This window comes from Strongylocentrotus purpuratus, unplaced genomic scaffold (genome assembly GCF_000002235.5).
Source record: "Strongylocentrotus purpuratus isolate Spur 01 unplaced genomic scaffold, Spur_5.0 spur5_scaffold_15, whole genome shotgun sequence".
NCBI lineage: Eukaryota > Metazoa > Echinodermata > Echinoidea > Camarodonta > Strongylocentrotidae > Strongylocentrotus > Strongylocentrotus purpuratus.
Window position 1 is genome coordinate 9,550,890 of NW_022145600.1, and position 144,179 is coordinate 9,695,068.

The 144,179-nt window shown below is 37.2% G+C and overlaps 7 protein-coding genes across 10 annotated transcripts in view; 3 read left to right on the forward strand and 4 right to left on the reverse strand.

Annotated features, from left to right (window-relative positions):
• Nucleotides 1–17,871: 17,871 nt before the first annotated feature.
• Nucleotides 17,872–19,992, reverse strand: LOC100893289 (dopamine receptor 2). The gene has a single exon (XM_011676407.2). It carries the CDS (start codon nucleotides 19,781–19,783, stop codon nucleotides 18,248–18,250), a length of 1,536 nt encoding a protein of 511 aa, XP_011674709.1. The 5' UTR covers nucleotides 19,784–19,992; the 3' UTR covers nucleotides 17,872–18,247.
• Nucleotides 19,993–35,898: 15,906 nt separating this feature from the next.
• LOC105443353 lies at nucleotides 35,899–48,797 on the forward strand. Its single transcript, XM_030986379.1, has 4 exons — nucleotides 35,899–35,943; nucleotides 36,438–36,748; nucleotides 44,946–45,254; nucleotides 48,711–48,797. The coding sequence occupies exons 1-4, from the start codon at nucleotides 35,915–35,917 to the stop codon at nucleotides 48,782–48,784; spliced, it is 723 nt and encodes a 240-aa protein (XP_030842239.1). The 5' UTR covers nucleotides 35,899–35,914; the 3' UTR covers nucleotides 48,785–48,797.
• An 11,895-nt stretch (nucleotides 48,798–60,692) lies between these two features.
• On the reverse strand, nucleotides 60,693–85,413 carry LOC590902 (putative aminopeptidase W07G4.4). Its single transcript, XM_030985519.1, has 15 exons — nucleotides 85,241–85,413; nucleotides 81,989–82,133; nucleotides 80,170–80,324; nucleotides 79,699–79,807; nucleotides 78,899–79,017; nucleotides 78,035–78,137; nucleotides 74,421–74,582; nucleotides 67,461–67,525; nucleotides 66,410–66,525; nucleotides 65,406–65,524; nucleotides 64,362–64,445; nucleotides 63,564–63,621; nucleotides 62,808–62,857; nucleotides 61,476–61,607; nucleotides 60,693–60,932 (listed from the first exon to the last, which is right to left on the reverse strand). Exons 1-15 carry the CDS (start codon nucleotides 85,255–85,257, stop codon nucleotides 60,801–60,803), a joined length of 1,566 nt encoding a protein of 521 aa, XP_030841379.1. The 5' UTR covers nucleotides 85,258–85,413; the 3' UTR covers nucleotides 60,693–60,800.
• A 5,551-nt stretch (nucleotides 85,414–90,964) lies between these two features.
• On the reverse strand, nucleotides 90,965–98,342 carry LOC580117 (copper homeostasis protein cutC homolog). Of its 2 annotated transcripts, none has more exons than XM_030985521.1 (7): nucleotides 98,213–98,342; nucleotides 96,047–96,106; nucleotides 95,211–95,382; nucleotides 94,634–94,674; nucleotides 94,076–94,111; nucleotides 93,152–93,313; nucleotides 90,965–91,293 (listed from the first exon to the last, which is right to left on the reverse strand). In XM_030985521.1, the coding sequence occupies exons 1-7, from the start codon at nucleotides 98,262–98,264 to the stop codon at nucleotides 91,079–91,081; spliced, it is 738 nt and encodes a 245-aa protein (XP_030841381.1). In that variant the 5' UTR covers nucleotides 98,265–98,342; the 3' UTR covers nucleotides 90,965–91,078. The 2 variants fall into 2 exon arrangements, with proteins under 2 accessions (XP_030841381.1, XP_030841380.1); XM_030985520.1 differs by having other exon boundaries at nucleotides 94,586–94,674.
• Nucleotides 98,343–99,874: 1,532 nt separating this feature from the next.
• LOC580054 (DNA polymerase lambda) lies at nucleotides 99,875–110,026 on the forward strand. Its single transcript, XM_030985522.1, has 6 exons — nucleotides 99,875–100,628; nucleotides 101,369–101,446; nucleotides 102,008–102,115; nucleotides 102,773–102,952; nucleotides 104,409–104,537; nucleotides 109,802–110,026. Exons 1-6 carry the CDS (start codon nucleotides 99,888–99,890, stop codon nucleotides 110,012–110,014), a joined length of 1,449 nt encoding a protein of 482 aa, XP_030841382.1. The 5' UTR covers nucleotides 99,875–99,887; the 3' UTR covers nucleotides 110,015–110,026.
• A 22,295-nt stretch (nucleotides 110,027–132,321) lies between these two features.
• LOC115924012 lies at nucleotides 132,322–134,513 on the forward strand. 2 transcript variants are annotated; one of them, XM_030985523.1, is made up of 3 exons: nucleotides 132,322–132,967; nucleotides 133,270–133,398; nucleotides 133,574–134,513. In XM_030985523.1, exons 1-3 carry the CDS (start codon nucleotides 132,805–132,807, stop codon nucleotides 134,419–134,421), a joined length of 1,140 nt encoding a protein of 379 aa, XP_030841383.1. In that variant the 5' UTR covers nucleotides 132,322–132,804; the 3' UTR covers nucleotides 134,422–134,513. The 2 variants fall into 2 exon arrangements, with proteins under 2 accessions (XP_030841383.1, XP_030841384.1); XM_030985524.1 differs by lacking the exon at nucleotides 133,270–133,398.
• Nucleotides 134,514–142,165: 7,652 nt separating this feature from the next.
• LOC105442107 overlaps nucleotides 142,166–144,179 on the reverse strand; it is a 2,208-nt gene continuing 194 nt past the window's right edge. The window contains exons 1-3 of one of the 2 annotated variants that reach the window (XM_030985525.1): nucleotides 143,717–144,179; nucleotides 143,286–143,414; nucleotides 142,166–143,105 (exon numbers count right to left, since the gene is read on the reverse strand). The exon at nucleotides 143,717–144,179 is cut by the window's right edge and continues 194 nt beyond it. In XM_030985525.1, coding sequence (XP_030841385.1) covers nucleotides 142,258–143,105; nucleotides 143,286–143,414; nucleotides 143,717–143,879 — 1,140 coding nt within the window. In that variant the 5' untranslated portion in view covers nucleotides 143,880–144,179 and the 3' untranslated portion in view covers nucleotides 142,166–142,257. The remainder of the gene's footprint in view (nucleotides 143,106–143,285; nucleotides 143,415–143,716) is intronic. The other variant, XM_030985526.1, reaches the window with a different exon arrangement.

A 144,179-nucleotide genomic window follows, 5' to 3' on the forward strand; every position in this document is an offset into this window, starting at 1 on the left:
AGGGCATAGGTCCCCTAGTTGATAAACATAGTAGCATAATATACATGCTTTAGCAGTCACGCAAAACACATATTGGCAAATTATTATTCAATAAAATCTGAGGCTGTATACTATTATCTAGATCTAGTATTTTTAAATTATTTTTAAAATAATTCCATAAATTGGGATAAAAAAAAATATTCCACCGTTATGAGCAACAGTGTATAATCCTTTGTATTACTTTTTCCTCCTTTTGTCGCATCCCTTTTCATCCTTTCCTCGCTATATCCTAATATTATCCTCAATCTGTCCGCTATTGTTGTCGCATCCTTTTTCTGTTGTAATCATTTCTGGATAAAATTGTTACCTTTCCTTTTGTTATCGCTTCCTCTATACCCTTTTCACTGTTGCTGTTTGTATGCCCAAACATTGCCTGTTATGAATACACTCTTCCAAAACCCCACTGTGCGGGGTTGAAAATTTTGTAGAGATTCCCCCTTTATCTCTTAGTACTTAATGTTTGTTCGTGCGAGTCATTTTTTAAGCTGTTACTCTCACTTTTCACGATGATACAATTAGATTCAAAGGTTTGCTTCGTGTCACTTTCTACGGAGGTCACGTGATCGCTAAATGATAAAGATCTCTCCAGAGATACACAAAGACCTTGCTTGCAACACCATCTCATAAAAGTGCCAGGCAGTGCATAAATCCTTTGGGATTCCGATACCCAATCATAGATTAAAATAACTTGTGATAGGGATGGGTTTGGAGAAGTTTTATTTCAATTATTTTTGTTTAATCCTTCGTTCATTGAAGACACCAATCACACCAAAATGAAATGTTCATGTAAACGAGAAGTTCTTCTCTTTTTTTAATCTCGTTTTTTGCGTATCCAGTTCAGTCGGGAAGGGGCGTACCCACCCTCATCCGCTTCAAGGCGCAGGAAAATGCAAAGTGGGAACGACATGCGGAGCTTTCCAGACACATTTCACCCCAGATTTTCATTCATTAACTTTGCGGGAAAGTCCAAGTGATTTGGTCATTTTCTGACCAATACGTTACCAAGAATAACGAAAAAATGAACAAAATTGTTTAATATCAAATTAGTGATATTATAGGTCCATGTCATTTGGTTTGATTCAAGCTCAAGTAGGGCTCTCAACTGGATATAAGCATCGGGTATACCAAGACATGATGACCAGGGGCGGATCTAGCTTTTTGCCAGGGGGGGGGGTGACCCAGTGGCGGATCCAGGATTTCCCAAAAAATCGCGCCGTTTTCCTTCTTTTCCCCCCCTTTTCCCCCCTTTTTTTTCCTTGGCCGCCCAATGGGGGGGGGGGGGGTTAAACCGCCGAACCCCCCCCCCCTAGATCCGCCCCTGATGACGGCGGTAATGTATGAGACTTGAAATTGCCCTAGAATCAAATGAATATAATATTATGCTTGTGTTATATTCACTGAAATGATATATATCCTACCTTCGAATAAAAACCTAAAGAAAATACTAATTTCTATAGAAGGATCATTCAAAAGTATTCCATCGTGAACCAAGATGTGGAATTAACGCAAGATTTGATCGGTATTCTTCTCCTTTTTAGCACGCCACCAAACAGCTAGCAGGTCCTATGAGGTATTGAAACACACATCAACGTGCGGGATAGAAAACTCATAAAGATAAAACGACAAAGAATACGAATCGGTCATTTTGACAACCATTAAGAGTTGAATATTATGGGGAAATAATAAAACATACAAATCGACAGTGTAGATTCTATTCATCGTGATGAACATAATCAAGTACAGAGAAAGTTAGATGAGATGTCGAGAAGACCTGATCCCATAGGAGTGACCCACGGGTAAGTAATGATGATGATGTTGTGATGATGATGATGATGATGATGTTGTGATGATGATGATGATGATGATGATGACGACGACGATGAAGATGCCAATGATGATTATGACGATGATGAAGATGATAATGGTGATGATAATGTTTTTGTTGTTGTTGTTGATGATGATGATAGTTTATGATGATGATGATGCCCACGTGGGGTGGTGGTGGTGGTTAATGGGGGTGGAAGTTATGGTAACGATGATAATAATGATGAAGGGGAGAATTGGGATGAAGATGATTCCACCGTACACTGTTTTTAAGTTTATACTTCACCCTCCCATTTCTCTCTCTCTCTCTCTCTCTCTCTCTCCCACCCTCTCTCTCTCTCTCTCTCCCTATCTCTCTCTCTCTCTCTCTCTCTGCCTCTCTCTTTCTTTCTCTCTCTCTCTCCCTTTCTCCAAATCCATTTCCCCCATCAACTTGCTCTTTCGTTCCATAGCTCTCCAAACAGTCTTAACTATTCCTCTATCATATACTTCATATCATTCTGTATCTATATCTGCATCCTCATCACCCGACCCCCACCATTTTGCTTCACGAATCGCCTTTCCCCTTACCCATTGGATTAGGTATTCAGTCATTTTATCATTTCAATGAATGCCCCCCCCCCCCCATATAATACTGCTTCAAAGAATGAATGACCAGCGGCAGCTTGGGGAAATCAATAAAAATGCCATGAAAATCATAAGGTTTCGGCTATTAAACCCTTATTTTGTAAGTCCTGAATGATCGATGTCTTATATCATGCTAAAACATCTCACAAAAGCCCCAACGAAACATTCCGGAAATATCTACATTATGCTGATAAGTTTTGAGTACTGCATTTAGATTTTTGACATTATCGTGATATAACTCTTTCTGGAGAAATCGATATCAATTACCGATCACATGACCTCCATAGAAAGTGACACGAAGGAAACTTTTGAATATTATTATATCATAGTGAAAGGTAAAGTAACAACTGAATAACTTGCTATCTGCATTAAAACTTCAAGTCTTTTAAGTTTGCTATAAGAATTTCATCTGAAACAGATTTTATTGATCCTATAAAGTCCCGCAATAGTGAAAAGAAATCCTCGTCAACTGATCAGGATATGTTATAAAAAAAACTGCATTGCCATGATGATAATCTTTTTGCGGTCAAACCTTTTTTTTCACCTTTCAATTATAGGTAAAATATACTTTCACTTGAATGAGTTCTATTTCAAATTATTTCAGAGATCATTTTATTTCAATGAGTGCCCGGTATAATGGATCTCCACTGATCTGAATAGCCTGCAGCAGCTTGGGGAAATCAATACAAATGATACGAAAATTATAAGGTTTCGTCTATTAAACCCTTCTTTTTTGTTGTAACTCTTGAATGATCGATCTCTTCTTATAATGCTGTAAATCTCACAGAAGCCCCCCCCCCCAAGAAACATTCCGATAGAAGAGTGTCAGGTATAATGCATGATGCTGATACGATTTAAGAACTGCATTGAGTCAGTCAGGTTTGAAATGATTCCATCTCCTTTTCTTCATAGTATTTTGTATACATGAATAACTTGAAATCTGTATAGAATCTTCATGTCTTTTAAAGCCCAGAAAGATTTTCATCTGACACAGATTCTAAATCATCTTTAAGATTCTTATTAACTGATCAAAACATGCAGTTGAAATTGCATTACGTCCGAACTTTTTCAATCACAATTTTGTGGAACTTCTGATCCAACTCCAAGCCAGATTCGGGAATGTCAGGGCCCCGTCTTACAAAAATGTTGCGATCGATCCGAATCAATCGCAAGTTTGCAGTATTCTATCTCTCACTTTACATCGTTGCGATTAATATCAACTCCTTATAAGACGGAGTTCAGCCTGATAGAAGACATAATACCAGGGGGTGTTTCACAAAGATCCTAATTTCAGTTGGACTTAAACAAATATGGAAAGCCGTTAGCATCTATGAAAATATTTTGGAAAAGTTATTTCAAAAGGCATACAATGTTGATTCAAATCATTCATATTTTCTATCATCAAGGAGATTTTACATTCTTGATGTGGAATTTATAACAAGTCAAAAAATACTTGAATTTTTGCTTTTTAATATATGTTATTTTAAGGCTACAAATAGCTCTCCGTAATATTTAAGTCCAACTTAGAGTTAAGTTCGAATTGGGATCTTTGTGAAACACCACCTAGGTATCAAGTGTCTTTCTCGAATGGCGACCGAAAGGAAATATTACGAACAGGATGATTTGTTAGCTCCCTGCAATTAACATATTATTTGCAAACTGTATTCTTCAACATTTAGAAGGGCAGTTATAAGAATGCATCCACTTTTGTATAGATTAAGACATCAATGTGATCTATGCTACAAACAAACGGCGATTGCAATATGTTTAGGAAGTTTGAAGGTAATGTTTGCATCCCCTCCCAATGTATTCATATAACGTACACGGAAAACAAAAGAAATATTATACAAAGGAGGCTCACATCTATATACACTGTTAGAACGGTGTTTAAAATATCACTGTTTAAAAGAATGTTGTTTAAAAAAGTAAACAACGTTGTTCAAAATCGAAAAATCAGTGCTCGATTAACTTAAACAACTATGTATTAAAAGACAAAAATATTTAATTAAACAGAGTTGTTTAAAAAGTCCCGGGGGCGTCTTTGATATTTTCTCGATACGCGATTGCTAATTGCGCACAAACATGCGATATGCACAAAGTACGTACATAATACATGCATGCAAGCATGCAGTGCTAGTGTGTGCAGTGCAAGTGCTAGTGCAGTGCAGTGCAGACGAAAATGGCGGAACAAGGGCAAGGCGACGACTTGGTTCTTCTCGGCTTCGCCGATGGGGTTTAGGTGAAGTTATAGAGACAAATAATAATGTTGTCTGTCACTGCCATGAATATGATGAACAAATGTTGAAGTAAATTGGCAACAAGCTCTGCATGTTGCAGTGTATAAATCGTTGTGACTATTGCAGGAGTGGTTCCAGTAGGTCATTTCACAAATTCAAACAACCAGATAATAACCATTAAATAGTTCTGTTTAAAATTTAAGCAACTCCTTTTAAACAACCCAGTTGTGCAGTAATACTGAATAAACAACAGTTGCTTAGTAATTTAAACATTATTGTTTAAAATTTAAACAACTTGCTTTAAACAACCGAGTTGTGCAATTTTATTACTAAACAACTGTTGTTTAAAAGGTTTCCTAATTTTTAAACAACTAAGTGTTCAAAATGTAAACAACCTTAATTTGTTTAATTTTTAAACAACGTTGAGCGATTCACCGGTTAACTCGGGGTTGTTTAAAATTTTAAACAACTTGTTTAATTTTTTCTAACAGTGTAGCATTCTGAACAAGAGATAATGTTCGTTTGAAAATAATTTTGTTTAGGTCAGGTGTAGGCCCTATAGACAATTTTAAAACTTCATTTTGCATTAAAGGTGATGCCAAGTTTTGGGAAATTTGGAAAATTGGATGGATAGAAGTTCTTTAAAATTTTGATTTATTTGGATGCCCCTTTGGAAGTATTATAAGCACCAGAAAATTTAGCCCCTAAAACACTTCTGCTTTCGAGAAATTGAATAATCAAAATTTACCGGTGCTCCCGGTAAATTTCAAATATTTCAAATAGCTCCTAAGGCCATTCCATCTAATATATAATTTCCAAACGGAAATAGCAAATCGGTCGATTGTAATCAAGAAACATTATATTCAAAGCTAAAGTAATATCAGTCTTGAGAGGGAGCTATATTATTATTATAATATTATTATTATTATTTACGATTTCATCACTTTAGACTCGATTTCAACCGCGACAACGATCATTGAATATTGTAAAATGGCAAAATTATGCTTCCAGTATGTTCATTTGAACCAAATTCATGACCCCATACCCAAACTTTGTATTAAAAGAAGAAAGAAAAAGAGGTTCACTATGCAAGAAAGCACAAAATTGTGGCGAAGTGCCCGAAAACATGGTGTAATCATTCTTTTTCTGTTTGATATTGAAAAGGTCGCGTTGCTCTAATAAATCAGATAATCCAATATCATATTCAAGTTCAGCGCACAGGTCCTAGTGCTCAGCGGTCATCTGTTATTCGTTGTGACGTGGAATTTTAAGAGGGCATCCCGGCACGCGCAGCTCATTACAACGTTATCTCCTAAGTACCCGGATGATCATATCGCATTTGACAACTCACTTAATGTCTGGCTTTTATTTTGTCAGGCAGGCCTATTTAAGGTCCGTGGTTTATGGATAACATTCCTCTTCATTGATATCAGATTGCGAGATTGGTATAGGTTCTACTGAATAATCTCGAGGATTAAGGGGCAACTTATTTCCTGGAAAAAATGTTGTTCAACGAAATTACAAATTTAGAAACCATCAGCTTGACGAAGTCCAGTCTGTCAACAATTATTGATGGCGGTATATATCATAGTATGCCTATGTGGGCTTTCTTCCGAGCATACCTTAGAAATAGGCCCACACATCAATCAACATAGCATGATCATCTACAATATAAAAAATTAAAGCAGTCAGAGAAATCGACTTGTATATAAATTGCCAAATAAAAAATCTTCTCTCTCTCTCTCTCTCTCTCTCCCTCTCCCTCTCTCTCTCTCTCTCTATCTCTTTCTCTCTCTTTCTTTTCTAATCAAAACAACCATGAATAATTATCAAATGAACGTTTGTTGTTGCTGTTGTTTTTCTCAGAATCTTCGCAACATATTGGATCTGCATCGTATTTTCTTTACTATTGTGCTTCGTTCGAAGCTGTTTTCACGAAGTGACGGTAGTGAAAAAAAAAATTGCATTCACTTTGCGTTACGATTTTCCTCACTACCGTCACTTCGTGAAAACAAGGACGATATATCCAGTCCCACCAACGAGACCGATAACAAAAAATTACATTTCCTCAAATGGCATAGAATTAGCCGATTTGGATTCGGTTAGAAGTCGCTGTGGCGGTGCGACTTGGGTTTAAACTGTTTTTGTTTTTTACGAACGGTTAGAACAATGTCACATGTTTTGATTTAGAAAACATTATACTTTGCATACTGAGAATACCAGCAATCATACTTGATAGAAGTTCACCTCATCAAGCAGTGGCATACAGCAGCGGTCCTGCTATTAAGGGGGACCGTTTTCAGGATGAGGGAAGAGGGGAAGGAGCAGTCTTAATCGAAAGAAAATGCAAGTTATCAAGGGCATCTATTAGGAGGATGATGGGATATTCTATCATCATGTTGTATCGTCCTTTTCCATATCATCCCCCCTCTCTCTCTCTCTCTCTCTCTCTCTATCTCTCTCTCTCTCTATCTTTCTCTCTCTCTCTCTCTTTCTCTCTCTCTCTCTCTCTCTTTTTCTCTCACACTCTCTCTCTCTCACTTTTTCTCTCTCTCTCTCCCTCTCTTTCTTCTCTCTCTTTCTCTCTCTTTCTCTCTCTCTCTCTCTCTCCGTCTCTCTCGTTTTCCCTTTTCTGATTCTTCTCCTTCTTCTTCTTTACTTTTTATTTTCCTTTCTTTTTTTGGCAGTCCAATGGAGAAGGGGAGGGGCACGTACCCCCATGTAACCCCTCGTAGCTATATTACTGCTACAAAATGTTGGTATGAAAACTCACGTTGTCACCAGAGATGGAAGACCTCTTTCCTCTCCATGTATCATTTTCACATTTCGACCTTGCCCTATCAAAACTAATAATTTTTGTATTCCTGATATTACAAAGCACAGCGCGTAGTCCTCTATTCGTGTTGGTGGGTTGAATGCTGGCTGGGCACAGTAGCGTAGCGTCCAACCATTGAAGGGCACTATGGCATCGGGGAGGGGAAGGGGGCTTCGGGCTTGTGTTTGTGTATAAAAGGGGAAAGAACAAAGATAAAGAGTAAGGAGAAGGAGAAGAGGGTTGCATGATGCTTTTTTCCCCTTCATATTGCCTTTATTCGTCTATCACAAGATCAGAGGACAATAGACAAAACAAAAACAACAAAAGGCCAAACAAATTGTTTTTAAAACTTTTTTTAAATAGAAGAAAGCAAAACGAAACAAAAAGACACACAAAAAGTTATAAAGAAATTTAACAAAAGTTAAACTAAACAAAATGAAACAAAACAAAAAGAAAAAACATTCATTCAGTCTATAAAGTTAACGCATGAAGACTGTCTGACTGGTAATATACGCCAATAACCAACCCGGGGGTCAAAAGCGACTAAGGAAAAGATATGCCTATGTTTCTTTCGAATATGATATAACACTCTATAACGACGGTCTATAGCACATCCCGCCTCTCGGCATGTTACTTTCCTCCTCATTATAATTCTGTCGATCATGGCACTTTACTCACGGTACAATTAGTTTAAAGGACAAGTCCACCCGAAAAATAACTTACCTTCAATAAAAGCAGTAAAATCAGACAAACCAATCAAAAAAAGTTAGAGTAAAATCGGATAGCTAATAAGAAAGTTATGAATTTTTGAAAAAGTATGTAAACCTATGGAACAATGAGAATCACAACACAAATTGCCAAGATGGTTATCAGTTCGTGACGTCATGTCCTTACTATTTATCAATTGCTCTATATGGTTTAATCCCATTAATTTCCCTTTTTATTCCCCAAAACTTGAATTCCCCATGCCTTTGCCCAGGTTATATGATTTATATCATATTGCGTGCATGACATTTCACAACATCTTTTATGAACTTTGAAGGATTTATACTATTTTCTGAATATTGCATATTCATAATTATTGATTTTTATATAAATAGTTTATCAAATTCACATTTTTCATTATTTAACTGGAAAAAAATTACTCTATATTAGTGCATCCACACAAAAACATATTACTATTAATCCAACTTTGATGCTGGTGTGAAGAAATAAGATTCTTAAGGAGAAAATAGGAATTTATATCATCAACATAAAGAAAATAATTAGTGGATAGTGAGGACATGAGGTCACAGACTCATGATTAAGTTGCTAATTTGTCTAGTGATTTTCAAAGTCTTTAATGTCATTAAGAATTCATAACTTTCTTATTAGTTATCCGATTTTGCTCAGACTTTTTTGATTGGTTAGTCTGATTTTTCTGCTTCTATTGGAGTGGACTACGGCTTTAAAAGCATCCTTTTACTTTCATTGAAGAAAAAAAATGATGAATTATCTTATCAAATCGGCTTCCACCCGGCTTGACCCAACCTACGGATACCCATTAAAGTTGGGAATGTGACATGACATGGCGACACAATGTGGAATGCGGACGGTTCCTTGAACTTCATATCGAGAAGGGCGAGTTTTCGTTGGATGGATCAGGAGAGATCATTTGAAGTTCAAGTTACAGGCAAGGGCGTTGTTCGGGGGGGGGGCTTCATGCACTGAAAACGGACTGACACCTCTGGTTGTAGATTTAGGTGCAGGGATTCCCCCCCCCCCTCTCCACTCACGTTTCTTCGCTAAATTGTAAAACGTATTAATGAGATAAGAGAACTAAGGAGATAGATAGGGAGAGATGGAGAGAGAGAGAGAGAGAGAGAGAGAGAGAGAGAAAGAGAGAAAGGAAGAGAGAGAGAGGGAGAGAGAAATAGAGAGAGAAAATGAATAGAGAGAGAGAGAGAGAGAGGCAGAGAGAGAAGTGGAAAGAGTAAGAGAGAGAAGTGGAGAGAGGGGGAGAGGAGAAGGGCTTAGGGTTTAAAAAGAAAGATAAAAGAATATTAAGATGTCATGTTTATCAGTATTTAGAGAGAAATTTTTAGAGTTCAAAATCCTTGTATGATTATGAGACGGGTTGATGGATGAATGAAGCAGCCTTTTACATTGACATCCATGTTTAATACACTGTACATGGTCAATGTCATATATACAGAATATCCCACCCATTGTGTCATATGCGGTGAGAGACCATTACAGGAACTTGGTAACATTGTTCAGATGGGAGAAAATGGTGCTAAGGTAGTGACTTCAATGCTAGATGTACAATTAAAGATAATCTGAAAGTTTGAGCGAAAACAGACAATAAAAATTATTAATGATAACAATAATTGGGAACAACTGTTCTGATCGATTCCTTAATTCTTCCAACTATATTATTACAATTTAATTACATTTGAGGTGAATGTAAATCGTCACAAAGCAATGAACTGGCTCTATGTACCATTCCAGACATTTCAGTGTTGAAAGATTTTTCAAAGCCTGTCTTATTTTCATGAAAAAACGGTTGGGAAAATTCAAAAATGTTTGGGAGAAAATAAGTGTTTGATCACTGTTAGAGGGTGTTGCACAGTGACGCCTTCAGAGAAAACCATAGATATCTGTGTGGTTTGAGAATTTTCAATCGATCTCGGACATTTTTGGGGGGCACGTGCCCCCCCCCCCCCCCGTTTGTATGTATATAATCTTTTATACCCAGCAATCGAAAAATAATGAAAAAAATAAACATTTGATGAGGTCGGTATACATGACACATCAGAACCAAAAATGGTTAGAGTGGGAGGGCGTCGGACCAAATTATCGACAAGCCCGCCAAGTGTTCCAACAAGTTAAAAAGCAAAGAGGAGGCAGTCACTCCTCTTACTTCTCCTCTAGCGATGTCACATAGCGACATCAATATAAACAAAAACAATGAATGGCGTGAAAAGTGCAACTATAAATCGATTTAATTGTCTACAATGGTAGGCCTATGTTGCTTTAATATAATTCTGTTATCATCAGCAATTAAGCGATAACGCTAGGTCTAATTTTGTCTGGAATACAAGTATAGGGATATTGATTATATCCCGCAAAATCCACTTATTTCCCCATCAATAGTAGTTGAAAGGCTTTTCATGGAGGCGCACCTGCTAGGTACTGCGAAGGTGCTAATAGTAACAGAAACTGATTACGTAATCACCATGTCTAATGAGCTATGGTCTTATCGATTAGAGGCATATTAATAACGACTTTCCCGGTTAGTATATCGCTTTCTTTTATGCGCTATCACGTTTGGTATAATTGACCAATAATTAGCTTTTGACGCCGTTATCGAGTGATTGGTAATAAGTCGGTTACACCGCCAAGACCCAATCCAGTCGAGAGGCACTCGTTTTCGCCGAGGGTTCGTAAATTCAAAGGTTCCTATTTTTCAAACACAAATTTCGCTTATTAAACAGGGGGCTTGTAATTCCGAAAATTGGAATAGGGTTCATTATTCTGAGACACTTTAAGGGAGTTTATGTCATTTTTTCGGAAATACGAACCCTTCAGAATTTTGAATCCTATTTTCGAAATTATAAACCTTATTTTTTCCCCGCCGGGTTCGACTCCCGGACGAGCCCCCAATCTGTTGGTTCGAGGCAATTAACTCATATTTTGCCCTTTCACAACTTAGAATTATATTTATATAATAAGAAATCGAGACGATTTGGTCACCTTTTGATCCCAATTTGTGGTTTATTATACTCAGCTCGAGCAACTTCTGAAAATTAGCATATTCCAAATCAGGTCATTTGCATATTCGTAACACTATGAACCCTACTTCATTTTCGAAATTTTGAACCCATTTTCACATTCGGAATTGCGAACCCTATTAAGTAACGACTCTTCGGAAGTATGAACCTTCTGAAGTACGACGTGTAACCCACCAGACCGACATCTGACCGAGTACACATTTAAACTATCTCGATTGACCAAACTATCAGTTCAGTTTAGAGTCTGTTTAGCATTGTGATTGGGGTATAATGTGGTTGTTGGTAGGGGCGGATCTAACTTTCTGGTGGGTAACCAAAACAAATTTCAAAAATCACTCTGTTTTACTCTTTTGTTCACTCGGCCGCCCAAGAGGGGAGGGGGGGGGGGGGGTTAAACCGCCAAAACACCCCCTAGATCCGCCCCTGGTTGGAGAAGAAAGTGGGATGAGTAAAGAGATTGAAATCAAGAGGGAGGAAGAAAGGAGTCAAGGGATCATAGGGAAATGACCGAGCTTGAAAAGGAATCAAAGTAGGTGATAGAGCGTGCAGAGAAGAAAGGGGGAATTGCACGACATTATGTAATATAAATAAATAGATAATCACATACTATGCGTGATATTTCTTTGTAGTATAAACTGAATAGTAAAATAAAATGATGCATGGATAAAAAAAAAAAATTGTGTAAATAACAACAAAATTTAAGACATCGTGGTGTAAGGGATCATTCACTTGACTCTCAATCCAAGGGATGAGGGTTCCAAGTCCGGCACTAACGTCCTTTGGCAAGACATTGATCCAAATTTGCCACTCTCCATCCATGAGAGAATGGGTACCTGGCCATTCATTAATCGCTGGAATAGTCATAATTACAGGGCGGTCAGGAAGAACGGCATTGGTGGTAATCGAGGCACCCATGAATAAGAGAAAGACGGGCTGACGGGGCAAGTTATCACAATAAGGACATTACTTTGTTTTTATAATCTCGACTTCGATCTACATCAAATGAGGTTTAGTTTGCATTCATAAAAGACTTAAATGGCTGTCTCGAAACCCCAATGATCGAAGAAAAAAAATCCTCACATGGCAACCGCTTTGCTCGTATTCTTTCCTGAATTCAGTTAAATCCGATACCGTGTCAGGAATAATAAAGGGAAAATTTAGACCTGGAACCAACTTCTTTTGTTGAATCCCGACTACAGACTGAGCTTAGGCTAAATATAGCCAGCTTGACAGTTTTAATAGCTAGAATAGGACCTAGGTTTATTTCTTCCTAAAAAAAAGTACAATGTTCTCCTTTCCAATGATCATTTCCAAAGATCTTCGGGCTTATTCTGAGCCTGAAATATCCAATAATTCTCCAATCCTAAACTCCTTGTTTGGTGTCTCTTGAGAGGATTTGTGTTCTCATGTGTAACTAACAAGCCGGTGAAATGTTACTGCTGTTATTCATTCTACTCTGTTATCAATCAATGTTGCAGCATCCCACTCCCTATAGTCAGTGTCCCAGGAGAGAGCATATATACCCATGGTACATTTATCTCCCTGAAAACATTACGGCTATTCTGAAGTTCCTAAGGTATGAGTTTACAAAGGTACACCAAAGTAAAATGAGATAATTGCAAATAGGGCGCGACTTCGACCCGTCGACAAAATGGCACATCGCGTATTTTCAAAACCATACAAGTTTGTAAACCGTTTCTGTCTGCATTGGAGGGCAATGAGGCGCAAAGCTTTGCGAATGACTCGATCATTGTAACTCGCTAAATTGGTTTGTTCCATTAAATACGAACCGAGAAGCCGTTATAGGAGGGCGTTTATTTAAGACGGAGTAACTAGATGGAATAATTATCAGGCTACAAAATAGCCTTGCCTGCCAATGCCATTTCGCGGCCGAATTAACAAAGATCATCGTCGTTTCATGTGTCACTTTTGAAATAGATTATTTTTTGACATGCAACGTCCTCGTTTAAAGTTGCCAATTTTGTTTGCCTCCCCTAAGAATTCGACATCCTACAAGGGAAAATTAAAATCCTAATTTCACAGGTTTCTACGTTATATAATATACAAGAACCAAAGAACGCCTTTCTTTAAAGGCAGAAACAAAATCGAAGGGTTCGAAATATTTCGGCCATTCCACATGGAAATAAATCAAACAATAGAATATTGATTTATTAATCATCTAAGAAAAGATTGTTTTGTACAACCAAAATTAAATGAAGGCGTGTCCAATACAAGAAACACTATACAATATCGACTAATTTTACTCGCAAATACAAGTACATTTTTTTTTAAGTTACAGGACGAAATAAGCGTATTAATTAGTTCAATGTTTTCCCCTGCAAATCCTCCTTTCAGAGTGAGTACATAAACGTTGTAGTCATTCTAATAATACAAAGTTGTCTAAATCAGTGAGACGCTTGCTATGCAAAAGCTTGTAGTAATATGGTAATTTTCAATTTGATATTTTTGCAAGTGATGCTGAGGACGGCGGGTCCGGAGTAAAAAATTTTTTTTAAATGAATGGAAATAAGACAAGTGAATTTGTCGACGAAATCAATATAGGAAAGACAGAAAACTAAAAGAATCGCTTTCAAAGCGTCAAACGGTCATCATCAAATGCTTACATCTTCACAACAGCACAAGTTTCATAAGATCTCAAGCAAAATGCAAGTAATTTGATGTCTTAAAATGGTGAATATAGCCCCTTTAAAATCTAACCCTCTTCTTGCGCAGGTGTTGTTTGCAGTGATGTTAGGTGTATGCTGCAGGGCAAGTGCTACGTTCTACTTTTGATTTCCTTCTCTGTTTTTCTATCTTGATTGGAGTACCTTCACCTGAAAGCGTGGAGGGGCTCGCTTTGGTTCTAGAATTGTCTTTGTAGCTAGTGTTTTTTTTTTTGGGATGTCGTGTGTTATTAAACAGAGACAGAAAGATGGAGAGAAAGAGAGGTGCAAGATGACGGACATATCGAGAGACAGAGAAACAATCGGAGAAACAGAGAGAGAAAGAAAGACAGATGAAAAAAGAAAGAGAGAGAGCGAGAGAGAATGGGAGAGAGAGAGAGAGTGAGCGAGAGAGAGAGAGAGAGGGGGGGGCGAAGAATGAGTGAGAGAAAGAAAAACAGACGAGACTATATAGGAGATACAAAAATATAGAGAGTTAAGAGAAGGGGGTATAGAGAGAGAGCGAAACAAAAACACAATATAGTATTAAAAAAAGATATATATAAGGATCCTTTGGATATAGAGAGATAGAGAGAGAGAGAGAGAGAGAGAGAGGGGGGGGAGAGGAAAGAGAGATAAAAACAGAAAGATAGAAAAAGATGAATAGACAAGGATACAAAAGGAGATGGAAAGAGATCATTTGGAAAATTATATAAATAGATAGAGAATGCAATAGTTACGATCATAATAAAACCATGAATTTCATACTTGTTATATGAGAAGTTTAGTGTAGGCTATGTCAAAATCGTCCTCTTGGTCGGCAAGATATTTTAATGGCAAGTTAAGAACTCTACATTCTAGGTGTTATTCATGTTTAAATTGAAGCTAATCTTGAACCCTGGTATGGGAATCGTACTTTGAGAGAAAATTGCTATTATTTATTCTGGATTGTTTATCCTGTAGTAGATGTCATTTATTTGTAATCTTGAACATTTAGTGTATGTTTTGTTGGATTCTGTGATAATTTTTTTTCTCTATTTGCTAGAACTCAAGTTTATTTTGAAACTCAGTGAAAACATATACCGGTAGTTGATTTTATCCTAAAGAATCAATACCTCAATTTCTAAATAATAATTTTGTAAGAAAGCATTCTGAAAACGAATTATAAGAGTTCGCCTTATCCTCACATGGGTGTGTAAAAAATATGTATTTCATTGAATTATACCATATCTGCTGTTAAAAGAATATCATTTTTAAAATAAAAGCCTTGCGGTGGGGGTCTGCGTGATCCTGTTATTAGGGACTTTTAGATTTACACGACGAGAGCGTGGACTGCCGCGTGTGACATAAGAAAAAATGGACGTCACATTACCTTAAAAGGATGTCACACGTGGCGGTCCACGTTCTCGTCGTGTAAATCTAAAAGTCCCTATTGGTGAATTAAAAAACACACTAGAAAATCAAGGCAATAGACCAATATTCGTAATGTATTCAAATGTAATGCACAAATCTTTGGTAAGTGCCTCATTACAAATGATTTAATCCACCTGTATACAAATAATTGTATTTCAATAGTCGGAATGCGATTTGTCCTACCTGGGTACCTAGCAGCATGGAATGTATGCAATTCGCATTCTGACTATTGTAATAAAATATTTGTAACAGGTGATTTAAATGATTTGTAACGGGGCACTTAACAAAGAATTGTACATTAAATTTGACTACATTACGAAAATGGCCTATCTATCTGTTATCTGTTTACCAGCTCTGAATACCTTACATACAAATAGTAGCCTTGAGTTCAGGGTATGCGTGGTTCTGATACACATGGTAAAGAGGTATGAGACTTAAAAATTCCTTGGAAACTATCTGTTAATCCTTTGACAATCATTTCGAGCCTAACATTGCCTGGAGTAATAGTTGTCTGTTTATTCAACGCTTAATCGGCGTTTTTAAGACGACGCAAAAGTTTGCCATTTTATCACCACAATAAACAATCGCTTACAATAACAGATATATTATCTAATAATATTTATGTCAATTATCGGATTATGGACTCTTACCTATTTGATAATATCAAAATTTTTCGTCACACTATAATGCACATTTGTATTGTACGTTTGAAAAGATAAAATAAAAACCAATCAACCAAACCAAATAAAATTAAATAATCAGTACATTCACAAATTATGAGCAAAATTTTCACTCAATTAATGAATTATATTTGTTTGCTATCACACGACTTGACGACGATAACCAATAAAACGTGGAGAGGTTTAGGGGGAAAGTTGCGCAAATGAGTTGTGTTTACATCTGTATCATAAGGTAGTTTATATATTCAACTTAAACTTATCGTCAAATCAGTAGACTCAAGAATATGTATTACAGTAATGCAATACTGAGCTATTCCGCTTTTCATCTTTGAGTACATTTTCTCGTCATTTTCTAGAATAAACTCAGTGTCTAATTTTGCAATAATCTGTGTACCAAGACGAAATCGCTGGATGAATATTCTTGTCAGATATGCTGGATGAATATTCTTGTCAGATAAGCCACCTTTAAAGAGAAGGTTGAGTTCTGGGAAGAGGTGAAAAACAATTTGTGAGCGTTATCATTCTTATTATGCAAGTGTGGAAGATCAACAAATAGGACATGTTCCCTGAAAAGCATGGCTCTTCAAATGCCTTCATATTCTAGATATGTCATGTAACATCGTAAAAATCCGGGTAGGATTTTTACCCCATGTGTTCGTGTAGTCCCATATACATCTTTCTGTGTACATTGTTTGTAACTTTACCAAGACTTGGCCAAATTTCTTATCATTTTGATGATTCCAGAACCTTGCAATACACACAAATTCTTATATGCTAGATGATCAACATTTTTTGGTCGATTCCACACCGTTTCTTTCACAATGCAATCGCATGATCAGAACTCAACTTCATCTTTAAGTAAAGAAGCACATGTAAATACACCTCCGCAAATTGAAAGAAAACAAGGAAGAAGATTTTTAAAGGTTTCACATGCCAATCGGATCAGACGCCACAACATCCGCGAATTTTATTACAACATTCTGATTTACTTCGCCTTCGGGATGAACAGTGATGAAATATAAAATAAACGATATTTAAATGCTTTACAGGAACAGTTTATACACATGTTTAAAGAACAAATAACAATAATTTTAAAACATTGATATAATGTTTTGAATTTTGGTGGAAAATTACTTCTTGACTCCCCAAATCATAAGAGTTCCAGTATTTGACGCTGCTCAAGAAATACCATTTACAGTGAATAAAAGCAGAACCTCTCATCAAAATCAAATTCGGATTCAACAGTTGCAATAAACGAAATATTTAAGTGTACACATGCGAAATTTACAAGATATATAATATCAGTGGCGGGCCAAAAGGAAGGCATACTGCCATTTGAAGAAAAAAACCCAAAATAGGTCTTTTTAAATTCTGCTTCTGGTTACGATTGGTGCGTAGTTTGAACTAAAATTATGAATTCACTGTACATGTCTACCGACATGTATGTTGAAAAAGAAAATATACGGTTTAGTTGGTGGTAACATTGGATCTGTAACATACAGCACTGTACTTACATTTAACTTGTAGGGTATTATTGAAGAAGTAGGAAATGACAGTATATAAGTCAGAAATTATTAATAAAGGTATATATTATACACAGAGTGTATTAAAATCAATAAATTAGGATGATTCAGAAACCAAATTTCAGGAAGTTGAAAAGGTCAAAAGTTGCTGTAGTTTATGATTGATGTACAGTATTAAAACATCAGGGGGGCGTTTCATGAAACAATTAGTCGGTGGTTTTCACCGACTAATATCATGTTCACCGACAATTTGTCAGCGCTGACTAAATTTGACCAATCACATGCCTGGAAAATAGTCGGTGACAAAGAATTGTCGGTGAACATGATATTAGTCGGTGAAAACCACCGACTAATTGTTTCATGAAACGCCCCCCAGGTGGTAAAGTAGTGTTTAATTGGCAACCTCTAAGATATCTAAGCAGAATATTATTAAATAAAGTAAGGTTGATTGGATTTTTGTTATTCTTTAGACTAAAATTATATATTGCCTGCACACACTAATCCACAATTTTTTAGATATTGTGATGGGTATGATTTAATTATAAATAAGATTTATTTCTTCACAATATTCATAGAGTAGATTGATTGTACTGTCTGAGTTTACAAATAAAACACTATCGAAGTAGGCATATTCCGTACATAATGTCTTCTTCTCAGAAATAAACGTATGGTAATGAGTATTTTAAATTAGAATGAGCACTGCTGGTGGTATCCACAGAATTCCTATCTTCACTGTATTGAGTAATAGACGTGTCACCTATTAGCCCTGTGGGACTGTTAAAGACTGTTGATCCTCTTCTCCGAGTACTCGACCAATCGTGTAATCCATGTTTGCGCTTCCGCGGATACGCGCACAGGATGCGCGTAAACGCGTTCTTAAACCGACGGCTAGCGAAAGCGTATATTATGGGGTTCAACGCACTGTTCACATATCCTAACCACGTGACAATGCCGAGTACGACGGGATGAAAGTAACATGTCGGACAAGAAGGTGCGGTGACATTGACGATGAAAAATGGTAGCCAACAGATGATGAAAACACCCATGACGATGCCGAGAGTTCTAGCTGCTTTATGTTCGTGTGACAGCCTGGACATTAATTTCTTTCCGGGTAAGCTATTTCTCCTACTGACGGTTCCCTGGACAGTTTGGGGCGAGTACGAATTCGAGATTGTACTCACTCGCTTCTGTAGTGAGCCGTCGATTGTTCGGATTCCCCCCTTGTGGAGGCGCATCGCCATGCCGTTTCCGTTTTTGACGCGCTTCGTTCCTGAGCGTAATGCCCGTACTTGTCCAACAGCTGTGCGGTAGATTTTAAGGTACATGAACACCATGACGATAGAGGGAACATAAAAGGATACAAAAGATGACGTAACGAGGTACACCGTGTTGGAAGGAAAGATGCAGGCTAGCGGTGGATGCGGCGGCTCTACGGCGTGCCACCACCAGATGCACGGGAACGAGATGAGCGCGGAACAGACCCACGCCGCACCGATCAAAATAAGCGCCATCCTTTTCGTCATGCGCGTCGGGTAGCTAAACGGGTGCGTTATTGCCCAGTATCGATCACATGCGATCACGCATAGGTTCAAAATGGAGGCTGTGCATCCCAAGATATCAAATGCATGCCAAAGGTCACACCATACTACACCATAGGGCCAGTATCCCTGCGTTATTTCCATGTGAATCGCAAACGGCAGGACGACGGTCCCGATCAAAAAGTCCGCACATGCTAGCGATACGATAAAAAGATTCGTTACAGTTCTGAGGTGATGTTCACGATACACAGCCAATATAACCAATGTATTTCCAAATGTAATGGTCAGAGCTAACAATATGGAAAGGATGCCAACAAGAAGTTGTCTGGTCAGGTCATGGGCCCCGGAATCAGAGGCAACTGCAGGTGACGAGGTGTAGTTTGATGTTCCAAAAGGATCCGAGAAATTTACATCTCCAGTGAATGGGATTAAAGTTATATCTGTTGAAAGGTAATCCAATGAATCCTCAGTTGAACTTGACAGGATAGTGGTCTTCGCGCAGTCTGGACAGGATGATCCCTGACCATCAGAACTCCACGTTAATGCTAGTGTACCGGTCGTCACGGTTTGCCCGGCCCTTGTCAGCGGGGACAGTGGAGATGAGGCGACCGTTGTCTCGGTGAGATACTCGGTCCCCACCAATGTACCCATCTTCTCAACACATCGCTATCAAGTCTGGATCAGGAAGGTTGTCTGGAGGATTTGCAGCTCAGCCCGAATCGGCAATTCACCATCTGCCAAAGAGAACATGACACGGAAAGAAATAACAGTCATGTTATTCGAAACTGAAGACAGGTATAACGTCTACAGATTTACGTTTAAAAGAACGCTTTTGAAGCCAAAAGGATCGGCTCCAAAAAAGAAACCACCCGCAAACCCAGTGAAGCATGAACATGCTCGAGTTTTCTATGGCATTAGTAGATTCGTCACTCAATGTGCGCTTCTTAATTCCCCCCATCCCGAACCGACACACAGCTGCTTCTATTGTCATATCATCTATCGACCTGAAGGGGATGCCTCTCAAAATCATTCAGATCTCAAGGGAATTTTGCCTCCATCCATCCAACAACAATTATCACGTTTTCTATTGAAGTAGCTTTTGGTAAGGGTGGGCCATTGTACCCAGCTTGTAACAAGATTCATTGAGAGGGGGTTAAAGAAATAGACACAAATCAACAGAAATAAGGAGAGGAAGAGAGAGAGAGAGAGAGAGAGAGAGAAAGAGAGGGGTGGTAGTGGGTCATACTCCTCTTAATCCCATTACGTTATATTTATAGTAGAATAATACTCGGAGAGTCAAGATGATGTAAAAGAAGCAACAAATATACGGAGCATCTGCCATTCACCGTTTTATACTATATTACTTAAGTCATATTACATAATTTTGTTTTTTCTAATAATAGTGTTTAATCAGCACATTCAATTTTTGAAATTCAAATCTATTCACTCGAATTTAAAATAAAATTGAGATATGTTTAGAAAATGAGAGTGTTTTTTTTTTTAAATAGCCGAATTCTAACTTTTATTTTCCCTAATGATATTTTCTGATTGCATCTATCCGTGTTTGTATAGGTATATATCATTACGAATTTCTCCTCTGTTTCTGTTGTAATTTGATATACATTTCCCGTTTCTCATGCAACAAGATATTTCATTTTTATGCTATAATGCTTTAGCCATCATTCCAAAAATCACATCTTCTGTAGGTAACACCATCGATCAATTCGCCCCATAGGAAGCATATAGGGCTCCATACGACATCAAACTATCTACTTCTATTCTCATGCTCTAGAGCTCAGGCATAAACATTATTTTCCAATGAACAAAATGTTACCCTATGCCGTGGTGGATCCAGAATTCTCTGTCAAGGGTGGGGGTGGGGGAGCACACATCCAAACACATTGATGACTAGTGAAGAAAAAAAAAGGTCGTTTCGGGCTACAAAAAATTCTTACAAGACAAAAAAAGAAGGTGAGCAGCCCCTGTTTCTTCTATTCTCTCTTCCTCTTTCACCACCATTTTGGGGGCTGGGGGCACACCCCCCCCCCCCTGTGCCCCCTTGAATCCGCCACTGCAATGAAGCTAACAGCCCTCCCGTCTGAACTGTATTCCCGGTCATAATTTTGCACGTCCAATACCTATCTTGATTCTTCATTTCGCAATCCTCGAAAAGGCAATATCCTTTCATATTCCCCAAAGTGCAATGCTGTCACTGGGCCTACCCCATCTAGACACCTTCGTGAATGTATAATCACTAGTCTACCTCGAGCTAATGTTGAAAGCAGCGTAGCTAAAGGGGCACGTGTCCCCCTGCCAAAAGTATGATAATACAAAAATACTAAATTACTAAAAAGAATAAAAATGTTTTTGTAATCGCATGAAAAGAACATTGGAATGGAATAGTGAAAAGTTAAGAAATGAGGGGAAAAGGACGAGAGAAGAAAACCAGAGGCCTTCTTCCACAACCTCTCCCTAAGCAGATGTCTTATGAATCCACATTTAATTTTCCGAGTAAGGTCGACCCCCTCCCCGTAAGGATGCAAGTGCCCCCTCAATGGCTTGCCTCGTGATACGCCATTGATGGGCGTGGATAATGCAAGTACCTATCTATACTTTCCCATTGGTACCCTAAATTCACTTACTTACTCAATTCTGCTGTGGTATTTTTATTTAAAAAAGTAATTGAAAATGGAAAGGTGTTATCTTGCATAATCTTGAGAGAGGAGGAAATGTTTTAAGTATGTAATTATATAAATACATAGGAAAGAAAACTAATTCGATATCTTCCGAAGATCTCTGAAACTTGATTTAGTCAAAATAGCAAGTTATAAACAATGGACATTAATAGGCCTAATATATAGGCCTATTAAAACAACGAATAAGTCTTATAAAAGGACTATTATTGGTACATGAAGCATTATTAGCAGGTAATACATATGATTGTGATATTGTGTGTATCTTTCTGTCAGTGAGTGTTAAATTGCAATTGTGAAATGAAAAAAACCTTTTTAAGAGAGATATAATCCATCGTTAATATTTTCATTGCCTCATTGATATAATTGAAACATACCGGTAGGTACATGTTTATTTCTATCAAAAGTCTACCACTCGTTACTCGATCTTCCTTTTTTTTTTAATCACTTTGTATTGTCTTATGGCCCAAAAGGACTCCAACAATATCAACAAGTATACCAAATACTGTAAATATTGTTGTTTCTCATTCTCCCCGCCGCCCAACATACCCAAGAGAATTCGAACCTCTTTGATGGAACACATTCCGCCCTTTGGCGAAAAAAGGAGAAGAATCTTTTCATGTTTCGTCTAAACCCCGCCCCAGCCACCCTCTCCACCCAAGACAGCAGGGTATCTATTATGTTACAAGGTATCTCCCTACACAACAATGAAAGGGCATTTATACACACTTCAAGAATCCGATTGAGCGCATCCCATAAACACAATGAAATACCAACACACATACACGTAAACACACACCACTAAACAAATGATTGTTATGAGCAAAGGGCTGAGCCCATCGCGAGCGATCTTCTTTTAAGGTCACAAAATGACATTCTCTAAAGGGTTTTTATTGTTGCTTCAAATAGATCTAAAATAGCAGTCTCATTAGTCTGCCGCGGGAATTCAATTTGGTGGAGTTTTGCCTTAATGATAAGTAATGGCTCGAAAAGTACACGCTGACCTGCAATCTTAAAGATCATTCTTTGACAAACTTCGTCCCAAGTGGATGACTTATCCTTAAGTTTTCTCATTTATCACGAAAAGTCATCTCTGTCGATAGAAAACTACATTATCTTCGAAAATGGGCCTCACTTAGTCTCCAACACACACACAAAAAAGGTTAGGTCGGTAATCAGCCCTCCGTCTTCCTTCATTTCGTCTTTGTTCACAACTATTCTTCCATTTTGTGATACTAATCATCTCTTTATTTAATTGTATTTTCCCTTTCCCCAACCCCTCCCAAAAGAGAAAGCTGAGTTGTCATCCCTCGCTGGACGTTTAGTTTCGAAAGAAGTATTCTTATGGTCTCTTTGTATTTTTCTTTCAAGGTATATCACTCCCATTCCCCACTTCTCCCTCTCTTCTTCTCTCCCTTTAATATTTCTCCTTCTTCCAAGTGGAACAATGTCCGACTGTCTCTTTAATTATCCATGTTTTATAAGCGTCCCTCCACTCTGTTGTGTCGAATTTGTAATGTATCGTTGATTATTATATATAAACACGTGCATACATTAAATCATTTCATTAAACATTAACATTTTACGCAGACAATCCAATCCACATGACACATGACAGTATGTGAAAATCACCAATCCTGAGCCTACGGAGTTACAAGATACATTAGCTATGAGTGCAGCGAACTCGTCTAGAGTGCAACAACTAATTACCGGCGCATGCCACCACTCCAGCTTCATGCATACTCACACACATACACACGCGCGCACCCCCACTAAACTAACTGCACCCACATCTCTTACGCACACAAGTCAAGTACGCCATCGTATTTTGTGACGTCATTAAACATAATTAAATCAAGGTGGTGGAGAGATAGATTCAGTATTTGGAGTGAGACTGATGAAATTAACCTGATTATGATTGTATTAATGAGACCTTTGAGAGGCGATAGTCCATGGTAAGTGAATCCGAAAGTAATAAAGCTCATATCGCCGATTTTTTAGAGTATTTATTCCATACATAAAATGAAGCGATAACACATATAAGAATGGATGCCCTGTGCCGAATAAGGGACTGAAGATAATTTCTTCCGAAAGCTATAGCAGACAATCAATATTAGATTTTCAGTGATTTTTTGTTTTGTTTATTCTTCACCATCAAAACATTTTAAAACTCAATATGTAAGGATTACCATTTAAAGTTTAATGTATAAAAGTTTCAAGGTTCTTCAGTTATCACATTTTCCGCAGATGAGAGGCTAATGGTGAAGTGACCTATATTCCTCATAATTAAAGATAAAGGTGAGTTCTGGTAATGCGATTGCATTGTGAAAGAAAAGGTGTGGAATGGATCAGAAACAGTTGATCATGTAGCATGTAAGTATTGGTGTGTACTGCAAGGTTCTGGAGTCATCAAAATCATAATAAATTCGGCCCAGTCTTGGTAAAGTAACAAACACTGTACACAGAAAGATGTATAATTATGGGACTACACAAATCGTGTCAGGGCTAGTACTTATCTTGATTTTCTTATCTTTCTATGCTCATTACTCAGCCAGTATACATTTTCTTCCAAAATTGTTTGACACATGTCATTTATTTGTAATCTTGAACATTCAGTGTAAGTTTCGTTTGATTCTGTGAGAATTAATTTTCTTTTTTTTTTTACCAGAACTGGAGTTTATCTTTAAGCTAATAGTTAGTGGTCGTACGTTACGCCTACATTATGCAATCATCATTTCGAAATGAAATACTCACTCGTAAATTAATTATTGAAGTAAACAAGCAATTAGTAACATTTTTCTTTGGCAAGAGGGCCTGTATTTCTACATGAAATATTTATTTTGGGGGTCTATTTGTCTATAGGTCTACTAAACCCATTTCCTACGCCATCATTTCCGATGCGTTCTGAAAGTAAGAGCAAAAAGGCGCCAACCAGTGCTTGAATATAGAGTAAGCACGAGTAAGTGACGCCGCTGCCTAATAAAATGGCACTTGGGTATACTGTGCAAACATATATACTCATTGAGTATCCAATATTACGTAAGTAAATTGTTAATGGACTAGACAAGTTCAATTCACGGCCAGCCCAGTATACCGTTGGACACTCAATACGAGCTTCACATCCCGATGACAAGATTTGACATGAATATGCATCTCTCATCCCGTTATTATATCAGCATAAAGCGTCATGAGTTTTTATTGTTTTATTTTGATTTTAACGAGACCATGGCTGTTTTTTTAACAAAGACTAAGATCGACTTTACGTTGGACTTAACTATGTCAGACCGTTCATGCCACTAGTTTCTCTAACCATTTCTGGCATTGGTTTCTCAAGGGACTTACAAATTGTGGTCACAAAACTTCAGAATTTACCTTTTTTTGATAGTTCATTTTTGAAGGAAAAGGTATTATCTAAAGATCATAACTGAGAGACCAATGTTAAGAGCAACCAGTGGCATAAATGGCCTGCCGTAGTCCAACTTAAAGTCGATCTTAGTCTGTGTGAAACACTCCCCAGTTATGAGTTTAACTTTAAGTTGTTTTGTCAATTTTCATTCGCAGAATATTTGCTACAACGATATATATTTGAGATCGAAATATGAATAAATGGTGCATCGGGAGCCCTTATAGAGCTATAATTCAACGCATTTCGACAGGGAATATTCCAGACTGACTATATCATGTCTGGCAGACCTATGCACTGTATTGAAGCCTGTTATGACTTTATTTTGTCATTATTTTCAAGTACAAAACAAACATCGAAACGTTAGGATCATTTTGTATTCATTAAAATCAATAGTTGCCTTGTAATATTTACATGAAATTTATCTTGCAGAATTTCAACGGTGCAGTTCTACATCGTCTGTTGAAAGCCAGAAGGGCGTTGATTATATGTAAAAGTGTGTGTTCATTTCTCTGTGGCTTTTAGCTGACGATACTGTACACCATTTTTGTTCAAAATTTATCACTCCTAATTATACTTTCATACTTATAGTGCAATTATAAATGAAGATTCTGAATACAATTGTCACTTGTATTGCATGACATCAAAACATGTATGGGTATTTTTTTGTCCTAATTCGTGTTTTATTTTGCCAGATAAAATTATATAACACTGTTTCATAAATTCTCTATTTTATGTGTAATTTAAAAAAAATATCGTTCATCTTTAATCCATATCTTTCGCATTGAAGGTTTATTGAGTTTTATTCACCGATTCAAAAGTAAACATACTGGTAAAGGTGTCTACATATTAAATCACAAAGCTCAATCATAAATCAGTGTATTATTGCAAAAGGCCTATAGTCTGATCACTTTGAAAAATCGTTGATTATCCATAATTATAGATGTCATAAAGGAACATTGGAATTCTTATGATAATGGTGTCTGTCTAATTTATTGTACAAGCCTCCACAGTATCATTTTTATTTTACGAGACGAGTAACTTGTCTATCTTTAACGCTCTGCTGATATCAGATGACAATAATTTTAATTAATTTGATTTTGATATGCTAATAAACGTAAAAAAATCAGTGGACCGACTGTACTTTATCATGTAACTCATTAAAACCAAGAACTTTTGATTGATTTGTGCATGTCTTAGACACGAACGATACTTTAGACCTTCAGTCATATAATCAGCTAGCATAACGCACTTAATTAGATGATATTATGCAATAGCTGACATCCACATCAAAGGTAACTGATTTTATTTTGTTGTTAGTCGTTTTCTCTTATTAAGCACTTTTAAATGTTAGTCCTTTGTGCAAATGAAAGTTTGACACCGTCGAAAAGTTCGTAAATGAAGACGACTTCGCCTGCAACGCTTGTGTCTATAATTATCTCTTTTTTTTCTTTGTTTGTTTTTTGTTTAGTATCATCTTTGATGAGGGAAATAGAATTTATAAGGATTGGTTTGATTGGAAACAGAGATTGGATAATATATGTTTATTAGGAGCAGTCTGTAAATCATCAAACTAAACAGAACGTTAATAAACCCTGGTCACACATACGAGACCGACACGATATCGATATCACAAGGAACAAAAACAATACATTACCTCGAATGGCCAAGAATCGGTCAATTTGGGATCGGTGAGGAGACGGTGTGGCGGTGTGACCCAGCCAGGTATCAAAATCTTTTAACGAGACGCTAATGCATTCGGGACATTGTTTTCTTGGGAAACATACTCTTTGTTTGTTAATTTTCGTTAACGGGTCATCTACTTTTGTTAATCATTATCACCTGCTTTATACTCTTTGTTAATTTCTCAAGCGAGTCATTTACTTTTCTTAGTCATTATATTGCTTAATACTCTTTGTTAATTTTCTCAAGCGAGTCATCTACTTTTCTTAGTCATATATTGCTTAATACCCTTTGTTAATTTTCACAAACGAGACATCTACTTTTGTTTATCATAATATATAGCTTAATACTCGTTATCTTTTTTTAACGAGTCATCCACTTTTGTTAGTCAAATATTGCTAAAAGGTACTATGTCCCATTTGCAGGCCAGAAAATTGAAAAGGTTCAATTCCAAAGGTATCTGAAAGATAATACTCATTTAGAACCCCCCCCCCCCCCCAAAAAAAAAGGCTTGAAAATGTCTTTAAGTGAAAAAATAACGACCATTAGTTGGCGAATCGACTTTAGTGATTGCAATCCATTTAGTAATCGTCTGATTTTCAGACCCTTTTACCGAATGGTCGTACGTTTTGTGTTGCGCAAAGATTTTTTTATATGATATTACCATAGAAAAAAAAGTCAGTCAGTAACTCAATAGTGTCTGACAGTGAAGTCTAGAAAGTAAACGGACCTTCTTGCATAATTTGAATATTAGGACACTGCTAATTTTTAAATTTCACAGATAGGACATACGTGACATATTCATAATTCCTGCAAGTTCTACAAAATTTGATGTTGGCTGCAAATGGGACATAGTACCTTTAATACTCTTTGTTACATTTTGTTGTTAATCATGTATCGCTTAATCATTATAAGCGACGCCACAATCCTATACGAAAAACGTCCATTCCATGTGTCCTTTGTTCATTGATTTTGAAAAGGATATCGGAGAATTTCACTGATGCTCAACTAATTTAGCGCTGTCAATGGGTTAATTGGTTTCATTTGATCTATAATTGGATGGTATGAACACATAAAACAGTACATATGGCGCCACTCACAAATACACGAGCTAAATAACAATATCTGTAAATCAGTGCAACCGGAGATGCGGAAGGTCATGGGTTCGATACTCAGCACGGCACTAATGTCCATTGGCATCTATACATTGCATTACGCTTGTCACTTTTTACGCAGGTGTAATAAATGGATACCTGGTAGGAAGGAATTCCATGAATGCGTTGAGTATCGAAATCGGTATAGCCTCCCGGAAGCAGGGGGTAACATCGTAATGCCGTGAGCACCAGTGTAACATACCACAATCGTACTTTACAAATAATTTCACCGTATACATAATAACTTATTGTTCTGTCATTTTGTTTATTTTTTTTAATTTCTATTTAAGTCATACCCGAATTAAATAAATGAGTCAAGCTCTTAAAAATTAAAGCATTTGGGATTTATATTCCCAAATCGGTTTCTTTGAGTGTAACATACCACAATCGTACTTTACAAATAATTTCACCGTATACATAATAACTTATTGTTCTGTCATTTTGTTTATTTTTTTTAATTTCTATTTAAGTCATACCCGAATTAAATAAATAAGTCAAGCTCTTAAAAATTGAAGCATTTGGGATTTATATTCGCAAATCGGTTTCTTCGAGAAAAATAAAACCAAAACAATTTAATCAAGCATAATCAATCACATGGGAATGAATGAAGCATCCTTTATCATGACAAAGATACTAACGATTTTTAATAGAACTGATGAATCATATACGTATTAATATTGTTGCTGAATATCATCGTCAGACAGGACTACTGGACCACCGATCATGTTTATACCTTGGTAACTATAGATAGGAAACATTTATACGGTTTCCTGTCTCACGTGGAGACATGCGGTGTTTTACCATTATGATAATCGATTACTGTGACTCTATCAAAAGACAAAGTCGTGTCATTTAAAGTTCTTTCAGATGAGAATGAATACAGCAGCAGAGATGTGTAGCAACGAATCAATAAATATGTAGAAGGGGGAAATCGTTATCAGTTTAAGAAAAATATAGTTCATAAATAAAGGACTAGCTGAGGATATTGATTGATTTTTTTTTTTTGACTTGCAATCAATTGCATATTTTTAAGATAATAATAATAATAATGATAATAATGATGATAATAATACTGATAATGATAAGAATAACAATAGTAATAAAATACTAATAAAAACACCAACAATAATAACTAAGGTAATAATGAGAAGAAAAGAAAATAATATTAATATTAATAATAGGCTCTATCGTTATAAAGCACTTAAGGAACACAAGTCTATACATACGTTTGAATATCATTATACCAAGTAAAGACAAATTTGCAACATATTGTGATGGAAAACAGAAACTAGGAAAATTACAATCACGAATTACAATTACAATAAAATATGAAAAGAACTTTAAAAGTTAACTCGCTTAGCTCATGTCTGCTTGAGATAGCTAGATTAAATAATAAAATGGAAACAAAATATGATATGATTTTCTTACCAGTAGGTCCTTTCTCTTTGCTATCCGTATTCTGTCCGTTGAGAAATTACAGCCTACAAGAATGTTTATCATCAAAGTTGCGCTTCTCAACTCAAATGCTGTATCTTATAGAGACTGGTTTAGTACACAGTGACAACTGTGTTTAGTGGTAGCAGATTCACTTTTTTGGCACAGATATAGGTCATTGAAATCCACACGATTTGTTAGGGGAAAAAGTGATAACAGCACGATTGAAAGTGATATCAACTTTCTTGGTAAACATCCCGACACGATTTGAGAAGTTGCACGACATTCAGGTGACTTCGAGTAGCTTCCCCCCTGTCGAGTCGACTTTCGTGCTTGGAATTGGCGCGCTGAGCACGGCGCGGTGAAATAGGAGAGCGTGCACACGCAGCGAGGAACCTCGCGGCGTTAATGAAAATGGAAGTACGCATATACTGGCTGGCTGGTTGATATTGTACAGTATCATGTCGGTTAACGCATAGAGTCTTATTAAGATTTTTACTTACTCTATTCACAACTCATAAGAATGTTAGCAACTTATTTCGCATACCAACAAAAGGAGGAGGAAAACAGAATGGATCGGAATGGATCGGCTCTGAAATTAGGGGCAGGCGATGAAACATGATCCAAATAAAAACTGAAATCATTTGAAGCAATTATTTCGTAATGATATCAAGTTTAAAAAGATATTTATGACAATAGGACTACTCTTATTTACCAATATAATGTGGGAGGGGTTGGGCAGTGGCGGGTCCAGGAGGGAGGGGTGGTAAAAAAAACAGGTAAATTTAACCTTTTTTTAAGAAAAAGAAGAAGAAGACGGGCCTCCTTCCCCTGGGGGGGGGGGGGGTAGGTGTTCAGTAAAAAAATAAAAAAATAAAAACTTAGCCCCCCCCCCCCCCCCCCCGTTGAGCAAAAAAAATAAAAAATCAATGCTCTTACTTGAAAGATAAATTGAATTTTCAAACTCAAACTGCATACTTTCTAGTAATACTTGACTAAAAACCATTGACTAGATTCCAATGTATTTTTGTTCCTTAAAGGGGAATATCTTGTGTCACTATTACAAAGACTCGGAGACACATTTGCTATACAAGCTTTATTATTGTCATTATTATGTGAAATGATTCCATGGAGTATCTTGATAACAACAGCCTAAAATTAGTAACTACATGTACCTGTCTTTTTATCCATTATCTCTAACATATGTTTTGGTCAGGAGCGGCCGAACGACTTCAAAAGTTGGAGACACCAGCAAAAGTATACAATTTTGTTTAGACATTGGTAAATACTCCCTTCATTGATTTCTATATTTGTTTCTCTGTATACATCATACAATATATTGCTTAAGTTGAATGTGATTGTCTGAATATTCATTTGCGAGCGAGGAAAATAATTGAGATTTGTGAGGTCTCAGTGAGGAGAATTACATCTTATATAGAGCAAAAAACCTGACCCTGATGAGCTTATAAGCACATTCTCATAATGAAAATATAAGCACATTCTCATGACGTAAATAATCATATCTGATTGATACACGTCTGTAAAATCCCCCAAAACAAACGGAAGACTGAAAAGACCTTTGATAAGTAACATAATTATATATCATTTATAAATGCGAACGAGCGTAGCGAGCAAACTTTGGAGTAGATTGCTCTTAGTCCCTTTAGATTAGGGGCAGATTTAATGATGAGAGGAAAAGGGGACCCTAATAGAAAGGGATAAGACACTTATTAGAAAAGAAAAGGAGCACATGTCAAAGTACAAAGGGTAGTTATCAGAGGTGAAAAATGGTGCACTCCTACACCTGAAAAGAGGCACTCACCAGGGATGAAAAAGGGCACTTATGAGAATGGGATATGGGTATTTATCGGCGGAAAAGGACCACCCATCAGATTTTTATAGGGCCATTTACAAGAGGTAAAACGAGGCATTTAAGAAAAGGGGATAGGTCCCTTATTACAGAGGAAAAGGGGTATGTATCCTTGTTAAAAGGGAAACTATCAGAGGTGAAAAGGGGGCACTTATCGCTTCTGCAAAGGGGCATTAAACGAATATGAGAAGGAGTATTTTATGAAGATGAAACAGGGGCACTTACAATAAAGGAAAATGTGCATTTGTTGAAAGAAAATGGGTACCGATCCGATTTTAATAGGGGTATTTATCGGAGGTAAAAAGGGGGCTTTCATTAGAAGGGGGAAGTGGCTCTTCTTTATAATAAAAAAGAGGCACATGTTAAAATAAACGGGGCACTTTAATATCAGAGATGAAAAGCGGATTTTATGAGGAGGGGAAGAGTCTTTTTTATGGGGGCACTTATCATAAGAAAATAAAAGGTGCGCTTATCCGAGTTAAAAAGGGGTAGTTATTAAAAGGGGAAGGGGCACTTTAGTACAGAGGAAAAGGGGCAGTTGTCAAAGTAAAAGGGAACCCGGGTCACCAGATTACGAGACCACTGCTCTACGAACTGAGCTATCGCGCCTCTCTGGGAAATGGACATTTATTGCAAAGGAAAATTGGGAACTTGTCGAAGAAAAAGGGGCATGGGTCTAAATAAAAAAGGGCACTCATCAGAGGTTAAAAGGGAAGGGGCACTTTTCCTATGTAAAAAGGTGCGCTTCTTACAAATGTAAAGGGGCACTTTCCTATGTAAAAAGGGGCACATTGGGTTACTTGAAAAGTGGGGGCAATTCCCCTCCCCCCCCCCCCCATGATTGACACCCATGGCCACTTGTGCATCCAGGTTGTGCATAAACGAATAATGATACATAACTTTCATGAGCACGTATCCAGTATTTTGTCTTACAATTTTGGTCTGCAATGACCTTTATCTGCGCATGCTCAATCTCCAACTATAAACTCGTGTATTCTAGTGCAGCCTGCACGCGTTTTGAAAGAGCAGAACTGAAGTGCTGCAAGATCTCACTTGATTGGAGTTTGAGCATTAAAGAAGTGAATTTAATTGAATTGAACTTTATTTGTTTCCAATCACAGTAAAAATGACACTATACATTGTTTGTTTTTTTAAAGAAGAAGAAAAAGAAGACATGATTAAATCTACTAAGAGTATAGGATGAAAAAAGGTGCATCCGTAAAAAGCCACATGGGCTTGATGAATGGGCGCACCCTGAGCGCGTCAGAATGTAATTTAACAATAAAAAGCTCAGTCAGCTGGAGAAGAGTAAAGGGATACAACGTTTACAATATATCATTTAAGAATAACTCTACAAAGACAAGAAGTGCTGCTTAAGTTACGTCTAAATGGTTTGGTGAACTGAATAGATTGTAAAGAATGTGGTAATGTGTTCCAAACGTTGGGGGCCATTATGGCGTAAAGAAACTGCAGCAGTGCTGGAAGATACTTTCCACTGGGGAAACATAGAGGCATTCCTTGTATAGTAATTGTGTATGGTAGCATTCGTACAGAACATTTCATTTAAAACATCCGGTAAAAACCCGGTGCATTATCAAAGAAGTTTGTAATTTGTGTATATCGTAAATATCGAGGGTTTGAAATCTTCTAAATAGGGGTTGTGACGGGGCACGGTAATTAGAATGAGAACAAAAACGTAAGGCACGTTTTTGTAACCTGTGTATTCTCAATAATTTAGACTGATATTTAGAAGCCCATGCAGCATTGCAGGACATTATGTGTGGCAAAACAAAGGCATTATATAACATAAATAAAATACGACGTGGCACAGTAAATCTTAAATGACCGATGACACCGACACTTCGGGAAATCTTTTTGGTAACTGAATCAATATAAGAATTCCAGGAAAGGTTTTCGTCAAATAAAACGCCTAAATAATTTATAACGCGATAATGCTCAATGCGTAAACCATTAATATATAGTGAAACATTTTCATAACAAGATTTGACATTACGACGGTTCTTAAATACCAAATATTTTGTTTTCAATACATTCAAAAATAACTTATTGCAAATCAACCATTCATAAACATATTTCAAATTTTCATTCAAAAGATCAACTAAAGTTTTAAAATCGTTATGAGATGCAACAAGTGTGGTATCGTCGGCAAATAAAACAAACTGGCAAAAAGATGAGCAATTAGCAATATCATTAATATAGATTAGAAAAAGCAGTGGCCCCAAATTCGAGCCTTGCGGCACGCCACAGGATACAGTATTGTAATCTGAATGAAAAGATTCAACAGATGTAAACTGTTTCCTATTCGTCAAATAACATTTAAACCACTGATATGCTATGCCACGAATTCCATAAAATTGTAATTTAGATAACAAAATATGATGAGATAAAGTATCGAATCCCTTAGAAAAGTCCAGGAAAACACCTAGTGCATGTTTATTGGCATCCACATATTTAATGATTTTATCATATACATCTAAGACAGCAAAATCTGTGGAGCAATTTTTACGAAAACCATACTGATTGCAATTAAGTATGTTATTATGAATCAAGAAATTATACAATCGATTAAACATCACTCTTTCGAGAATTTTAGAAAAACAAGGTAAAATTGAAATTGGTTTATAATTATTGCAGTCATTTATGTCACCTTTTTTAAATGTAGGTATAACTCTTGCGATTTTCATTTTCGAGGGGAAAATCCCTGTATGAATCGATAAATTACACATGTGTGTTAATGGTAAAACAATATATTTGATAACTGATTTAAGAAGTACTGCGTTTACACCATCGTACCCAAAACTTTGGCTAGTGGATATTTTCTTAACTATTACTATAACCTCTCCTTGAGTGACAGGTTTGATATAAATACTATGACTAAAATCGCCCCGTAAGAAATCAGATAAGTTATTGCACGAATCAGGAATAGACTTTAAGACATTACTACCTACAGTTGAAAAATAATTGTTAAAAACATTAGCAATTACTGCTGGTTCATCTATAATTTTATCATTATGGATAAGCATTTTAGGTGTTACAGTTTTTTTCTTTTCAAGTATAGAGTTGACAAGTGTCCATGTTTTCTTGAGATCAGATTTCACAGCATTAAATTTATCAAAATAGTAATTTTTCATTAAAGATCGAATCATAGAATTTATTTTATTACGATATTTTTTTAACTCCGTTTCATTTTCAGATAAAGGATTACTTTTATACTTTTTATACAGAATATTTTTCTTTCTTATAGATTTCAGAATAGCAAATGTTATCCATGGTTTTTTAATTATACGTCGACAATTGGAACGTTTTTCTTTTAAAGGCATTTTTTGGTCGCAATTTGAAATCAAACAATCTAAAAATGTATTATATGACTCATCAACATTATCTGATAAGAGTACATTTGACCAGTCTATCTTACCTAGATCAGTAATGAGAGATGTAATAGAGGAAGCCGTGATATCACGGAAAAAAATATTTATACTCGGCATACTTAATATTCTTACAAACAGGTGATATGTGAAAAAAGGGAAAGTGATCACTTATATCAGTAATACAAATTCCTGCAAATGCATTTTGATTAATTGAATTGGTGAAAATATTGTCTAACAGTGTAGCCGAATTATTAAAAATACGGGTTGGTTTATTAATCAATGGATACAATCCTAACTAAAAAATCACTTATAGTTGAGAACTTATCACATTCCAATAAATTCAGATTAAAATCACCCATAACATAGTTACTTGTATTACTTGTGCATATTGTTTGCATAACTCTATCAAATTCATCAGTAAAATCAGTCGAGTTACTAGATGGTTTACGATAAATAACCCCTAAACTTATATTTTTCTGTCGACTACGTACTACTTCAATAAAAAGTGACTCTACACCGTTCGTTTGAAATTTCACATGATCAAGAATACGTACCGTAAAAGTAGAATCTATAAACAAGTGGTGTAGTGGTGTAGGCTAAAGGTTGTTTCCTATCTGCATATCCTGGATATCCTGGATTTGAACTGTAACTTCGATGCATATATACTAAGACTAACGTTAGGCTAGGTCACAGTGTCGAACACAATTCAAGCCCTTTCGTTTTGAAGAAAGTTCTTAATTAGTACGATCTTTCAAATGCCGTTGGAATTAAACCTTTTTTTGGGTGCATAGTAGGCCTACCTCTAAATAGGGTGTCTGATCGCGCCCTCGGTTTTGTGTGATAAAACCCTTCCCATAGAGATTGCACGCATCTCTATGCAGTCTACGTGCATTGCGCGCTCATACTAAAAACGGTTCGATGTTTGTTACCAAATTAAGATTCAAACCTTTATTGCAAGTGATCATGAAGCCGATGCTCAACGAATGAGATGTCACATGAAACCTACTCTATTCTGATGACTTGAATGCATGCCAAGATTTCAATGGCTGCGTTTCCGTACAAAAATAAAATTGAAACGGAGTGGGGATTCCCACCATTGAGTACATGAATATATTTTTCACTATCTTTGGTATATCATTTGTGTTAGGTCCATGGTATGTCACTCGTTGTTGCTCCGATTCACAGGTGAGTGTCAATCAGACACTGTCTTTTAAATTGCAATTTAATGTTCAATAAAGTCAAATTGTTATGAGAGTTATTATCTTAGGTCTCAGTGAGAGATCTGCCTGTATGTATTCCCGAAATGTGTAATTTCTTGCATAAGATGCATTCAGTATCGTAGAGTTTCCGTACGACTAACAAAGCAAAGCATACCCCTTGCTTTATACCGGTATTCCCGAACCTCGTTTTTTCTGACAAGGGTACAATATGGCGGCCACCTCCAAAATACTTTCATGATCAAAAAAATCGAAGCTGATGTCATGGAATTTAATGTTATAGTGGCGGCGCGAAGATTTTTAAAGTTTTCATGTAAAAATCACTCGTCACCTTTTTTTTCTTCATACATGTTTTGACAGCCCTACATTGTAGGATTGACCAAATGATCCAGTTTCTTACCTTTATATTATTTTTCGTCCTTCGTTTACAATAAATACTATCAATAATGCATTTCTTTCCAGAAAAATAGGACTTATACTTGTTTCCAGCATGGCACCAACGCTCTCGACAGTACTCAGCGACGATACACTCATTCTCAAAGTGAGTGAAAGCATCGATGCAGTCACCTTCTATGCCCGCCTCGGTCGCGTTCTTTTAGAAAGCGAAGCGGAGGCTACCAACGTGTTGGGGAAACCAGTACCTAACTATGAAGATGCCATGTATAAGTGCTTGTATGCATGGCGTAACGCACATGGCAAGGGATGGGAGGAAACATTGATTGGGATTTTTAAAGAGTTTAGGCTAGACGCTGCCGCGGTCCATCTAATGAATGGTAAGTGTTGTTCATTTCCCTTTTTACTACGTTATTTTTTGCACCTCTAATATTCCTTTCTACCATCTTACTTTTCTTCTGCATGTTTTCTTTCCCTCTCCCGCGACTCGGAAAGTATTTCTACTCTTATTCCTTCCTCATATATATTGATTAATTTATTTCACGTATCAATTATCAAAATATATTACAAAAAACTCTAGTTGATACCAGTTGAAACCAGTAAGGATTTCCAACTGCATGGTATCTACTGGTTTGAACTGGTCTCAACTGGTCTCAACTGGTACCAGTTTAAACCAGTTGATATTTCCAGTTTATTTATTTATTTATTTTATTTTCAGGCAAGACTGATAACATACAAAACATCACAAGGTTGACAAATAATATACATGTAACATAAACATAATGATATTTAGCACCAGCCAATGCCTGAGGATCACCTAAAAGAATTTAACAATTCTGTCTAGAGGCTCTCCACATTGGCTGGTGCCAGGCGCGTCTCCAGGATTTCTTAGGGGAGGGGGCCCAATTTTTTTTTTTTTTTTTTTTTTTTTTGCTCCCAAAAATTTGAAAATCGCGCCGGCCAAAAATTCGCTCAGTGGGAGGGGGGGGGGGGGGGGGGTAGTGAGCACATTTTTTTTTTGGCCCTCGAAAATTAGAAAATTTGCACCCCCCCCCCCCCCCCCTTGAGGTCAAATTCACGTGTTTTTAGACGGGTTTTTTTGCTCAGGGGGGAGGGGGCGCGGCCCCCCCCCCCTGGATCCGCCACTGGCTGGTGCATACATAAAACAAAATATAAAGATAAGGTCAACATAATTCATAAATGAATGTGTAACTAAAACTAACGGTAATATACATGTAGATCAAATACTGTTCGGATTATTATCAAAAAGGATTGAAAAATTGAAGAGCTGTTCAAACTATGCATGTATGATAAATGCATGCTAAATGCAGAAAACTGTCTGTTTATAGAGTTATGTGGATACGGTAATATTGGAAGTTAGCAAAACTGTATAACATTATTAATTTGATTTGATTTGAAGTTATCCAAATTATGGAAAATTATTATTGATATGATTAGAAGTTATCAAATTTGTGGAGCATTATTATTGATATGATTGGAATTAATCAACATTGAGGAACATTATTATCGATTCCTAGACAAATTTAAAAGACATTGTAATCAAAGTAAGAAGAATGTGATAGAATATATTGATAGAGAACGTACATTAAATACGAACTTAATAATAATAACATACGCATTAAGAAATCAATAATACATATCAAAGTGTGAGTTATTCTATGATAGAGAAAAAAGACGTGTGAAAGCAAGCTAGTATGCTTCTACAAGGGGAAACAATTCAAAAAAGAAATTTCGAAGCACATTCAGAAAAGGAAGGACATTGGTACCATTTACCAAGACACAAGTATTTGTCTTCCTCTGAGAGGTGCTCCCAAAATCTGGGAAAAACATAAAAACAAGAAAATCTCAAGCTATTGCATCTTGCTAATTCATGATTGAAAACAAGTGTATGGATTCCTCTATAACTTGGGACTGGTAGCATATATTCAGCCATGTCATAAATTCTGTGTAAGCTCTTAATTACAAATGACATTGATAGGTGCACAAGTCTGTTATACAGAGGGGGCATGTTAAGGCAAGACAGGCGTTCCGTGTATGATAAGGATTTAGCAACAATTTCGTAAGGGAAACAGAATCGTGTAAAACGCCTTTGAATACCTTCGATAGCTCTGATATGGTTCTTTTGATGAGGGAGCCATATTGGTATGCCGTACTCAATCACAGGTCGACATAATGAACAAAAGAGTTTTGTGAGAATAGCTGACCCAATAAACAAAATCACGTGAAAATCACGTCAATATCAAGGTATCGACTTGAGGAGAGTTACGTTCTTCAAACACCGGACATTTACGTAAATGTGTTAATACGTTTATTGCATTAGGTAACTTAAAACACACGTACACTAAATCACGCAATTGTCACTGCAATATCACCATTATGATAACGTGATTATCCCTACCTTGGAGACCATGGTTTGTAAACCTAATACTCCCGTGTTTGTTTAGTTGTGAAATTACATCTTCATACACGAAATTATCGCGTCACAGAAACACGTGAAGCGTTAGTGATAGTTTTAGTCAAAATATTTGCGTGAAATTCACGTGAATATTACGAGGCTGACATGAGATGAATCATGTTCTTCATTCACGTGAAATTTACGTCGAAGAGGAAGGATGTTACTGTAACCCGCGTTCAACCCAATAATTACGCAAATGTTACACAATAAATGAACCAAAATAATGACGTTCTCATCCCGTTTCTGAACATCGTGTCATGGATCATCCATAATTACGTCCAGGCGCGCCGGAAGCAGTTTGGGATTAGAGGGGGTTGGTGGGGGGGGGGGTGATGGGTGCTAACATCCCAGAAAAGAAAGCTATTTGCAACTGGTCCAGTTGATGAACCATTTAATGCCAACTGGTAACCCTGGAAATTGAAATGGGCTAAATGATCCAGTTGATCCAGGCCAGTTATAATTCAACTGGTCTAGCTGAGCCATTAGAACCATTTGGTAGAACTTCCAACCAGTTGAACAGCAACAATACTTCAATACTGGTACGTCTGTATTTCCAATGTAAGTGCATTGGTAATAAGTAGACTTAAATTAAATTAATCGAAACAATTTCGTCTACTTGTACTTTATTGAAATTATTTTAGTTCACAGTTAAGGTTTCCCTTATTCATGTTTAACTAAATGTAATTTATACGAAGTAGCGAAATGTCCTAATAACTGGTAATTTATATTTGTAGTATTTTCGAAATGAATTGTAAATAACTAAATCATCAGTAATTAAGAAATACGCTGTAAATTCAGATAAATTGTTTAAAAAACATAGATCTGCACGCACCCCATATTCAATATGCAAATGAATTGGTGTCAGCTGGGTCAACTCGAAATATGCCAACGCTCAGTCATCAACTGGTGCAACTGGAAATATGCACACTCCAGTTATCAACTGGTGCAATGAAAATATGCCAACAGTCAGTTATCAACTGGTGAACATAGAAATATGCCAACAGTCACGGGATTATCACCACGGAACTTAAATGGTAACTGTGAAACCATCAAGACACCCAAGAATAACTCATTTTCACACATGGAAAACACGGAATACCCAGCTTATATTAATAATCCGTTTGAGTCACGCGATCATCACCGCGGAACTGCTGGCAACTTTGACTACCATTTAAATAGGTGTTTTAAGACACCTAATAATGACTAATTTTTCACACCTAAAAGTCACGTATGCCCTGCTTAGATTAATATTCCGTTTGAGTCACGAGATCATCACCGCGGAACTGCTGGCAACTTTGACTACCATTTAAATAGGTGTTTTAAGACACCTAATAATTACTAATTTTTGCACACCTAAATATCACGGATTCACAGCTTAGATTAGTAATCAGTTTTAACTACGTGATCATCACCAAGAAAGTTATGGTAACTTTGAAACCATTTAAATAGGTGTTTTAATACACCTAATAATGACTTATTTTTCACACCTAAAATTCACGTATGACCAGCTTAGATCAATAATCCGTTTGAGTCACGAGATCATTACCGCGGAACTTATGGCAACTTTGACTACCATTTAAAAAGGTGTTTTAAAACACATAATAATTACTAATTTTCACACCTACATATCACGTTTTCACAGCTTAGATTAGTAATCAGCTTGAGCCACGTGATCATAACCAAAACATTTATGGTAACTTTGAAACCTTTTAAAGAGGTGTGTAAGACACCTCAGAATTACTAGTTGAATATAACCAGAGATTCACGGACAGAACAATAAGACGATTAGCCGGTGTAAGTAACGTGATTATTACCATCAACTTTGGATAACCTGTGAAACCAATCAATAAAGGTGCTTACAAGACCAAATAATTACGTATTTATCGCCACCATCGGTTAACTGACAAAAAACTCGTTGGTTGGTCAAGTGGTTATTTGGTCATAAACACTTGATTTACAGAGGTAAGTGGAATCACGTTACTCCAGTCGCGTGATAAACTGGTGGTTTTTAGGTTAGATGAAAACGTGAACAGGAGTACCTTTTTTGTTTAAATGGAGGCACGTGCCGATAACGTTTAAATCTAGTTCAAAAGGCACTATACTTTAAAATCACTTAAAATACACTCCCAAAAGAGGTTACTTTTTAGTGTTCTGTTTATTGGGTGAGTTTCTAGATTTTACGGTACGTCGGATAAACCCACAGAGCATAGAACATCTGTTAACAACCCATTGAATATGGTTTTTCCAACACAGATCTCGCGAAAAAGTAAGTCCTAGATATGTATACGACTGAACTATATCTAAAGGATTTCTGTCAGTGGAGTAAACAGTAGTAATTAATTTACGGGATCTAGTTATGTGCATTACTTTGTACTTAGATGAGTTCAGGACCATGCCCTTGTCAATACACCACAGAAGTATATTATTCAAGTTAGTTTGCAACAAATGAGAGTCGTTGTCGGTATAAACTTCACGATACAAAACAGCATATTGTGGGAGGGGGATAAAACAGTGTCAGGTAAGTCGGCTATAAAATAATTAAACAAGATCGGTCCAATAACGGAATCCTGTGGCACACGGGAAGGAACTTGTTTCCAATCCGATTTTACCCCTTCAAACAACACACACTGTTGTCGATCTGAGAGGAAAGAACGTATACAGTTGAAAACCAGTTGATGATTACCAGTTGCTTTACCAGTTAAAAACCAGTTGATTTACCAGTAGAAAACCAGGAGGCAAGTTCTATAACCTCTATACCATAGTACTCCACATAGACATTACACGTTAACGAAAAATCGGATTCTCAAATCACATTTTGTAGTTAAAATATCTCACCACGATCCCAACATTTGATTATAAATTAAATGTCACTTTCCGTGTAGAAGATTTTCTCAGCTACAACATATCCGAATCTGGAAAAAAATCACGAGATATTGCTCGAACAAGACTGGAATGTAGAATCAAGATTTCAGAAAAAGTCACCTCCCCTAGGCATAACAGGCAAATTAAGAATATTCTGATATGTCGCCTTTCATTGAATTTTTCACTTTGATGACGTCGTCAAATTAAAAATGGTTACAATCGATCTTGTAATTTTTCATAAATATGCTGACGTCATAATATACAAATTTGTATTTTGAGTTCCAAGACCATTATGATAATAATAATAATAATAATATATTCATTTGAAAAGCGCCATGTTGAGATATTCTACTGCGCTGCAAGAGCTCGTATATGCTGTGCTATACGTACTATACGAAGAAGTGAGTTTTTCAGTCGTGATTTAAAATTATCTAATGATGGGGCTTTCCTTATTTCTAGTGGTAATCTATTCCATAATCTAGGGGCAGCACAAAGAAATGACCGGTCTACCGGGGATATTTGCAACATAAATGTGTCTTGTGCATATACTACGAAGGTTACGACCTTGAGTTTGAGACTTGTGCAACAATTCAGTAACATAACTAGGAGTTTGACCATTAAGAGCTTTGCAAACTATCATTAATATTTGTAATGTAATTCTCTGGCGAACTGGCAACCAGTGTAGTTCCTTTAGAAGTGGGGTTATTCGAGAGAATTTTGGGAGGCTGCACATTAGTCGTGCACATGTATTTTGGACCCGCTGCAACTTGGAAATTTGTGAGTCTGGCAATCCATAGAATAAGCTATTACAGTAATCTAGTTTACTAGTGACACATGCATGCATGATAGTTTTTATGCTGTCCTGATCAAAGTATTTACGAATGCGTCTCAAATTATAAATCATGCAATAGGCTGATTTGCATATTTTAGTAATATGTGAATCCAAATTCAGGTGGGTATAAGACACCTAAGTTTCTAACAGTATCAGATGGGGTTATGGTGGAGTCGCCAACTGATACACTACGCGACCTGGATTAAGAGACCAGACGTGGATCGAGTACCACTGACCAAAAGTTCCGTTTTTTATCATTTAACATCAACTTGTTTTGCAACATCCAAATTCTAACATAAACAACACATGTTTCTAATTCAGAAATACAATTAGAACAGAAAGACAAGTATAGTTGTGTGTCGTCTGCGTAGCAGTGACAACTAATACTAGGAATCTCCGTATGGATATTTGTAAGGAGTCTGCTTGTATATAATGCAAACAACAGAGGGCCTAAACGCGACCCTTGAGGTACACCAAAAGGCACATTGAATACATCAGAGACAACGTCATCAATGTCATTTTCTGCTTTCTATCTGACAAGTAAGATTCAATCCATTCGATAACCTTGCCATCAATCCAAAAATGGCTTCTTAGAGTTTTCAGTAGACATGACTGAATTATCTATCGTGTCAAAAGCACTGCTCATATCAAGGAGAAGCAATAGACTTATCTTCTGGTTGTCCATTGAAAGGAGATCACTTTTGATTCTAAGGAGTGCTGTTTCAGTACTATGACATTTTCGGTATCCCGATTGATTAAACGGCAAGAGTGAGTGATGTTCAATGTGCTCAAGAGTTTGTTGGGTAGCAGCGCCTTCTACTAACTTAGAAATATACTAAAGATTACTAATGGGCCTTAGATTACTCAATTCTGTTTCGAGGCCCGGACTCTTCAATAGTGGTTTCACTAGAGCGACCTTCCACAATCCGGGAAATCGCCCTGCTGATAGAGACAAGTTCAACATAGAATTAATAACAGGTATCAATACATCGAGACATTGCAGCAATCATTTTGTGGGCATTGGGTTCAATGGACAGGACTTCTTACTGAGCTTCATTATCAATTTGCTAACGTCTTGCTCAGACGGTGATTTAAAACTTGTGAGCGTTACTATCTGCGAATCGACTGGAACGTCATCAGTGATCAGTTTGTCTACATGTACATTGCTAAGTTTTAATTCTATATCGTTATGAATTTTCTGAACTTTATCCAAGAAAAACTTGCCCAAGTTGTCGATGAATGATGATGTCATGATATACTTAATGGCCAAATGAGACATGATATCATATCTCCAACTCATACTCTATCCAAATATGAAAAAAATTGGGGGATCTCCCGGCTTCCTAAAGAGCTATAATGGATTTTGTATAGGCATGTTTTACCCATATATGCTATACTGTACATGTATGTATTACAAGAGCTCGCGCGCACGGACATTTATCTTGAACATTTCGTTATCCATGGTCATAAAGAGATATTGGTATCAAATTGTTCTTGGGAAAATGGGTAATATTATGAAAGAAAAAAAAATGGTGATTCTATGTTGCGTACGGCCATGACGAACGAAGATTCTATCCACTTGTTTATACATGCCCATGCGGGCAGCCATTTTGAAATGCCCAACCATGTAGCTATTTCATAACCCTTTTCATCAAGATACAGTTTACTAATACACCTCAAATTATCACAAATGAATAATAATACTACTCATTAACATCTTAACTACAGGATTTTAAATGAATTAACATTTACAACATTGAGCTTCGACAGAATTGACCTAAATAATAATCGGTGGAATCACCGGGTAAATCTTCCCACTCACAGAAGAATTTCTGTCCGAAGTGATAAACGCAGCCACCGGCCAAACTAATTTATACAAAATGACGACTAAATACTGTCCACAACAACAACTACTACTTCTACTTCTCCTACTAATACTGTATTACTACTACTACTACTTTTACTTCTACTACTATCACGGAATAGTTCATTTAATTTAGACTTCTTCTCTAATTTCTAAGTTCCGAAACAGATCACGTGTTTTTCTTTATATTAATGTTAATAGAAGGAGAGAGAGAGAGATAGAGAGAGGGAGAGTCTCTACTTTAATATATGATAGCCACTGACAGCAGTAATGTGCATTGATGTCCAAATATAGTATTGCATTTTCAAATTTATCGGAACAAAATATTATGATTACCAAAATATTAACTACATGGTAAAAACAACAAACTGCGCGAACAAAACAGAACTTTTTTTCTTTGGATGGAGATCATTGTTAGACAATACAGAGAGTGCATCTGTAAGCAAGCATTCGGATTCATGCAGGGCTCAATCTAAAACCGTGCCTTATTTCAGTGCCATTATATGTTTTCAATTATCATAAAAATTCCTCTCTTTTTTTCAGAACGACTGGAGGATGGGAACACGAACCTTTTGCGTAAACCGGATGCATTCCTATTCGAGTTGGTCGAAAAGATAGACTGCAAGACTAACTACAACAAGTTAGGCACACGACTAGTGAATATAAAAGCCCAGTACTTTCTTGGGCCTACTGCATCGTACGCTGACGCCCTATTCACATGTATGATTCGGTGGAGAGAAGCGAACGGAAGAAGTACCGATTCATATACCAAATTTAGAGGTATCCTGATGAACGTTGGACTGGTAGAACAAGCAGAACAGATGGATAAACTTGAAGAAGGAGGAGGACAAGGTACATTTTTTCGAAATTCAGGGAAAATCCTGTGATCAGGGGCGTACGCAGGATTTTTTCAAGGGGGGGGGGGGGTTTAAAATCGGGCCCAAAATATTTTGCTCCCGAAAATTTGAAAATCGCGCCGGCCGAAAAGTCGCTCAGGGGGGGGGGGGGGGGGGGGGGGGGGGGGGGGGGACACTTTTTTTTCTTTTTTTGGTCTCGAAATTTGAAAATTTGACATTTTTCTTCGTTGGGGGAGGGGTGTAAGGTCACCTTAGGTTAGCCGTGGGCATAATTTTATTTATTTATTTATTTTTATTTTTTTATAATAAAAAAAAAAAAAAAAAAAAAACCAAAGGGGGGGGGGGGGGGGTTTTCAGTTTTTTTAGGGGGGTTTACACACATAAAAATACCAAAGGGGGGTTTAAACCCCAAACTCCCCCCCCCCCCCCCCCCCCCCCTGCGTACGCCCCTGCCTGTGAAATAATGCGAGGAATGTCATAATGGTGTCCCCATCTATTAAATTGACTCCTCGTGTATCATGATAGTGCGTAGAGCTCCCACTTAGACGAGTCGGAGCTTCGAGTTATGGCGAGCTGGCGCGATCGTATGGCAAGCCGTTTTATCATTAAAACATATTTCTTGATATCAAGAATTCAATTCTTGATATCACGAAATCGAAATCCTGATATCACGAAATCGAATTCTTGATATCAAGAATTACCATTGCTTTACAACATAAAATTCTTTCTTGATAACAAGAATTGATTTATTGATATCAATTAATAATAAAACGGCTTGCCATAAGATCGCGCCAGCTCGCCACAACTCGAGGCTCCAACTCGGCTAAGTGGGAGCCCTGCTTTACAGATCAAGAAAATTTACCAAAATGTTTTTCTTCTTCAACACAACAGGGGGTGGTAAGTGTTACAGACACTACACAAGGCTACAGAAATAACATTTTCCAGCATAATTTACATTAATACACAAATATCTTTGCACTTCTTTTTGGAATTTCTTGGCCATTTGTGAAGAATAAAACAATTCACACTCACCAAACACTGGTAAAAGAGACAAATTCCAAAGTTCAGTCCCATCTGTATACATATAAAAACAAATCAAATTGCTAGGAAAGCTTGTTCCATATCATAGGTTGTCCAAAATAACTTATGTACATTTTCATATAGGGTGTAACAGACACTGCATTTTAGACATAGTATACATGCTAATTTAGTTATTCATTGATGCAATATGTAAGTAATCCATTTGCTTTTTTTTCTGTCAGAATTGTTGTTGCTGCATATTTTGAGGCCAACAGGGAGTATCTGTTCAAATCCTCTTTACCAAGTCTCTTGGATAGGACAAGGGAAGTCCACCCTGATATTAAGTTGATTTCAATAGCAGAAAAATCTACCAAACAGAAAACATAAATTGTTCTTTGTTCCAGGGTTGGCCCCATTGGGGTAATCTTCTTTGTTCACATTTAAACATTGAAAGAAAGATAATTTAGTCAAATTAAAAACAAGAAAGAAGGATAACTATTTATTGAGGAAGATGAAAGAAGACATAAAAAAAGAAAATCATCAAAAATAGGAAGGAGAGATGAAATAATGATCAAACGAAGGAAAGCATGAAGAAAGAAGGAAGAAGAGAATAAAAGGGATAAAAATGTAAGGAAAAAAAGAAGAAGAAAGAAAAGGATAAGAATTAGAAAGAAGGAAAAGGGAGAATAATAAAATTAAAAAGGAAAAAGAGAGGAAAAAGGGGTCATGTAGCATAATCAAGGTGAGCCTCTTATTAATAGACATAAGCATGGAAACCCTAGATATTTCAAAATACGAAAAGACGATGTACTTTGAGAAGTAATCCTGAAAAGATAAATGTATCCCATTCATCTAGGACCTTACAAGATTTGCTCAGTGATACCGAAAAAACACTATGTTTGGAAAAGAAAGTACCTGTGGTGTCCTCGTATACTATGTGGTGCAAGATATATTCAGTCTCTTTAGAACCCATTTTTAGGAACTCATTAAAGTAACGTTAGAAAATTGTGGGTCATAAAGAGACCACAGTCTGTACTTAATGAAGAGTTCTTTGACCAACTAAGTGGTATTCTTGTAAAACCTGTGACAGTGTACGCCGAAAAACAGGGGAAAAGGCTTTTTTTTTTTAAAGTGATAATTAAACTTTATGCAAAATTGTGCTATAATCTATGATCATTTCTGATACATTTATGAAATAATCCTCGGATGTTCGGTGATCATTTAATAACGGTCAGATGAGCACCCAGGAACCCGCCTTAGGGCCCTGGTATGGTCCAGGAGGGCGTAGCCCTTGTAAGCTCAGGGTTTTATGCATTTGATTACGGTCGGATGAGCAAATTTTGATACCTTATTTGTAACACTGGCATGCAGGTCACAAATTGGAGTGGGATAAAAGGGGCGTAGCCCCCATAATCTAAGGGTTTTAGGCATTAAATAATGCTCAGATGAGCATCCAGGGGGCTGCCTTATGACCCTTGGTGGGGTCCAGGGGGCAGAGCCCCCAGAATCTCAGATTTTTTAGGCATTTAATTACGGTCAGATGAGCATCCAGGGGGCTTCCTTATGACCCTTGGTGGGGTCCAGGGGGCAGAGCCCCCAGAATCTCAGATTTTTTAGGCATTTAATTACGGTCAGATGAGCATCCAGGGGGCTTCCTTATGACCCTTGGTGGGGTCCAGGGGGCAGAGCTCCCAGAATCTCGGATTTTTTAGGCATTTAATTGCGCTTAGATGAGCATCCAGGGGCTGCCTTATGACCCTTTTTGGGGTCCAGGGGGCAGAGCCCCCAGAATCTCGGATTTTTTAGGCATTTAATTACGGTCAGATGAGCATCCAGGGGCCGCCTTAGGGCCCTGGTAGGGTCCAGGGGGTAGAGCCCCCGGAAGTTTAGTGAGAAAAAAAAACATGCCAATTCTGCAGCATTTGTAAATCACTGGTATCGAATTAGAAATAAACCACGTTTAAATTTTATCAGGGGGTAACTGTCCCCGAGCAGGCCCCCCCCCCCATTAATATGCCAGTGCGAGGGAGCAAAGTGAACGAAAGGCGTAAAGGTGGTGGAAGTGACTACCCCCTCATAGGTTTTTGAAGTTTTGTCGTTTTAAAAAATCACATTCCTTAGCAAAATTTTAGTATAAAAACAAGCAATATATTTTGTTTCACGCTTCACTTTTCTACAATATTTACTTGAACACTTCGAAGGATATTATGCGAGGGAGTGTAGCTACCGAACGAGAAGATTTTTGCAATTGTATGTCTAAACGCTGCACCTTTGGGCCCTCTAGAGCCTAAAAGTTTGTTGCAGTCTTTAGTCAGTATTTGCTATACACTTTTTGCACATTTTCAAATTTTTCGGGGGAATTGAGGGGGACGTTTTTTTCCCCGACTTTGTTTAACAGGATATTTGTTTATTTTCTCTTTTCATTTAATAGATGATGTTGATCTACCAAGCGTTCCAGGTTCACCCACTAACGCCACCCATCCAGAACTAGAAGCTTGTGTCTAAACACTTGTTAAGGCTTGTTCAGATATGACGCGATAAACAGCCGAGAAAAAAAAAGAAAAAAAAAAAAGAACGAAAACGAAAATCTGTCCCAGTTTTGTACGTGTAAATAAATGGCATCTGCGCGCAACAAAGATCCATCAATTTATAACTGTTATTGTTAATTTTATTACAAGTGAGTCGCGATGGCTCAGTGGTAGAGCAGTGAAACCAATTCGATGCGCTAGTGCCCTCTTGTAAGGTAATAATCCTCATTACCAAGTCCCTCGCTCAGGACTTAAAGCCGTCGGTCTCATGGGTGCTTACTTTTAAGCATGCACATGCTCAGGCGCGGATCCAGGATTTCTTAGGGGGGAGGCCTAAATTTGAAATGAATTTGAAAGTTAGTGTGCTGAAGTTTGAAAATCATGCCGGCCGACAATTTGTTCAGTGGGGGGGGGGGGGGGGGGGGGGGGGGGAGGGGGTGATAGTGATGGTGAGCTCTAATTTTTTCCTCTTTTTTGCCCCCTTGAGCAACAACAACAACAACAACAAAAAATTCTGGTCATCATTTTTGTTTTACTTTTTTTTTGGCCAGGAGGGGCCAAGGCCCGCTCCCCCCCCCCCCCCTGGATCCGCGCCTGCACATGCTCTCTTGGCAGTCAGGTTTAAACAACCAACCGACCTTATATCTTTTGTAATCATTTTTTAAAAGTTTATATTTTCAAAATAATAATTCGTGCGTTATCATAGTCTGTTTGGTGTATGTAAAAGTGTTAAGTTCAAATCTCTGTATATTGTACTCTCACAACCCATAAGGACCGTTGCATTTCAATAAAAATAAATTAAACTAATCTAAACTAAACTAAACTAATCTAAACTAAACTAAAATAATCTAAACTCAACTAAATTGAGCTATGTGATATAAGATACAGAAACGTGGAGCGTATTTCACTTACGCCATCGTTTTAAAAAACATGCCGCGGTTTACCACTGCATATGTGAACGAAGCATTAAAAGGCAATCCAACCTTTGTTATAAATTCATTCTGTGAAAGCAGAAAATTAGAAGAACGGAAGGGAAAAAGTTTGAAATTAATTTGACCGAAAAATGAGAAAGTTATGAATGTTTGAAATATGTGATCTTTACATCTATGCGAATCCCAAGTTGGCTAGATGATTACTCTCCAGTTTGTCTTGTATCAAAAAAATACTTTCTAGTTATCTCCTTCATGGGACTCCATGGAAGAACAGAGCCATTAGGTTAATGGTTCTGAAATAGACTTTCCAACCGTTTTATCATTCTATTATTATTATATAAGTCTTTGATTTTGTTATATTGTGTTAGAGTTTTTATGATGATTTTCGGAAATAAAACAGACAAATGTCAAGCGCCTTCTCTTTTACGGCACTACTCAAAATATATTATGGAAAGCATATTGTTATGCGTCTTCTTCCAAAAATGAAAGGTGGTCCAGAGTAATACATTTTGAAAATTTGACATTCTAGTCATTTAGAGGGTTGGAAATTGGGGGAGTTGTCCGGCACTATTACCGATTTAACCGACTTGGCATTTCCATAATGTTTCGTGATTACATCTTTAAAAATTTCATAACTTTCTAATTGTTTGCCCGGTTTCTTTCATCAATCTCCTTTTTTGATTTTCTGCATTCTTTGAAAGTGCTTTGCTAGTAAAGTTGGATTTCCCTTTTACGATGGGCAGAACAATCCGTGTTATATAGAACGGCACGCTCATCAGAGTTTGTTATATTGTAGGTGTTGGTATAATCATACAGGTGTAGTGATTGTTAACCTTTTTACTTAGTGTAACTCCTTGTTTAACTACCAGTATTGTGAATTGGAAATGTTGACAGCTTTTTTTATCAAGCTAATTTATAATTTTCAAGTAGATGAGATTGACTAATTCTCTATAATTCATTTGAATAAGTTTACATTTGTAAACGTTATCTTTTTATTTACGTATTTTATTTCCATGTTTACTTGAATCTTTAGACGGTTTTATTTCAATTTCGAATGTTTATTTACATGATCATTACAGGATGAAGTATCTGTATATTTTGTTCTTCGTTATGCAAAAAGTGATTATGCTTCTATTAATCTTCACCATGTTCCAAGCCATTCCAGATTTATAAAAGGGGCGGATTTGGGGAGGGGGCATGGGGTCACAGATGTCCGGAATCCCACCCCACCCCTTTTTTCTTGTTATGAATTTTGGAAATGAGTGCAGCCATTTACAAAATCCTAGATCCGCCGCTACTAAAATCCAGATCGTCAGTACTGTATACAAGACTATAATAGTGAAGCAATGTTTACGTTGTGCATAAGCTTTCGTAAGATATTTTGATTTTTCTCTGAGCACAAAGTCTACCTCTTCAAATCATGTGTTTTAATATAGGGGGAAATGTTACTGGTCACAAAGCAAATGATGGCGGCCAAATGAGCCCCACTCACAAAATAAGTTAAACTGCAATACCTTCATACGTTGTAGTAATTCATTCTAATATTTTATTACAACTTCGTCCGTTAATGTACGCTCAAAAGAATACACGAGAAAATAATTCAATAATCTCCAATAATTCTCTTTAAGAATCAATTTTATCATTTTCGATCACAAAACAAAACATAATATCGGGATATACATGTATTTTATGTAAGGTCAGTATGATGTAAATCGCATGATTTGGATAATATGTAGCACCTCTAGTATTGAGGAAATAAAACACCTTATTAAAAAAAAAAATGTATATAAATTAATTTTATACGTCAGGATAAGTTTCATAAACTTTTTAGATTGTACATGTATAATTAAGGGGCTATTGGTACGCAATACTACGGGACAGTGCAGGACCTTAATGCGTTCAAGTCATGCGCGGATCCAGGGGGCCGAGCGGACTTTGCCCAACCCCCCCCCCCCCCTTTTTCCCCATAAAAGAGAGAGAGAGAGAGAGAGAGAGAGAGAGAGAGAGAGGAAAAAAAATGGAAAGAGGAGATAAAGGGAAGGAAAAATGAGAAAGAAGAAAGAAAGGGAGATCAGTTGCGATTTATCCCTCCAACAACGTGTGAATCGAGGGGGGTCGAAAGGTCCTTGTCTCCCCCCCCCCCCCCGAGCAAACTTACATGTACAAGAGAGAAAAGAAATGGAAGGGAAAGAGGAAAGAAAGGGAAAGCAAATAAAGAAGAAAGGTCGGGGCGATCATTTGCGATTTTTTTTCCCGCCAAAAAGATGTAGATCGGGGTCAGGGGGCACTGGCATACTGATGGGGGGGGGGGGCTTGGGGCGGAGGCAGTGCCCCCCTAAATATATTTCAAACGTGGTTTATTTCTAATTCGATACCGGTGATTTACAAATCTTGCTGAAATAACATAATTTAATTTTACGAGATTTTTCCTCGCTTTTTAGTAAATTATACTTTTGTATGCGTTTGTTGGAAAATGTCAAATTCCTAAATTGACAGTCAGGTAAAAAAAAAAAAAAATGCTTATTTAGAGGCCTAGGCACAGAAAGGTGGGGCTCAAGCTCCCTGAACCCACTGAACTCCACGCCAATTAGTGACCTGCCAATGTCACAAATAAGGTATCAAAAAATGCTCATCTGACCGTGTTTAAATGCATGAAACCCCTTTGCACCTATAGATTCCACCTAGGGCCCTAAGATGGGCCCCTGGTTGCTCATCTGACGGTCATTTAATGACTAAAACCACCCCCTGAACTCCACGCCAATTAGTGACCTGCTAATGTCACAAATAAGGTATCAAAAAATGCTCATCTGACCGTGTTTAAATGCATGAAACCTCTTTGCCCCTATAGATTTCACCTAGGGCCCTAAGATGGGCCCCTGGATGCTCATCTGACCGTAATTAAATGCCTAAAACCCCTGAAATTCCGGTGGCTCTACCCCCTGGACGCCGCCTAGGGTCCTAAGGCGGGTCTCTGGATGCCCAATCGATGATAATTTAATGCTTAAAAACCCTGAGCTTCTTGGGGCTCGCCTAAAATCCCTGAACTTCCGATGGCTCTGCCCCATGGATGCTCATCTGACTGTCATTAAATGTCTAAAACCCCTGAGCTTCCGGGGGGTCCGCCCCTCGGCCCCACCAGAGGGCCTAAGACAGGCCCCTGAATGCTTATCTGACAATTATAAAATGCCTCAAATCCCTGATTTTCAGGGGGTTCAGCCCTCTCGACCACACGCCAATTAGTGACCTGCCAGTGTCATGAATAAGGTTATAAATATGCTCATCTGACCGTACTTAAATGCCCATACCCCATGAGCTTCCGGGGGCTCCGCCTCTTAACCCCTGCCGTGGCTTTGCCCCTAGACCCACGCCAATTTACGCTATGCTCTACCTGATCGTAAATATTTTAGCCTCCCCCCCCCCCCCCCCCCACCAACTTTGAAAAACGTTCAGCGGGGCCTGCTTGTAAGAGTTGGGTGATGCGTGTTTTTTTTTGTCTCACCCCCCCCCCCCCCCCCAAAAAAAAAAAAAAAAAAAAAAAAAAAAAACGTTTTTGCTCATTACGCCCCAATACGTGGCAATATTTGTCTCGCATAATTTCAAATCTGCGACTTGGGTTGGGGGGTAGCCGACAATTATTTATGTGTGCGTGTGTGTGTAATTGGGTTTTAACAGACGTGTATCAATCTGAAATGATTTATTATTATTATTTACGTCTTATCAGTGGGGATCGACCTTTAACGTCACCATCTGAAAGAGGTGACTCAGTTTCGAACCTGCGTCCTCGGCTGAATCTGCGTCACCGGCTTTATCAAGCAAAGACGATTTCAAAATGTCATCATCAATTTTGGGAATCTGTATTCTCACAAGTCCTAGATAAAAAGTAATAATTTGAAGAATGAAAAGAAAACACGCCAGCCCTACAGAAATTTGTGATAGAGTCGGGAGGGTGACGCTCGTCCACCTCCCTCCCACACACGCACCAGCCAATCTATCGATGGTTCTCTGCACTTATAATAGGAAAATGAGTCAAATCTATATTATGTACACTGTTGGTCATAATGGTGGAATAATTATTTTTACCCCAGTTAAGGGAAGGATTTAAAAAAATTATTTATTTCTAATAGATCTAGATAATGGCATACATTCTCAGATTTTATTGAATATTAATTTGCGAGTGTTTGTTTTGCGTGACTCCTAAATCATATGTGTGCTCCTATGCTAATCAGCTAGGGAACCTACGTCCTTAAATCATAATTGACAGTAATGAGGATTAATGCCTCATAAAAGGGCACTAATATAGCTGATCGACACGATTTTTATCCTGGGGCCTCACAGTAATGAGGCCATTGCTTAGCCCCTGAATCATGACTGTACGCAGTGTTTGCTAGGGTACGCGGCCCCTTCCACAAATCCCCCAAAACGAAGAAAATGCAATAAATTATCAATAATTCATTGCATTTTCCCCCGGCCCCCAACAGGAAAAATTCCTCTGTAGGGCCATGCATTATGGTTCAAGGCATGGCCACAAAGAGGAATTTTTCCTATTGGGGGCCGGGGGGAAATGCAATGAATTATTGATAATTTATTGCATTTTCTTCGTTTTGGGGGATTTGTGGAAGGGGCCGCGTACCCTAGCAAACACTGCGTACAGTCATGATTCAGGGGCTAAGCAATGGCCTTGTTACTGTGAGGCCCCAGGATAAAAAATCGTGTCAATCAGCTATATATTAGTGCTCTTTTGTGAGGCATTAATCCTTATTACTGTCAATTATGACTGAAGGACGTAGGTCCCTTAGCTGATTAGCATAGTAGCACACATATGATTAAGCAGTCACGCAAAACAAACACTCGCAAATTAATATTCAATAAAATGTGAGAATGTATGCCATTATCTAGATCTATTAGAAATAAATAATTAAAAAAAAATCCTTCCCTAAACTGGGGTAAAAATAAATATTCCACCATTATGACCAACAGTGTATTAAGTCAATACTCCAGTTCTGAGAAGATCTCAGCCTTATATTTCAGTGATATTATAAGTGTATATTAGGCACGCATATGAAATGTTAATAACTGCCTTAAAGGCATCGTTTAACAATGTTAAATCTGAGATGCACGGCGCTACGTGTTATCAGTGTCTGTGATATGGTGTAATATTGAAGCCCTATACAAAAATTGCGCTTCAAAATGATCATGAAGTGCCTCAAAAAAGTAAAAATCTTTGAGTAACCGGTTTTACCATACTCGTTTCCCCCGATAGACTGTAGTGTTAAAAACCTTTAGGAAAACGCAAACTTTGATTTCGATTTCCAATCATAAATATCTTGATAATCAGACAGGCGATCGGCTTGTAAATGTCATGGGGTTCCTGACTGACCTAAATATTTATAACTATCATTGCAGCATGAGCTAAATCCAGGATTTTGTTTCAGAATCTGAGACAACGTTACCCAATCCCTTTAAATCAGGGTTTAAAAAAGTGAAAGTGACCGTGGTCACTGGTCAAGGGATGACATTTCGTGGTCATCGTCAACCGACAAGTCCATGCTCCCTTAAGCGACCTTGTCCTTTCCAAGCAAAATCAGTACCGTATTTTGACCGAGAGTTTCTCCGAAGTTTCAGTGCACCAAAACAACCCTAGTTTCTATTGTGACGTAATTTGTTGTTGACGAATCAGAACTAGGATTCTTATTCTGGGTAGAGTTCCGTTGATATACAACCTTCGTTTTGTTCTTATTTCGTCTTGAAATAAACTTTAATAACGTTTAGCTTCAACTTCGAATCTCCTTGCATCATTTTCGCCTTCCATATATTTCTTGCGTATGATGTTCTAACTATATAATTACATTGCTGAAGACAGAAATTTATTAAGAAACGATGTCTCAAGGTCCATTTCATTGTCGCCCCAACGGGCTATTATGGGACATAGATAGATGGATAGATGCTATAGCATAATCTATTCTTTAACTTTAATTTTCATAGTACATGTAGTAAGTTGTCAACAATATACAGCACCGCTATAGTTCATGATGAACGAAATAGAAGTAGGCCTGTCACCATGAGTAACATCGTTGAATTTGTCGCAACGTATCAAATGCATTATGTAAACAGTTTCGGTATCTAACAAAATCAAGTAAACGAAATTCAATCATTGATCATTTAAAAAATAAACCTTAATCATTATTATCAATTATCGATGAAAAATCACGAAATCTGCAAAGTTGCTTGCTCGAAATTATGTTATGCACATTTAAGGGACTTGGTAACATTGTTCAGATGAGAGAAAGTAGTGCTAAGGTAGTGACTTCAATGCTAGATGCACAATTAAAGATAATCTGAAAGTTTGAGTGAAAACGGACCATTACTTATTATATAAATTGGGAAAAACTGATCTGATCGATTCCTTAATTCTCCCAACTATATGATTACAATTTAATAAAGCAATACATTTAAGTGTTGGAAGATTTTTTTAAAGCCTGTCTTATGTCTTTTTTTCATGGAAAAACGGTTGGGAAAATTCCAAAATGGTTGGGAGAATTTACTGTTAATCACTGTTAGAGGGTGTTGCACAGTGACACCTTCAAAAAAAACCATAGATATCTTTGTGGTTTGAGAATTTTGTTCAGGAATTTGTGCATGTCAGAGGTCTAGTACAGTAGAAGGAATATAATAAGTAACATTTCATACAACAATATGCATTTTTTCAAAAACTTTTAGCAATGTTACCGAGTCACTTAAAAGAAGTGGTAATCCCCCTCCCCCCTTAAAAATGTAGTATTATGCATATACTCTAATATTTTTGAAAATTGAGATTCTTTTAAATAAACTACATGTTTTTATGTTATTTTATCGTTCTGTTCAGTGGTGCGACATCCAAATCGATGTTTATACAACATGTTATTTACCTCATCATCTCGTTCGAGATCTTTCCTGTAACATTTCGTTTATCCGACCAATTCAAGCGCCTTTTCATCACAATGTTGGCAAATAGGGCATTATGCCAGCGCTTAGTTTCATCCTGTTATTCCCTTACATCTTGTAATGATATGGTTTAGATCAAGGTCCTTCTAGGATTTAATTACTGACGGTGTCGAAACACGAGCTCAATGATTACCGAGGCGAGTCCAGACCATCTAAAGGTTGCTATCATGTGAGACGGTGGTCCTTTCAAGAGTACGCGTCTAGGAAACGGAAGTATAGGATGTTTCAATACAAAAACCGATGATACCCCTGAACAAGATGATCTATAAATCTGAGCGTCATATGAAATCATTAAATCAAGCTATTTTCAGTGAAGAACGAGGCGATCGAGTCGAGACTATCTAAAGATAGCCAGCTTGTGAGACGGTAGTCCTTTTCAAGAGCACACGTCCAGGAAAGATTGTTGGTTGGTTGGTTGGTTGGTTTTATTTTCCGTATAAAAATTCAAATACATAAAAGAAATCAATTTACAAATATAATACAAATCAAGAATTAAAAATGGCTGGAATGCTCTATTCAGAGCCATTATCAAAATGGCTCTGTTCTTTCTGGAGGTTGTTTAAACGAGAAAAAAAATCGCCATAAAAAAAATTACGAGTATGATATACATATATAAGAATGCATCAAGATAGTTTCAGAGATTATCAAGCTCATGATTCGAAACGGTGCAGTGATGTAAAATTGTGGTAATCCTACATTCATGCGTTGAGAAAAGGAGGTTATATAGTTGCGGTAAAAACAGATAAAGCAGAATAAAAGTTATAATAATGATATTTTCACTGCTTTGAATGCGTGTTTGTTTTAACTTTATGAGTATAATAATTAGACATTATAAATCCAGGGACTTCAGTGAATACCGAGCCTAGTCGAAATCGTCATTAGGGAATATGAGCTTGCACATATACATGTAGTTCTTTTCAACATTAATGTAACAAAATGTATATGAGTTTGTGTACACCTATAACAATAATCTAAACATTATTTAATTACCCAACACATCATGTCTAGTTAATCAATATGTTGTAGGGATGGGGTCCGGGATACTTGAATCAATATGCCATTAATATTGCATAACTTCAGAGCAATTATTTTATAGCGCCCTTAAGAGTAGTGTCAAAGCCAGTGATTACAAAAAACTCTGTAACAGATTCGCTAGGAACTATAAGCAACATGCGTTCTTATTTCTATTTTGACTGAATTAGTGTAGTCCCCCTTCCTTGGAAACACACGTTGCTCTTTTTAGCCGTTCCAATTAGTGCCATATTGGCCAGATTTCCATCTTTTTTTTTATTTACCGTGTATAGTTCAAGTTCAGTGACATCATAATAGAAGACTGATGCGACAATATGGATGGCTAATTCGGTCAATGACATTGTTAGATTAACCTCTCTATTAAGAAGGAGAGAGAGAAATACTAGAGTGTGGAATAGAAAGAGAAGAGGAAGGGAGAGGAGGGAGGAGAAGAGAAATTAGACGGGAGAGTGAGAGAAACTCACTGGAAACTTTTGCGAATTGCAACAATTAAGTGTTAAATTGCGATTCGCTTATCTTGTGACATGAATCTCTCGCAATTGTGAACCACTCATAATATTCATGAAAATTTCTGGTTTTACAGTTACATACAGAGAATGAGAGAATAAGATGAGCAAAGAATGGTATGTAAAGAGAGAGAAAGGGAAGGGCCCTACGGAAGCGAATTGGAGAGACAGAGGAGAGAGTAAGAGAGAGAAAAAAGAGGGTGAGAGAGGGGGAGCGAGAGAGACAGAGAGAGAGAGAGAGAGAGAGGGAGAGAAAAAAAGAGGATGAGAGAGAGGGAGGAGAGACTGACAGAGACAGAAAAGAGAGACAGAGGGATATTGGGTATGTCACAGGATTAAAACAAATGTTGATTTTCTGAAAGCATGGTTATGAAAGTAGAATTTAAAGAATAGAAAGAAGATGAAATGTACGGACAGACCCAAGCTTAACAGATGTTTCTCGTCAAATACACTCACAACTATTAATTCCAGTTGAAATTATCACAGAAAAAGACATTCTCATTAATGGTCAAACATGTTGCTCATAAAGACGACGCAAATTATTCTACACACCATCTATCTTCAAAACAAAACATTGTCAAAACAAGGACATCCTATGAAACCACACAGTGCCATATTCCTAGACACTCGCAAAAAAGCAAACTGGATCATCCTTACTTGGCAGTGATCCTCTCTAACACACTTGTTCATCAAGATAACAAATCATGAAATCTTGTCCTTTTCTCATTTATATCCTCAAACTCTTTTCAAACCTGTTTTAAAGGAATAAAGGATTGTCTAACAGAATAAAAGTAACGCAATACACAAAGAAAGAAAAAAATCCAAATGAAAAGCCATCTTTTGTTTGAAATTATATATATTTCCTGTATTCTGTCATGAATATAATGGATTAAATCCCAATACACTTGATAGTAATTTCTATGTTAATTCAGAAACAAACATATATAAATTCAGTCTCACTTTTCTTTCCCAATTTTCCCCCTTTTCAGCCCTTAAATGAATGTTTACAAATCCATCAATATAAAAAAAACTCACATTCTTTCACACAAAAATATATACTGATGGAATAAGGCATTTGATTCAAAATTTTCAAAAGAAAATTTCTCCTTAGTACAACATACCAGAATGTTTCTTACTTCAAAAACAGACACACACACACAAATCAAGCGAAATTGATAACACTTTGCCTTTAAGACAAAACTGCCACATGTCAGTCCTAAGCAGATTTATTCTGATCAAAGTCTTTCAATAATAGCGTGAGATTCTCACTAGTTTCCTCAAAGCAAATTAATTAACACTAAAATAGGAATGTTGAGTATAATTTCATATTATTTCTGAATAAGAGTTGGAATATAAAAGTTTATACAACAGTAATTGGCACCAGTCACGTAGCCATGGGGGGGGGGGGGGGGGCACGTGTCCCCCAAAAATGTCTAAGATCGGTTGAACTTTTTAGACCCCTTTTTTTTTAACCTCGATCGATTACATGTATGTGCCCCCCCCCCCCCCAAACATCAAACTCTGGCTACGTGCCTGATTGGCACTACAACAGAGATATCTTTCTACAATATTGAAATGAATGATAAAATTGTATCTGGGTAAATAAGCTTGACTCTACAATTTTCAACAATTGAACCTTTCTTGACCCCCAACTGCTCAATATACACACCTTTCATACAATCTAGATCTTCCAAGCTTCCAAACAACAAATGATTGAAAATGTACGGTGTATATCTCATATTATACAACTAACTCCTAGACCCTAGTCCAACGATTGGTCAAAAGTGGTCACGTGTGATTCATTTATAGAGACTATCCCATGTTTTTTCATAGAAAAGCATGAATAGTAAAGTAAGCCAAGTAACAAGTATAAATGCACTGGATATACTGGACAAATATCTCTTGTCAAAGAAAATATATATTTTATACTTTCATAGCAAATGTTTCAGTCTCAAATACAAAATAGAAGTTCTTCCTCTACATATATTATTGCTGTTCATGTTCTTAGTTTTTTGGGTGTGAGCAGAGAAATTTACACTTCAAGTGTAATTTCTAGGAAAAATAGAAATATCCATTAGTATTTTTGTCAAGGTGGGGTATGTATTGTTCTGACTTATTGGATGCAGATTATCATGGCATTTGCTGCACTGAGACTTGCTTCTTAACTCATATCCTGCCATAAGGCCGCATGCACGCTACCGTGTTAGTGCTTTGCACACGCAAGCGCACTATCGATTGGCTGCTTAATTCATGCATGCTCGCATTCGTAATAGCAGTTATTGTTCATGCTCATTGTACTGTGCTGAGTGCTTCGCACGCGCTATTAATCGCACCATCAGATTATCAGATTATCAGATTATCTCAAAATAAACTTGGCACAGGGGGGATTTGTGGCTTGGCACAATGGGGATTAGCCCTGTGGCACTGGGCTGTATTCATTATGGCAGGATAAGAGTCAATAGCTCTAAATAAAGTTACTGGTACATGATTTATCTGGCTGGGTGCTCTACAAAGGACAGACGGATGGACGGGATCATCGTGATTAGAAGCCCATCATGTACAGGGCCGTCATGGCTGCGATGGGCGCCCCCGTTGGCACACCGGGGAAAGGTCCGGAAGATCCGGCGATGTCTATGTGAGAGTAGGCCAAGGGGGACGAGGAGTCTTGGCCATGCTGATAAGAGAAGAGATCAAAGTCAAGATATTTTCTGGTTACCTTTCAACAACACATGAACTTCATATCTACTTTGGATAAAGCTGTGCACACAATGAATCACTCTACTTCTTCTTTTCATCTCTTAATTTAGCCTCCTCTCTCTCTCTCTTTTCCACAGTATTACTCTAGTTTCTTATGCTTCTCTCTTCACTGAGTGACTGTTTTCCCTTCTACTCTCTTATTAAATATCCCCCATCTCTCTTTCTCTCTCTCTCTCTCTTTCTCTCTCTTTCTCTCTACCTCTGTCTCTCTCCCCTCTCCTCCCTCCCTCTCTATCTCTCCCTCTCTCTCTCTCTCTCTCTCTCTCTCTCTATCTTTCTCTCTGTCTCTTTCTCTCTATCTTTCTCTCTATCTCTGTCTCTCTCTGTGTCTCCCCCCTCCCTCCCTCCCTCCCTCCCTCCCCCACCCTCCCCCCCCCCCCCCCCCCCTCTCTCTCTCTCTCCATCCCTCTCTCTCTCTCTCCCCCTGTGTCTATCATAAATCACATACAACCGAACCCACCTTATCCAATCCTGAAGCCATTATAAGGAAAGCTGCAGGGCTCTGGTGACCTCTAGGGGTCAGCGTGGAAGGCTTGTTGTTGGCCTGGAGGACGTCCTCGTACTCAGATTTTCCCTTGTGGAATGCATAGTCCTACAAAGATATACAAAATATCTAAACAGTTTAGAGAATGCAGGTTGCCATATATATATATAAAGCCATATTCAAAGCCATACTATACTAGAAGCACTAGCTAGCCCCATCTCGGGTTAGTTGTAGCAGTATGGTCCCAAAACTTGCTGCTTCCCTAGCTGCAGTGTTTGTTCTCACATCGAGTCCCTGTATGCGAAGTGGGAATTAGGTATTGGATTACGCACTGTTGGCAAGTCGACCATGAGATGGCGCTGTGCAATAAACAGTACGCTAGGACAGAAAGTTCATCAGTTCAGTATCGCTTTAAAACCAAGCCACAACTCAACCAACAGGTTAATAATTATAAACTAACCCTGTCTATCAAAATAACAATGTATCGGGTCCATTTGGGTCCTTGACCAGTCGGACCCTTTACCTTTTTATCTATACTCAATCTTCAATCTTCAATCAATCATGGTAGTGTAAGATATTTTTGTAACCAGTATATAAAAGGTTAATTTCTGTTCAGATATTTAGGCTGAGGATATAGTTATAGACACCAAAACATGTAACCATCATTCAAATGCTATGCTTTGGGGTATTTTTTTTCCGTTCTTTATGGGATTTTTTTCTTTGTTATTATTCTGAAAAACAGGCTGTAGTTTTAAAGAGTTTAATTTTAAAAGGAGCTAAAACCATTTGTTGTAACTTTCGAGAAAAAGGGAATTTTGTACAGGCATCTATGGAAAAGTGATATTAGAAGGAGCATTTTTTCATTATTGCTCCCAAAATGTAGGTAAATAATTTTGTTAAAAGAAAGGTACTGAAGTGAACAATGTTCTGATATCAATAATTCAATTTTCATCAAAAGTGGATTTAGCTCCTTTTGGAATTAAGCTCTTCAATTGTGTACTTTGACTTCCATTTGTGGGAAGCAGATTTTACAAAAACATGAGAAAACAGCTCAGGATAGTTTACCATGGGGTTACGTTCCATTGGGTCTGGAATTAGAAATTTACAAGCTTAATAAAAGACGTGAAGTTTTACAGAAATAAATAAACACTCCTTACACTGATCTTGGTAATACAAAAACTAATCATCGCAGAGTGCATCAACAATGCAAAAATTGCTTTCAATCTACATCCTTTACTTCACATTCATGAAAAATGATGACTTTGAAAGCATAAATTGAGGTAAAAATGGAGGATTTGTATTGCCTACCTCTCGTCTGATGGTGGATATTTCAAATGGGTCAGCGATCAAATCACCAGCTGAAATGAAATAATAAGTAAAATAGTATAAAATATTCCACATCACATACACAAGCATAGGTGACATATATATCAAATGAATTTGAATGGCAATTTGTGTACAACGTTTGAGTTGAGCTCTTTTTTTAAGCCGCAAAAAATCTGTGGCTGGATCAAAAAATAAAAAGTAAAAAATAAAAATTGTGACGGACGGACGTACAGACAACCCGAAAAAACATAATGACTCCGGCTACTTTGTAGCGGAGAATAAAACTAGACAAAGGAAATACCAATCTTTTTAAACCTCCAACATGAGCAGGGCACAAATGCATGCTCTATTAACTGGCTGCAATACCCCCGTCAAAAAGATACGGCAAACAACTTGCTATACCTTTTGTAATCATATAGTGTAATGTCAGCCTTTTTTGTGTGTGGCTCTGACTGGCTCAGTGAAATCTTGAAACTGATGAAATTTTGATGCCTGTGTTAGATTGTACTTTTGCATCCATCATTTCTAAATCTGGGGGGTGTTTCACAAAGCTTGTCATCAGTGACAAATGACAGTTGTTGTTATAAGCTACTGAAATCCTTGCTTCTGATTGGTTATCAGCAGATTTGTCACTGATATTTGTCATTTGTCATTGAAAAAAGTGTTTGTGAAACAGGTCCCTGGATAATCATTGTAATGTTGATACTTATGAGCAATGAAATAGATGGTCAGTTCTACCTCTCTGCATGTTCCTTGCGTGATCAGTCTTCTTGGCAGGTCCATTATCCATGATGATCTATTCACAAAACATGATATAAACAATGCAGTGTCAATATCATATACAGTAGCGTACAGGGTAAGAGGACATATTTTTAAATTTTGTTTGGCCTCGAAATTTGACTGGTCGACATTTCAATCCATTGGGGGGGGGGTTTGCTCCAAAATGCATACATTAAAAAACAATGAAGGGGGAAGGGGTTTACACTGACACTGTTACATATTGCAAATATCAGCGCTGCAATTTTAACGAATTTCACAGCATAAAAATTTGATGAATCTAGGCCCCTTTCATAAAACTTGTTATCAATAACAAGTTACAATATATTGAAACTGTGGGATTTGATTGGTTGAGAGCAAATTTTTCATAGAAATTTATCATTTGTTTGATATTTATAACACGTTTTATTTGAAACAGGGCCCTGGATCATTTTCAAAAACTCCTGAAAGTCTCATTTCGACATTTTCTGGTTTTACAACCGACCTACTGTGAGGTGTACTTTACTTTACAGTAGAGCAGATTTTCTGACTGTAAAATAAAATGTCATTGTTTAAAGCCTGTCTGTACTATTTTGGCCAGGAGGGATTAGACATCCCACCATGGTCACTGGCAGGTGGTTATCTCATCAAATCAGCTCTCAATTAACATAAGAAAAAGATAAACATGGGGGACCAACAGGCTACTATAAGTAGTGCAGTGGCGCTTTAAAACAAAAACTTGGTTCTTTACAGGTCCCACAAATCCCACGAAGATCTTACCGAGTAGTCTGGTCCCATGGCTCTGATCGCATGACCAGTTAGAGTGGCAATAGTCATCAGATGAGGGTTGATTTCTTTCAGAGCCTGTATGCATGGACGAAACGATCAAAACAAGCTAGATTTATCTTCATTCCACATAGATTTGTTTGCACTATAAAGTGGAATCACTGATGGACTCATCAATCCAGAAAATACACTCTTAAAAAGGTTTGATATTTGACAAATCACACAATGGGTTCGAGGACCAGAATAAGAGTACTAAATTGTTACATCAACCCAGTACTTATGTATGGTAGTGAAACATGGACTGTAGCCTCTGATACTAAAAAGCGTTTGGAAATTTGCTAAATGTAGTTTTCAATAAGAATGATTAACATCCCTTGGACTGACAAAGTTAGTAATGAGGAAGTTCTTAGACGAGCTGGAGTGCAAAGGAAAATGATACGTGAGATATTGATTAGACAGTTGAAGTTCATGGGTCACATTGCACGTAAAGAAGGCCTAGAGAATCTTGCTTTGACATTGAAAATTGAGGGAAGAAGGAGGATACTTTGGATGGACAGTCTGCAGAAAATGTTGGAAGAGAGAGGAGTGAAAGAACTGGGAGTGGTGCTAATAGAGAAGGCTAGGAACCGAGGGTTGTGGAACAGCATTATCGCCAAAGTCAATCGATAGAGATAGAGAGAGAGTTGATACCAAAGCTTAGTAAATTTACTGACAGTTCTCATAAACAAGTGAAGAGAATGAGCAACACGGATGAGAAATTTGAATTTATTTCTGAAGCAGCTTCAGTTTATTAAATACAATGAAAGGAAATCAGTTTGTATATTGGGTCATATATTACGTGGGAGAAACTATCACCTATGGCCGCTGCTTTAAATAATCACACACAAATCAATAGAATTGGAACTACCCATAACATTAAATTTACGCCCTCAATAATTAAAAGAAATGCCTGTGCCTGTGATAGAAGTTGTATCGCTGAATACCACTGGCAATTTCTAAAAGACCCTCTAAGACTTCCAAGAAATTTGTGAAGTCTACCTTTTCTTTCATTTCACAGAGGCAGTCACCCATTGCCATCCTGCCTTCGGCGTCCGTGTTGCCAATTCGAATCCTCGCTCCAGCCCTTGATGTAATGATCTCATCTGCAACATAGCTCTCTGCAACCAACATACAATACTTATAATGTCACGACCCAACATGCACATACTACTAACAGTCAAACTTGTCTATTAATGGCCACCCAAGAGAAACAGAAAAAAGTGGACTATTGTAGACAGGTGGCCTTTATAGAGGGGTGGCCACAGGATTCTTTTCTTCTTTTAAAAAAAAAAATCATAATTGGTCGTTTACTATGCATTGAAATGGTATTTCTATTTAGGTTTATAAACCTCTCTTTAGAAATCTAGCCATCTGATTGGTCGAAATTGCAGTTGTGATTTTGGATATTTCCTTGGGTAAAAGGCCGCATAAATCAATCGGCTTTAAAATAGATCCCCATTGGTTTACGTGTTAAGATTTTCTTTGTGCGAGCGCGGAACCATACAGTGCTTTTTGTCTGCCATTCCCAAATGATTGAAACTTTCAATCATTTTTTAATTTTCTGTGATGTTTTAATCAATCTTTACTCAATAAAAGGATAAGGTAAGAATTCTTGGTAGATTTTTGTTTCAATTTGGCATATTAAAGAGATATCAACTGCTTTAATATTCGAGGCCTGGCTGTCAAAGCACTCAATATCTTTATAATATAAATATAAACATTTTCTTAAATACAAACGGTTTTTAACTACTATTAAATTTAAGACATGAAGCTTGACTTGAAATGCACATGAAATGTAGAGGGGCTATCACATCTTTACAATGCACTATATACAGGTATACAGTCCCTTTTGAAGGTCTACCTCTATTATCAAAGAGCATGTAGAAAAATAGAACAAGGAGGTAGAATTTGTGAAAATAACAATTTAAAATTCCTTTTAAAACGAAATTAATGCCATTATACCAAAGATAAACATTTGTTTGACTGATCAAGGCAAGACTTACCCACGCCCACACTGTTTCTAACCATAGCCATTGTGCCAATGACCTTCAACCCTGCTGGCTTGATGATGTCCAGGGTACGGAAGAAACCGGCTACCGCTGCCGCACCACATTTATCCCTAGAAAAGCAATGATTACATGATCAAGATTTTTCATATGATGTAAAATTGATGATGATGATGATAGTAGTGATGATCATTTTGTTATGGTATTGATAATGATATTGATTTATTGTGATGATGATGACGAAAATGATGATGTGTGATGATGGTGATGTGTGATGATGGTGATGTGTGATGATGGTGGTAATGGTGATGATGATGATGATGACATTGATGATGGTGATGATGATGATGATGATGATGATGGTGGTAGTGGTGACGACGACGACGACGATGATGATGATGATGATGATTTTCATGATGATGATGATGATAGGGATTATGGTGATGAGAGTGATGATGGTGATGATGATGATGATGATGATGATGACGATAAGAGTGATAATGTCCATGACTGTGTGGTTATGGTGTTGTTTGTAATAATGATGATGATCATGCTGCAGTTGATGACAATGGTGATGATGATGATGGTGATGGTGGTGGTGGTGATGATGGTGATGATAGTGATAATGATAATGTTGGTGTTGGTGATGATGATGATGATGATGATGGTGATGATGGTGATGATGGTGATGATGGTGATGATGGTGATGATGATGATGTTGATGATGATGATGATGTTAATGATGATGATAATGATGGTGATGATGATGATGATGATGATAATGACGACAACAATGACGGCGATGGTGATGATGATGATGATGATGATGATGATGATAGTGTTAATGATGAAGATGATGATCAGAATGGCATATAAATGTATAAGAGGGCTGTACATCCATGCCTGTACTAACCATAATAAAAACATTATGGAATATTGGTACCACAGATTTGATTTGATTTGATTTATTTATTTATATTTGATTTTCTTTATTCTTTGGCACTTTTACAAATATATAACAAACACCTTTCCAACGTGTAATAGTTACCTGTGCATTCCTGCCATAACTCCGCCCGCCTTGATATCAGCACCACCGGTGTCATAGGTCACACCCTATTAACGAAAGATACACTTTATCTTCAACAAGCTTCTTACAACCAGAAAACATTATTTTATGGGGGTTGAAATTCTCAGCCCTTACAATTTGGGAAGTTGGAAATGTTCACCCCTTCCCATTTTGAGGCTCTGTTCAGGTAGCTTAGGGAAGTGAAGAGGCACTTGATAAAGCATCTAAAACTGTAACAACATTGTTGGTGATGTTGATACATCTCCAATCGTAATATCTTGGTTTTGCCCCTATGCTATACAATTATGAATACTAACAATTATACAATTATGTTCCGGGCACATCTTTAACTGAGCTCAATTTTCATTAGTGACCTCACCCTTTAAAGGTATTACAAAGTTTTGGTAAAAATATTTAATTCATCTGAAATTCTTTGATGTTATAACAAGATGCAATAGGAATATCTTTAACCAATCTCCACCGCTGAAATACTTTTTTTTTTTTTTAGTGAATTAAACAGTAATTAATAAATCAATTATTAGTTCCAAGCTGCCTGTATTTAAACCGGCTCATGATGTTGTATACTAGCGCCATCTACTGTTGTAAATGGTTCATGGTATAATCGATATTGAAACACTGTGTTACGTTCGCCCCGCCCGGCGCAAGCCACATGGACAGAAGACAAACAGCAATTTTGACACCGCGCTGACCCCGCTCCACGGCGGGGAAGCGACTGTATTCGAATGGCTTCGGTCCATGTTCTTTTTTTATAGCTCCATGGTACCAGCATCTGTGTGCGTTTGTGTGAGAGCAAGTACCGTTCAGGATTGTATCGCACAAATCAAGGGAGTTATAATCTCCTTGCAGAGTGAGTTTGACCATAAACCTATGGTTTGACGTACCCGTAAACCCTCCTCCGCAACCGTCTCAATCTAGTCTCAGCTTCGACTGATCAGTCTTTTTGATATACATTTATAACAGACAATTTCATAGGCCTACGGGATACATGAAGTCTTATCATTTTTTCCAATTGTTATGTCCGTGAAATGCATTCAGAAAAGAATATCAGAAAGAAAGCAATTTGAAAATGAATGACCACATAATCGTTCAGATAAACATGAAAGAAATACAATAAATATGTCTATCCAGATACCGCTCTCTCTCTCTCTATCTCTCTCTGTCCCCCCCCCCCCCCCCCACCCCCTCTCTCTTTCCTACAGAAGTTCGATGTAATGTTCATCATATACCCTTGGAAGTTTCGAAAAAAATCATTTTCACCACATGGACCCTCTCTCTCTCTCTCCGAAATATAGACCCAGGCTCTCTCTGTCACTCTCTCTCTCTCTCTTGTTCCCTCTTTCCCTTCCTCTCGCACCCTCTCGATCTCCCTCTCTTCGCCTGTGCTCCTCTGCACTGCATGTTTGACTTGTTTTCTTTCATCCTCATCTACATTATAACCCCATCAAAAAACTATGGTCCTATCACGTGAATGAAAACTTCTATCGTCTTTGTGATTATTATTATCTTTGTCATATATTTATATGATCCTCATTTACATACACCCCAACAATGGTCCTATCGCGTGAATGAGAACTTCTATCGTTTTTACGATTATTATTATCCTTGCCAAACATACTGTATTATCATATTCATTTACATGATTCACAACCAATTATGGTCCTATTACGCGAATGAGAACTTCTATCGTTTTTGTGATAATTATTATCTTTGTCATATAATTATATCACCCTCATTTACATAACCCCGACAAAAAAAATATGGTCCTATAACGCGAATGAGAACTTCTATCGTCTTTATGATTAGTATTATCCTTGTCATAAAATCCAACCAAAAACTACAGTCCTATCACGTGAATGAGAACTTCTATCTTCTTTGTGATTATTATTATTCTTGTCATATCACCCTCATTTACATAACCCCGACAAAAGAAATATGGTCCTATCACATGAATGAGAACTTCTATCGTTTTTGTGATAATTATTATCTTTGTCATATATATTTATATCACCCTCATTTACATAACCCCGACAAAAAAATATGGTCATATCACGTGAATGAGAACTTCTATCTTCTTTGTGATTATTATTATTATTGTCATATATTTATATCACCCTCATTTACATAACCCCGACAAAAGAAATATGGTCCTATCACAATGAATGAGAACTTCTATCGTTTTTGTGATAATTATTATCTTTGTCATATATATTTATATCACCCTCATTTACATAACCCCGACAAAAAAATATGGTCATATCACGCGAATGAGAACTTCTATCGTCTTTATGATTATTATTATCCTTGTCATAAAATCCAACTAAAAACTACTGTCCTATCACGTGAATGAGAACTTCTATCGTCTTTGTGATTATTATTATTCTTGTCATATATTTATATCATCCTCATTTACATAACCCCGACAAAAGAAATATGGTCCTATCACGCGAATGAAAACTTCTATCGTCTTTGTGATTATTATTATCCTTGTCATAAAATCCAACCAAAAACTACTGTCCAATCACGTGAATGAGAACTTCTATCTTTTTTGTGATAATTATTATCTTTGTCATATATATTTATATCCCCCTAATTTACATAACTCCGACAAAAAGAAATATGGTCCTATCACACGAATGAGAACTTCTATCGTCTTTGTGATTATTATTATTCTTGTCATATACTCTACCCCAAAACTAATGTCCTATCAGGTGAATCATAAGTTCTCTCGCATTCGTGATAATTATTATCTTTGTAATATTTTTACATCACCCTCATTTACATAACCCCGGCCGGCAAAAGAAATATGGTCCTATCACGCGAATGAGAACTTCTATCGTCTTTGTGATTTTTATTATCCTTGTCATATTACTCCAACCAAAAACTACTGTCCTATCACGTGAATAACAAGTTCTCTCGCATTTGTGATAATTATTATCTTTGTCATACATTTGTATTACCCTAATTTACATAACGCCGACAAAAAGAAATATGGTGCACTCCTATTACACGAATAAGAACTTCTATCGTCTTTGTGATTATTATTATTCTTGTCATATACTCCACCCAAAAACTAGTGTCCTATCACGTGAATAATAAGTACTCTCGCATTCGTGATAATTATTATCTTTGTAATATTTTTATATCACCCTCATTTACATAACCCCGACAAAAGAAATATGGTCCTATCACGCGAATGAGAACTATATCGTCTTTGTGATTATTATTATCCTTGTCATAAAATCCAACCAAAAACTACTGTCCTATCACGTGAATGAGAACTTCTATGGTCTTTGTGATTATTATTATTCTTGTTATATATTTATATCACCCTCATTTACATAACCCCGACAAAAGAAATATGGTCCTATCACGCGAATGAGAACTTCTATCGTCTTTGTGATTATTATTATCCTTGTCATAAAATCCAACCAAAAACTACTGTCCTATCACGTGAATAATAAGTTCTCTCGCATTCGTGATAATTATTATCTTTGTAATATATTTATATCACCCTCATTTACATAACCCCGACAAAAGAAATTTTATCGATCGAATGAGAACTTCTATCGTCTTTGTGATTATTAGTATCCTTGTCATAAACTCCAACCAAAAACTAGTGTCCTATCACGTGAATAATAAGTTCTCTCGCATTCGTGATAATTATTATCTTTGTAATATTTTTATATCACCCTCATTTACATAACCCCGACAAAAGAAATATGGTCCTATCACGCGAATGAGAACTATATCGTCTTTGTGATTATTATTATCCTTGTCATAAACTCCAACCAAAAACTATACTGTCCTATCACGTGAATAATAAGTTCCCTCGCATTCGTGATAATTATTATCTTTGTCATATATTTATATCACCCTCATTTACATAACCCCGACAAAAGAAATATGGTCCTATCGATCGAATGAGAACTTCTATCGTCTTTGTGATTATTATTATCCTTGTCATAAACTCCAACCAAAAACTATACTGTCCTATCACGCGAATTAGAACTTCTATCGTCTTTATGATTAGTATTATCCTTGTCATAAAATCCAACCAAAAACTATAGTCCTATCACGTGAATGAGAACTTCTATCTTCTTTGTGATTATTATTATTCTTGTCATATATTTATATCACCCTCATTTACATAACCCCGACAAAAGAAATATGGTCCTATCACATGAATGAGAACTTCTATCGTCTTTATGATTAGTATTATCCTTGTCATAAAATCCAACCAAAAACTACTGTCCTATCACGTGAATAATAATTTCTCTCGCATTTGTGATAATTATTATATTTCTAATATATTTATATCACCCTCATTTACATAACCCCGACAAAAGAAATATGATCCTATCGATCGAATGAGAACTTCTATCGTCTTTGTGATTATTATTATCCTTGTCATAAACTCCAACCAAAAACTATACTGTCCTATCACGCGAATGAGAACTTCTATCGTCTTTATGATTAGTATTATCCTTGTCATAAAATCCAACCAAAAACTACTGTCCTATCACGTGAATAAGAAGTTCTCTCGCATTTGTGATAATTATTATCTTTGTCATATATTTATATCACCCTCATTTACATAACCCCGACAAAAGAAATATGGTCCTATCACGCGAATGAGGACTTCTATCGTCTTTGTGATTATTATTATTCTTGTCATATATTTATATCACCCTCATTTACATAACCCCGTCAAAAGAAATATGGTCCAATCACGCAAATGAGAACTCTTATCGTCTTTGTGATTATTATTATTGTTGTCATAAACTCCAACCAAAAATTACTGTCCTATCACGTGAATGAGAACTTCTCTCGTTATTGTGATTATTATTATCTTTGTCATATATTTATATCATCCTCATCTATAACCCTAAACAAAAATAATATGGTCCTATATCACACGAATGAGAACTTCTAGAGAGAGAGAGAGAAAGTTGGAGCGAAAGAAAGATGAAGGGTTGATATCATTGACCTACTATGGTGATAGTAAGTGAGAGAGAGACAGTCATCAGACAGACGGACACAGACCGACAGAGAGAGAGACTAACAAGTGATATGGATATAGAAATATGATACAGAAGGGGATGAACGAGGTGATGCGATGAGAGGGAGAGAGAGAGACACTCAGACAGATATATATATATATATACAATATACATCAAAAGAGAAATGGTATGGGGTAGAGAAATAAAGAGAGAGGGAAAGAAAATGGGAGAAATAAAGATAGCAAGAGAGAGAGAGAAGAGAGAGAGAGAGAGAGAAAGGAGAGAAGGGATAGAGAGGGATAAAAAAGAGAGATACAAAAGAGAGAGGGGGAGATGAGAGTGATATAGAAGCGACAGAGAGAGTGAGAGAGAGAATTTCAAGGGAGAGTGTTATAACAAGGAGTTACTACATGTACATGTAGTAACTCCTTGGTTATAACATGGACCTGGTTGGGGGGCGAAGGATATAATTCAATTATACGGAAAGAGAGAGATTAGCCCAAACCATAGCCCAAACACGTGTAGCAATTACTGACCTCTACCAGAGGTCATTTAGCAGGATAAACAAAACGTACTCGTAAACTTACTAAGGGATGATCTAAAAATAAGAATGTGCAGTATACACATGATCGACTGTTCGGGAAAACGTCAAGTCAACCTTATTATTGATTAATCTTCGTTTGTAAGATTAAACGTATCTTCCTTATTTTTAATAAAGAAATGCAAAATAAATAATGTTACGTTCTCTCTATAAATGATTACCCAAACTGTCCCTGTACAACGACTTTGGGGAGTATTTTGAGATCATCCCTAAAAAAAAATGTGCTAGGAAATTCTTCGGGCCAATCCGGCACATAGACTAATACACGTACACACGTAACATGTACTATACGTAGGCCTAATACATGCACAGGGATGCCAGATCATGTCATCACGACCACTTGACTGACTTGACCAAAATACAGGCAATGTGTGCGTTCGTTCACAGAGCTGACGAACAACAATATTATCAAAGTCGAGCCATAACAAATGCATTTCAAAGTTGAAAACACAGAAACGATTAAGAGAGGGAAATGGAAAAATGAGTTGAAGAGAACAACACAGAATATTCCGGCCCGCACAGGAAATACATAGACTAACGTACGTAAGTACAATAAGATGGCGGCGGTCCGATCGATTATAAAAGTTTATATAGCGATTACAGTGTACAGACAAGTGTTTTTTTTCTTCAAATTTGGGAGACAGTATAAAAATCTTACACTAAGGCAACTCGACTTTAAAATAATTATCTTTATGATTATATATATTGTTTAAGTCTGGTAATATGATTTGGTGTCAAAACATGTTAATTACTACACTTTGACAATAGTGCTAAATATGTGTTATGCTGTTCAGATGACATGTAAATTTTCGAACTGAGAGGGAGCTATACCAAATTTACCGGGAGTACCGGTAAATTTTTTTATTTTTTAAAGTTTTAATTACTCCAAATCAAAAGCTTTTTAGAGCCCAATTGTTTTAGAGTTGGGTGTTCTAACACTATGTTTCACAATAGTAATGCAAATTTTAAATTTCATGATCCAATCCTGATGAAATATTCCCAAAACTTTGTAATACCTTTAAGACAAATCAAAGTCTCGGTAGAGGCGTGCATGCTTTTTCTCTCAATCTTATTCCATGCCTCTGTGCACCCACGGGCAAAAATGTATCAGCTCCCTTACATCAAAGCATACCGTATTCACAAGCTTCATAAGATAAACAACAGGGCCCCGCTTCACAAAACTTGTCATCAGTGACAAATGACAGTTTTTGTTATAAGCTACTGAAATCCTTGCTTCTGATTGGTTATCAGCAGATTTGTCACTGATATTTGTCATTTGTCATTGTAAAAAGGCTTTGTGAAACACCCTCCAGTTGTTACCTTGCCAACAAGCATGAGTGTCTTGGTGATCTCGCCGCTCCCCACATACTCGAGTTTTATGACACGCCCCCTATGACGATCGACCAGCTTGGCACACCGGTTGACGGCGGAGAAGAGTGGATAGCATTCCATCAGGGCAGCATCATCAGAAATGACTTCAAGCTGTTTATTGCATAATAAAAACCAAATAAGAGAAGATGAAGATGATAAAGATAATATGTCAGCTGTCAGCAAGAAGGCCTGACATAGCTCTTACCAGAGCTGCCAACCTTGTGCGACCAAAAAAAGGAACCATGATGGCAAAAAAACGAATTCATTAAAACGAAACTTATAACCACGCGCAACACACTTCCAATGCAGAAATGTCCACTCCTCATGCTGCTTTTTCCATATTATTGGTATTTTTTTTTGGTATTTTGGTATTATCGGCGTTTCATTCTTTTTGAGAATATTTTTCATTTAAGTATGTTTCCAAGTATGTTTTAACCTTAGTTTTATATTGAATTTGTGATCAAATCAACATTTTAGGGCAGTTGATTGAGTGTGATACCGGTATGTTTAAAAAAAAAAAAAAAAAAAAAATTATTAAAAAAACATATTTTATGAAGAAAAAACGTAATGGTTGGCAGCTCTGCTCTTACAGCCTTCTTGCTGGCAGGCGATGACATAAGAGAATGATTACAAAGATCAAATCATCAATTTGGAACCAGTCTAGAAGAGTGTTCACTCATATCATTAAAGCTTGTTCAAATATGAAGCAGCAAACCCTTGCAAAATAACCTTCGTGGTTTATCAGTGTTTAGATATGGTGCGGCAAACCACTACACTCATGGTAATGAGACGTGCAGTACGTGCCAAATTTAGTTAATTTATGCTTGTCAGGCATTAATGTCTAATAGCAAAACCACCCAATTAATACACTAGAAGCTGATGGAGACATAAAACAAAGCTCGTTATATGGTCAAGAAAATCATTTAACAAAACATGTGCATTACAAGACAGTGAATGGATATTTTTTCCACACACCTGATATTCCGTTTTTTTGACAGATGGTATCCCACATTTTAGAACCTTTCTGATTTTTGCGATATCCATGGATCACTTGCTTAATTTTCTTTTTTAAAGGTGCTGGGAAACATAACCATCGTTACAAACTTACAAATTTCTTGTGAGGAGAGTTTTGCCACAGGCTGTATCTGTGACGTCATATGTTATGACAATTTTGCCAAAAATTTGATTGGTAAAAACAATTTTGCCGCCAGGGGGCATAAAATATAATATGTTCATGATTTGCCTCCTCAAAATTGCCAATCATTTATACACATTATATTCGCAGGGGTTAGCCGCTACATTTCTGAACTGGCCTTTAAAGCTAAAGACCAGTTATGGTCATGCGATTGCATTGTGAAAGAAAAGTTGTGGAATGGATCAGAAAAGGTTGATCATCTAGCATGTAAGTATTGGTGTGTACTGCAAGGTTCTGAATCATCAAAATGATAAGAAACTTGGCCCAGTCTTCGTAAAGTTACAAGCACTGTACACAGAAAGATGTATATGGGACTATACGCACACGTGCGCGACAAGTGCGTTTATCTCTCACAGACCATTGGATAAACTAATTTACCAAATATATCAATTAGTAGGAGGTTTCCTGGCAATTTTTTTATCATCATGTATTAGTCAAAACATATTCTTTCACATGATTGGTAATAAGAGCTTCCATTTCATTTTTTGAAATTGGGGCGTTTCCAATACTGGTCTTTACCTTTAAGCTGTTACAATATATATATATATATATATGAGAAAAAATACAAAGATCAAATCGTCAATTTGGAACCAGTCCAGAAGGGTGGTAATTAGCTCATATCATTAAAGCTGTTACGATATGAGAGAATGATTACAAAGATCAAATCATCAATTTGGAACAAGTCAAGAAGGGTGGTAATTAGCTCATATCATTAAAGCTGTTACGATATAAGAGAATGATTACAAAGATCAAATCATCAATTTGGAACAAGTCAAGAAGGGTGGTAATTAGCTCATATCATTAAAGCTGTTACGATATAAGAGAATGATTACAAAGATCAAATCATCAATTTGGAACAAGTCAAGAAGGGTGGTAATTAGCTCATATCATTAAAGCTGTTACGATAAAAGAGAATGATTACAAAGATCAAATCATCAATTTGGAACAAGTCAAGAAGGGTGGTAATTAGCTCATATCATTAAAGCTGTTACGATATAAGAGAATAATTACAAAGATCAAATCATCAATTTGGAACCAGTCCATAAGGGTGTTAACTCATATCATTTTAAACAGAGTAAACATGCACCCTTCTGGCTCTCAACAGAATAAATGAACATACTAAAAAGATAAAATGAAAATTAATTACCCTGTATATCAAAGGTTAATGTTATAAGCTTTGCTTTAAAAAAATATAAAGATCAAACCGAGATATAATATTGATCAAACAAAACATAATTAAGATCAAATAGTAGTTAGCTCAGATCATTACAAAACATTTCTTCAGACACACAAAATGATTCTGTTATGATATTTGTATGCAGATCAAACATGGCCATTAAACCATGTACATAAAAGATGAAAATAATTTGTGCATACATCAATATGACCATGGACCTATAACGGATGGACATTCAACGTTATTCTTTCTTTGATCCAATGATAGTCGCCGCCTTCTGATTATGTGCATCTTAATGAGAACATTCAGCTGTTTTAACAATAACGACTGTGTAAGCATTTTCGGTCATTGACAAAGGAGCAGTTTCCCTCTCTTGGGTTTTTTTTGGATGGTGTGCTCTGTAAGAGTGTCTTAAATAATAAAAAATCCCCAATGGGGAGCAGCAAAGTTGAAAAGCAGACGATTTTGGGGATTTGAAATTTATTATTGCTGATTTGCACACTTTTGCACGCACCAATGACCTTATAAAACAATTAGAAGGCCATGATCTTTATAAGCCCTGTGCATTGTAATTCTGGAATATTATGAGGACATTGGGGAAAACAGGATTTTAAATCACAAACAGTCCAAACAAAACCTATCTGGTAATATCAACATGTTTTTCAAAAATAGAACACAGTACACGGAACAACAATTTCCAATTATTAACCAGAACTGCACATCGATTTCCCATGATTTAATTATTGAGATTGTTATTGAGACGACATTGACACAGACAATCACAATGAATTCGTTAAGGAAACGATGAATGTCCACTTGTAATAGGTCCATGATATGACAGAGTGAGCCAGGAGCCTTGTGCCTTTGTGATAGCAATTGCCATTCATGTATTCATGTCCTCCATGTGATCAAGTGGTAGGAATATTCCCCAGCTTTGACTGATTTCTCACAACCAGCATTTGTTCCAGATTCATTGAGTTGCTTTTGTTTGTGAATGATTAAATAAAACCTTTCATACAAAAAAAGGAATATTCCCCAGGGAGTGGAGATGGTGCACACTGTTGTGCATGAATGGATCTGATGACTAGGGCAATCATATCTGTAAATCTTTTAAAGATGGTATTCTGTATCGAGGATTACATGAATCCATATTTCTTCTTATAAATATTCATCTCAAATAAGGATACTAACCTTAACAGATGATGACCCAGCGAAGACATTCTCCACGTAACGTGCTACGTTAGGAGCAGCCATTCTCTCAGGGTCAGATCCCCCAATGTCCCTAGCAACAAGCCTGAAGATGACAAGAGAAAAAGAGAGAGAAAGACAGTGAGAGAGGGAGACAGAGAGAGAGACAGACAGACAGTGAGAGAGGGAGACAGAGAGAGAAAGAGAGACAGACAGTGAGAGAGGGAGACAGAGAGAGAGAGAGAGAGAAACAGAGACAGAGAAATAGAGAGAGAGAGAGAGAGACAGAGAGAGAAATAGAGAGATCAAGTGAATGCATCATAAAAATGATAGCTTAAAGGAAAAGAATAACGTTTTCCATTCATACAGGCTCCTTATTTCTTCAACCTTCAAAAACTATAAATGGTTTAATTGAAACTACCTTGGATGTCCACATTTATCCTTATTGGTATTTCATATTTTGTTTGTTAGTCTGTTCTAATACCTGATTGCTAAAAAAGCATGTGTATACTTTAAAGTAAGCAACCAAGGGATCAACGGCTGTAAGTCCTCATCGAAGGACTTGGTAATGATGAGGATTCATGCCTTGCCAAAGGGCACAAGAGTATCGACTTGGTTTCGAACCCAGGACCTCCCGATTACAAGACCACTGCTCTATACCACTGAGCCATCGGGCCTGTCTCATACAATGCCTTAGTCACACCTTTATGTATTGGGCTTGCGTATTGCCGCATATTTATGGCAAGCCGTTTTAACATCTATTCCTATTTCTTGATATCAAGAATTACCATTGCTTTACAACAGAAAATCATTTCTTGATACTAAGGCATTACATGGAGTACAAATGGGATAAGAGGATACAATTACCTTCCACTTTCGATTCCACCAATAATTTTCTTGAGCTCACTGGAAGCCCCGTCAGAGAAGATGGTCAGAGAAGACAGCTTGTTCCCCTTCTCCGGAACATCTTCACGAATCTCAAGGGGCTTGTATTAAAGATAAAAACAGGCAGGTGGATATAATCAATGACATGATCTCAAAAAACGCAGACTGTGATTAGGATAATTAGTGTATTTGTCTTCTACTGTCATTTATATGCCTTGGGTTTTTTTTAAATGAAGTTGGTAAGACGTAAAGTAATGATGATTTGGTTGAAGAATATTACTAGAAATATAATCAATGACACGATCTCAAAAACACAGATCTGCGATTAGGATCATTTGTACCTTTGTCTTCTACTGTCATTTTCTATGCCTTGGTTTTAAAAAAATTAAATGAAGTTAGTAATGTAATGTTGATTTGGCTGAAGAATATTACTAGAAATAAGGAAAGATGATAAAGTATAGGCATAATATTTGCTTTTAGAACAGAGATCTGTGATTAGGATAATTAGTGCATTTTTTTTCTACTGTCATATTCTATGCCTCGAATGTAAAAGAAATCTATAAAGTTGGTAAGACCTAAAGTTTATGTGGATTTGACCAAAGAATATTACTAGTAGTAGTACTAGAAAGTAGGAAATATATATGATAGGCATAATATTTGCTTTTATAACCGATTACTCCACTTCTAGAGTTTAATGTTGAACTGCAATGAAAGTTGTTCAGTTTACCACTACTTGTAGAAGTCCATTCATTGATAAAGGAAAACCTACTAGACTGACTTACCACATATGCAGCCTGAAGGGCCCCCAGGGCTGCAGCCAGGACTGAATTAGGGTAGCCTGGGCTTGGGCACACGATCAGAAGAGGTCTGGTCATTCCAGCAGCTATCGCTCTGTCAAGAACAAGATTCATGTTTGATAATAAGCTGGACGGAAACAACTTCAGAAAACTGACTACAGGCAAATGCTTGGGAAATGCAAATACTGCACAATGAATATAGAGCCCTCAATGTTCAGTGTGAGGCAGTGTGTACTAAAGAAATAGAGAAAATTGTGCAAAGTCAACCTGCTATCGGTATATGCTTTTTTGAAAAATAATGCCGTGGGCCAATCATCTTTAAAATACGGGAAGGATTAGTTACGTAAAATTACATTCCAAATGGCAATCAAATGAGAAAATGGGGGGGGGGGGGGGGGGGTAGGGGTGAGGGGTGGGGGGAGTTTACCACATGGGTGGATGAGGTTTGATATTTACCTCTTAATCCCAGCTCCTGCTGCATCTGCAAAGTTCCTATGATCATCATAATCCCTGTTGATGGGTCCGGTCGGGGAGAAGACTACCCTACGATATCCTGACACTGCAGAGTCTACAGGGATGAAGGACACTCCCTTCCCTACTGAAGCATCAAGCTAACAAATAAACAAACAAATATACATACAGACATACACACAGACATACAAACAAGACATTATTGCTTTATGCCACATGAACAAGACTTTGGATTCATATCTCGACCTGAAGGAGTCTTTTCCTCGTAAATTTCAAATTTTATCTAATATTAAAATAAACAATCAAATAAAGTGTTGATTTTACCATACATGGATAGACTGAATAAAATATAATACACTTTTCTGCACCATTCAGGTGTCTTTTCTTACTTTATCCATTCTTCCTTTTAAGATTTTAAAATCATTAACCCTTTCGTGACAATCATTCCACATTTTGTTATTTGGTTCTATAACTGATGATTCAGAGCCCTACGAAATATGCCAGCTAGATGCACAAGTAGAAAGCGCAAACATTTCTGCACACACATGCATCCATTTTATGTCCATGTCTTTGATGCATTTGATGCTAGGAATTTAAAAAAGGAAAATAAGCTTTAAAATCCTTTAAATGGAAACACATTGAGAGATTCAAAATCTTTTTATTTCAATCAAGATTGGCACGTTTTTTCACCTTTATACAACATATTTACACATGTACAAGTAGGGTAGAGTGCCCAGTATTTGGTCACTTAAGAGGAAATCACTATAAATATTTTGAATTCTTACCTCTTTTATATGGCAATCTACCCATCAAAAGCAAAGAAATTTATTCCTCTAACAGGATTTTATAGTCACCTAAAATATAGAATAATGATAAGCAAAATACTTCCGAAAGAAGACGGAGCATTTTTCTGCCCAGAATTCGGTCGCGCCGATGAGAATTCGGTCACGCGATTTGTGCGTGGTATCTCCGTTGCCAAGGAGCGAAGCGTATTTGCGCACTATTTTCACACAATTGCGCGATAAAGCACTGAATGTCAATGCATTGACCGAATACTGGCCGAGCGATACCACATGGCAAGGGTATCGTAAAAATACCTCTCGCACATCGGCAAGTGCGTCATTTGCAAATTCACTGCGATGGAGTGAACACGGAAGTGATTCTCTTCACACACATACTAAATTCATTGCGACAGCACACATAGTTGTTTCGCAATAGACTTCTACATATGGCTATGCATGTTAGTGCATGTGCTAAGAGAACGCGGAAGTGCAGAAAGATGTGCGACACTGACCAATTTCAAGCTAAGTTGGAGATCTTTCCGGGGCCCTAAATCTGATTTAATTTTGAGAGTTAAGAAAGTTGTTCAGCTGCCTGATTTGTGCAAGTTTCGTGGCTCTTAAATTATTGTTTAAATTGTTACAGCTGTTGAAACGGCTGTCTGACCGAATACTGGGCGCGCTACCCTACAGTACCTGTATATTAACAGTAGTCTTGCGGGTGCACCATGTGAGAGAGAGAGAGAGAGAGAGGGTTGAGGAGTCCTGAAAAGGACTCTGACTTGGTAATCTTTCTTGGGGGTGTGTAGTCCTGAAAAGGACTGTTTGTTATCTTTCTTAGCTTATAGTTCTAAGGAGAACTATAGCGCTTGGAGAGGATGAGTGGCTCGACGTTTCGAACAGGTTGACTATCCGTCATCACCTGTATATTGTTTTTAGAGACATTACATCTTATTCAAACAATGTGGCAATATATTATTGTTGCCAATTTGAAGAACTATATGAGATCAATTTAGCCTTAATACCTTCTGATGTCTGGAAACAGCATCCCTAATCTCTTTCAGGTCAGCAGGTACAAGATCAAGATCCTTAGCGACAAGGATACATCCATCGATGTTATCTGTCACTGTCGGCGAGATGGTAGATGTGACATTCACTCCACAAGGCAATCTGAAATGAATAAAGAGTTACAATCATATCAAATACATTGTAGCCACAATGTTGTTCATTTTTTAAATATGAATTTCTAGACAAAATACAAAAATATGTCAATCAATCTTCACTGTCTGCCCACCAACAGGAGCCAAGCTAGGGCACTGTTTCATTCAACATCCCAAAGAATTGTGTATTAGATTAAAATGGCCTCCAATGGGATGTCAGCAACCTTAATCCTTAGAGGAGGTTTAAACCCTCATTTATATAACCCATGGTTCAAGATTAGTGCAAATAAAGCCTACCTTGCCTGGCCTTGCACGCGCGCCTCTGACTGTGTCGCATCTATTTTGTGCTAATCCTAGACCATGGGTTATGTAAATGAAGATATAAACCATGGGTTAAATTTAAACCTCCTTTGCAAGCTTTCTGAATTCGGGCCTAAAACTTCTAACTTATGTTATAATCGTCTTTGATCTTACAATAATCCATATTCGTATGAGAATACACTCAACGATGGCCTGTGCTTGTAAGTTGTAGCGAAGAAGATCTATACTGATCCGAGAAACAATGCTCTGATATTAATTTCATTCTCAGTCTCAATTTCAGTCAAAGCTAAAATGCATTTTGCCTCCAACAATTAGGACAACAAACACCTTCTGCAATTATGAAAGAGTGATGGCCTAAGGTGACCTTGAGAAGCTCAGTCAGTAGAGCATCCGCCTCACAACCGGGAGGTCGTGGGTTCGAACCCCGGCCACGTCATACCAAAAAACGTTAAAAGACGGGACTTGCTGCTACCTTGTTTGGCGTTCAACAGTAAGGAATAGAGCAACGTCGATCTGGCGCTGCTCAGTGGCTGCCGGGCTAACGATCAATTGGGCAAAAAGAATTTCCATTTTCGGTTTAACTTTTGTAAATTTGGAGTGGACTTTAAAAGATTATTATTATTAATTATTATTATTACAAGTGCTTGATCTCCAACATGATCTCTGTGAGTGTAAAACATTTCTCCATGCTCTATTCAAGCAAACCACTTACATCAAAGCCTGGTAAACCATCCTCAGTAAAATACAAACTGGCATATCTCCACTCACTCACACTGCAACCAATCCCATAAAGATATTGGAAAAAGCTAGTAAAAGCAACAGTGGGAGAAGTAGTAAATAGCAACACACTTGAGGCAATCCAAGTGAAAACAACACTTTCCCTTTGAAAAAATATGAAGATCCCAAACCCCACCTGCTTGTATCCTCGCGACAGCAGCTTAAAATTCCTCCGACAAGGTGTGGTCATCAGGGCACAACTCTTGTGCCAAACATATCTTGTTCAGACAAGATTAGTAACCATCAGAGGTAGAGGTGTTGTGGTCGAGTGGATACGTCGCCGGACTGTCGATCACAAGGTCCGCGGTTCGAGTCCTGCCGCCGCACTAATGTCCTTTGGCAAGACATTTATCTACATTTGCCACAATCCACCCAGGTGAAGTAAATGGGTACCTGGTAGGAATTTATTCCTTGAAATGCTAGAGCGCCGTATGGCAGCCGTGCTAAAGCCAGGGTAATAATCGGGAGTGCCAGGAGGGTCAAATCTGACTGACATGAGCGCTATACAAGAACCCACTATTATTATTATTATTATTATTATCAAAAAGGCCACAATAGCTACCTGTCAGCTTTGTCATTAAGAAGAGGAAGACACAATTCACTTTGTGGTGTGACATGTACACAGCTGGAGCTAGAGACGCACAGACAAGACTTCCAAAACAAGCTGAGGACCTGCCAGAAGAGATCTTGCCCCTCTACAATACCACCAAGGGCAAAGCATTCACGAAAGCCACACTGTTACCCAACTCCCTTCTCCTCCCTTCTCAAATATGTGATGAACTAAATACTGCAACACTAATTTTACAAGATTCATGTAAACCATACCGCATCTGTTTCCTCTCAATAATTATGAATTGGATGGCCTGCCTTTAGACACATCTACTTGCAACATCCTGTTGCTGATCTCCGAAAAAAGCAGAGGGAGAACAATTAAGAAGAAGAAGAAGGTGCAGGGATGACAGGTGAAGGATCAGGAGTTAATTCCTTCATCTGTATTTAACTGTAACATTGTTTTCAGAATTCAGAGTATACCACTACTAGACTAGTACTACTATAGACCGAATTTTCCGTCTCTTTCGTTCGTTAGCCTCTTATTGGGGTAGGGTCGGCCGGCTCTCTCTTTAGAGACGGAAACCGTCTATACACATTCCCTTGATAACGCCACGGCCATTTCAGGTCGTAGCGTTTTGCCCCCAAAATCCCCCAAAATGTCATTTTACCTCGTGCATTTTATATTGTAAATTAGGCCTAGGCTATAATAAATCAGTTCCACTTACCAACTTGACTGAAATAATCAGTTTAATAGTCCCTTTTTAGGAATTTATGGGTCAAAATCGAAATCCATTTTGAAAATCTTTTTCAACATGGATTTCGATTTTGACCCATAAATTCCTAAAAAGGGACTATTAAACTGATTATTTCAGTCAAGTTGGTAAGTGGAACTGATTTATTATAGCCTAGACCTAGATCTAGGCCTAATTTACATGTGGATGTGCACGAGGTAAAATGACATTTTGGGGGATTTTGGGGGCAAAACGCTACGACCTGAAATGGCCGTGGCGTTATCAAGGGAATGTGTATAGACGGTTTCCGTCTCTAAAGAGAGAGCCGGCCGACCCTACCCCAATAAGAGGCTAACGAACGAAAGAGACGGAAAATTCGGTCTAGTACTACTACTAGGCCCTACTAACAAGTCTTTGTCTGTCACGTCTTTAAAGTGGTTAACGTGTACGTTTATTATCCATTTTATGCAAGTAAGCAGTTAGCAGTAATAGATCTAGGCCTAGTTAGCAGAGGGCAAATCAAAATGAGGAGTGATCCCGCTTGCAAAGCACCGCGCCGCGCACCAGCTCGCCAGCGGACCCCGATACAGTGAGGCCGAACAACTGGGCAGCCAAGTAACCTAGCTTACTGTTGCACTACAGAACATCTGCAGCAGCTGGCCACTCGAACATTCAACATTCTGTACTTCAAAATTCAATAAGATTCTTCAAAATGTAAAGAAATGCATGAACTTACAATTTATCCGCCTCCATCGGAATAATTTTCAACGCTGGTAGGGTAACAATGAAATGTGAAACGGCGTAGATCTTTTTTCAAAATCCTATCTCGCTTTGCCTTTATTTTAGCAAGTTTAGGAAGTGTAGCAAAGCGCTGGCCTGGATCAGGTGATCAACTCGTGACATTCGTCTAGCTAGTAGGATCTCGACGTGTGTGCATGTGTACTCGAGTCACGCAAGGTGGGCGTGGCTCACTGCATTAAAACTGAAATTCAGGGGGAGTGGGTATTTTCAATTTGCATAACCAAAACTGGTATTAGGTCTACGTAATTACACAAAAGAAAGTGGGGGGGATGTTCAAAAACTAAGTTCTTAAAAATACTGGTAAAACTTTTTGAAACCATATATTTTAAGGCCACTGCAGATTAAACAAATGATTTTCCCTAATTGTTAATGGTTTGCTGGGTTTGCCCCCCCCCCTAGAATCAAGTGAAGTATGTAGAGAATTTATTGCAATTTCTGAGAAACATTTATAACTTCTGCCTCCACAAATTCATTTTGTTTTAAATAATAATCCTCTTATTTACAGTATTTGTATGGCTTAAATAGCTTTCTGACAAGTAGTCTTTCGATCTCGATATGCCTCCATATATTGCATCAGATTTTAATAGTGTGGGGATTTATTTTGAACTAGTTCTTAAACTCCCCTTCATATATGGTTCATCCCTTTCATACTAATAGGTCATCCCTCATCATTCACATTCACCCTTTTCATCCACCATCCTTTCATCCAGCTATCTCCCTGATTGGTTTCAATGTTCACCAGGTGCAGTCAAGCTTAAAGTGTAATTTACATATACTATGAATAGTCAATTATACCTTTTTTTTATGTTTGAATATTCAAGAATTGTGATGTTGATTTATACATGTATGTGACTATATTTGTTTCTTCTCATTTGCATGGAATTTGTGGAATGCTACATAGAATGTATCAATCTGGCAACATGGCTGCTGGGCTGCCCGTGTCAAGAGTGCTATAGGAATTGTGTGAGAACCCAGACTCTACACATTCAGCCAAATGATATACGGTTATATGATCAAATCAGTTTAAACATTAGCATATCTTAGCATATACATTAAAACAAAATAACTAAGTAATAAACTCTCTATTTATGCTTCAATATTTTGTCAGAACAGCTTTTATAGCCGCCTCATTTAGCTTTTATAGCTGTTATGTATATTTTATTATGTTCCTATTCCTTTTTCTCTCTCTCCCCTCTACCTTCCTCACGTTAACTCCTTTCTTTGATCATATCTTCTCTCTATCTCAGTCATTCTTGTATTCTATCTCACTCACAATGTAGTTCTATTAACATACAATTCTTAAATGTATTATCTATGATGGTATTATCTCCCAGCTCAGACGTTGATTGCAACATTTTCCAGCATCTCTGTCCTCTGCAATTCTAGTGAACTCTTGTATCGTTTTTCCACTCCACTGGTCTTAAGAACCCTTAGTAGTGGGTCTGGCTTCATCAGGAATATGATACTATTCGGGCGTTTCCCAATAACAGGTGTTTTCAGGTACCAAGAGTGCATGGACTTCACTTTTTGACGGCCGATAGATCTTGTGTAATGCATTGTGCTCCTAGCCTACCGCTATTAATAAAAAGGAAAATAATAATTACAGTGCTTATATAGCGCCTATCACTTACTTTGTCAGAAGTCTCTAAGCGCTCTACAATAATGCAGCATAATTACCCTGGCTTTAGCAGTGCAGCACCCACTGCGTTTAGGAATAAATTCCTACCAGGTACCCATTTACTTCATCCTCCTTATATAGTATCAACCTTCCTCACCCTCTGATATGAAGGCAATGTAACGTGCTTATTTAACCGAGGGAAATTATAGTTGGCCAAAATCAATCATCAAACATGCTGCATCAAAAACAATCTAAACTCTCCAACAAAACTCAAGTAACTCAGGACAGTAGATAAAACAACCTCACACCAAGAAGGACAGAACAGAACTGTCTTTAATATACAAAATTATAACATGTCTCTTAGTACAAATCAGGCATCATAACAAAATAAACCAATCAGGGGAAAGTCATGTGATAAGAGAAACCAATGAGGTGAACAGGCTAGATAGGTCAAAGGTGAGAGGCAAAGAGAACGAATGAGAGAAGAGAAAGTGCATGTTGCTAGGGCAGGAAAAGGCAACCATGCATAGAGAATGAGAAGACAACAAAGGGAATGGGTTTGAAGGAGAGAGAGGAAAATAAGGTGTGGCAGTAGTGCAACTGAAAGACTGTGCTGTAAGAAGGTGAATGAAATGGGAACATGAGCTGGGAAAATGAATATGCAAATGAAGAATGCAAATATATAAATGAATATGTAATAATGGATAAGGAAGAGAGAAGAAATTTACTAACTGAAATATAAAGACAAATTCAAACTCTTACAGCAAGTTGGAGTATTTTCTGGCGGGACAATGGGTTCGCTGCTTCTGAGACTTAATTGTGCACACACAGACACATTAAAGGCCATCTGTACTAGTTTGGCTAGAAGGGATTAGACCACCCAGAGAGGTCACTGGTGGCTATCTCATCAACTCAGCCCTCAACATAAGAAAAAGAGGATCATGAAGCCAATGGTCACCGATTAGGCATTGTTTTCTATATTGAGGGAGCAAGTAGCTACAAGTAGTACAGTGGGGGTTTCTTACACCAAATCTGGTGTAAGCAAATTATGATCATGCAATACACATGGACACCAACTACGATGTGGCTTTAATGTTTTACTTTCTCAGCTTCCCTCTTAATTGTCTAGTAGGAAGTCTGATTTAATCAAACAAAATGACTTTCATGTCTGGTTTTATGCTATGTCAGCACAATTGAACATGATTTAGTGCATCAATTGGAACTACATTACTGTGTACAAAGTGCAGCTAGTCTGCAAGATACATTTGCATATTGAATTTAAATGCATTTATCCCCTATACCACCACATACAACAGTGTGTGTGTGTGTGTGTGTGTGTGTGTGCGTGTGTGTGTGTGTGTCTGTATGTCTGTCTCTCTCTCTCTCTCTCTCTCTCCTAATTCATTTCTCTCTAAAGAAGGAATTGCGAAAAAAGAAGTTCCTAAACTTTTTTTTTTCCTGATACTAATATTTGACCTAGCTGTCATAAAGATTTTATTTTATTTTTATGAATGTAATAAGCCCATCAATTGTGAATTGTGCATGTAATAGGAAGGAATCAGAAGCAGAGTGTTATCAGGCATATGCATGAGAGAAAAAAAAAGTGATATGGTACAGTTGATTTAATGCTTGTAAAAAGAATTCAAAAATGAATGAAACAAACTTTTAAAGGAGGAAACATGAAATTATCAAAAAAGGTTGTGATATTTATTAGGAACCAAGCAAACTCTTGAGTCAGCACAGGCGCGGATCCAGGAACCCATTTCTATCGGCCCGGCTATGGCAACCCCTTTGTGTAAAAACTAGATAAACTCAGTTTATCAGAAAAACTGTGTTTATCAATGATAAACTCAGTTTATCAACTGATAAACTGAGTTTTTCTGATAAACTGTGTTTATCTGTTGATAAACTGAGTTTATCTGAGAAAAACAGAGTTTATCTGAGAAAAACAGAGTTTATCTAGTTTTTACACAAAGGGGTTGCCATAGCCGGGCCGATAGAAATGGGTTCCTGGATCCGCGCCTGAGTCAGCAATATATGCTTCAAGTATAAATTAACTCTGGATTCTACAGTTTCATTTAAAAAGGAGAAGAAAAAAAACTTATGATTAAAAAATAAAAATAAAAGGAGTAGAACCCATGCAGTTACACTGAATAAAGCGGGTGGGCAGAGCGACTCCATTAATATGTTTCCAAAATTCAATTGGTGTCTTCCTTGTCCAACATTAAATTGCTCCAGCAACATTTGCTCTTTGCTTTGTTTCATCAAAGTTACAGCTTTTAAAATTCAAATTCAAATTCATTTATTTTACGTCTCTTCAAAAAATACAACGTATGCAACAATAAACAATTTAACAACAACATTGTACAAAAAATAGACAAATGATGAGAAAAGATGCGTACACTGTGATGAAGTAGGTGTGAGGGAGTAGCAAAGGCCATTGATCTGTCAAGGCTACTCCCTCTATTAACATTCATCACTGTCACAACTCAAAAGTTACAATAAACATGAATATAAGAAACTTTTGAGCTTAGGATGTATTTTAAGGCTTTAGGGGAGGTTTAGAGCAGGTAAAGAATAAGCGTTGAGTCCAGGGTTCACATGAAGATTTCAACTCATGGTAGAAATTGACAATGCTGAAGCTTTTGTACTAAAATCGTCTCTTTAGTGTCATATCAGCTCGTTCATCAAGTGCTGTCAGACAGAGGAAAAATGTTGTTTCTTCCACATGGGTCGCCATGGAAATATGGAAGAGAGGTACCCACTGTCCACACACAACATTTTCTGTGATTGGGGTGATTAGTTATACCGTTTCGAGATAGTTATCCGATGAAATTGTGTGTGTGGATGCTCAATAACGATACGTCGTATAACGAAACGCGGGTTTGGGCATCGTTTCGAACTAGAACTCAATAACTAATCACGCCTAATCACGGAATGTGTTGTGTGTGGTAGTGCTGTAGCCGAACCGCCGAACCGAACGGAAGTTCGCCGAACATGGCACTTCCGAACCGAACCGAACCGAACCGAACGCAAAGGCCTGGTTCGGATGTTCGGCAGAAAAATATAAAAATTTTTGCAACCTAATAAACTTGTCGTTTTGTACCTAATTTTCATGTCATGATTGCTCATTTTATATTTACTTTTTTCCCATTTTCCGCCTTTGTGAATTATGCCTATCCAGTGGTGGGCGCGACTTCACTGGCGCCATTTAAATCCTAAATCCTGACCACGCTACGTCGCGATCGCAAGCCATAAACAAGAATACATGTGCGTGATCAAAACAAACTCAGCCAATACCCATTCAACAAAAAAATAATATTTTAATTGTATCAATATCGGACAAATTTTACAATATAAATAATGAAATAAATATATATTATAGTATAGTATTTATTTATTTAGGAAAAATGGGGATTTTATATTTTTCCTATTGAAAATAAAAACTTATAAAAAAACAGTTATTGACGAGCCAGAGTCTCTATATTCAAGATGGAAGCTTTCATGACTCTAACATTAGACAACAACCGTCTCGCAAAATCTTTAAAAAATATCATTTATTGACAAATTGAAAACATGATTCTTTTAAAATTGAAAATAAAACACGATTCAAGACGGAAATACGAATGTAAGTAGTATTTTTCTTCACAAATAATTACGTTTAGAGCAGTTTTTTAATGTGAAATTCGTGCTGGTTCGGAGCAGTGTTCAGAAGTCCTCCGTGCTGGTCGGGCCCGGCAGGCCGGCCGGCGTGGCTATAACGCTGCTTGCTATTATATTACCGAACCCCGAACCGAACCAAGTTCGGGTGAAAAATTGCCGAACTCTGCCGAACCGAACCGAACACGAACATAGCATCTGACTAACAGCACTAGTGTGTGGACGTAACTAGTATAACTAGTCGAACTAGAATGGTATAACTGGGCGGGGCTTAACGTGACCTCACGCAAAAGGAGACCTGACCTCTTCCATTTCATGACCGCAGTAGCAAACTGCGCAACTATACAATGTTTCGCTGTAGAGTTTCAAGATTACTTTCTTGTGTGTGTGGACACCCTGGAATTTATACGATGATTCTCTATATGACGTTTCGTTATAGAGTTTGGGGATAAATTGTTTTGTGTGTGGACACGCTGATAGTTATTTAACCTTGTATCATCTTTGTGTTTGTATTCCATCCAGTCTCCTGATAAGATCACTGTCTGCTTGCTTCATGCTGAACTCGGGAGGTCTGAGCGCTGCTCCCATAGACACGGCTGGATTCCTGTAGGTGGTCTGTGACTGTCGGGCAGTTCTGGCGGAGCAGTGAAATTCCTTCACCCCACTACCATCGAGGATCCTCTGCAGGTTGCGCTCTGTAATGCCACCACCTGTGGACATGAATGAATGATTTATTCTAACCTATTACATTAGATATGATTTGATTTTGATTTAACACAAATACAGCAAACCTGTCTATAGGGACCGCCCAAGGGAAACACAAAAAGTGGCCTTTGTAGGCAGGTGGTCTTTATGTACAGGTTCCTTTAGTACATGTTTCAATGAGAAACCATTTTCAAGGGAAACAAAAAATGTGGTTTTCTACTTCAGGTGGTCAATAAAGCAGGTTTGACTGTATAAGCTACAACGTGAGTTATAAGCTCATATCTTCGGCTAATACTACTCAACTCTCGGGTAAAAAGCCAGCATTCCATTGCGATCAAATTAAATCAGACCAAATAAAAGCATTTAAAGCCCCACTGCACTACTTATAGCTACTTGCGCCCCGCTCTATATAGCAAACAATGCTTAATCGGTGACTTATTCGATAAGATAACCACTTGTCACTGACCCTGCAGGGAGGTCTAATCCCTCCTGGCCAAACTAGTGCATTTGGGCTTTAAGATTACTTTGAAGGTAATAAGATTTACTCCAGCTACAGCTTCAGTTCTCGTTTTTAATCTTTGAAATAACAGTTTCACTTTAATAAATGATTTTCTTTATCAGGTAAATTGCATTTTCTTTTGGCAGCTTTAGGCTTATTGAAATTTCCACAAAAGAACACTATTTTCGATGCAGTATCAAGCTGAAAATTTACCACAAAGGTCAATTAAGCATGTATATTTTTTCATTTCCAGTACCGTAAATCTCTGTGTATAAGGCGCACTTTTTTGCCGCCGAAAAAATTTGAAAGTCGGGGGTGCGTCTTATACACAGGTACAGAAAAAAAAAGTTTTTTTTTTTTATTTATTTATTTTTATTTTTTTATTTTTTTTATTTTTAGTTTCGATTTATGGCGCTATGCCTGGCAATGTCGCATATGTTTTCTATGTTTTCTATAACAAATGGTGTACCACAAGGTTCTATCCTAGGTACTCCATTATTAGAAAGATAGAGGATGCTATTCATATCATGCATGACTATTGATGTTTAGCATAGAACACAGTGCTTCTGCTAGGTGATGTGAAGAGGCTGGTGTGGGACACTTGGTATCATGAAGCCTAGACTGTTGTTACTATTATTTGTGACAAGTTCACAACTTCTACTGCACCTCGATGTAAAATGAAGGTCCTTCCCCGCGTGGGTTTTCGGCAACAAAACAACAACAACAAAACAAAAAACGATTATTTTTTTTTTTTTTTTTTTTTTCCCCCCAAAATAGGGGTGCGCCTTATACACAGGTGCGCCTTATACACGGAGATTTACGGTATACAGACTGATCCTCTACCTGTGACAAAGCCATGTTAAAGGGAGTGTAGCTTGGCAAATACTGGTTAATTAACGGCATCTACTGCTTCTTTTAAACAACTGCACGTAAATCAATGGACTTGGTTTGGTAGTCAGCAACTGAATCCCTACATGGTCAGCCTTCGCGAAACAAACCAAAGTTCTGCTCACGCTTCGGTTTCGCGTATGTTGCATGCACGTGATTGCTGGGGTCGCGTCATCCGTAGTCGGATTATACCTGATTGGCCCCCGAGTCAGGCCACTGGAAAGACACATAGTCTTGTCCGGCTACACTCCCTTTAAAGCCCCACTGCACTACTTATAGCAGGAGGGATTAGACCTCCCTGCATGGTCACTGACAGGTGGGTATCTCATCAAATCAGCTCTCAATAAACATAAGAAAAAGGGGACCATAGGAGACCAATGGTCACTGATTAAGCATTGTTTGCTATATAGAGGGTGCAAGTAGCTATAAGCAGTGCAGTGGGGCTTAAACACTCTATATTGGAGACATGGACTGACCTGGCATGATGATTATTCTCCCCTGTGACCTCGTCACAAGCTCAGCGATCATGGGCAGTCCTTCTAAGACGGTTGACTCTTGACCGCTGGTCAGCAGGCGGTCAAAACCAAGAGAGATGATGTCCTCCAGAGCAGCATACCCATCAGCACACATGTCAAAAGCTGGACAAAGAGAAATAAATAGGGAGAAACAAAACAAGTGGGTAAGAGAGTGACGGAGAGACAGAAGGGACAGAGGGAGGAGGAAGGGAGAGAGGGAAGGAGGTGGGAGGAGGGAGGAAGGAAGAGAGGGAGGGAGGGAGGGAGGGAGGGAGGGAGAGAGAGAGAGAGGGAGGAACAGAGTTAGAGAAAGACAGAAGGAGGAATTGAGATTGGGTAGGGAGGGAGGTAGTGAGGGAGGAAGAAAGTGAGGATGAGAGATAGACAGAAGGAGATGGATAGAGAGAGTGAGAAAAAAAAGAGGAATAAGATAATTAAAGAGGGGGAATGGAGTAAGGGAGGGAGAGAGAGAAAGAAAGAGAAAAGAGAGAGAGAGAGAGAAGTTCAGTTATGATGCTTATGATGCTTTTATAAGACAGTTATAAAATACAAAATTATATGAAATTCTCATGAAAAATATCTTTATACTCATATTTACAAAACCATAATGCCGTTCATGGGATTCTTTGTAGTCTCTATAGGGATACAATCTTCTTTTGAAAATGTCAGAATTTGAGGAAAAACAATATATTCTGAACAGGCCCAAGGCAAAAAATTTAGAATTCAAAACATTTATATTTCATATTCAATCAGATATATATATTTGTTATCAACTACATAAAACCAAAAAGCGATTATAAAATAAAGCAGACAACCGTGACTCATCATGTGTTACAGTTGCAGCATACTTTAAAAGCAATAAAAGAACTCTTCCCATATAATTACCTCTGTGGAATGTTGTTGGTAGTGGTCTGCATAGGGCTGAAGGGAAAGTGAACAAAATAGAATGTTTCAGCCAAAAGTACATTATAAAGTACATTTTGAAGAATTCATGGTCACTTATTTTCCCCAATAGAAATATCAACATCAAAAGAAAGTAAAACAGTATGATCCTATAATCCTATAATGTCAATAACTACTGATAATTAACATTTTTCTTTAAAAGGTGACATATTCATTTAATTCTTGATAGATTTTTAATCCTCCTGATTCCACTGAGTATACAAGCATATATCATAAATAAACATTAAAGTGTCAAAATTCAAGTGATAATGCTCTTCATCTGTTTCATTGTTACTTCGGGCAGAATATTATTTTCCATTGAACAAATATAGCATTCTGGATGTAGTGATATTTGTTTCATGATGTATGAATTACTACATGTATCAGTGTTCTTGATAGATTAAACCTATAGTTCAAACTCTGGTGTTAACTTGGGCAGGATGTGCTACTCACAGCATTGCAATGGTTTACAAGTTCTTCGTGAAATGAAAGATGACATACCCATCAATTCTCTGCATCTGTCCTTGTCAACATTTCCATCACTAAAAAGAGGATAAATAAAATGAAGCAGATCGATCATACGGATAACAATACAGTGCTAAATGACAATGCATGAAATCTGTACGGATTGTGGTGACTGGCAGCAAGAGAGCTATAAAGAAATGACTCAATTGTCCATTCAAAGCTTTATCTTACTATTAAATACAATAGCTTTTCCAACACTGTTCTTAGCCATTCAAGCAACATCTGTTCTCCAAGACACAGGAGACTGCCCAAAAAAAATGTTTGTGTTTGTGTTTTTTTTTCTTCTTTTTTTCAACATTTAAATAATCTGAATTATTGACATTTCCAATAAATTTATAATTACCAACAGTGATTCAAATAATCACTAATGTTTAAATCACCAAACCTGCTGCTAAATAATGAAATAATTTAAATGAAAGAAGGACAAAGAAGAAATTATTTCTTATAACCCTGTATTAATGGTTCAAAATTCTATACATTTACAATTACAACTGGAAACCCCCTCCCCCCCCCCCCCTGACCAGACAAAACCCTAATTTACATAATCGATTACTTTGTGAGTACTCCCAGCACAAAACCATCTGCCCCGTGTTCTTTCATCAGCTTGATGTCTTGCTTCATCACTTGGAATTCCAGGATGCTGTAAACAAAGTCCCCTCCTCTCGGTCGAATCAGAATGAAGACTGGAAGAGCTGGGCATTCTTGCTTGATCACTTGAAGCAAGCCTGTCGATAAGAAACAGTAGATCATACAGTATGAGGAGGGGGCACAGAAGGGGCACATATGAAAAGAAAGAGAAAAAAGAGAGAAAAAAGGGGAGAAGGCAAAATTTGACAAAAGGAGATGATAAGACCCCTCCCACGTACACCATTCTGATATCAATCCATGCCCTTTTTATCTCACATGTTATCCACCTAGTAGATCTAGGCATAACCCCCTATCACCCTCCCCCCCCCCCACCCCCAATGAAATAATAGCCCATTAACTGCTAGACCCATGCTATGCTCCTGGAAAGAAAAATGAAATTGGTAATAAAGGAAAGATAAATTGACTGGAAACCAAAGGACAAAATCACAAATGTCTATCATACATAATTGTTTTTTGGAATGGAGTATAGCGTCTGTCTTTGCACTTGTAATATCATACATATTCAGTATTCAATGAAGAGAACAATTTTTCATCCTTGCATATAATAATAATAATAATAATAACACACAGGCTCATTACTAAAATTACATGTCAAGGCATTTCCCCTACTATTTGTCTCTATTTGTCCCTATTACGTTTGATTTACAAACAGATCAAACCTTTTTTTTGGGGGGGGGTGGGGGCCGGGGGATGGTCCGTTCTTTTCTAGTTTCACACATTTGGAAAACAGTATGTACTCACCCAGGCTTGGAGTTGTTCCTCCTTCAAACAGATTTGCACAGAGCTCCACTCTAGCTGCCCCTAAAGATAATTAATGGGGAAAATTCAATTTCTTTATGATTCTTATTGTCATGATTACAGAGATTGAATAACAAAACACTTTTAAAATAAGGAATATGATAGAATAATTATTTTAATAATCTGCAGACCTGTACATCTTCTTAACAGAAATTGATTAACTTTTGGTGATATTTTTTTTTAGTTTGAAAGACTTTTCATATTGATTAACAGACTATTATTGATGTTTATTAGTTTATTATTATACTAGGAGGATCCTCTTACTCCTCTGCATTGTCAGAAATCTCTAAATTCATTGGTAGGTCTATAGACACTATGAATATGACGGACAAAGAAAGTGGACAAAATATACAGTTCCTCAGGTAGACAAAGGAACATCCCTATACTGCTATTATGTAAAAAGGTGAATATGCATGTGACACCTGTTCTACACATTTTTACATAATAGCAGTGAAGGAATGTTCCTTTGTCTACTTGAGGAACTGTATATTTTGTCCGCTTTCTTTGTCAATCATGTTCAGGGCCATTCCATGAGAAGAAGGACATGACATCAAAAAAAGAAATGTACCTCTTATGTTAATTCTTTGATTTATCACTAACCTTATGCCATGGATGTTCATAAAACATTAGGGCCTTTCAAATTCAATACAATTTTTTTTTTTTTTGTTGATTTCCTAAGATCTCAAACTATCATCAAAAACGTACATGTGGGACTGTAGCTGAAAAAAAAACAATTTATTGCAGATTACACAGGATTCTTGAAAAAAAAATTCCTGAAAATTTCACTAAATGGAAAAAGATGAATATATTTCCATATTCTAAGGGGTCCTGTGATATTTAATCTATTAAAAAGGGGTGAAAATGGCCTCCGGACAAAATGTAACGCGAGTTACCGTAACGTGAGTTACCGACATATTTGCTTCCTGCATTTTACTAGTCCATTGTTTCTTATCTTTAATATTGTGATCTTATACTAGTAAGTCACAACCTACTATCAAATTAAAATAGGAAAGATTTTGTCAAGATTGTCTAGTATGAGGAGAAAAGAGGGTCTCGTAGAATTGACCATGTCCTTTTTTTGTAACGCGAGTTACCGAAATTCAATAATCCAAGAATCTAAAAATGTTTGTTTTTCAATTTTCTTTTTTGTTTCATTCAGTTGTTCTATATCTACCCTGTCCATGTTTGAAAAAAGTATCTTGTAGATCCTAGCGGTTCTAAAGATATAGGCACATTATCGTGTCAATGTACCCATTAAGTGTAACGCGAGTTACCATGGAATGGCCCTTCATAGTGAGACATACAGATTTAAGCAATTTGTGCATTGGATTTCTTAGTAGAGTGATCGTCTTTCTTGATTTTCACTGTGATTCTGTTTGTGATAGCGAAGTAAAGGGTAACTGGATTTAATAATAGTAGCAATTTTGATCGCACCTACCAATTGCATACAATTACAAAGCATTTTGAGACGCGTCCCTCGGTTAGTTACCAACTTACCAAGCAGTGATTTTGTGAGTTCCATGTACATTGACCAAAACATTAGTAATTTTGGTCTGATTCATATTCATAATATCCATGGTATTTTTTTATTATTACAAATTTTACAGTCTAACACTTAATTATACTGGCACGACTAGCAAACGTCAAAAGTCACCAAAAGGCAAAAGTGAACTTCAAAGTTCAACTTACAACGATTACGATAATGTTGTATTTTTGTAATCATTTAAGAAATTTTAGTTCTGTGGCTGTCTGCATCGCATCAGCACCATCTAGCCCACTTCAGCTTGGAAAAGGTGCTTGGATTATCTTGGAAAAGTTGCTTCACAGATTATCTCGTCAATCAGGTTCATTGCATTGTACCAAAGTGAAACGAACCTCTTTTCACTCAGCTCAGCTCGAGCTCAGCTCAAGTCTTCACCGGGCCACCTCCTCCACGACCGAAGATTCCCGGAGCGCGAGCGAGCTGGGCCGGGCTCCTTTCCTCGACACTTTGGCCACGAGGCCGAGGCGATCGCGAGGTACCAAGAAGGACGGACAAATTTAAGGCATAATTCCGGAAATGTGATCAGTAAATATAAAAATTAAACAAAGAAAAGGTATCATGATTACCTCCATCCTGAGCAGCGATTGCTGATTCAACTGAATCTATACAAATCTCCATACTTAAAATCAGATCCAGATACAGTTTTGACGAATGCTCTTCTTGCTTCTAATTTTGCGACAACAACAAGTGGGCGTGGCTTGAAACACGCGGTGTTTTCAATGTCTCTTTTCAGGCGCCACTAAAGTGTTATTAAGTTTTAAAATGCTAAATAATAGCAATATTACGACTTACTTGTTCAATAAAATATGTCATATAATTTATCAAGAATCATGAAAGGAATAAAATATATTTTCATCAGATTCGGACATTTAATCATAAAATACATGTACTTGTATTCATTCATGATATAAACATCTATAAACACTTTTGCCTGAATTCGAAACTTCGTCGTCAGCTCAGAGAAAGAAAAACTCAGGTGAGTTCATGCTTGATATCCCCTAAAATGTCCATATCACCTTATCAATAGGTAGTTAGTTTTATAATGAACTTAATTCATAACATTCAAGTTGTTGTCAAAGATTATTTGCATTCAATTTGTTTGTCTAAAATAGATTATATATTGACATAATTTTTAGCAACAAAAACATGACACCATATTGTTGATGTGGGACAGTAGTAAATTGATTGAAGGGCTGTACTGTGTTTTGTTATTGTTGACAAAACTCAAAAGTAAACAGTCTCGATTTTGTTTGCATTAAGTTTCCCCCACAGAGTACACAAGCTGGGTCATGTATAGGTACATAAATAATAAGAGGATATATTGGAATGTATTGTTACTAAGCCGAATGCATCGAGTCAATGTTCATGATGCAGACTAGTCTAGATCTAGATCTAGGCACTCCAGCAAAGCATAGAGTCAATACTAATGTGTATTGACCTCTAGCACTGCATGCTTGCTGTGATGGAGGTATTATTAGACCTATACACAAATATACACACCACACAATATTGCAAAGACTGTACACAATCATATTGATGCAGCTGTAAGCAAAGTTTGACGCTAGACTTGCAATTTAAATTTTTAAATTATTCTTTTTAACATCAGTAAGTTGAAAAAAATGTATTTTACTGCTATTTAGGTGTCATCAATTGTCACTAAAGTACTGATTTTGAGTGAAATTAGTTGAGTTTTGTACAGTGGTGTTTGAAATGTTGAGAATCAAAAGCACAGCTTTTACTACACAGCCAGGATAGTGATGCTTCTATGTGTGGATCTAGGCATAGTCTATGGTGCTATGGAATGGAAAGTTTTTGTTTTTTTTAAATCAAAATCTAACTTTGAGAGGTTACATACAATAAATTGTTGTTATATTATCTATTCTTATTCTCCATTTGTTATTCTCAAAATATACTTATTATTTCTTTTTCTTTTTAAAAAAGCAATTTCACTAGATCTATGCCCATCTGTATTAAACAAAATAAAAAAAAAGTACTTATCAAAGTATCACTATCATCTGTCACATCATGTTTATTTCACATTTTTATAACCTATGATTATTGCTCTTTTTTATAAATCTACCAGTGTTAGTAAAACAATGGAACATCATATTATTATTTTTCCCCTGTCATTTAATTATACTGATTCAAGAAATTTCAATTCAGTTATGTTTCGAAAATTCATAACATCATAATGTCTATTGTTATTTTCTGTCACTTTTTTTAGTACTTTCTGCCGGCAGCATGGCTTCACAGAAGCGCCAAGGCTCAGGGGATGACACAAACACCCCAAACAAGAAACGTCAGAAACAAAATGATTCTGATAGGTCATCTGGAATATTCTCTGGTCTAAGTGTCTTCATGCTCCAAGCAGGTCTTGGGAAAGCGAGGACAGACATCTTCAAGAAGCAATTGGTGAAACATGGAGCTGTGGTGAAGCCAGCCGTAGATGACCAGACAACCCATGTCATTGTCGATGAGGAGATGACATTCCCAAGGTTTTGCCGGATCATGAAGTACGAGGAGTCTCAAGTAACCGATCGACTGAAGATCATCAAAGCCCGATGGTTGAGCTCTTGCCTGTCAGAAGCGTCATTGGTGGATCTTGAAGAGTTCATCCTTGCTCCTGTGAGGTCGGAAAAGTTCAAGTTATTCACGCCGCCGAAAGAAGAGACGAAAAGTAAGAGTGAGGACATGGAGAGCCGTGACGGCAAGCCAGAGCCTCTCCAAGTCCAAGGTTCAAACATGCCGGGAACATCAAAGCAGATCCCTGGTACGGGAGCATCCACAGTGACTACAAGTCCCTCCAAGAGGGTTGCAGCGAGGGGCTCTGACAGTGATGATAGCAACTATGTACCCAGTGATGATGACGATGATGGAGGAGGGAGCGGTGATAAGGAGGAGTCAAGAGGGAAAATATTTTCTTCAGATGCAGACTCGTCTTCTAATGTTTCTACTCCAAACACCTCACCATCCAAACTGCCAGTAAGCATCTGTATGAATTGTAGAGCCTTACAATATTGTATTAAGTTACATAGCAGTAAAACTCTGTCTATAAGTTCTAACTGAAGAGAAACAGCAAAAGTGGCCGCTATAGACAGGTGGCTGTTTTATTCACAAGGTGCTTGAAGTTTCATGACAGTTATGATAATGGTATGATGAATATCACAATTGTTATGCATTTTGTGATTTATTTTTTCCTCTTTTGTGAAAAAGCAAGATCTTGTGGAGAAGCTATAGAGTATATGGTCAAAGCAGTATAGTGATTTAAGAGGTGAAAGTATGCAAACTTGATGGCCCATGTTCTCCTAAAATTTTAATCCAATGCTGGGTTAAAACTTTTGTTCAAAATCAGTTTAAACGAAGGAAGTTAGTTTAAGGTCAAGACTTTCTTTGTTAAACCTGTTGACTGTTGCATTATCAAAGTATCATAGGCTTAAGACAGGGACCATCAGGTTCCCATAGGCCCGTAGGGAACCGGTTAAGTATGATTTTAGAATAGATCAAAGGTCAGATTTGAGTAAATAGTTTTAACCCAAAGACAAGAGTTCATTTTCATTTCCAATCCATAGTTTCGGCAGAGACTGCTGATTTTGACAATACCCTTTTTGTCTTGGGACACCTACAGTACAACAGGCTCATATCCACATCAGAGGGACCTGCATCCAAAAGTTTAGACATTTTCTTTAGTAATAATTTCATCTATCTTGTGAATCAATTTTCAGAGAGGAAACTGGGTTTGTTCTCGGCCATCAACAGCTTACAAGGAAACTCACAACCAGCACATCACAGAGAAACTAGAGGTATGATAACATGTCATAGAATTGTACTGATTGCATAGGTTAGTGGTACTTCTATTTTCAAAAGTTTTCAGTGAAAATATAAGTAGATGAATTGTGCATAACTGTATGAAAATATTCTAGGAAACTACAGAGAAATTAGCGAGTTAGAAGCTGTGTGAAAACATAATTGAGCTTCCTTACTCTCTTTTGTTTGCTTTTGCCTTATATATGTCAGTAACTGAAAATGTGTGTAACTTTTCAAGAAAAATACATAGTGGTTTTAAATTTTGGTTAAGCTTAGTTTGTATACAATTAAGATATTTTGACATTTTTAAATATTTTATTCATTTCTTGAGATTTGCTACTCAAGAGGATAATTATTACGAATACTCTTTATTGGAGCCTTTGCCCCCAGATGGTTCCTGTCATTCAACATCTACTAAAAGCACAACAGTCGTTCAATCTCCCTGCAGATGTCAGCCTACACTCTTTGAATTTGACTGTCTGTATGTCACCCACTATTTGCTTTATCAACAAATATTCTGTATCTATTCATCGCGTTGTGGATTATTTTACTATCAGGTTTTAATGAAAGCCTACGAGAACACCCAGGACAGATGGAGAGCTCTTGGGTACAAGAAAGCTATATCTGCACTCAAGAACTATGGCAAGGACGTCACAACGTGGGAAGTAAGTTTCCAGTCCTCAGCACTGCATCTAGAACTTGCCAATATGATCTGCTTTGTGATCGATATCATAAACGTCAGAATACATTTAATACAAAACATTTGAACATGTAGGTTACCAGAAACTTTAATGATAGAGTAAAATGACAATTGCCACATGATAAGATACATTCTTAATAACACAACAATAACATTTGAAATGAACAGAGTCTTAGCGGAAGATTGTAGATCAAGGCAAGAAATTAGCTGGAGGATAATAATTAGAGGGTAGGAGAACTACTGGATGTGACACACAAGTTCAAAGGTTACAAAACGTTTTGAGATATATACTGGAGGGAAAGATAGATAGCAAGAAGGGCAAAGGTCCATTGAGGTACTATTTGAATAACAAAATAGTCAAACCTACAGTAGATTAATGGAAAAAGGGTACATGATAAAGATGAATGGAGATAACTTTATCATCAGATGTTTCTTGTATCCTCTCCCCTCATCTTCTTGTATTCTGTTATTTTTTAAACATTGATCAGTCAATATTCTGTTTTCGTACTCGAGTACTTTTATTAAGCAGCATTTGAGCAGTACTTGGACAGAACATCAAAGTAGTCTCCCAGATCAAAGTATTGTCTAACTTCTCAGTTTTCCATTTTCTTTTTCTTCCCAGGAAGCCAGTGCCATCCCTGGGATCGGAACCAAGATGGCCGACAAGATCTTGGAGATCATAGAGAGCGGGCACCTGAGGAAGATAGACCATGTCTGTAAGGGAGAGGACATGGAGGCCATAGATCTCTTCAATAATGTATGGGGAGCCGGACCTACGGTGGCCAGGGAGTGGGTGCAACAGGTAAAGTGCTTGAAGACATCCGTGATTTGATTTGATCTCAGAAGGATGCTGAGAAGGATGCTAATAATTTCATGGACAAAAAGAGTTTCTAATAATGAGGTATTTGCCATGTCAGGAACAAGACGAAAGCTTCTGAATAATATAAGAGGTCGCCAGCTGAGCTTCTTGGGTCATGTTATTCGGAAGAATGGTTTGGAAAATCTTGCACTGACTGGAAGAATTGAGGGGAGGAGGAGTAGGGGTAGAAGGAGGATTCTGTGGATGAGTAGGTTAAAGAGTGGGATTTCTGAAAGTGGAATTGATCTCGGGGAGAATGATTTACTTCATAGAATATGAGACAGAGAGTTGTGGCATTCCATGGTCGCCAACGTCTCAGGACATGTCACTTTAAAATAAAGAAGAAGGAGAAGGTACACTGTATAAATGGAGTAAAAGAATGAGAGGCATTAGAGCAACAATGAAAGACAGACTAGTAATCGGAACAGAGAGACAGAAAAACAAACGTAAGGACCTTATCTCTTCAATAATGTATGGGGAGCTGGATCTCCAGTGGCTAGGGAGTGGGTGCAACAGGTAAAGTGCTTGAAGAAATTTGTGTTTTGGTCCTTTGGAATTGGTAGGACAATGGTAGAGCCATAATGAAGTTAACAGATAAAGGGAGAGAAAGACAGACAGACAGACAGGCAGACGGAGAGATATAGAGCAAAGGAGAATACAAAAAACAACAAAGTATAAATTATAGAAAGAGAAGAGAGAAAAACCTTGTTACACAAATGTACATTTAAAAAATCAAAAGGTGTAGAGACGAAAAGTTGAAGGAAGAATGAATAACAGTCATGAGTATGAACACAGTGGGTCTAATCACAAATTTATAAATGGAATTGTGGAAAATGGAATTGTCTGTATTTTAGTATGAAATAAAACAGTATTGATCTTTCATGTGTATGGTATGTAATAAAAGACTGCCATCTACTGTTTATTTGATCTAAATCTCAGAAGTCCAGTATGCTGATGTATTCAAACGGTATGTAAAGTTGTTACACAAACTGGATTTTGTTTACAGAAAGCTTGCATGAGCCTTGTTCAACATAGCAGCAACTAACGTACACTCATGTAGATCCAACTAAAATATCTACAATTTATAAACTGTTGCACTGTACTGTAAAATGTGCTTTTACCAGTCTTGGCTTTGCAAAGAAAGGCCCAGATATCTGAACTGATTTCTAAAAAAATAATCTTCCCTTTCCTTAATGAATACAATATATCATGAAATATCTTATGGGCTTTTCTGTTTAAAATTTTACAATTTTTTTTCTTCTTCAGAGCTATGACCAATGTATTTTTTAACTTGGTGAAAGAGAATTGAACACAGAGCGAGAAAAACTTGTAAGAGAAAGAGAAAGATAATCAAAACAATTATTGAAAGTTTAAAATTATTTTTTGTTTTTTGTTTCAGGGTTTCAGGACCTTAGAAGATTTGAGAGAGAAAGCCAAGTTGAGCAAACAGCAGCTGATAGGTCTGAAACACTATCATGAGTTCCTTGAAAGAATGCCCAGGCAAGAAGCAGGAGATATTGAAAGGACTGTAAGTACAGGAGGAAGACGATGATGACGATGACGATGATGATGATGATGATGGTGATGATGATGGTGATGATGGTGATGATGATGATGATGATGGTGATGATGATGATGATGATGATGATGGTGAGGATGGTGATGATGATGATGATGATGACGATGATGATGATGATGGTGATGATGATGGTGATGATGATGATGATGATGATGATAGTGATAGTGATGATGATGATGATGATGATGATGATGGTGATGATGATAGTGATGATGATGATGATGATGATGATGGTGATGATGATGATGATGATGATAGTGATGATAGTGATGATGATGATGATGATGATGGTGATGATGATGATGATGATGAAAGCCAAGTTGAGCAAACAGCAGCTGATAGGTTTCAAACACTATCATGAGTTCCTTGAAAGAATGCCCAGGGAAGAAGCAGGAGATATTGAAAGAACTGTAAGTACAGGAGGAATACACCCTTTCATGGTTAAGGCCGCCATTTTAATATGCGAGTAGACATTGCATCATCAATGTTTTCAGATGTGCATGTATTGTTGCATTACTGACTGCGCTGTGCGCTAACATCTTTTGACATGGGCGCCATTTTAAATTACGAATTTAAAATGGTGCCAATGTCAGCGCATGCGCACTCTTGTAACCATGATGAAGATGGTCATAGTGGTGATGATGAGGATGAGGAGGAGGAGGTTGTGATGTCATGGTATAGTGATTCATTTACTTGACTCTCAATCCAAGGTTTGAGGGCTCATATATTTCATAGGATCCGGGCTAACTCGAACCCGGGGACAACTCGGCCCTGTTGCAAAAATTGTCATTTTTGTCATTTTACCCTAACCCTAACCCTAACCCTAACTCTATCCCTAAACCTAACCCTGACCCTAAACCTAACCCTGACCCTAAACCTTACCTTAAACCTAACCCTGACCCTAAACCTAACCCTAAACCTAACCCTAAACCTAACCCTAAACCTATCCCTAAACCTGCAAAAAATGACCGTTTTTGCAGCAGGCCGCGTTGTCCCCGCGTCCGAGTTAGCCCGACTCCATTTCATATAATGAAAATTAACCATTTTGTTTGTATTGCTTTTCTTTCATGGGGCGCAAGGGTAGATCACAATCAGTTTAACAGTATTTTTACTAGTTATGCTAACTTGTGAAATGTGCTCATCAGCTTGTGTGATATACCCTTGTATCCTTATCAACAATAAAGATTCTACCGGTACTCAGTTAAATAGACTTCTTGACATTCAATGCCAACACTTTGAATCCTTCATTTTAAAGGAATCGTTTAACAATGTTAAATCTGAGATGCACGGCCCTACGTGTTATCAGTGTTTGTGATATGGTGTAATATTGAAGCCCTAAAAAAATTGCGCTTCAAAATGATCAAGAATTGCCTCAAAAAAGTAAAAATCTTTGAGTGACCGGTTTTACCAAACTCGTTTTCCCCAATAGACTGTAGAGTTATGAAATTGTTTGGCAAACGGTTTTCAAAATTTGTAATTCCAATCATAAATATCTTGATAATCAGACAGGCGATCGGCTTGTAAAAGTCATGGGGTTCCTGACTGACCTAAATGTTTATAATTATCATTGCAGCATGAGCTAAACCCAGGATTTTTGACAAAGTTACCGGATCCCTTTAAGTGATAAACCACATGACCATAGTTTATTAAATACACATCCTCTTCTTGGTGATAAAGGTTAGCTGTTCTAACAATTGTGATGATCATTTCCTTTTTAACAACAAAAAAAAAGGAAAAAGAGAGTAGAATAGGAAATGATGGTGTAGTCACATTACATGGTACTGTGAATGAGTTGTGTGGCAGGAAGTTTTTGCAAGGTACATGTCGTTTTCTTTGCTCATGAGATTGGAATTGTTTAAAGTAATTCAGTTTAATGGCCCCTGCGCAAGGATGACACGCAAAATCGTGAAGCGTTCCATATTTCCTTTTGACAGGATTTCTAAGAAGTTTGATGACTCTTTCTCAGTTCCTACGGAAGAGAAACATGGATATATATTGACCCACACACATGTATATATATCCTTTCCTTCTTTAATAATTGAGAGCAGAATAGAAAGAAGTGAGAACTTATCAATTATGTTTTGTGTTTTTTTGTTGAAAATGTACTCCTTTGCATAACCAATCATAAATATCTTGATAATCAGTACAATGAGAAGTTTCTCCTGACAACCTTCCCATGAAAAATTAGTTAATCAATTTTCCCAATGCCTTTAATAATAATGATAGTAACCATGGTAGAAAAGTTATAGTAGAAATTGAAGTAGAAGTCAAACTATTACTACTAGTAGTAATAGTAGTACATGTAGTAGTAGTCCATTGTAGAAGTTGACTAATAGTAGTAGTAGTAACTTGTTGTAGAAATTATAGTACAAGTTGTACTTATAGTGGTAGTAGTAGTAGTAGCAGTAGAACTTGTAGTCCAAGCTGTACTTATAGAAGTAGTAGGAGTAGTAGTAGTAGAAGTATAGTAGTAGTAGTAGTAGTAGTAGTAGTAGTGATAGTGGTAGTCAACGTCGTAGTAGAATTGGTATAGTATGAGTAAGAGTAGTAGTAGTTGTAGCAGTAAGAGTAAGAGTAAGAGTAAGAGTAGTTGTAGTAGTGTAGTAGTAGTAGTAGTAGTAGTAGTAGTAGTAGTAGTAGATATAGTAGTAGTAGTAGTAGTAGTAGTAGTAGTAGTAGTAGTAGTAGTAGATGTAGTAGTAGTAAGGGTAATAGTAGTACTAGTCTTTGTCATAGTAGTAGTAGGAGTCCTAATACATGTACTGTAGTATACTTTTTAAGTAATTATAGATAGATTTGTTCTCAAGCCAGCCACTTTCATTTTACTCTGAAGAGTTAAGGATCACTCTAAACCAAATATAATACCAATTATTTGTTTGTTTGTTTTATTTTATTGTTTCTTGTCATTTTCTCCCATGAGGAAGTAACTTCTAACAAGCTATAAAACTGTCTTGGTTCAAAATATATCCTTTGTAATAAGAGTAGGCTGCTCGATGCACACACACTTGATCAAAGAGGTTATGCTACGTATATCCTGAAAGAGTCCATTCTTAGAACTGATCTATAGTTGGACTTGGTATGCTTGTTTTGGTTCTGTTTTCCTCATAAAGATATTGTCTCTTTTAATTGCTTCCTCTGGGAATGAATAAGTAGGCCTGTCTTCATCAGCTCGAGTTTGCTAAATAACCCGCCATTTTAACTATCCTGATCGCAAATTAACCAGTTAATTTGCATCCTCATCAGCCCGCAGTTTCAATTGTGGGATATTTGGTTGAGAAGATATCCCGAGAAATCTTGGTCTTGTTTCCAAAATATCCCGTTGTTTTGTGAATAGCGGGCTACGGTAATTTGCGCCCGTTGGAGCTAGGTTGTGATGAGCGAATCAGTCTCATGAAGACGCAATTTCATGCTTTGTGATAATATCCTGAGTATGAAAATCGCTGGTTATTTGGCAAACTCGAGCTGATGAAAACAGGCCTATTGTGCTTGTCAATTGCACTGGAGCGCAGTAAAGTATAAGTGACCTATAAATCAGAACTAAAGTGACAAGCTCTTATGTACTAAATTATAAGTGGCGATTACATGTTTCCGACAAAGTAAAAGTTTCGGACAGGAAATATGACCAGTATCATAATAATTACCATATTTGTCCAAAGCACACAAGTGACAATCTCTTATAAATGTACTCAATTATTAGTGGTGATTACATTTTTCAGACAAACTAAAAGTTTTGAACAGGAAATATAATCAGTATCATAATAATAACCATATTTGTCCTAAACGTAAAAGTGACAAGCTCTATGTACTAAATTATAAGTGGTGATTACATTTTTCAGACAGCTTAAATATTTTGGACAGGAAATATGTCCAGTATAATAAAATATTACCATATTTGTCCTAAATAAACAAGTGGCAAGCTCTAATGTCTTAAATTATAAATGGTGAGTACCGTACATTTTTCAGACAAATAATAATTTTCCGCTTTTATATAGCGCTTAATACATCAACAATGTCTCTAAGAGCTTTACAGATATATCTTATTACCCTGGTCATCGGATTCAGGCTTGACCGCACACAATGTATGCACATTCTCTACTCCCTGGGGAGCATTCCAGCCAGGCGTCATTTCACAGACGCTCACAATGCTGAGCAAACTACATTAATTTTTGCATCCTACCGGGTACCCATTCAACACCTGGGTGGAAGGTGGCAAATGTAGATGCACGTCTTGCCAAAGTAAAAGTTTTGGACAGAAAATATGATCAGTATTATAACTATAATCATTACCATATTTGTCCAAAACATACATGTAAAGTTCAATTCAAGATAAAGAATTGAATGTTATGAAGGAATGAGCACACATGAATGTCAAATAATGATATTGCATTCAGTGAATTTAAATACTAGAACAGCAGAAAACTAAATTACATTGATCAGGAAAGTTGAAAGTAGAAATGAGTTGAACAATCCTTGTAACCTTGATTACCTGCAAATAGCTTTGTGGTTTGTAACCCTGCTCAGATATCAGCAGATTACAATTTTATTTCAGATGGTTCATTTAATTTTGTCTCGTCTTAGTTTCCAATCAATTACACAAGTTTCGAAACAAATTTACGTAGAAATATTACATTTTCCTCCCAATAGACTTTCCTTTCATCCAGACAATTTTGTATGTATTTGTAAACAATATGATTGTTATGCTTTTTTTGATAAAAATTTAATACCTAGAATAAGCTACATATCTTGAACCCTCCCCCGTCTTGAACTGTTGTTACTGGAATGACGTCACTGCCATTCACAGCCGTGGGGGGGGGGGGGGGGTTTATAGGCAACATGAAGGCTTACATTACCTTACATGTTTTGTTTTTCCTGCTCATATAGACAATTTTATTCCAGATGGTTCATTTTTTCTTTGTCTCGTCTTAGTTTCTGATCAATTGGGTGAATTTCGATACAAGTAAAACAATTAATTTACCTAGCTGTATCATACTTTAAAACTATTAAAAAATTGTGTGCATTTAACTTTTGCAAATGCTGCAAGATAAGTTACAATCTGAATCTTTGCAGCAAGTGGCAAAATTGAATTTTGCAATCAAATAGCCACAAATAGTGATGTTACAGCAGTCAGATTGAGATTGTAAGGTGTGTAGTAACTGCATGATACTGATCATTATCCTGAACCAATACACTTGTTTTTTTCTTCTATGAAATAGGTTCGAGAAACTGCCGAATCCATGTTTCCTGGTATGCTGGCGGTGGTGTGCGGATCGTATCGTCGAGGGAAAGTGACCTGCGGGGACGTGGACGTCCTCATCACGCATCCCGACGGAAAGTCTCACAAGGGGGCGCTCTCCAAGATCCTAGATGCCTTACGACAGACTGGTAAGTTAACTTGTTTTGTGTGTGTCCTGGGGGTTGTTTCATAAAGCTGTTTGTAAAGTAACGCATGACTTTACAAATGACTTAAATATGAAAAGCCAAATGGGATGCTCAATTCTTTTTTAAATGCATCAACTAAAGTTTAACTGTGCAGATGTAGATTAGCATTATCATCATAACAAACATTTTTAATGCAAAGTATATTTTTTGCCATAATTTAATTGACCTTATTGGAAATATAGTCGCATTTTGTTCAGGAAAAACCTTAGGGCATCCTATCTGGCACTTCATATTCAAGTCGTTCGTAAAGTCATTACGAACAGCTTTATGAAACACTCCCAAGGGGAAGCTGTGTTGTATCAAGGGCTACTCGTGCATGATGCAGTAAACTGCTGTACGGGAAATAAGTGTGGTGAGCAGCGAAATGAAATATGATATTAACTTGAAGTGTGTACATCATAGGTCTGTATCTACTGGTAATACTTCAATCACCTACCCTGCACTGACTGCATATCATATGGTTCTAGGACAATCACCCCCTGGGCAATCACCCTGCAGCCAATATTAACCAACGAGACAATTACACCTAAAAAAAAAATATTAAAAAAAATAATAATAATTATCCGGGTGGATTTCCCCTTTTATGACTAGGGGGTAATTTTCGGGGGGGGGGGGGGGGGGGGGGGAATTGTCCTCAGGGGATAATTGTCCATGGGGGTTATTTTACTGGGGGCTGGTAACTTTCTAGGGGTTCACGGCTGTTAAGGGCACTTTTATTTTTGGTTTGGTCTGTTATCGATTTGGTGTCAGTGTCGTTGGTATGATAGGGATTCTGTGAATGAACGTTTGGTGTATGGTAGTTTTAATAAGTCCTTGTGAGATTGCCCACCAGCAACTTGTATTTGTGGGTTTGATGCCTGTGACCTTCATTTTCACTTCTTGGAATGAGTGAAACAAAAGAACTTCAAGCTTGTGAAGACTTTCATGTAGTACCGACTATCATAATCAACTTATTTGTGAGGATAACTCATTTGCTGCATTTGCTTCAGGAACAGGGTGCTTCCTGTACTAACTGTATGAGAGTGAGACAGTGCATTATTCAATGGGTTAATGTACTGCTATTTGCTGTTACCTGAATAAAATAACAAATTTTCAATTTCTTTGTGATTATGGTTTTCAAAAGTGTCAGATTCATTCGCTGCAGGGTGGGGTGAAAGAGAGAGAGGGGGTGGACATTAGGATTGAGAATGAGAGAGAGAGAGAGAGAGAGGAGATAGAGAGAGAGAGAGAGAGGGATAGAGAGAAAGGGTGAGAGAGAAAGGGTGAGAGGGAAAGGAGACATAGGGAGAGAGAGGGATAGAGAGAAAGGGTGAGAGAGAAAGGGTGAGAGAGAAAGGGTGAGAGGGAAAGGAGACAGAGAGAGAGAGAGTTGGAGAGAGAAACAGAAAGTTAAAGAAAGAATGAGAGAGAAAGAGAATAAGAGAAAGAGAATGAGAGAGAGAGGGGGGGGGGAGGAGGCTAGGAGACAGAATGAAACATTTCATTTGAGTGTGTCAACATGAATGTGTATTGGAGATGTGTACAAATATCTGGCTTGTATGTGACTAGAAATCCCCAACTCATTTCCGACCAGAATTGTGCATTTGCCAAGCTTGAATAAAGCCAAAATATTTCCCCCTACTACAAATCTGTAGAAAAACTCAGGATTATGTTTTCTAGCTACGGTGAAAAGGGGATATGAGATTTGTCTGTTATTTATGCTTATCCATGTGTGTAACCTCGATTCCCAAATTTGGTGGGATTTGATATCCTGTCATGTGAAAAAGTCAAATCATGTGAAGATTTGAACTCTGTGTGACACTTGCAATGGCGTAATATGTATATCTGTAAAAAATGGTCATAGATATCATAAAAGTGTTTTGTTTTTGTTTTTTGGTAAGTTTTCACTTTATATGTCAGCATTCTTTATACTTCATCCATAACTACTCTTGATTCAGTTTGAAGTTAATTAACATCTTTAGACAGTTTGATTTTATATTGACTTTTAGATTTTGTTTTTACTTCGTTTGGATTTTTTTTTTTTAAACTGTTCTGCAACCTTGGTATGTCCTTAGAAAGAAACAAAAATTCTCTCTCCTCTGTTGTTCAAGTATGATTAACAAACTAACTTCTTTAAAAAAAAATCTTCATTTTACAATTCATATAATGATGAGATTTAACACACTGAGGCTGCGTTCATGCTTAAATTTTGAAGGCAGAATGAGCGATCTGAAACGCTCATCGTAAACGCTCATCGTGATCGCAGTTCCACGATGTAGTGTTCATGCTTACTTCTCCAGGCAATTCTTCTTGGGTGGCCTTCAGCTGGATTCGCAAACCTGTGTGCGCATGCTACGTAGACCCACTAGAGGTCAGTGCGTTGACCCCATTTAAACGCGTTTACAAATTGTAAACGCATCTTTTTGTGAGTTTACGATCAGCGATCGTGATCGCCGTTTTTCAATGATTCTACAAAAGTGAGCATGAACGCAAGCGTGTTTTAAACTAAACGCGTAACAGATGCCTGATTCTGGCCGTCAAAATCAAGCATGAACGCGCCCATACATGTAGTTCAAGCATTCTTTTTACTTCAACACCATTTCTCTATTTTGCAGCAAGTTTTTTTTAAATCTATGAAACAGCCAATTTCAAGGTAACTAGGCTACATGATGTTTATGACAAAGGGTTATGTTTATTCACATAGGAAAGATAAATATGCTTTACTTTTATTTTGTATAATATCTCCTTTAATATGGCACGGACCTGGGTATAAAGTACGTCAGAAGCTTGAATACGCTCTAAAGCTCTGCTTGAACAGTATCTGCTGAGGTTGTGTGGTTACCTACCTAATAGCTTTCGTGTATGTTTTTTTCAATAATCTATGAAACAGCCATCCGTCAAATTTCAATTTAACTAGGCTGCATGATATACATGTACATGTGGCAAATAGTGATGTTTATTCACAGATGAAAGATAAATATGCTTAACTTTTATTTTGTATAATATCTCCTTTAATATGGCACAGACTTTGGTATGCAGTACATCAGAAGCTTGTATGTACGCTCTAAAGCTCTGCTTGTACAGTGTCTGCGAATGTTGTGTGGTTTATTGATTTGATGATGGTGTACTTTGTGCAAATTATCTGTGGGGTAAAACCACAGAATGTTTTATTCAAGTCTAGAGCCCTGTTTCATTAAACTAGTTATCAATAACAAGTTACAGTTACTGTTTGGCATGTGATTGGCTGAGAGCAAATTGCGATAGAAATTTAGCATTTGTTATTGATAACAAGTTTAAAGGGAAAGTCCACCCCCAAAATAAGTTTGTTTCGATAGAGGCAGAATAATAAGAAAATCAGGTGAGTGAAAGTTTGAGCAAATTCTGAATGAAAATAAGAAAGTTATGAATTATTGAAGTTGTGATCAATCAAATACAAATTGGCAACTCTGTGACTTATTATACGAGCTCTCCTTCATTTGCTTTGTGCATAATATTCCATAAAATCATGTTTTCTTCATTATTGATGACGGAATATATATTTGTTCCTTGCAGGGGGAGTACAGAAACATATTTGCAATTATTATATTTAGGGTGCATGTATGGTTGAAATTTTTCTTGAGGGAAAATGAAAATTTTAGATTTTTTTAGTACTGAGCAAATGGAAGTTGAGCTCGCATGATACGTCATAGAGTTGCCAATTTGTGTTTGATTGATCACAACTTCAAAAATCCTAACTTCCTTATTTTTAATCGGAATTTGCTCAAACTTTCACTGACTTGTTTCTCTCATTTTTCTACCCCTATTAAAACTAACTTAATTTCAGGGTGGACTTCCCCTTTAATGAAACAGGGCCCAGGGAGCCCCATCATGCACGTGTTTGCCTAGGCATGTGCCTTTTGTATCTAAATTGTAACTTCCCAAGGGACTACACAAACACAATCGATATGGGCACTCTATTCTTTTTTGTAGCTAAGATCTGACACTCATTTTTTATTGGGGGGGGGGCATGGCTAGTTGAGCCCCTATAGGCTTGATCTCTCAGTAGGTATGACACAGTAAACTGCCACAAAAAAGCCACCATTGTTTTTAAAATGTGTAAACGAATGGCGACTGCGCACAACAAAGGTTTTGCATGTATTCATTGAGCTCTGTTTAATATAAGATACAGAAATTTGAAGCGTATTGCATTTTATGTCATCATATTAAAAAAAGACACCACGATTTTGCCTCTCCATATCTGAACGAGGCCAATGCTGAAGAGTATAGTGCCTGTTTAGTTTTGGTGTTTTTTTGTTTTTATTCTTTTAAATGGGCCTACAAGAGGGAAGTAGTTATTTGCTGTATGTAACATCTATGAATGTTTGTTATCTCTGGTTACAAGTAAAACTTCATAGCTCAAAAACTGAAATAAAACCTTTAAAGAATCTGTCGTTCCATTTGTTTATCTTGATAATCAAAATTTTTAAAAGTATAATAAATTCTATGTATTTACTAAACTCATGTTTGCCATACATTTTTGATCAGTTTTTTAATAACACTACAGTCTATTGGGGAGATGATTATGGTAAAAGTGGTCACTCAAAGATTGTTACTTTTTTTAAACGCAATTTTTTAAGGGCTTCAATATTACACCATATCACAGACACTGATAACACGTAGGACCATGCATCTCAGATTTGTAAAACTGAAAACATTGTTAAACAATGCCTTTAATTAATATTTACTTACCGGTCCTTTAAGTATAATATCATAGAATGTATGTTGAAATATTTGAACCTGAAAGATAAACAAAAATGCTGATTATATAGCGATGTGTTTACTCACAGAGGTCAGATATTTACGCATTTCTTTTATTTGATCTCAATTATTGTGCGGCGTACCTTGGTATGAGGACTACACGTCGTACGTCAGAAACTGTTTATGTGCGGCCTGGTCGGTTGGATGGCTAAATGACTTGATGACGTTTTGCATGAACTGTGTTTAGAAAGGAGGTGGTTGAAAAATGTGAAATAAATCATGCCCATGCAGTCAAGCCATTCAGCTCCTAGCTGAGATGTATGTTTGTTAAAAGCCAGTAGGGATGGATGAATACTGGAAAATGTTCATACTAGTGGAATAATGCATCATTTGAAAGCAGTTTTGTGTGTGTGAAACTTCAACTCCTTTTTATAATTATTATGTGCTGCCAGTCAAGCTCACCCCCCTCAAGAAACACCCCCTGATTCCTTGAAATATACAGTATTAACATGACAAGAGTTACAAAATTAAAGGAAAGAGGGTGACATCATTTTGAAAATGTTTGATCTATGTTAGATCGAGCAATTAATATTGCTGGATTTCACATTGGATATGTTGTATCCACAGGAAGTATAGGTGTTTAATCTTCCATCCTTAAAGGTACTATGTCCCTTTTGCAGCCAACCTCAAATGCTGTAGAACTTTGCAGGAATTATGAATATGTCATGTATGTCCTATCTGTGAAATTTAAACGTTAGCAGTGTCCTCATATTCAAATTATGCAAGGAAACCCGTTTACTTGCTAGACTTCACTGTCGGACACTATTGAGTGACTGACTGGCTTTTTTTCTTCTTTGGTAATAACATACATGAAAAGAGTTGTAAAGGGTACATGAGCATTTGTCTACATTAATAACCCACTTCTTGTGATGGCCAAGATTAAACTGATTGAATCTTTGCGCAGCATAAAACATATGACCATTCGGTACAATTGTCTGAACATCAAGACTATTACTTTTGGGCTCTATAGCCCTAAAGTCGATTTGACAACTAATAGTCGTTATTTTCCCACTTAAAGACATTTTCAAGCCCCACTTTTTTTAGGGAAGTTCTAAATTAGTATTATCTTTCAAATGCAGTTGGAATTTAACTTTTTCATTTTTTTGTCCTGCAAATGGGACATAGTACCTTTAAAACAATGTGACTGTACTCCTTGGCCCTTTTAAAGTTCAAATAAACACAGAAGTCTTCGGACTATAGCCTTTAGTGTTATTATTGGCAGCCATCTTTTCGTTGGAAAGAAAATCACAATTTCTATCATTTGGCTAGTTGAGCAGTGCAATTAAAGAGAAGGTTGAGTTCTGGTGAGAGGTATATAATAATTTGTGAGCATTATCATTGTAATATGCAAGTGTGGAAGAACATCAGATACAAAGTGTTCCCTGGAAAGCATGATGGCTCTTCAAATGCCTTAATATTCTAAATATGGCAAGTAACATCATAAAAATAGGGACAGATTTCTATGCCACATATTTGTGTAGTCCCATTAACATCTTTCTGTGTACAGAGCTTGTAACTTTACCAGGACTGGGCCAAATTTCTTATCATGTTGATGATTCCAGAACCTTGCAGTACACACCAATACTTATATGCTAGATGATCAACCTTTTCTGATCGATTCCACAACGTTTCTTTCACAATGCAATCACATGACCAGAACTAAAGGAAGAACTGTGACAAAAGTTTGCAGATGTTTAGTTTAGTTTGTTGTGGGTCATTGATGATACAGGCCAGGAAAGAGGAAGAGAGTTACCCAGGAATTAGGAAGGAAAGTAACTTGTGGAAGTCCGTTGAGCGGATATCTGGGATTTGTGAAAGTGCTCCTCTTGCATGCGATGTCACTAACCCATTCACCCTTTCATACTAGGAGAAAAAAAATTATACAGCATTTTTTATCAATAGCTGTAAGATAAAGGCCGTACGAATCATCAAATAGGCAAAATCAGAGGGAGGGAGGGAGGGAGGGTGAAAGAGAGAGAGACTGAGAGAGAGAGAGAGAGAGAGAGAGAGAGAGATAAAGAGAGGGGGTGAAAAAAGGAAGAGAAAAAGCACCCCTTCCCCTGTTCATACTAGGAGAAAACAAAATATACAGTATTTTTTATCCATAGCTGTAAGATAAAGGCCGTACGAATCATCAAATAGGCAAAATCAGAGGGAGGGAGGGAGGGTGAAAGAGAGAGAGACTGAGAGAGAGAGAGAGAGAGAGAGAGAGAGATAAAGAGAGGGGGAAGAGAGGGGGGTGAAAAAAGGAAGAGAAATAGCAACCCCTTCCCTTGTTCATACTAGAAAACAAAATTTACAGTATTTCTTATCCATAGCTGTAAGATAAAGGCCGTACGAATCACCTAATAGCCAAAATCAGAGGGAGGGAGGAAGGGAGGGAGGGAGGGAGGGAGGGTGAAAGAGAGAGAGAGAGAGGGGGGTGAAAAAAGGAAGAGAAACAGCCAAAATCAGCAGCTTTATCCCACCGCTGCCACCAGTTGTAAGACTCACCCAAACAGCGAAGGCTGATCCAGCAAGTCTTGCCGGAAGGAGAAAGTTTAAGTTAATAGAAGTGTCCGAAAGCGCCTCTGCAGCAACTTCAAATCGGTGTCCTGAACATAGCTATGGCTCCAAACTAAGTTGTTTTTTTTTCCACTGGAGGTCCTTATTTGATTTTTTTTTTAATAGTTTTATGGTCTGTATTGGTATAGGGCGCATGTTTAAATATCAATTTCTTTTTGGAGCCCATAGTTTTATCCTTTTGGGGCCGTTTGCTCTGGATTCCTGTCAATTTTGAGCCCTGCTATATATCAAAACTTTTGGAGTCCAGAATAAAAATTTGGGGTCCATATGATTTTAACCCCTTTTATTTGTAAAATAGTGAAATGGAGGTTTGGGTGTTGTTTATCACTAGGATTTCGACTGACAAGCCGTTAAAATTTGTGAGAGAACTGTGTTCAAGAATTATAATGTTTCTTTGTAAAGTTACCTTATTGTTGCTATTTGGATATGTTTTCATTTCTTCTTCAGTGTGTGTGTATGTGTATTTGTGCGAGAAGGAGAGAGAGAGAGAGAAAGAGAGGGAGGAGGGAAGAGAGGGGGAAGGAGAAGGAGAGAGAGGAGGAAGATAAAGAGAGAGAGAAAGAGGGAAAGAGAGGGGTGGGAGAGAGAGAGAGAGAGAGAGAGAGAGGGGGGGGGGGAGGGGAGAAAAAAAGGAAGATAAAGTGGGAACTGGGTGTGAAAATCATGAAAGACGTCCTTGGCATAAGTATTACCAGACAAGTTGATCAAACTTTGTTAATGACTTTGAGTGAAAAGAGACAATGAGAGGCTTGGTTTGTTTATGGTAGCATTGTTATTATTATGAGAGACACAGCAGAGAGACAGAGAGCGCGTTTATCTAGGCTTGCCACTAGATAATGTACATATCGTACCCCACTATCATACCCCACTATACGATCGTGATTTGCGGGATGTCGCGTTTATCTACTCTTCACGATTCAAAATAAAGGCTTTGTGTCTGCCCAGCTGTTTTGACCCGGGAAGCAGACAGTTTCTCGGAGGTCAAATTCACACACATGCTTGTACACAACACCTGTGTGGTCCTATTTGTATGTGACGTTCAAAACAGCTTTGCGTTTATCGACCTCTCAGAAACGTGATTCTGGCTGTATGTCACATACAAAACGCACCTTTTTGCGTCTTTTGATATGCCCATATCTAAAGACGTTTGAAAAAGGCTTTGCGTTTATCTACTTCTAAATTTGCCTGAAAGACGTTTGAGAAACCTGATTCTAGCCAAAAATTTCCTAGATAAACGCAACCATAGATGAACAAGGGTGTGAAAATCCATTGGCAGACATATAAGTATTACCATACCAAGCTAGCTTTGTAAGTGACTGTTAGTGAAAAGCACTACGAAAGGCTTGGTTTGTTTATATGTTGCCATTATTGTTGCTATGTTAGAGAGACAGATGGACATAGAGAGAGAGAGAAAGAGAGGAGGAGCAAGGTTGTGAAAAATTAAGAAATCGTTTGCAGACATATAAGTATTACCATACCAATCTAACTTTGCAAGTGACTTTTAGTTAAAAGCAGTACGAAAGGCTTGTTTTTTTTAGTATGTCGCCATTATTGTTGTTATGTTACACAGGTGGTTGGACAGAAAGAGACAGTCAGACAGTCCGAGAGAGAGAGAGAATGGGAGGAGGGTGGGACAGTCTTAGAGGCTGTTCACACCGGCAGAGATAGCGCCCGCTAGACCGCGCTATCTCTGCGGTTTGGAAGGTACAACGTCGTTTCGGTCCGCCCAACAGCGAGCCACGGCGAGCCAAAACGGCGTGCCACTGGAGCACCTCTCGGGGGTGGTCCACGAGAGATTGCGCGGTGTAGCGCGCGCTAGAAAAAAGGGGGTGCTACGATAGACCGCGCTATCTCATTGCGGTGTGAACAGCCTCTTAGAAACCCTTTGCAGATTTAAGTATTACCATACCAATCTAACTTGCAAGTGACTTTTGGTTAAAAGCAATACAAAAGGCTTGTTTTTTAGTATGTTGCCTTTATTGTTGCTATGTTAGACAGAGGGATAGACATACAGAGACAGACAGACACTCTGAGAGAAGGAGAGAAAGAGAAAGAGAGAGAGAGAGAGAGAAAGAGAGAGAGAGAGAATGGAAAGAGGGTGTGAAAATCTGAGAAATCCTTTGCAGATGTATAAAGTATTACTATACCAATCTAGCTTTGTAAGTGACTTTTAGTGAAAAACACAATGAAGGGCGAGTTCTGTTTATTTTAGCAGGATGTATGTCAAGTTCACAAAGGAAGGCCATGGAAGGTTATGTAAATGGTTGAGTACAGCATGGTGTGCCTCAAAAAGGAGCAACTTTAAATTCAAACAATTCAAATGAAAATGGTCAGCAAGGAATCTAAACTCTAAACCACATTATAAAAAGATTGGATGTCAATCAAATACTAATATGACCAGAAATCATATGTTTGTATGTTTTTTACCAAAACCACATGTTTTTTATCGAAAGCACATGTTTTTATTTAAAAGAGTTGTGTTATTTTTTTTTTTAAAGAAAAAAAGGGGGGAACAAAATTATCAGTATAATATTTATGTTAATGATGATTCAAATGCTTTGCAAAACAAAACTTAATTTCTATTTGTTTTTTAATGCCAATAATGATGCGTTTGTGATTGTGTAAGTTTGATTTGTATCATTGTATCTGTGAATGTAAACCATGTGTACCTAATAAATCCTCTGATGAGGCAAAGAAAAAAAAAATCTAATCCACAGATCATACAATTAAAGGAAGTCTATCCTACATTAATCTTCAATAAAAATCAGAAATATTGGCAAGTGAGAGAAAGTTTAGGAAGACCCATTAAAGGATAAGAATGTTATGAAGCTTTTAGATTTTTATCTTAATTAATCTCACGAAAATTGACAACAGACTTCCCTTACCAAAGCACCATCTAAATCACTTTAATTACTCTCGTTTGCAAAACAACAAGGATTCACACCTTTTTGCTTTGCATTGTTTTGCGATTCACGTGTCTATACACCTGCCTCTTGCCGTGTAAAGGTTAAGGCAATTATTTGAAAACCAATCATCCGTATTCAAACACCAAAAAAGTGGAGAAATGACCAAGATAAGTGAGTATTTACACTATAGAAGTACTATCAGTCAATCAATATATACATGACCGAGTGCATTTCTTGCTACTTGACTCATAACTAGGATGCGTGCATGGGTCACTGCTTGTTTCTATGAATACTTGATGCACTATTTTGTTTTCCTGACCCTTCAAAGGCTATCTATTCATCTATCCATCTATCGCATGACCGAGAATCGGCCGCTTCTCACCTCCGCTAGCCTGGCCAAAAGGTTGAATGAATTTGTTTTAGGTCTTTGAGGTAATGATAATCTGGCGACTCTTCCAACCTGCTTTGCTTCGTCAGCAATGTAGGGTTAGGGTTGCAATGGGTATTTAGGTTGGGTTTGAGATATATTGTGTTTTGTCAGGGTTTAAGGTAGGAATGGACCTCTTAACGAGTTGTTACCAGATTAGGTAGCATACAAGTCACCATAAATGTAACCCACTTGGAAACTGGATGACTATTCCCTCTCCTACATGTTTCCCCCCTCTCTCTCTCTCTCTCTCTCTCTCTCCCTCGTTCACTCCCTCTCTCTCTTTCTCTCTCTTGTTCATCCCTCTCTCTCTTTCTCTCTCTTTCTCTCTCTCTCTCTCTCTCCCTCTTTCTCTTTCTCTCCTATCTTTCTCTCTTTAGTGCCCTTCTCTTTCACCTCTCTTTCACTCCCTCTCTTTCCCTCACTCTCTTTCCCATTCTTTCTCATTCCTTCTTTCTCCTATCTCTCTCTGTCTCTCTTTCTCTTTCTTTTCCTTTTTTTTTTCTTCTCTTTCTCCAGGCTCTCTCTCTCTCTCTCTCTTTCTTTCTTTTTCACATGAGAGGAGAGGGAGGCATGGGGTTGCTATTCATAGACACTATTCAACACACTTGTTTAAAATTGTACCCCTCGAGAAAGGCCCCAAAAAAGAGCCATTTTGCCATGCAGCTAGGCTACTTCTGTGTCAGGAGGAGAGAAACAAGAGCCAGGGACCACTCAAGTAGCTTAGGATGACATTGCTACCTGGGCATGGCAAAAGGGTGCATGTCACTTTTTTAAATTTCGCAAAAAATTAGTAGGAATGGTCACCAAGAGAATGATTGTATGGACAACACAAGGGAAATCATTGATTTATATAAATGAGAATGATATTATAATTATCATATGATACCATTTCTTTCACTGATGATGATGAGATATTGGCATTAATAGTGATGATGAGAATGATAACAACGATATTGGTAATTGCCATGTATTTAACGATATTGGCTTCATGTACTAGGCTCATATTCTGTCAAATCGTGTATCTCAATATTACCCTGGCTTATAGCAATAGGCTACCGATTGTGATCCCCACATCATCTTCGAAGGATGATAATCTTACCAGATACCTATTTTACTATCCCTGGGTCAAGAGTGTCAAATATGGATTAATGTCTTGCTTAAGATTTTAGTGCCTTTCAGTCAAGTTTTCAAACTACTTGAACATGACACCTCCACCAAGATGAAAGAAAAAGAAAGTCTGTTAAATATTTATGGTTAATGGTTCACTAATGTTGTTGTGTCCTTTGGGCAAGATGTTTTGTCAATTATGCAAATTGGCACTAGCTTCCTTTTGCCTCTGAAGGCCAGTTTGACTGGAAAGATTTTCATCTATCGATTGCCAATTACCGAGAAGAATTTCAGGAATTGTGCAAATCGTCATTAGCTCCCTTCTGCCTCTTAAGGCCAGATTTACTGGAAAGACTTTCATCTATCGATTGCCAATTACCGAGAAGCCTTGATAGCTCATTGTTTTCCATCATTCCTGATGGGTGAACTCAGGAGGGTTCTCTTCCTCGATTTCTAGGTAGGATTTCTCCTTCCTCCAGCCAGCATGGGATGCAAGGACCGTTGGAGTTGATGGATTCGAAGCGATTGACTTCCACGAGAGACAGAGAGAGAGAGAGAAGTGTGTGATGGGAGAGAGAGGGAGAGAGAGAGAGGGAGAGAGAAGTGGGTGGGGTGAGAGAGAAAGAGAGGGGGAGGGAAGGATGGAGGGGAGAGAGTGAGGAGGGATAGAGAAGTGTGCAGTGAGAGAGAGAGGGAGGGAGAGGGAGGGAAGGAGATAGAGATAGGGATGGAGGGGAGAGAGAGAGGGGGGAGGGAAGGAGATAGAGATAGGGATGTAAGGGAGAAAAAGAGGGGGAGAAGGAACAAGAGAGTTGATCGAAGGTCATTTCCAGGGTATTGTTGCGTTTGTATTAGTCTCTTTGAAATTGTTGTTGGCTGATGGATGGCGATTTCTAGCGATTTCGTCCCATATATTTACCAAGAATTCTTCTGGCATTCAAAGAAATTTACTTCCCATTTAGATATTGATTCAGTGAAACAAGCATTAAAGTAACAGTATTCTTTCCAGCAAGTGTTTTCCAGATTGAGTCTAATTTTACTGAGAATCGTACTGTGAATTTTTAGAATTTGCACTGTGCTTTCAAATAGTGACTTCTCGGCTGCTGTATTTTAAGCTGCTATCTATGTTCATTATTCATGGTAGAATGTCATTATAACAGTCTCTGCACAAGGTCGTTTGCTGATGAGTAATGATTTTTCACCAAGAGTAGTAGTTGAAATTAGAATAATCCACAGATTTTAATAATGCAATTATCAGTGAAACAAGCATTAAAGCAAAAAAAGAGGAGGCAGGGCATTACTAAATTTACTATTTTGCAATTTTTTGCAATTTTTGTCCAAGATGGCTGCCATGCTATTTATAGCTTGTCAAGCCTATTTATTCAAATACATTTGCCTTGTGCTGTGTGAGTATACTGATGCAATGTACGGCAAAATAAATGATTTTTATCACTTTAGAAGCTATTTGAAAAATATGTATATCACAGGCTTTTTTTTGTTGTTGTTGCTTTTTTCTTCCGAATAGTATATAGTAAAAAAAAGGGAGGCTGGCAGGGACTAGAAACGCTTAATTTTTGTTTACCAAGAATTTGTAAGTACTTAGAAGTTAACAAATTTGCAGCTTGGTAAAAGGTTTCAAAGCATGTTCCTGATTTCAGAGTTGTTGTTATTGGTGTCTCTGTGATTTGTTTTTTCTTGAGAAACGGGGCTTTGTAATATGTTCACATCAAGGGTAGATGTGTCAGTATAAGCAGGCACTGATCCAGGGTTTTTCCATTTCTAAAGACTCTCTCTCTCTCTCTCTCCCTCCTCTCTCCCTCCTCTCTCTCCCTCTCTCTCCCTCCTCTCTCCCTTATTTGCTGTCCTCTCTGTCTGTCAACGATGCCTCACTCTCTCCTCTCCATTTCTCTCTGTCTCTCTGTCTCTCCAATCCCTCACTTGCTATCCTCTCTGTCCACAGTACCTCACCCCATTCCTTTCTCTATCTTTTTCTCAACCCCCCCCCCCCTTATTTGCTGTCCTCTCTGTCTGTCAACAATGCCTTACTCTCTCCTCCCCCTCTCTCTCTCTCTCTCTCTCTCTCTCCATTGCTGTCTCTATGTATCTCCAATCCCTCACTTGCTATCCCCTCTGTCTACAGTACCTCACCCCCCCCCCCTCTTCCTCTCTCTCTCTCTCTCTCTCATCTCTTCTCTTTTCTTCTCATTTATTCTCTTTCTCGTTCTCTCTCTCTCTCTCTCTCCCCTCTCCTTTATTTGCTGTCCTCTCTGTCTGTCGACAATGCCTCCTTCTCTCCTCTCCCTTTATCTCTGTCTGTCTCTCTGTCTCTCTCTCTGTCTCTATCTTGCTGTCTCTCTGTCTCTCAAATTCCTCACTTGCTATCCTCTCTGTCCACAGTACCTCACCCACCCCCCCCCCTCTTTTCCTCTCTCTCTCTCTCTCTCTGTAGCTCTATGTCTTTCTGTCTCTCTCTCTGTCTCTGTGTCCCCCAATCCCTCACTGGCTGTCCTCTCTGTCCACAATGCCTCACTCTCTGCCTCTCTCTCTCTCTCTCTCTCTCTCTGCTCACTCTCTCTCTTTCTCTCTCTCTCTCTCTCTCTCTCTCTCTCTCTGTCTGTTCATCTGTCCCGCAATCGCTCACCCCATCTCTTGTCCATCTTCTCGATGAGGATAATTAAACTCCTCATTCAATTGTGGATTTACCTTCACAAGAAGCATCACCTAAGGGAGGTTCAGAGGTTCGGGCTGCGGAGAAAAACTTGTTTACTTCTCAGAACCACAATCAACTGAAATCAGCAATTTATCTACATTGTCCTTTTCCATTCAGCGTAAATAAGTAGAAAAATGGGTATTGGGCCTTATGATTAAGAGGTTCAATGTTCTATTATTGCAAGAAAAAGTTGGAAAACATGTCGATAACTGAATATTCTTTCTGCTGAGTTTTAACCCTTTCATGACAAGCATTCCACACTTTGGGGTTTGGCTCAAAATATACACTGCGCCCCAGAAAAAACAAAACTGAGGATTATCAATGTTTTATCATAACTTAATCACAATTAATAAATGACACATATTTGTAAAACTTAGATCCTTGTTTTTCATTTGATGCAACTCATATGATACATATTTCACACATGAGTGATGAAAAATAATTTGAAGAATGGGTACCAAAAAGTCATTTGGCGAGGGAAATATGAATTCCAAAGAGAAAATCACATTTCCCAAAAGTTCATTTTCTGCCCTTTTATATGACACCTTAGTAATCAGGAAAAATGAGCCAAGAATAACAAAGTCCTGTTTGTTTAAAGTAATGCTTGCATTTTCATAATTTTATGTAACAAATTAGTTTTCACTGACTGCCTGCAGTAGTAAACAACAAACTCCTTTTCGTTGACGATCAGCCATGCATGAAGTCTTTTGTCTTCTTTCTTGTTAGGAAAACTGCTCATAAACAAATGAGTTTTCAGTCTGTTTATTAATTAGTTGACTGTGACTGGCTCGTTAACAGCATTCTGTATCTTTTATCAGTTACTGGAGCATGCAAGTATCTCACAAGGCCATTAGCTAGATATATAGATAGATAGCTAGATTGGGCAATCAATTAGTTTCATACATTAGTATATAGTCAAGTTAATTCCCCTTTCCTTATACACTCATTAATTGTTAACAGATCTGTTTATGTGTACCAAGCAGGGCGAGGTTCATGTTTTCTTTTGTTTCTACCAAATTGCATTTCCAAACAGTTCCAAAGTCAGGATGTTGGGGGAGGGGGCTTTGATCTGAATCAAACATAAATTAACAAAAGTTCGCGGAGTGACCTTGTTTTCTCAAGCTGTATATATCTAGGAGGAAATGTGTGTTAACGAACCTGTCTACCCATCTACAGTGGCTTAATAGACAGGTTTAACTGCATTTATATGATTTTTTTCCCTCGATATTATATCTTACTTCTCATACTTTCTTGGCATGAAAAAAAAGTAAATATGACAATTTATTAATGTCTTTCATTCTACCGATGTTAGAATCTCTCTCTTTTTATTGCATCTTTCATCTAGATTTTTTTTTTTAATTAAACAATTATGAATCTCATATAGTGCAATAGAGAACCAAATTTATATGACTTTTATAACAAGTTACCTCCTGGTTCCATGTCAGGCATGTCTCCTCAGAAGCCTGTCACCTAGATCATTCTCGTAAGAGAGCCGGTTTACCAGGTCACAGAGGCCACCTATTGCTGAAGAGGCTTCCACCCCTTAGGGCTTTAGAGACATCTTCCCTGAAACCAGCTCATTAATTGACCCAACACTTTGCCTGGTCTCTATTTTCGTAAGCAAGAAGCAACGATGTCCTCAGTCGCTGAAGCAGCTGATAAATAGGCAGTTGCCTTTTTGGTTTTCACTCAAGCTTAAAACGCAGATTAAAGTGGTTTTCGCAGTCTCCGGCAGCTAAATATAACCTCCTTACTGCGAAACATGGTGTACAGCCAAGAAATGAACCCAACAAGAAGGGATCTTCATTGTTGATGCCCAAAGGCATGTCTTGTCAAGAGAAGAGTATTTGAATGTGAAGCAATAAAAATCTGATTATAGATGGTCTGGTTTGGCTTCATTTTCAGGGAAAAGCTGCTGGAAATTTCTTGAATTTACTAAAACAAATTGTTACATGGGGAGATGGGGTGACACAACAGCTTCTTCTTTTTCTCATTTACAATTCTATTGGTTCTAGACAACATTTTTATAGCCGTGGATAGCTTAAGGGAGATCCTTTTTCTTTGAAAGCAGTCTTCTGTGATAAACAGTTGAATCCAAAACTGCCAAAGGCCTGACTTAGCTTATTAAAAACTCCAACTCGAACATTTCAGACAATTTAGACCCTTTATTCTATGGTTGTGCAGGGGCACAATTTAGCAGCTTTTGTGATTAAGAAGAAGAAGAAGGAGAAGAAGGAAAAGAAGGAAAAGGAGATCAAGAAGAAGGAGAAGGAGGAACAGGAGAAGGAGAAGAAGGAGAAGGAAGAGGAGGAGAAGAAGAAGAAGAAGAAGAATTGTATCCCCATGGACTGTTTACTATGGTATGCCACTGGTTTTTCAAAGATAGGGGGGCTCATGCTGACTGTGACCCCCTCCCCCTTAACAAAAAAAAAGTTTGCACGGTGCCCCACTCATCAAAGCATTTTCACATTTTCCTCTCTGGCCCGAGGTTGTTTCTCTCTTCTTCACTTAATGATGCACAGAAGGGAAGTTTTCGCGCCCAGACTGATGAGAACTGAAGCCACAAAGGCTTTCATTAGATTCCATCCATACAGATGCAATGCAATAAACACTCTTTGCCAACGGCAAGTCGCTTATGTTCCACAACGAATGAGATGTAAATATTTGGAAAACGTTGTAGGCAAGTAGGCGAATGAGTTATGAATAATTGTTGAATGGACCTCCTGCTTTCCGAAAAATTGCACTTTACCTTCACCTTTAAAAAATTCTAAAATTTTATCGGCCTTAAAGAGAAGGTTGAGTTCTGGGAAGAGGTGACAAATAATTTGTGAGCATTATCATTGTTGTGGAAGAACATCAGATAAAAAATGTTCCCTGAAAACATATGGCTCTTCATATGCCATAATATTTTAAATATTCTAAATATTGCATGTAATGTGATAAATATCGGGATGGAGTTTTACATCACATGTTCGTGTAGTCCCATACACATCTTTCTGTGTCCAGTGCTTGTAACTTTACCAAGACTGGGCCAAAATAAAATGAGCTGTAAAGGGTACATGAGCATTTGTCTACATCAATAACCCACTTCTTGTAATGGCCAAATTAAAGTGATTGAATCTTTGGGCAGCATAAAACGTACAACCATTCGGTACAATGGTCTGAAAATCAGACTTTTACTTACTGGCGCTATAGCTCTTAAGTCGATTCGACAACTAATAGTCATTATTTTTTGGGCCTGCAAATGGGACATGGTACCTTTAAGAGGCAGAAGGGAGGAAGACCTCTATTCTTGTTAATTGACTCAGAGACTACTGCGCTGATTTAATTGGAAATATGCTTTATATAGCAAACCATTTAATGTTTAATAATCCCATCATTATTAATCATTATTATTATCATCATTATTATTATCATTATTATTATTATCATCATTATCACCATCATCATCATCATCATCATCAGCTTCATCAATATTTTTGTTGTTATTATTGTTGTTGTTGTCATTATTATTGATATTGTTGGTGTTGCTGCTGATATTAATGTTGTTGTTATTTCTTATGAACAATGATGATGATGATCTGCTAATTGAAGGCCTTCTGGAAGGAAGGAACACATGAAGATATTCACTTCACATCTTCCTTAGACTGCAGTAATGATTAGGGCCTCGATCCCATTCATACCTTTACCTGTATACTCATGCTTTATCACCCTCCATGCCTCCCCCACCCTGTCCCCTTTCCTCCCTCCCCTCTTTCCTCCCTCCCCTCCCCCTTTCCTCCCTCCCCTCCCCCTTTCCTCCCTCCCCTCCCCCTTTCCTCCCTCCCCCTCTCACTCTCTCTCTCTCTCTCTCTCTTCCTATCCCTCTCCCTCTCCCTCTCTTCCTCTCCCTCTCTCCCTCTTTCTTTCTCTGTCTGCATCTCTATGTTATCTACCCCCTCCCCTATCTCTCTCTCTCTCTCTCTCACTCTCTCCTTCCCTCCCTCCTTCCCTCCCTCTTTCTTTCTTTGTCTGCATCTCTATGTTATCTACCACAAACAAAACAAACAGATTTCTTTAAAAATCTCCTTTCATTTTTTTTTCTTCTTGGAATATCATGAAAGGAGATTTACTTAAATATACAGCCCAATCCACTATTCCACTGTAACTTTAACTGTATGCAGGTTCAATGCACCCATCAATAGAATATTCAGTCTGAAGTTAAACCCTTTTCAATTTTTTTACTTTTCAGTTTAGTTATTTTTCAGCAAGTTGTTTGATGAAACATTGCTCACTCAAATAGCCATCATTTGTTGTTTGTTTGATTTCATTTCTGTATTGTTCAACATAGTAGAAAGTGATATATAAACTAGGTACATATATATCATTAACAAAAGTTAAAATGCATCTGAATCATATTATGATATAAATCAATTAAATAATTATACCTTTCATTTAAAAGACATAGTTTACAAATCATTTTAAAACCATGTCATTGGCCACATATTAAACAGACATACATGCACGTCACTATTTTTAACTTAATCTTTATTTTATCACCAGAACGCTAGAAATGAAGGTAACCTTTAATTCATGATGTTTATTGCTCAGCCGATAGTTTTTTCTATAAATCTTATGCGAAGATGTGATATCATAAATCATGCTCTACTTCTAGAATAATCATTCACCTATTCAATGCTTTACTCCACATTATTTGAGCTGAAATGAAAAAAAAAATCTTTATTCCACATAGTCACCACCAAGAATGCATCACGGTTGCTAAGTAGTGTTACTATGGTAACGCCAACATCTTTATCGCCGCTCCTATCAACGTGATCTATATATGCGTCAGTTTATAAGTGAAACATGTCACTGGTCGCTTTGGTATACGTCACTTTACCTTCAAACTCACAATTAAGGATAAGTAGCTATTGGCACATGATAATCTTTGTAGAAAGTAGTACACGTTGAAAAGCCATTAATCATTTTGCCCCTACTTCATGTATTCCATTTAGATGATTACTAAAAAAAAAAACGCATATTCAATTTTCAGTGACTTTGGAGTGGCATTGAAGAGATGGAAAATCATGATTTCTTTGCTGATTATTTAGAAAATTCAGTTACTGCAGTAATGCTCGCACATTTCAAGGAGTTTTATTATGATCTGTTTTTTTTTCTTCTCTCCTTCTCTTCACCAACCTAACTGAATTATGCACAGACTGCGTCATACTCTACAGCCAGCTCATGTCATCACCTGATTTCTTTTATAAAGCTTGGCGTCTCAATATTCTACCAAGACCATCTTACCCTTTTCAAGCTAACCTATGAATACATCTATCAATGACTCATTGATGCTTGTCATGTTCGTGCAATTAAACAGTTTGAAATTGTAAGGATGATAGTGTATTTGGAAAAGTAGGGCGGGAATCAAAATTGAACCCTGGTTAAGCATTTAGGCTATAATCCTAGTTTAAACATGGTTTCTTATTTAAGGTTATCATCTTTTTTTATCAGTTGAAAGGTTTTGTTGAGCATTGCAGTTAAATTGTTAATAACTTTCGTTAAACCACACCCTGACGCGTTGTTTTTTGTATTAACTAATTCTATGTTTTAAGACACTTTCTTTTGAGCCGTTGTGCCTACCAGTGTCTGCAGTACAAGACTACAACAGGCTCTTTACTTTGGCCGCTCCTGACACGGCCTGATACCATGAACCTAATTAGGTTCATGCTGATACTGACAGATCGAGGCTCTGCTCAAGACTCTAGGAATTGTGGTAAAAGTGTCAATTAGAGTCTGTTCTTGCAGACTAACCCATATGTAGTATGTGTAGATTATTCGTATTGATGCAATGTACACAGATAGTTGATGGAGCTAAAACCAGGGTCATCCTTTTGTTTCCCAAAGCACAAAGGGAAGTGGTGTGATTTGCGCGAAACCGAATATAATTTTCATATACAAAATATTTTAAAATTGTTGTAAATAGCATTATACAGTTAAACCTGTCTATAAAGACCACCCAAGCAAGGGAGACAAGAACAGGGTCTTTATAGTCAGATGGTCTTTGTGTACAGGTTCCTGCAGTACATGTATCAATGAGAAACCATTTTCACGGGAAACAAAAAATGTGGTCTTTGTAAGCAGGTGGTCACTAGAACAGGTTTGACTGTACTTAAAAATGGTTAGCCATTGTCATCTCCTTTTTTCTCTTCTTTTCTCTTCTTTTCTCTTCTTTTCTCTCTCCTTAATTGGAGTGTTATAAGAGGAAAAACGTCAAAATCAAATTAGATCTCCTGACCTGAATCTGAATTATTTTATTACCTTTGGTCATTTAATTCATGTAGTAAGGCTTCATATTATAATAATAATAATAATAATAATAATATGTCTTGTTTACCCAGGGTAGCCTCATCAGTATTCATACTGTTCTCCCTGAGGGCCCTGTTGTTGTGACTCTTGCTACAGTTATGTACCAGCAAGAATGCCAATTATGAAAATGAATTAATAGGGACGTTCACACTTATATTAAAAAGAGATTTAAAAACCCTGCGTGTGAATGGTCGCCAGAAAGTTCAATCTTTGCATCATGATCCAATTCGCACTAAATTGACATGTGTGAACGGTCCAACAACAACAAAAATTCATTCTTTGTATCGAGATCCAAATCGCACTAATTGTTATGTGTGAACGGGCCTATTGCCTTTGTCAAGGGACTTTTATAATTCTTCTGGATTATACCCATTTCTAAATGTTACTGCAAATTTCTGAAAACACATTTCACATTTTCAATAGGACGTGTTATTAATTTAAGGATCAAACGCGTCGAATTCTAAGAAGACTGATGGGGAAAAAAGCATCACTTTTTAATAGTGGTGGTAATTGCCAAAACGACCTCGGGGTGTTTCACAAAGACTACGATCGACTTTAATTTGGACTTAAGACGAAGAAGAAGAAGGAGAAGAAGAAGAAGAAGAAGAAGAAGAAGAAGAAGAAGAAGAAGAAGAAGAAGAAGAAGAAGAAGAAGAAGAAGAAGAAGAAGAAGAAGAAGGAGGAGGAGGAGGAGAAGGAGAAGGAGAAGAAGAAGGAGAAGAAGGAGAAGAAGGAGAAGAAGGAGAAGAAGAAGAAGGAGAAGAAGAAGAAGAAGTTCCTCTAACCATGGACCTACTGACATTGGTTTCTCAAGGGACATATAAATTGTGGTCACAGCATTTACATTGTTTTGATAGTTCATCATTGAAGGAAAAACATTATCTAAATATCTGCAATATATATCTTCTTCTTCTTCTTCTTCTTCTTCTTCTTCTTCTTCTCCTTCCCCTTCTTCTTCTTCGTCTTTTTCCGCCTCCTTCTTTCTTGTTTCCTCCTCCTTCTTTTTCTTCTTTTGCTTTTTCTTTTTTTTTTCTTCTTCTTTTTCTTCTTCTTCTTGTTCTTCTTCTTCTTTTTCTTCTTTTGCTTCTTCTTTTTCTTCTTCTTCTTTTTCTTCTTCTTTTTCTTTCTCCTTTTTTTCCTTTTTTTCTTCTTCTTCTTTAGGGTACAAGTTTATCTATTTTCTTCCTTCCTTATTCATATTTCTTTCACTTTTAACAGTCCTTTGCGACTTTTGCGTATAATGCATATCGTACTGTATTCGTATTTTTCGAAAGTTTTTTATTACTACCAGTATTCTTATGTGGCATGATAATACTTGTAAAAGTCACAATACAAACGGCTCTTTTAGCGAAACATCTTAGGTTAGATCATTCTTTTTAAACGAAATATGACTTCACCAATACAACTTTTGACGTGGAATATTTGCGCATCCGGGTTACTAGTACAGTAGAAGATAGGTACCCCTATATAGGAAGTGTTAATTGGCATTTCCGGTTAATTAGTTAATCCTTCCGGTTAATTAGTTAATCCTTCCGGTGACTTCCGGTAAACAATAGGGGGGTGTTAATGAGTTAATTGGGGTGTCCTTCCGGCGGAAGTTACGTAATGAGGGTACATCCCCTGGAGGAAGTTCTTTTGTTTACATCATTCATTCATTCATGGAGAGGTGGAGGATGGACGTGTGTAGGGTACGAGGGACAAGGACCAAATGACCAAACAATGGGCCACCCGGCATGTATATTGAATGTGTGTGTTACCGACCAATGAGAATGCGAGGATTTTTTTAGAAAGGAAGTGACCCAAAGTTGGTACTTGTTTGTGATTGGACGAGAGAAAATGGTGAACCTATGGGCAAGTATCATATGACATCTCACTGTCGTTGAGTCAACATCGCTTTGTTTTTGTTGTAATACTGGCCAGATTCTATAATGTACCATGATTTCTACATGTGATTTAATGCACAAGCTTCGGGCATGTACATGCCTGGAAGAAGTATCGAGTTTTCGTGAGGAATATTATGAAGACCTTGAACCAGAACAACATGCTTTGGTATTTGCAAGGTCATCCTACTTTTTGAGTTTGCAGGACTTGGAAGATGGTAAGTGTTAATCATATTTATTTATTTATTTTCATATTCATAATTGAATAATTTTGTAGTGTTACCACATCGGGTTTGCATCTGGAATTCAAGAAGGAGATTAAGCATCGAAAATCCATAATAGGCAACGATGTGACATAATGAGTGTTTTTTTTTGTTCAATGCAAATTAAATAATGATTGATATCTCCATTTGAAACATAAACTCACGTGTAAGCAACACAAAAAAAAAAGATTTATAAAGTATTATAAAGTATACGTTCAAATTATAAATTTAATTAAATTATTCAATTATACTTGTAGGGATTACCGATGATGATTTAGTGGATGTGTTCGTCGAGAACCAACAGCCCCCTCTCCCCCTAGCAACGCAGCACCAGCAAGGTCTTCCACATGACGCAGCTACTCCATGGCAACCAAATTTTGATGACGGTTAGTGTATACTTCATTTATATATACATCAATGCAAAGGATCATTGGATGAATGTTCATTTTTTTTTTTTCATGTATGAAGACAACACAATACATTGTAGCGGTTGAATGAAACTTTTTATCCGTTCTTATATATCTTTTTTTTTTTTTTTTTTTTTTTTTTTTTATCTCATAGGCATTTCCGATGACCATTTAATGGAGATGGACATCAATACAAATAAGCCATGTGACGCAACATCAGTACCTGGCCCCTCTAACCGCCAACCAGCAGCAACAGCAGTGGCTGGACCCTCCCGCCATCCAGCATCAGCAGTGGCCGGACCCTCCCGACAACCACCAGCAGTGGCTGGACCTTCCCGTCAACCAAGAGCAGTGGCCGGACCCTCCCGACAACCACCATCAGTAGCCGGACCCTCCCACAGTCAACCAAGAGCAGCAGCAGTAGCCGGACCCTCGTCTTTTCATGTTGGGGGATCTAAGAAACGTGTTGTAGATGCACCGCCTGCAAGAGAACCCAATCTCCCTACTCATCACGTGACCAAAGTGAGTCAAAAACATGTACGCAAATACAATGCTAATGTAACTGATTACACCGTTTCTTTCCAACCCATAGAAAATAACGGTCCCATGATAGAAATGATGCCACGCGTAAATGAGATGTTTGAAAATATCATTGAAGAGATGGTTGAGGGGGTAAATGATAGAGATTTTGTTAGGATTGTTTTCAATTCCCCACAATTAGATAGACCCGTTAGTATGCCATTTGTAAGGAGGGATCAAATGAATCACGAAGCATTTGCAACCAAACTTGAGAATACTATTCAATCGAATGATAAGGTAAGCTTGGACGAAACAGTCTCTTTCAACATATTACACATGGCTATGCCAAATGGTGGTGGTTCCAATGTGAAGTGCTTAACCATCGAAGAGACATTGTCCAGAAAAAGATGCATCATCAGGATGAAGAATAAAGATAACATGTGTTGTCCAAGGGCTATCGTAACTGGCATTGCCCGGATTTAAAAACACCCTAATTTTGAGTCGATCAAACGTGGTTACAAACAGCAAAGGGAATATGCCATTGAGCTGTATAAACAGGCCAAACTTCCAGAAAATACCAAATGTGGCATCGAAGAGATTAAACTCTTCGAAAAGACGGAATTCATGGCCGGTTTCAGGGTGGTGGTTGTTTCAAAAGAGCACTTAAACTTCATTACGTATGCTGGCCCCGAAGACAGGCAGCATACCATTTATCTGTATGTTCATGACAATCACTTTGATCTCATTACATCAATGGCCGCCTTCTACAACAAGTCATATTTTTGCCACGAGTGTTTGGTAGGATACGACAAGAAACTCAGACAAGACTGCATTTTCCGCTGCAAACTTTGCAAGGGAGATGACTGCCCCGACTCCAATGACCCCGATTCCTACAAATGCATTAGCACCTGACTTGATGTACAAAGAGCATTAGCGCCTTTACACCTTCTTATTTTGTTTTCTTTAAACAAAAAAACTTTTTTATCATTACGTTTTTTCTTTTTTCTTTTAAAAGTTTCATAATATTATTATTATTTTTTTTTTTTTTTTTTTTTTTGGTAGATCATTTTGCACGAACCGATCATTTTTTTTGTCCACTTTGAAGACTTGATTCTTTAAAGATGTCATTTCTTTTTCTTTAAAAAAGGTGTATAACATTTTCTTTATTAGATAATTTTGCACGAACCGATCTTTTTTGTTTCCACTTTGAAGACTTGATGCAAACAAAAAAGTGTTTACGCCTGTACGCTTTTTTTCTTAATTTATATTAACATTTTTTTTTTGTGTGTGTGTGTGTGTTAACTCTCTGTCAAGATGATATTTCTTTATCTTTAAAAAAGTTTTATAACTTTTTCTTTACTGATAAGTTTGCACGAACCGATCTTTTTTTCCACTTTAAAGACTTGATGCAAAAAAGTCTTAACGCCTGTACGCTTTTTTAATTTGTTTTAACATTTGTTTTTTGTTTTTTGTTTAAATTTCTGTCAAGATGTTATTTCTTTATCTTTAAAAAAGTTTTAAAACTTTTTCTTTAAAAGATAATTTTGCACGAACCGATCTTTTTTTTTTTCCACTTTGAAGACTTCATGCAAAAAGATGTTAACGCCTGTACGCTTTTTTAATTTGTTTTAACATTTCATTTTTTTTTGTGGTTGGTCATTTTGCACGAACGGATCATTTTTTTTTCCACTTTGATTCTCTCAAGACGTTATTTCTTTTTCTTTTAAATAAGTTTTATACTTTTTTTTTTTTTTAAAGATCATTGTTGCACGAACCAATCTTTTTTTTTCCTTCCACTTTGAAGATTAGATAGAAAAAAAAAGTGTTAACGCCTGTACGCTTTTTTACAAATTTGTTTTAAATTGTTTTGATTTAACTTTCTGTCAAGACGTTATTTCTTTTTCTTTATAAGATTATTTTGCAAAACTCGATCATTCCCCCCCCCCACCCCTTTGAAGACTTGATGTACAAAAAAAAGCATCAACGTCTGTACACTTTCTTTATTCTTATTTTTATTTTTTTAAACTTTCTGTCATTACGTTATTCTTTTCTTTAACATTTTGTATAATTTGTTGGATCATTTTGTACGAATCGATATGTTTAACCCTATTTAAAGACTTGATGCAAAAAAGTATTAATACCTGTACATTTTCTTACTTTATTTAATTTTTTTTTACTTTACGTCAAGGGCGTTATTCCTTGTTTCTATACAGACTCGACATGAATTTTTCTCTCGTAATAATGTACAAGTTCCGACAAGATTGAGAACAACTTTTATATGGTTGCATGTTTAAGAAACGATTTGTATATATATATTTTTTTTTGTCAATTTTTTTTTTAATGCACTGGACGGCCCTTTCAATATCGAATAATGATCTTCCAAGGGGGCCCTGTCTTTATAGTTCAAATGCATTTATAATGAAAAAAACATATTATATAAATTATAATACAATAGAAACAAGAATAAAGTACAAAAACATTCAAAACTAAGATTTAGAACAATGACACAGCATAACTCCCCAAAAAAGGTTTACAAAATATGACAATACTGTCATACAATATCAATATAAATATGAATCAAAAGACAGAAATCGTTTCTCAGAGGGCATTCACAATACTTATCTGTTCATATTACATCTTCAATGATAATAAAGATAATTTACTTGTACGTAAATCAGGCGATAGGGTACTCCACATGAGTGAACCTTAGTAGTGAAGGGATCTTGTAAAACAATCAGTTGTAGGTCTTGTGATTAAGAGTAGGGAATGTTCCGCATGTCTCGTATAAATGAACACTGGTACAAAATTCTCGGAATAATAATTGTTTTCAGCTCCAAAGGTATACATTTTGTTGTGTGTGGATTATATGCATATTATAGACAAAATGTGGTACTCCATTCTCCGACAAACCGATTGCCAAGAATTTTCAGATAACATAAAAAAAACATGAGGTGTAGAAATCTGCGTTAAATACAAGTCTTGCATAGTTGGGGTTTGAAATGTTTGAACTCTTGTTATGTTACATATTGCACCCGGCACCTCGCCACAGTATTTTCACAGTAGTTAATGTACGATTTACAAAAGAAAAGAGAAGAATATTATTATAGGTCATTAATAAAACACGTTTGGGACAAGAGATATCGATTGTGTCTGATAAAACCAATAGTTATTGGCAATGCAGTACATGATCTATAAATGCGACATTTCCAAAGTAGGGAAGACTTAATGATCAATACAAGTCCTGATTTATATTCGTGTTTCACTTGTTCGAGAAATGATGATATTACTGCTTCAAAGGCTGTAAAATCAGATCAATGCAGATTGTTACTAATATTCGATATTCTAGCAAGTAGTAACTGTTTGCTTCGGCAGTTTAGATGACAAGGGGGGTGGGGGTATCAATGATGATGATTATTACAAGTGGAATCTCGAAGGATAATAACATTTGAAGTAGATTGTAAAGGTTTTTTTTTCTCCTTTAAATTGGAGTTCTGCTTTAGAATAGAAGTCAGTTGAAGAACTAGGTGTTCGATAAACAATAGCAATTAAACGAAATTGTGGATATTTAAATCTTCCTTCAAACCTTAACATTTCAAGGTTCTCATGTTTTAAATCATGTTTGCAGTTGTAAATCAAATTCTAATTTCTAGTTAATATAACAAGCAACAACACTACCTGATATATTGTTATCTTTTCTTACAAGATTGTAACTACTTAAATCAAGCTCAGAATCAAGGCTTCTTGCAAGTCAAGTTTATCAAAAGGATTGTTAAACAAATGGTTTATGTGGTTAAATTCCCATCTAGTGCTATGTATATGTAAGTGAGCTATTGTAAAAAAAAAACCTTTCTATCAAAATCCAGATTTCCCGGCGAAACATTTTATTTTAGTTTGTTTAGTTTATCATTATCATAAAACAACAAGAATATCTACAGCATCATGTGAGTTAAAAGGCATATATTCCTTCACCATTAACCATACACTACTATCATCACGATCCGCGACATGAAGGTAGCCATGATTCATTGATAGTGTTGCGTTGATGAAACACACGTAGACTGCGGTTCGATGAGTCTACGATTCGCGAAAAGTGTCCACTCGCCGAAACTTGTTTACTTTCGTGACCCATCTCAAGGAACTACATGTTGTTGTTTTTTACATGATATTGTTTAAAAAATATATATATCTGATAACGTTCCCTGAAAGTCGTACAAGCACAAAACTCGCGCATTATTTGAAAAACGGAGAAAAACATAAATACATTTGTATCACTTGACTCGAGATACTTATCCAATCACAACGTTTTTGACATTATCACAATACGGTATTCCACAAGCAACAGTCAATTAGATCATTTGTTTCATCAACGCAACACTATCAATGAATCATGGCTACCTTCATGTCGCGGATCGTGATGATAGTAGTGTATGGTTAATGGTGAAGGAATATATGCCTTTTAACTCACATGATGCTGTAGATATTCTTGTTGTTTTATGATAATGATAAACTAAACAAACTAAAATAAAATGTTTCGCCGGGAAATCTGGATTTTGATAGAAAGGTTTTTTTTTTACAATAGCTCACTTACATATACATAGCACTAGATGGGAATTTAACCACATAAACCATTTGTTTAACAATCCTTTTGATAAACTTGACTTGCAAGAAGCCTTGATTCTGAGCTTGATTTAAGTAGTTACAATCTTGTAAGAAAAGATAACAATATATCAGGTAGTGTTGTTGCTTGTTATATTAACTAGAAATTAGAATTTGATTTACAACTGCAAACATGATTTAAAACATGAGAACCTTGAAATGTTAAGGTTTGAAGGAAGATTTAAATATCCACAATTTCGTTTAATTGCTATTGTTTATCGAACACCTAGTTCTTCAACTGACTTCTATTCTAAAGCAGAACTCCAATTTAAAGGAGAAAAAAAAACCTTTACAATCTACTTCAAATGTTATTATCCTTCGAGATTCCACTTGTAATAATCATCATCATTGATACCCCCACCCCCCTTGTCATCTAAACTGCCGAAGCAAACAGTTACTACTTGCTAGAATATCGAATATTAGTAACAATCTGCATTGATCTGATTTTACAGCCTTTGAAGCAGTAATATCATCATTTCTCGAACAAGTGAAACACGAATATAAATCAGGACTTGTATTGATCATTAAGTCTTCCCTACTTTGGAAATGTCGCATTTATAGATCATGTACTGCATTGCCAATAACTATTGGTTTTATCAGACACAATCGATATCTCTTGTCCCAAACGTGTTTTATTAATGACCTATAATAATATTCTTCTCTTTTCTTTTGTAAATCGTACATTAACTACTGTGAAAATACTGTGGCGAGGTGCCGGGTGCAATATGTAACATAACAAGAGTTCAAACATTTCAAACCCCAACTATGCAAGACTTGTATTTAACGCAGATTTCTACACCTCATGTTTTTTTTATGTTATCTGAAAATTCTTGGCAATCGGTTTGTCGGAGAATGGAGTACCACATTTTGTCTATAATATGCATATAATCCACACACAACAAAATGTATACCTTTGGAGCTGAAAACAATTATTATTCCGAGAATTTTGTACCAGTGTTCATTTATACGAGACATGCGGAACATTCCCTACTCTTAATCACAAGACCTACAACTGATTGTTTTACAAGATCCCTTCACTACTAAGGTTCACTCATGTGGAGTACCCTATCGCCTGATTTACGTACAAGTAAATTATCTTTATTATCATTGAAGATGTAATATGAACAGATAAGTATTGTGAATGCCCTCTGAGAAACGATTTCTGTCTTTTGATTCATATTTATATTGATATTGTATGACAGTATTGTCATATTTTGTAAACCTTTTTTGGGGAGTTATGCTGTGTCATTGTTCTAAATCTTAGTTTTGAATGTTTTTGTACTTTATTCTTGTTTCTATTGTATTATAATTTATATAATATGTTTTTTTCATTATAAATGCATTTGAACTATAAAGACAGGGCCCCCTTGGAAGATCATTATTCGATATTGAAAGGGCCGTCCAGTGCATTAAAAAAAAAATTGACAAAAAAAAATATATATATACAAATCGTTTCTTAAACATGCAACCATATAAAAGTTGTTCTCAATCTTGTCGGAACTTGTACATTATTACGAGAGAAAAATTCATGTCGAGTCTGTATAGAAACAAGGAATAACGCCCTTGACGTAAAGTAAAAAAAAATTAAATAAAGTAAGAAAATGTACAGGTATTAATACTTTTTTGCATCAAGTCTTTAAATAGGGTTAAACATATCGATTCGTACAAAATGATCCAACAAATTATACAAAATGTTAAAGAAAAGAATAACGTAATGACAGAAAGTTTAAAAAAATAAAAATAAGAATAAAGAAAGTGTACAGACGTTGATGCTTTTTTTTGTACATCAAGTCTTCAAAGGGGTGGGGGGGGGGGAATGATCGAGTTTTGCAAAATAATCTTATAAAGAAAAAGAAATAACGTCTTGACAGAAAGTTAAATCAAAACAATTTAAAACAAATTTGTAAAAAAGCGTACAGGCGTTAACACTTTTTTTTTCTATCTAATCTTCAAAGTGGAAGGAAAAAAAAAGATTGGTTCGTGCAACAATGATCTTTAAAAAAAAAAAAAGTATAAAACTTATTTAAAAGAAAAAGAAATAACGTCTTGAGAGAATCAAAGTGGAAAAAAAAATGATCCGTTCGTGCAAAATGACCAACCACAAAAAAAATGAAATGTTAAAACAAATTAAAAAAGCGTACAGGCGTTAACATCTTTTTGCATGAAGTCTTCAAAGTGGAAAAAAAAAAAGATCGGTTCGTGCAAAATTATCTTTTAAAGAAAAAGTTTTAAAACTTTTTTAAAGATAAAGAAATAACATCTTGACAGAAATTTAAACAAAAAACAAAAAACAAATGTTAAAACAAATTAAAAAAGCGTACAGGCGTTAAGACTTTTTTGCATCAAGTCTTTAAAGTGGAAAAAAAGATCGGTTCGTGCAAACTTATCAGTAAAGAAAAAGTTATAAAACTTTTTTTAAAGATAAAGAAATATCATCTTGACAGAGAGTTAACACACACACACACACAAAAAAAAAATGTTAATATAAATTAAGAAAAAAAGCGTACAGGCGTAAACACTTTTTTGTTTGCATCAAGTCTTCAAAGTGGAAACAAAAAAGATCGGTTCGTGCAAAATTATCTAATAAAGAAAATGTTATACACCTTTTTTAAAGAAAAAGAAATGACATCTTTAAAGAATCAAGTCTTCAAAGTGGACAAAAAAAATGATCGGTTCGTGCAAAATGATCTACCAAAAAAAAAAAAAAAAAAAATAATAATAATAATATTATGAAACTTTTAAAAGAAAAAAGAAAAAACGTAATGATAAAAAAGTTTTTTTGTTTAAAGAAAACAAAATAAGAAGGTGTAAAGGCGCTAATGCTCTTTGTACATCAAGTCAGGTGCTAATGCATTTGTAGGAATCGGGGTCATTGGAGTCGGGGCAGTCATCTCCCTTGCAAAGTTTGCAGCGGAAAATGCAGTCTTGTCTGAGGCTGCGTTCATGCTTAAATTTTGAAGGCAGAATGAGCGATCTGAAACGCTCATCGTAAACGCTCATCGTGATCGCAGTTCCACGATGTAGTGTTCATGCTTACTTCTCTGGCTCCCAAGGCAATTCTACGTGTGTGGCCTTAATTGGTCTTCCAGCTGGATTCGCAAACCTTCACTGTGCATGCTACGTAGACCTACTAGAGGTCAGTGCGTTGACCCCATTTAAACGCGTTTACAAATTGTAAACGCATCTTTTTGTGAGTTTACGATCGGCGATCGTGATCGCCGTTTTTCGGTGATTCTACAAAAGTGAGCTAAGACGCAACCGTGTTTTAAACTAAACGCGTAACAGATGCCTGATTCTGGCCGTCAAAATCAAGCATGAACGCGCCCTGAGTTTCTTGTCGTATCCTACCAAACACTCGTGGCAAAAATATGACTTGTTGTAGAAGGCGGCCATTGATGTAATGAGATCAAAGTGATTGTCATGAACATACAGATAAATGGTATGCTGCCTGTCTTCGGGGCCAGCATACGTAATGAAGTTTAAGTGCTCTTTTGAAACAACCACCACCCTGAAACCGGCCATGAATTCCGTCTTTTCGAAGAGTTTAATCTCTTCGATGCCACATTTGGTATTTTCTGGAAGTTTGGCCTGTTTATACAGCTCAATGGCATATTCCCTTTGCTGTTTGTAACCACGTTTGATCGACTCAAAATTAGGGTGTTTTTAAATCCGGGCAATGCCAGTTACGATAGCCCTTGGACAACACATGTTATCTTTATTCTTCATCCTGATGATGCATCTTTTTCTGGACAATGTCTCTTCGATGGTTAAGCACTTCACATTGGAACCACCACCATTTGGCATAGCCATGTGTAATATGTTGAAAGAGACTGTTTCGTCCAAGCTTACCTTATCATTCGATTGAATAGTATTCTCAAGTTTGGTTGCAAATGCTTCGTGATTCATTTGATCCCTCCTTACAAATGGCATACTAACGGGTCTATCTAATTGTGGGGAATTGAAAACAATCCTAACAAAATCTCTATCATTTACCCCCTCAACCATCTCTTCAATGATATTTTCAAACATCTCATTTACGCGTGGCATCATTTCTATCATGGGACCGTTATTTTCTATGGGTTGGAAAGAAACGGTGTAATCAGTTACATTAGCATTGTATTTGCGTACATGTTTTTGACTCACTTTGGTCACGTGATGAGTAGGGAGATTGGGTTCTCTTGCAGGCGGTGCATCTACAACACGTTTCTTAGATCCCCCAACATGAAAAGACGAGGGTCCGGCTACTGCTGCTGCTCTTGGTTGACTGTGGGAGGGTCCGGCTACTGATGGTGGTTGTCGGGAGGGTCCGGCCACTGCTCTTGGTTGACGGGAAGGTCCAGCCACTGCTGGTGGTTGTCGGGAGGGTCCGGCCACTGCTGATGCTGGATGGCGGGAGGGTCCAGCCACTGCTGTTGCTGCTGGTTGGCGGTTAGAGGGGCCAGGTACTGATGTTGCGTCACATGGCTTATTTGTATTGATGTCCATCTCCATTAAATGGTCATCGGAAATGCCTATGAGATAAAAAAAAAAAAAAAAAAAAAAAAAAAAAAAAAAGATATATAAGAACGGATAAAAAGTTTCATTCAACCGCTACAATGTATTGTGTTGTCTTCATACATGAAAAAAAAAAAATGAACATTCATCCAATGATCCTTTGCATTGATGTATATATAAATGAAGTATACACTAACCGTCATCAAAATTTGGTTGCCATGGAGTAGCTGCGTCATGTGGAAGACCTTGCTGGTGCTGCGTTGCTAGGGGGAGAGGGGGCTGTTGGTTCTCGACGAACACATCCACTAAATCATCATCGGTAATCCCTACAAGTATAATTGAATAATTTAATTAAATTTATAATTTGAACGTATACTTTATAATACTTTATAAATCTTTTTTTTTTGTGTTGCTTACACGTGAGTTTATGTTTCAAATGGAGATATCAATCATTATTTAATTTGCATTGAACAAAAAAAAACACTCATTATGTCACATCGTTGCCTATTATGGATTTTCGATGCTTAATCTCCTTCTTGAATTCCAGATGCAAACCCGATGTGGTAACACTACAAAATTATTCAATTATGAATATGAAAATAAATAAATAAATATGATTAACACTTACCATCTTCCAAGTCCTGCAAACTCAAAAAGTAGGATGACCTTGCAAATACCAAAGCATGTTGTTCTGGTTCAAGGTCTTCATAATATTCCTCACGAAAACTCGATACTTCTTCCAGGCATGTACATGCCCGAAGCTTGTGCATTAAATCACATGTAGAAATCATGGTACATTATAGAATCTGGCCAGTATTACAACAAAAACAAAGCGATGTTGACTCAACGACAGTGAGATGTCATATGATACTTGCCCATAGGTTCACCATTTTCTCTCGTCCAATCACAAACAAGTACCAACTTTGGGTCACTTCCTTTCTAAAAAAATCCTCGCATTCTCATTGGTCGGTAACACACACATTCAATATACATGCCGGGTGGCCCATTGTTTGGTCATTTGGTCCTTGTCCCTCGTACCCTACACACGTCCATCCTCCACCTCTCCATGAATGAATGAATGATGTAAACAA

What these genes read in the sequence shown, in the direction of transcription:
- LOC580054 (XM_030985522.1), top strand. Translation starts at nt 99,888, where the DNA reads ATGGCTTCACAGAAGCGCCAAGGCTCAGGGGATGACACAAACACCCCA. An exon ending in AGGACGTCACAACGTGGGAA is followed by an intron (nt 102,116 to 102,772) that starts GTAAGTTTCCAG and finishes TTTTCTTCCCAG; the next exon opens with GAAGCCAGTGCCATCCCTGG. An exon ending in CAGGAGATATTGAAAGGACT is followed by an intron (nt 104,538 to 109,801) that starts GTAAGTACAGGA and finishes TCTATGAAATAG; the next exon opens with GTTCGAGAAACTGCCGAATC.
- LOC580117 (XM_030985520.1), bottom strand. Translation starts at nt 98,264, where the DNA reads ATGGAGATTTGTATAGATTCAGTTGAATCAGCAATCGCTGCTCAGGAT. An exon ending in TTGTAAACCATTGCAATGCT is followed by an intron (nt 94,112 to 94,585) that starts GTGAGTAGCACA and finishes CTTTCCCTTCAG; the next exon opens with CCCTATGCAGACCACTACCA. An exon ending in GAGAATAATCATCATGCCAG is followed by an intron (nt 91,294 to 93,151) that starts GTCAGTCCATGT and finishes TCATGTCCACAG; the next exon opens with GTGGTGGCATTACAGAGCGC.
- LOC590902 (XM_030985519.1), bottom strand. An exon ending in CTGTTTCCAGACATCAGAAG is followed by an intron (nt 80,325 to 81,988) that starts GTATTAAGGCTA and finishes TTTATTTGTTAG; the next exon opens with CTTGATGCTTCAGTAGGGAA. An exon ending in TGGCTTCAGGATTGGATAAG is followed by an intron (nt 60,933 to 61,475) that starts GTGGGTTCGGTT and finishes TTCTCTTATCAG; the next exon opens with CATGGCCAAGACTCCTCGTC.
- LOC105443353 (XM_030986379.1), top strand. Translation starts at nt 35,915, where the DNA reads ATGTCACTCGTTGTTGCTCCGATTCACAG. An exon ending in GTTGTTGCTCCGATTCACAG is followed by an intron (nt 35,944 to 36,437) that starts GTGAGTGTCAAT and finishes ATTTCTTTCCAG; the next exon opens with AAAAATAGGACTTATACTTG. An exon ending in TGAAGAAGGAGGAGGACAAG is followed by an intron (nt 45,255 to 48,710) that starts GTACATTTTTTC and finishes TTCATTTAATAG; the next exon opens with ATGATGTTGATCTACCAAGC.
- LOC100893289 (XM_011676407.2), bottom strand. Translation starts at nt 19,783, where the DNA reads ATGGGTACATTGGTGGGGACCGAGTATCTCACCGAGACAACGGTCGCC.
- LOC115924012 (XM_030985523.1), top strand. Translation starts at nt 132,805, where the DNA reads ATGATTTCTACATGTGATTTAATGCACAAGCTTCGGGCATGTACATGC. An exon ending in TTTGCAGGACTTGGAAGATG is followed by an intron (nt 132,968 to 133,269) that starts GTAAGTGTTAAT and finishes TTATACTTGTAG; the next exon opens with GGATTACCGATGATGATTTA. An exon ending in GCAACCAAATTTTGATGACG is followed by an intron (nt 133,399 to 133,573) that starts GTTAGTGTATAC and finishes TTTATCTCATAG; the next exon opens with GCATTTCCGATGACCATTTA.